The following is a 121,896-nucleotide window of genomic DNA, read 5'->3' on the forward strand; positions in this document are numbered from 1 at the left end:
TCATTTATTTAATTTTCCAAATGAAAAGAAGATTGTGGAGTTCTTGGCGCTCTCTGAGCTTGGTTGCTTATTTCTAGACATTTCATTACCCACCAATGTAATATTAGCAGTGTGGTTTCCAAGTTCAGGTTTGCAGTGATAATGTTTTGATATAAATGTCATTAATATAATTAATGTTATAATGTAATATAAGCTGTTTCCTGGTCATATCTTCCTCCTTTCTATATAGTATAATCAGATCCATCTTTACACAAAAGATTCAATGAACAGAAGTATAACATTTGAAACAGCAACATTCTAGAACAAATGAGAAAATGTTTCTGTTTTGTGGGAGATACTGCAAAATCTATCATTTTACAACAGTGCTGTTTCAGAGGACGCCATCATGCAACCACTGAATTGAAAATAATCAAGAAGTTTAACAAATCATGGTAGAGGTATATCTTAGCACTTTGTATGAATCAAGTTATAGTCAGCAATTGTATCTTAAAAAATTTTCTAAATTATTTTTATGCTTTCTACACAGATGCTAAGTATTTCCATTGTAAAGTAAACTAGAAATATATTGATTTTGTGGTAAATAATTTTGTACCCAATCATATTTTCCTAGTTTATGTTGCTATTAACAAAATAATGTGGAACTTCATCTTTTTTTCCCCTCACTCAACAATCATTAAAGCAGTGGTTCCCAAACTTGGCAACTTTAAGACTTGTGGACTTCAACTCCCAGAATCCTCCAGCCAGCTCTGCTGACTTCTGGGAGTTGAAGTCCACAAGTCTTAAAGTTGCCAAGTTTGGGAACCACTGCACTAAAGTGGCAGAAATTACCTTGACATGACAACAAAATCAGTTAGGAAGATAACAGTAATGCATTGAATCTTTAGAATTCTGAGTTTGACTTAAGAGAGAAGAGTTGTTATTTGTTTTATTTTTTTAACAAGTGGAGAATGAAACATGAGTGTTTTGACATGTATAACTTCTCTTTGCAAGTCACTGAGTCCAATGCCAGTTATTCAACCAACTGAGAGCTGCAAATAGCCTTTCGTGTTCTACTTTTGGGAGCTGCCAGATTTGGTTAGAAATTGTCTATATAAATGTTTTAAATAAATAAAATAGTGGATTTTTTTGAAAATGGAAAAGCAAGTGATCCTAAATCCCATGTGCCAGTTCTACTTTATCCCCAAGATATTATATTTAGAAATTAATGTTAAAGTACAACAGATAGTTATACAAATGTTCTTTCTCTTCATATCTTATTTTTGTTTGTATTAATAAGGTCTTTCTTTGTATAAGAGAAAAATCAATAAAAAGTCATCAAAAAAGCAAGAAAAAATTCAGTGGGAACCTATATGCAACTGAACAATAGCTAGCACCCTGATTAAGAAAACAGTTATGAAGTTTCAGATACTAGAATGTATTATTCTATCATCACTAACATTACTGTAATTTCCTGCACAGCAAAGTTGTAACAATTCAATACTGTTCAATCCCAATTAAACTAGGATATAGTCTGAATTTATATCCAATCAATTTCCAAGCTTTCGTCAGACACGTCAGCTTTCCCTATTGATGCATGCTAAATTCATGCTGAACTGCACCTATTATTCAATCTCAAATATGGTCATTATTTCCTGTCTTAGATTTATAGTCCAGCTGTCACCGATAGAGGAATGGCTCAATATAATGACAAGAATATTTATCTCTTTGCCAAACTTATTGATTGTTTCACATAGATTGTATCTTTTCCTAGTCATCTTTGTGAATCTTTCTTAGAGTCATGGATTTCCTGAGGCTTCAATCAGACTTTGATCACATATTTTATGGGCAGAACATTAATCTATTCTGCTCCACGTCTCCAGTCAAATCAAGCATCTATTCATTTCATGAATAGATCACAATGAACAGTGGTTGGAAGAAACTATGGTAGCAGTAAAGGTTTCCAGAGCACTGAGATTCTTAATAACCTGCAAATAATCTGGAGCATCATGTCATTGCATAATGTAATACAATAATAGCCATGTATTTGTTTTAATGTTGCTAAGCTAACTTGGGGGGGGGGGGGGTTTGAAACAAAGAGTAAATGTCATTTAAGAATATCAACAAAGTCTCATAAACCTTTGAAACAACTACATTTCTGCCAGGATTGTATGAAATTCTGATACTTATTTTCTTAGTAATTACTCATTGGCTTCTGAATCCTTGCCTCTCATTTATTAATTCATTCATTCATTCAAAATTTGACTTCTGTGCCAGCCATTTTGTGAGAGTTCTCAAAGCAACTTTTCAGAATTCTAAATAGTCCACTATCTCCAAACTAGCCCTGATCTATCATATCTAAGGAGTTTGAAATAAAACACATATTTCCAAGATATATAGAATATAAGAGTATAGTGAAGTATGGTACATTAATTTTACTGCAGGTATGATTTAAATAAGAGTTGAAACTGGCTTTATTTTGAAGAATACTTGCAGAAACATATCAAATGAAATTTCTATCATATGATACTAATTTTATGAAAAGTTGATGAGCAAAAGTGATTAACAACTATATTTTTAAAGGTCATATGTAATGTCGTATTTGACATTATTTAAAGTATCTCAGCACTTTAGGAAGAACTTGTTTAGTTATAACCATTTTACCCAGGCCATTGAATTTATTTCCTAAACCTTTGCAATTTTCTCCTTTACAGGAGTAATAATCCAACTGTATCTACTGACATTTTTCTGGGAGATTGATCTTTATGGTCATATGCTTTTAGAAACATAGTATCCATAGTTGCATGATTTATTTCATGAAGAAATATTTTCATGTTAACTATCATTTCAGCTTATCTTCAACCATATCAATCTATGCAATACTAAGCAACAAAATGTCAATTTGAATATTTTGTTCTTCTAAATGGTCCATGACCAAGAGAATTTTCTAGGTTGTATATGATTAAAAGTTTATTCAGGAGTAAATCCACTGCAGTTATCTAACTTTGAAAGTGTTTCATAATCAAAATATCAGAAGCTGGTGAAGGTCAAGAAAGATCTATTCAGATGAGATGACCTTGTCAGCCTGCAAACAAAAATCAGCCATCTTTGTTAACTAGGGCATCTCATTATTACTACCGAGACTGAGAGCAATGGTCTAATGAAAGGTATTAAGACTTCCCGTAATATGCACTTAAATGAAAGTTAAATTGCAACCAATAGTCTTTAGAATAAGAGAGCTATTCATCAAAAATACTAGATCGTACCCAACAGACAATAATGGAAAGGTCACAGCAATACCCATATATTCAATTTATATAGCATGCTAAACAATGGTTTGCTTAAGCATATTTTACTGAATAACCATAAAACTATAAACCATAAAATTTGCCTTGCAAATTATACAAGCTAGTTTGCATGACATACTAAATGAAATAAATGATCTTCAGGTTTCTGTGTAAATCCAGCCAAAGATTATCTGCCAACATTTCTTGAATCTGATCACAAATTATTACCAACTTTTCTCCCTTCAGCAAGCTGACTGACCATAAAAGAAAGTGATGCTCCATTTTTCATCAGGACCTCTTGGATCTCTGGGTGACTGCAATAGATGCCAGCACTCCAAGCACTCCACTAAACTAATGTGAGAAATTGACAGCAATACAAATGTGAATGTGATCTCCTAATAAGATCATCCTTGTTGGTATGTCAAGATAGGGGTGAGTGCTCAATCATTCAAGCTCTGGTCATCCCTTGGTTGGAGTCAGTGGTGGGATTGAAAAATGTTAGCAACCGGTTCTCTTCCCGGTTTCTGGGTGGGCGTGGCCTACTCTGCCTCCTGCACCATGGCAGGGGGGATGTTTTCACCCTCCCCAGGCTCCAGAAGCTTTCCCTGAGCCTCCAGGAGGGCAAAAATGGCCTTCCCTGGGCTCCAGAGGCCCTCCGGAGGCCAGAAATGGGCCCATTTCCAGACTTCCAGGAAGCCCGTTTTTCACCCTCTCAGAGCCTCCATGCAGGCCCTGCACTTACCTGGCATGATGAATAGACCACATGGGGACTCCTGGGATGGGCGGTGCAGGGTGGAAAGGGCCAGCTGGTCCTTGAAACAACCGGTTCAGCAAACCGGATGCAAAATTAACATCCAGTTCACCTGAACCAGTGCAAACCACTGAATCCCATCCCTGGTTGGACTACTACAACATGTTCTACATATGGCTATCCTTGAAGAGTAACCAGAAACTTCATCTGGTGCAGAACACTGTTGCAGAGGCAGTACTTGGGGTGACCCATTTTACACTGCTGTTCCACAAGCTGCACTGGTTGCTAGTTTGATTCCAGGTCCAATTCAATGTGTTGGTTATCACTTATGGGCCTAGGTCCAGGTTATCTGAAGAATTGTCTAATCCCAATGGGATTATCCCACTCCACCTGCACCAGCAAAAGAGGCATGCTGTGGACTCCATGAGTCAAGGCATTTCAGTTGATGGGGTCCAAGAGAACAGCCTTACAAATTACTAATTTAAGTGCACCATAACAATGCAAATTGAAAAATTATGTAAACCTTACTAGGATATCACTTCCCCCACCTCAATAGATCCAGGTGGCTTTCAGAATAAAATGTCATGATGACAAGCAAGCAAGCAAACAAACAGAAGATGAAAGTATTGGAAAGAAGGTGGGGCTTAGCAGTGAGAAGATGGACTTTCAGGCTATTCCTGGATCTCCTTCTATTCCGAAGCATTTGGACGGTTCCTTTTTGGACCCAAGCTGTTCCGAAGAGACAGTGAAAGGTAGGGGGAGACCCAGTGGTCCCAGAGACGTTCGCAAAGTCTCTGGGGACCTGGAAAAACCTCCTTTGCCAGTGACTTCCGGATTAGCCACAAGGCTAACTGAAACTGCAGACAGCCCTAAAGAAAGAAGAAAGTGTTTCCAGCTGGTAATAATATTTTATTATTCAGAGACAAACTGACCGCCTAAAAATTCAAACTAATTTAAATTAAAGAACAGAAGAATCTAGCGGCGATTTGATCTTTTAATGGTTTTGGACGGTGGTTATCCTACCTTTTAAATGTTTTAAATGTTATTCACACGGACAATGGATAGATTACTTCAACATCTCCTCTGATCTTCTGCAAGCGGGCTGTAAACCAATTGACTATAATTTGGCTGTTTACAACTTGACACTTTTATTGCTTGGCTGTATTGGCTTAAGATCTGATAAGATTGCACAGCTTTCAGTCTGCTTTTACTTGTAAATACTTCAGAGCTCTCAAGAAAAAAATACTAACTGCATACAAACATGGCGTCTATTCAAATGATTTTTTCAGCACTACAGAAATTGTCTGACACACAAGCTAGAATTCAGAGAAAATTGGATTATTTGGTGTTTTGGGCAACAAAGCATGAGGAAAAAAGTGAGAATGTTTTTCAAATACAAAATAAGAATGTCGGAGATACTCATGATAATTGGTTTACTTCTGAGGGAGGAAAGAATGGAATGTTTGAAGAGGAATTAAACGGACAGAAAATTTACTTCAAAAGACGGGGCGTGGGAGGAGTGGGAAGCATCAAAGAATGCACAGTTTATGAAATACCATCTGCAAAACATTTGATACCACCACTGAGAATTAAAGACAAACTGATCAAGGAAATAAAGAGGGGGTGGCAACATTATATGAGAGGCATTACAGACAAAAAAGTGCAAAGATTTCTTTGTATGGACTTGCTCATAAAGATGTTTGGAGAACTGGACCCACAAAAGGCAGCAGATATAAGACTGTTCTGTTATTGGCGAGATACAGGTTGATAGATGGAAGAGTATAACTTAAAATTAGCTAAACTTAGTTAAATTCATTTGCAATAGGTATAGATGAATAAAAATTGATAATGATAGTAATGTATACAATGTTGAGTTGATATGATAAGTAATAATTGGATATGAGAAGGGAAGGTTAGAAATATATTTGGACTATATATAAAGATTATTAATAACAATAATAATTATTATAAAAAAATAAAATAAAACTATACACAGTTAAATCTTAACTAATAGGGGGGAAATGCTATGATACAGGATATAATTAAATAAAGAAAGGAGAATGATAATAAATTATATATATGGAGGATTAAATTTTTAGTATTAAATATTATGGATGTTTAGCTAAAACAGGATATGAGGACTTAATGTTAATGGAGGATTTTATAAATAAGTAAATGAAATGCCAGCATGTGGTTATGGATTAAATCTTTGGTATAGTTAAGGATGAAGGATGTTTAAATGATTATAGTCAACTAAAAGTGGAGGTATGATGATGTTAATATAGTAAACATTTAAGTTAAGACATTCGAATTAATATGAATTAATGGAAGAGATGCACAAAAACTTTTTGTAACCAGCTGATATACTTTTTTATAACATATAGTTCTTGTGGTTTTTTTGTGTTTTTTTAATTGTTGTGTATATCAAATATATAAGTGCATATACAATAGAGAGATACAAAGTGTGTCTGTGGGGGGAAATATAGTTAGGATAGATTAACAAAGGTAAGGGAATAAGAAATGATACTAAATTATATCTGGGTTGGCGGAAGTACCATCCCAAGGAAACATAAATTGAGATTTAAAATAGAAACACCAACAATAGTAGAAAAAGAAAGGGAAAAAGGAGGAGAAAATGAAAGGAAGATGGGGGAAAGAAGAAAGAGGTAAGGAGAGGAGGATGGAAAGGAGAGAAAGAGAGAGAGGGTAGAAAGGGGAAGAGGAAGAGCAGGAACAGGAGAAAGGTACGGGAAGAAGGAAGGGGAAGGAAAGGAGGAATGTAGAGAAGGGAGAAAGGGAGAAAGGAAAGGGAAAGGAAAAGAAGATGGAAAAGGAAGGAAAGAGGGTAGGAAGGGAAAAAGGAAGAGTAGGAGCGAAGGAGAGGCAAGGGAAGAAGGAAGGAGAAGGAGAGGAGGAAGGAAGGAAGTAGAGAAGGGAGAGAGCGTGAAAAGAAAGAGGTAAGGAGAGAAGGATGGAAAGGAGAGAAAGAGGAGGAGAGAAGGTAGGAAAGGGATGAGGAAGAGCAGGAGTAGGAGAAAGGTACAGGAAGAAGGAAGGGAAAGGAGAGCAGGAAGGAAGAAAGTAGAGAAGGGAGGAAGGGAGAAAAGAAAGGGAAAATAAGGTGGTGTTATAACAGGAGGAAGGTATGGTAAACAAAGCAACCCAAACCGTATATTATAACCTATTAAATGAAATAATAAATGTATAAGAATGATAAACATTAAAACACTTGTAACCAAAAAAGAAAAAGAAAGAAGATGAAAGTATTAAATGATGAGAAAAATTCATGATAATTGAACCCAGACGTTTATCATCAAAAAACAATGACAAGGAAAAGCATCTCAATGAAGAATGTCAACAAATATTGGAATAGAACAAAAAAAGCAATATTGTTCAGATCGGGGAACTCGCAGGGACATCTATGTCTAAAGTAGATTTCAGTCATTCATGGAGGCAATTTACCAGATGTAAAGGAACATAAAGGAAGATGGAAAGAATATACTCAAACCATTTAGAAATGGTATAATTGATTGACAGAAACATATAGGAAGAGTAATTCAGATGCCAACTCCACTAAAAATGACATATTATAGACAATAGACTACTTGTCAAATAGCAAAGTTCCAGGGACAGATGAAACACCAATTGAATGCTGCAGAAAAAGAAACAAACTTCTAATTCTATGTCAACAGATATGACACTGAAAAAAATACACCTGAAAAAGATTGGTCTATATACCTACAGCATATCAAAAGAGAGGATTCAAAGAACAATGCAAGTTACTTAACCAATGCACAAATTCATTGCATAAGCAGATGTTAATATCTTAGAAAAACCAAGTGCTAATGTTGTACATGGTAATGTCAAATGAACAGGGAGTTTTGGAAATAAGCACAAATGAGCTAGAAATATCTAACATAATGTAGCCCTTCCCTTAAGCAAGTGCACTGTGATATCTAATAGGAAATTAAAAACTGAAAAACATTTTCAAAACATCCTCTTGGCTCTGGTTTTAAATGCCAAAACTACAAAGATACTTCTGATGAAATACAGCTCTAAGATAAAATACTTTTTCAGACGGGATGCAGTGAAAGGATTTTTTTTCCCGTTATTGCTTTTATGAAACTATAAAATCTGTAGGGTAATTTCATACGTACACACACACATTGAATTTCCTCTCAACTATTAAACATGGTTGGATGCTTCATGGTTAGACAAAACTCAGCAAATATGTTCATAAGGGATTCCCCTCCCCTCAAAAAGTGAAAAGCTAAAATTATTTTCTGTAGAAAGCAACATAAAAGGAAAAAGAATTACATTGTCCTAAACATTTTTTTAGAGTTATGACATGTTCAGCAGATCTACAGTAGATGCATTTTATGAAATAGTTAGAGTGGGTAAAATGTATTAAATCAAGACATAAAAGCATAATTTTCATTATCACAAATGATCACTGAATGAAGTCCAAATCTAGCCATATTTGAGTTGGTTTCGGTAGAACTGTTATAAGTGGGACTTTTATTAAGGTGACCAGACCTCCCGATTTCAGCGTGACAATCAAGCTTTATAACAATTTTTCCCATTTCCTGCCGCATTTTTAAAAAGTCCCAATCATTTTCTGGCTTCATGTTGAAAGCCCAGTGGATTTGCTTAAGAAATCCTAACCAGGGCAAGACAAAAGACACCCTGTCTAAATTCCCTCTCTCTCTCTGTCTCAGTACTTTCATTGAAGATATTAAAATGTTAAAGCAACAAAACGGACCTCCCCCCCCCGTGCCGCTTTTTACCTTATTTTATAAGAAAAAAATGATCTAGTACCATAGAGCTGCAGGAAATGGCTAGAGAGGTTACTTCCTGGATTTTCCGGAGGGGAGGGGCACAGCGGTTGGAGGACTGCTCCGAAAAATGGTGGCATTTTTCCCTAACTAATTTCACCATTTCAATTTGCTCAGTTCTTTGTATTAACATCTACATCATTCTGGGTTTACTTGGAGTGCAAGCCTGCTGGTAAGTGGGTTTTTTTCTTTTATTTTTTAATGTATTTTAAAATAATTTTTTTATTTATTGTGCATAGGATTTATTAAAATAGTTTTATTCTGTGTGGATTTAAGTTAAGAACTCCCTGTTATTAAGCTTTCCTCAATTAATCTCTGAGTAGATTCCCACCAACTTCAACATCCCAAGGGCACATCTTGGAAGCTACACCTTTGCTTAGTTTATAGATGATGCCTTTCCTTAAATATGAAAATAAATACATTTATTGTTCAAATGTGTACATCTCAATAGAAATGACTCTCAGGGGTGACAACAATCCACTAAAATAATAATATAAAACAGTAATTACAAAAACAGAAGCAACTATTATGAAAATTATTATTAAAAAATAAAGAATAAAAATGGAGTTATTAAGTATATTAATTGCAGCAACCACAATACAATACCTCGGTCCTTCTTTTCATTAAACTAGACATACCCAATTCCAAGGAATTAAAAGACGCTTGCTCCTGGGGAGGAAAGCTATGGCAAATCTAGACAGCATCCTAAAAAACAAGGTGACCAGATTTTCAGTAAAGAGGGGCACCTTTGACTGGGGGTGGGGGCTTGATTAAAAATTTTATACAGAGCAACAAAATTTTTCATACAACGCAAAAATAGTATTGTAATATTTTTTTTTATTTCAACATAACTACAATTTACAAATATAAATTGTAACTGTTGCCAAACATCAAAATTTTGATCACGTGACCATGAAGATGCTGCAACGGTCGCTAAGTGTGAAAATGGCTGCTAAGTGTGAAAAATGGTCATCAGTCACTTTTTTCAATGCCATTGTAACTTTGGTCACTAAGCCCATTATACCACCTTTCTTGCCACAGTTCTTAAGTGAATAACTGCAGCTGATAAGTTAGTAACATAAGTGAATCTGGTTTCCCCATTTGACTTTGTCAAAAGGTGATTATATGACCCAAGGACACTGAAATCATCATAAATATGAATCTGTTGCCAAACATCAAAATTTTGATCGCGTGACCATGAGGATGCTGCAATGGTCGCTAAGTGTGAAAATGGTCGCTAAGTGTGAAAAATGGTCATCAGTCACTTTTTTCAATGCCATTGTAACTTTGGTCACTAAGCCCATTATATCACCTTTCTTGCCACAGTTCTTAAATGAATAACTGCAGCTGGTATTTTGTATTTTGGATAGAATCTTTTTTTAAATTGTCTTAGACTATTTTAAAAAAGATTCTATCCAAAATACAAAATACCAGCTGCAGTTATTCACTTAAGAACTGTGGCAAGAAAGGTGACCAAAGTTACAATGGCATTGAAAAAAGTGACTGATGACCATTTTTCACACTTAGTGACCATTTTCACACTTAGCGACCGTTGCAGCATCCTCATGGTCACGTGATCAAAATTTTGATGTTTGGCAACAGTTACAATTTATATTTGTAAATTGTAGTTATGTTGAAATAAAAAAAATACAATACTATTTTTGCGTTGTATGAAAATTTTTGTTGCTCCGTATAAAATTTTTAATCAAGCCCCCCCCCGCGCCCCCTGTCAAAGGTGTCCCTCTTTACCAATCTGAAAATCTGGTCACCTTACTGTCTCCTCCCCATAGCGCCTCCCGCTTCCCACTGGTACCAATCTATAACATGATTACTCACCAGAGAGTAAGCGCAGCTGCAACCAAAAGACGAAATGAAATGGAGACTCGCGCAGGCGTGCTAAGCTAAGTGGACTCCAGCCAATCAGTGAACTGGTTGGGATGGAAAATTTTCAGCACACGGCGTGCTGAAAATTTTCCATCCCAGCCAACTCACTGATTGGCTGGAGTCCAGGCCAATCCAATCAGTGAGCGGCAGGCTGGGCTGGCTTAAATTTGTAGGATAGAACGGAATGATGAGCCAGCCCAGCGAGCTAGCAGCTGATGGGCGGGGGAGCGAGGGAGCTGCGAGCGCCAAAAAAAGTGTGTGTTTGTAAGAAGCGTGCGGGACGCGGGAAAATTCATGAAAAGGCGGGGCTATCCCGCCAAAAGCAGGACGTCCGGTCACCCTAGGAGACAGGCCTCCTCTCCTCCTTCTCCCCGTTTGCGGAGTTCATTTCATCTCCTCGTGTCACAGCCAGCCCCTTTGCTGCACCGCCACGGGTGGCAGAAGCTCCGGAACTGAGCGGTTCTCTGCGCGAGCCGCTGCCGCCCTCCCCCACCCATCAGCTGCTAGCTCGCTGGGCTGGCTACTGTAGCGTGTGAGTGGGCAGATGAGTGGGGAACGAGTGAGCCGCCCATTCGTTCCCCTGTCCATACGCTGCTGGCTCGCATGGGCTGGCTACTGTAGCGTGTGAGCGGGCAGATGAGTGGGGAACGAGTGAGCCGCTCATTCATTCCCCTGCTGGCTCGCAAGGGCTGGCTACTGTAGCGTGTGACCGGGCGGATGAGTGGGGAATGAGTGAGCTGCCCATTCGTTCCCCTGTCCATACGCTGCTGGCTCGCATGGGCTGGCTACTGTAGCGTGTGAGCGGGCAGATGAGTGGGGAACGAGTGAGCCGCCCATTCGTTCCCCTGCCCATCAGCTGCTGGCTTGCATGGGCTGGCTACTATAGCGTGTGAGCGGGCAGATGAGTGGGGAACGAGTGAGCCGCCCATTCGTTCCCCTGTCCATACGCTGCTGGCTCGCATGGGCTGGCTACTGTAGCGTGTGAGCGGGCAGATGAGTGGGGAACGAGTGAGCTGCCCATTCGTTCCCCTGTCCATATGCTGCTGGCTTGCATGGGCTGGCTACTATAGCGTGTGAGCGGGCAGATGAGTGGGGAACGAGTGAGCCGCCCATTCGTTCCCCTGCCCATCAGCTGCTGGCTTGCATGGGCTGGCTACTGTAGCGTGTGAGCGGGCAGATGAGTGGGGAACGAGTGAGCCGCCCATTCGTTCCCCTGTCCATATGCTGCTGGCTCGCATGGGCTGGCTACTGTAGCGTGTGAGCGGGCAGATGAGTGGGGAACGAGTGAGCCACCCATTCGTTCCCCTGCCCATCAGCTGCTGCCTTGCATGGGCTGGCTACTGTAGTGTGTGAGCGGGCAGATGAGTGGGGAATGAGTGAGCCGCCCACTCGTTCCCCTGTCCATACGCTGCTGGCTCGCATGGGCTGGCTACTGTAGCGTGTGAGTGGGCAGATGAGTGGGGAACGAGTGAGCCGCCCATTCGTTCCCCTGCCCATCAGCTGCTGGCTTGCATGGGCTGGCTACTGTAGCGTGTGAGCAGGCAGATGAGTGGGGAACGAGTGAGCCGCCCATTCGTTCCCCTGCCCATCAGCTGCTGGCTCGCATGGGCTGGCTACTGTAGCGTGTGAGCGGGCAGATGAGTGGGGAACGAGTGAGCCGCCCATTCATTCCCCTGTCCATACGCTGCTGGCTCGCATGGGCTGGCTACTGTAGCGTGTGAGCGGGCAGATGAGTGGGGAACGAGTGAGCCACCCATTCGTTCCCCTGCCCATCAGCTGCTGCCTTGCATGGGCTGGCTACTGTAGCGTGTGAGCGGGCAGATGAGTGGGGAACGAGTGAGCCGCCCATTCATTCCCCTGCCCATCCGCTGCTGGCTCGCATGGGCTGGGTAACCTAGTTAGAACTTATTTGGAGTCTGGCAGCATGTGGCTGTATCGTAAAAGGTCTGAGGGAGAGCTCATTGTCCATGGGAAAAACGTCGGGGCAAATTCTGTTTACGCGGTGGTTTCGAGATGCACAAAAGTAGGGAAGGGAGGGAGGGCAGCGCTAATGGATGTTCTTTCTCCGTCGTGATCTCCTCTTTTGATCTGTGACCACGAGCCGTTCCTATTGGCCGTTTACGTATCTAAGTTAAGAGAGACCGGAGATCGCGGGGTTTCTTGTATGCTGCTAGGAGGGGCAGAAGCCAAGAAGAGCCGGGCCTGCCTTCTCGCTATCCCCGCTCTGCCCCGGTCATCGGGGATGGGGACAGCCCTCCGCTAGACTTGTTGCCAAACTGGACGGGGAAAGGGGAAAGCTGTTCCCACCAGCCGAAGTCAGAACCATGCTGTGACCAAAGTTTGGAGAAAAATGGTTTTGTGTGTGTGTGTGTGTGTGTGTGTGTGTGTGTGTGTGTGTGTGTGTTTGATTGAGCGAGGGATCTGGTAAGGGAACTACTCCTATTTAGAAAAGGTAAATTATTGCAAACATGATCAGTCGAAGATAAGTATGGGGACAGGTTGGGTGGTAGAGAGAAAGTGATAAAAGAGTGGGAGAGGGGAAGATAAAAGAGGGGAGAGAGACAGAAAGAGACAGAGAAGGAGAGAGAATGTGACAGAAGAGTGGGAAAGAAGGAGAGAGAAAGAAAGAAAGGGTAAGAGAGAGAGAGAAAGAGACAAAGAGGAGAGAAAAGGGAGAAGCAGAGAAAAAGTGATAGAAGAATGGAAAAGGAGGAGAAAGATAAGAGAGACTGAGAGAAAGAGACAAAGAGGAGAGAGAAGGGAGAAGGAGAGAAAAAGTGACAGAAGAATGGAAAAGAAGGAGAGAGAAAGAGAAGAGAGACAAAGAGAAAGAGGATGAGAGACAGAAAGAGACAAGGAGGAGAGAGAAGGGAGAAAGAAAGAGGGAATGTATGAGGGTGGGAGATTTCCTAAACCCCATTGAATCCAGAGGAGGGAAGAGAGAAAGAAAGAGGAAGTGTATGAGGGTGGGAGATTTCCTAAACCCCATTGAATCCAGAGGAGGGAAGAGAGAAAGAAAGAAAGAGGAAGTGTATGAGGGTGGGAGATTTCCTAAACCCCATTGAATCCAGAGGAGGGAAGAGAGAAAGAAAGAGGGAGTGTGTGCACAGGAGTGTGGATTTTCTAAAAATCCCATTGAATCCAGAGGAGGGAAGAGAGAAAGAAAGAGGGAGTGTGTGCACAGGAGTGTGGATTTTCTAAAAATCCCAGTGAATCCAGAGGAGGGAAGAGAGAAAGAAAGAGGGAATGTATGAGGGTGGGGGATTTCCTAAACCCCATTGAATCCAGAGGAGGGAGGAGAGAAAGAAAGAGGGAGTGTATGAGGGTGGGAGGTTTCCTAAACCTCATTGAATCCAGAAAAGGGAAGAGAGAAAGAAAGAGGGAGTGTATGAGGGTGGGGGATTTCCTAAACCCCATTGAATCCAGAGGAGGGAAGAGAGAAAGAAAGAGGAAGTGTGTGCACAGGAGTGTGGATTTTCTAAAAATCCCATTGAATCCAGAGGAGGGGAGAGAGAAAGAAAGAGGGAGTGTGTGCACAGGAGTGTGGATTTTCTAAAAATCCCATTGAATCCAGAGGAGAGAAGAGAGAAAGAAAGAGGGAGTGTGTGAGGTGAAGGGATTTCCTAAACCCCATTGAATCCAGAGGAGGGAAGAGAGAAAGAAAGAGGGAGTGTATGAGGGTGGGAGATTTCCTAAACCCCATTGAATCCAGAGGAGGGAAGAGAGAAAGAAAGAGGAAGTGTATGAGGGTGGGAGATTTCCTAAACCCCATTGAATCCAGAGGAGGGAAGAGAGAAAGAAAGAGGGAGTGTGTGCACAGGAGTGTGGATTTTCTAAAAATCCCATTGAATCCAGAGGAGGGAAGAGAAAAAGAAAGAGGGAGTGTGTGCACAGGAGTGTGGATTTTCTAAAAATCCCATTATATCCAGAGGAGGGAAGAGAGAAAGAAAGAGGGAATGTATGAGGGTGGGCGATTTCCTAAACCCCATTGAATCCAGAGGAGGGAGGAGAGAAAGAAAGAGGGAGTGTATGAGGGTGGGAGGTTTCCTAAACCTCATTGAATCCAGAAAAGGGAAGAGAGAAAGAAAGAGGGAGTGTATGAGGGTGGGGGATTTCCTAAACCCCATTGAATCCAGAGGAGGGAAGAGAGAAAGAAAGAGGAAGTGTGTGCACAGGAGTGTGGATTTTCTAAAAATCTCATTGAAACCAGAGGAGGGGAGAGAGAAAGAAAGAGGGAGTGTGTGCACAGGAGTGTGGATTTTCTAAAAATCCCATTGAATCCAGAGGAGAGAAGAGAGAAAGAAAGAGGGAGTGTGTGAGGTGGGGGGATTTCCTAAACCCCATTGAATCCAGAGGAGGGAAGAGAGAAAGAAAGAGGGAGTGTATGAGGGTGGGAGATTTCCTAAACCCCATTGAATCCAGAGGAGGGAAGAGAGAAAGAAAGAGGGAGTGTGTGCACAGGAGTGTGGATTTTCTAAAAATCCCATTGAATCCAGAGGAGGGAAGAGAAAAAGAAAGAGGGAGTGTGTGCACAGGAGTGTGGATTTTCTAAAAATCCCATTATATCCAGAGGAGGGAAGAGAGAAAGAAAGAGGGAATGTATGAGGGTGGGGGATTTCCTAAACCCCATTGAATCCAGAGGAGGGAGGAGAGAAAGAAAGAGGGAGTGTATGAGGGTGGGAGGTTTCCTAAACCTCATTGAATCCAGAAAAGGGAAGAGAGAAAGAAAGAGGGAGTGTATGAGGGTGGGGGATTTCCTAAACCCCATTGAATCCAGAGGAGGGAAGAGAGAAAGAAAGAGGAAGTGTGTGCACAGGAGTGTGGATTTTCTAAAAATCTCATTGAAACCAGAGGAGGGGAGAGAAAAAGAAAGAGGGAGTGTGTGCACAGGAGTGTGGATTTTCTAAAAATCCCATTGAATCCAGAGGAGAGAAGAGAGAAAGAAAGAGGGAGTGTGTGAGGTGGGGGGATTTCCTAAACCCCATTGAATCCAGAGGAGGGAAGAGAGAAAGAAAGAGGGAGTGTATGAGGGTGGGAGATTTCCTAAACCCCATTGAATCCAGAGGAGGGAAGAGAGAAAGAAAGAGGGAGTGTGTGCACAGGAGTGTGGATTTTCTAAAAATCCCATTGAATCCAGAGGAGAGAAGAGAGAAAGAAAGAGGGAGTGTGTGAGGTGGGGGGATTTCCTAAACCCCATTGAATCCAGAGGAGGGAAGAGAGAAAGAAAGAGGGAGTGTATGAGGGTGGGAGATTTCCTAAACCCCATTGAATCCAGAGGAGGGAAGAGAGAAAGAAAGAGGAAGTGTATGAGGGTGGGAGATTTCCTAAACCCCATTGAATCCAGAGGAGGGAAGAGAGAAAGAAAGAGGGAGTGTGTGCACAGGAGTGTGGATTTTCTAAAAATCCCATTGAATCCAGAGGAGGGAAGAGAAAAAGAAAGAGGGAGTGTGTGCACAGGAGTGTGGATTTTCTAAAAATCCCATTATATCCAGAGGAGGGAAGAGAGAAAGAAAGAGGGAATGTATGAGGGTGGGGGATTTCCTAAACCCCATTGAATCCAGAGGAGGGAGGAGAGAAAGAAAGATGGAGTGTATGAGGGTGGGAGGTTTCCTAAACCTCATTGAATCCAGAAAAGGGAAGAGAGAAAGAAAGAGGGAGTGTATGAGGGTGGGGGATTTCCTAAACCCCATTGAATCCAGAGGAGGGAAGAGAGAAAGAAAGAGGAAGTGTGTGCACAGGAGTGTGGATTTTCTAAAAATCTCATTGAATCCAGAGGAGGGGAGAGAGAAAGAAAGAGGGAGTGTGTGCACAGGAGTGTGGATTTTCTAAAAATCCCATTGAATCCAGAGGAGAGAAGAGAGAAAGAAAGAGGGAGTGTGTGAGGTGGGGGGATTTCCTAAACCCCATTGAATCCAGAGGAGGGAAGAGAGAAAGAAAGAGGGAGTGTATGAGGGTGGGAGATTTCCTAAACCCCATTGAATCCAGAGGAGGGAAGAGAGAAAGAAAGAGGAAGTGTATGAGGGTGGGAGATTTCCTAAACCCCATTGAATCCAGAGGAGGGAAGAGAGAAAGAAAGAGGGAGTGTGTGCACAGGAGTGTGGATTTTCTAAAAATCCCATTGAATCCAGAGGAGGGAAGAGAAAAAGAAAGAGGGAGTGTGTGCACAGGAGTGTGGATTTTCTAAAAATCCCATTATATCCAGAGGAGGGAAGAGAGAAAGAGGGAGTGTGTGCACAGGAGTGTGGATTTTCTAAAAATCCCATTGAATCCAGAGGAGGGGAGAGAGAAAGAAAGAGGGAGTGTGTACACAGGAGTGTGGATTTTCTAAAAATCCCATTGAATCCAGAGGAGGGGAGAGAGAAAGAAAGGGGGAGTGTGTGAGGTGGGGGGATTTCCTAAACCCCATTGAATCCAGAGGAGGGAAGAGAGAAAGAAAGAGGGAGTCTGTGAGGTGGGGGGATTTCCTAAACCCCATTGAATCCAGAGGAGGAGTGTGTGTGTATTTGTGTTTGTGTGTGTGTGTGTGTGTGTGTGTGTGTGTGTGTGTGTGTGAGAGAGAGAGAGAGAGAGAGAGAGAGAGAGAGAGAGAGAGAGAGAGAGAGAGACTATCACTGTGTTGTAGCTTATGATTCTTGATGAATGTATTGTATTTTATTTTATTTATGTACACCGAAGACAAATTCCTTGTGTGTCCAATCACACTTGGGTAATAAACTATTGTACTCTACTCTACTCTACTCTACTCTACTCTACTCTACTCTACTCTACTCTACTCTACTCTACTCTACTCTACTCTACTCTACTCATTTCTATTTCAATTCTAATAAGGAGTTTAGCTTCTCTCTCTTGAAAATGTAAGCTAGCATAATGCAAGCTAGCTTTAGCTTTCAAACAGTTCATTTAGTGACCAAAGTTACAACGGCCGATGACCATTTTTCACACTTAGCGACCGTTGAAGCATCCTCATGGTCACGTGATCCAAATTTTGATGTTTGGCAACAGATTCATATTTATGATGCTTTCAGTGTCCTGGGGTCATATAATCGCCTTGTGTGACCTTTTGACAAAATATAAAATTTTTAATCAAGCCGCCCTCCCCCCCCCGGTCAATGGTGTCCCTCTTTACCAATCTGAAAATCTGGTCACCTTAACATACATACATGCCTAGTCATGTTCATGGCTATGCCTCTTTGTGTGTATGGTGGCAGTTGTGTCCAGGAATGAAGATAATCTTTCCTTCTGTTTGGGTGAAGAATGAATTAGGTAGAAACACTGCTCTTTCAGGGAGGTTTTGACACCAAAATTCACTTGTATAGTTTCGAGGTCTTCAAAATATGTTTGAGAGCTTTATGGATATTTACTCACAGGTTAACCACCAGGGATCTAGATCTAGATATATTGTGGCCACATGCAATTAGCTAGCATGCCTTCTCAGAGTTCCCCTCAAGGTGGATGACATCCATAAACTAGGCCTGGTATTTGTCCCCCTCCCTTTTTTTCTAAGTAATCTTTCTTCTGAAATGACAATTTAATGCCTTAAGTTTTGCAAGAACCTAAGGGTCCCCTTTCACAAGTTCTCCATACCATAGACTCAGTCGATGTCACATAAAACCCTTCTCCCTTTATGTTTGTAATGCAGCTCTCAGGCTGATAGAAATTCCACATTCTAAGTATTAATTACTGTCTATTAAAATACAAAACTCTGCTAACCAGTGAATGCTGGTTAAGTAAGGGTAAAAAAGGAAAACCAATAAGGTATTATTGAATTCATTTCAGCTAAATACAATTTAAAGCATGCTATTTCCTTGTGTAATAATAATGCAGTCTTCAATTCAATTCAGTATTCATTGAATAATTTAATGCTTAAAACAAAATAAAATTATTAGTTGTAATTTGAAATGTCTGTACTCTAAATGCTGAAAAAAAAGTTCATGTATTTCATGGCCATAAGCTTACCTACATGTGTAAGGTGACCAGATTTTCAGATTGGTAAAGAGGGACACCATTGACCGGGGGGGGGGGGGGGGGGGCTTGATTAAAAATTTTAATTTTTGTCAAAAGGTCACCCCAGGACACTGAAACCAGCATAAATACGAATCTGTTGCCAAACAAAATTTTGATCACGTGACCATGAGGATGCTGCAATGGTCGCTAAGTGTGAAAAATGGTTGCAACGGTTGCTAAGTGTGAAAAATGGTCATCAGTCACTTTTTTCAATGCCATTGTAACTTTGGTCACTAAATGTTTTCCCCCTCCTCGAGACTCCTCACTTCTTCCTTCATTCCTCTTGCTTATCTACCTTCACCTTATCTGTCTTCTGCTCTTTCCCTCTCTTCCTTCCTTTCTCTTTCCATCCTCTCTTCTTTCCTCACTCACTCCCTTCCTCCTTTTTTCTCTTCCTTCCTCCTTCCATTCTTTCAGCTTCATTTCTTTTGCCTATCTACCTTCTCTGTCTTTCTGCTCTTTACATTTCTCTCTTCCTCTTCGCTTCTGTTCCTTCCTCCTTCCCTCCTTTCCTATTTCTTCCTTCTGCCTATCTACCTTCACCTTCTCTGTCTTTCTGCTCTTTCCCTGTCTTCCCCTTTCCTCCCTCCCTCCCTTCTTTCCTTTCTAGTTCCATCTTTTCTTCTTTCCTCTCTTCCTCTTTTTCTTTTTTCCTTCCTTCCCCCTTCCTCTTGCCTATCAACTTCATCCTCTTTGTCTTTCTGCTCTTTCCCTCTCTTCCCCTTTTCTTCCTACCTTCTTCTTTTTCTTCCTTTCTTCTTCCATCTTCCTCCTTCTCCTTCCATTCTTTCTCCTTCTTTCCATCTTTTCTCCTTCTATCTTCTCCCCCCTCCCTTCTTCTTTTCCTCCCCCCTCCCTCCTTCCTTCCTCTCCTTCCCTTTCTCACACACAGGAAGGGGAGGGGGGGCTTTCTAGTCACTTTCACAGCATAATTTCTTTATCTAACTTTTAAAAAACAGTGTGCAAATCAAACGAGATTTTCGTAACCTGCGAAGCACCAAGTTATTATCTTCTGTTGTTGTTACAAATTCGCAGCTACTCCATTCTTTCCAATAGGGAACTGCATTTCCCAAGATGCCTCAGGTCCTCAAAGCGCTGAACGCGGTTTTCCAATTGACTCCAGCGAGGCCCGGTAGCCGCCGGCTGGGGTGGCTGTCAGGGCGCTGATGGAGGAGCGGACGCGCCGTTTGTTACTGCTTCCAGCAATCGAGACGGACGAGGGAAGTGACTGAAATGGCCGCCGGCCGCAGGAGAGCGAGGCAGCTGCCGGCCGTTTCACCTCGCGCAGAGAACTTCCACTTGGTCCCGGGGCTTCTGCCAGGAGGCACAAGCCCTGGAAGCGAGTGGAAGTTCTCTGCACGACTGAAACGGACGCCGCGGCAGGAGAGCGAGGCAGCGGCGTGCCGTTTCACCTCGCACAGAGAACTTCCACTCAGTCCCGGGGCTTCTGCCGGGCGGCGGCAGCCCCGGAAGCGAGTGGAAGTTCTCTGCGCGACTGAAATGGATGCCGTGGCAGGAGAGCGAGACGGAGGCGTGCCATTTCACCTCACGCAGAGAACTTCCACTCGGTCACGGGGTTTCTGCTGGGCGGCAGAAGCCCCGGAAGTGAGTGGAAGTTCTCTGCACGACGGAAACGGATGCCGCAGCAGGAGAGCGAGGCAGCGGCGTGCCGTTTCACCTCGCACAGAAAACTTCCACTCAGTCACGGAGCTTCTGCCGCCCGTGGCGGCGCAGCACAGGGGCTGGCTGTGACGCAAAGAGGTGCAACTCCGCAAAGGGGGAGAAGGAGGAGAGGAGGGCTGTCTCCTCCCCCTAGTGCCTCCCGATTCCCACCAGTACCAATCCATAACATGATTACTCACCAGTGAGTAAGCGCAGCTGCAACCCCAAAAGATGAAATGAAATGGAGACTCGCGCAGGCGTGCTCAGCTAAGTGGAGTCCAGCCAATCAGTGAGCTGGTTGGGATGGAAATTTTTCAGCACGCAGCGTGCTGAAAATTTTCCATCCCAGCCAGCTCACTGATTGGCTGGAGTCCAGGCCAATCCAATCAGTGAGCGGCAGGCTGGGCTGGCTTAAATTTGTAGGATAGAACGAAATGATGAGCCAGCCCAGCGAGCTAGTAGCTGATGGGCAGGGAAGCGAGGGAGCTGCGAGCGCCAAAAAAAGCATGTTTTTTTAAGAATGGCACGGGACGCGGGAAAATTTATGAAAAGGCGTGCCTGTCCCGCCAAATGCGGGACGTCTGGTCACCCTATACATGTTTTGCTTTGAGAAATCAAACATTATACAGTTTCTAACAGGTGATTCCAGCTTAATGGCATGCAGTCATCATCAACCAGGCTTTTAGTATTCAGTACTCAATATTTTTACTTGGTATTTTATATCTAAGCACAATAACTATTTCAATGATACCATTCATGCATTTAATATTTATTCTATCACATTAGTTTGTGTTTCCACAACATTGAAACAGTGTCCTTGAACGCAGTTATAATAAGGCATAATTTGTATCAGTAGCAGTAACGTGTGGTTGCTCTATAATATTCAGTTTATATTCATGATTCAATATAAATTAAAATAGCTGTCAAGATTGAGCATGCTATTATGATGGCAACTGCTATTTAGGAAAGAATTTGTGGGAATGTGAAAAGGACAATAGGTTAAAATAATTTCAAGATGATTTATTGTAAATACCCTAAAACAATGTTTCGTATTTGAAAGTCATTATGAATACTTCAAATGCTGACTAATTGCCTAGTTACTTTTTGTATTGTAGATGAAGGGAATGGCTTGCCACTTTAGAAGCTTTTTGCCTAGGAATAAGAAATATTTTCCAACAAAGAGAACCTCCTTAATCAAATGCCTGTAGATAATAGGAGAATATTTGCTAATATAGCTTAAATGTATTTTTCACATCAGAAAAAGTGTCCATTCTGCAAGCAGTTTCTTACAATCAGTATGTGGCAAAACCTCTTCCAGGAAGAATTATTTGTCTTCCAATCAATAGTGTGACCTGATTGTATGATACTGCAGATGATCAATCCTGACAGGTAGACTCTGGCTAAAGTCTTGAATTTTAACTTCTTTTCTGAATGTCTATTTGCACTGTACTTGACAGAATACCAGTATCAGTATTATAACTCCCAGTTCTACTTCTTTCCCTTCCATACTAAATACCCAGAAAAGTTTGTAAGTATTAAAAATTTGGGCTCACAACAGCATGTGTGCCATTCTTCAGGGAAGGTGAAAACAACATAACTTTTGGATATCTAGGGAGATTCTCAATCATCCAGAATAGGGGTAAATGCTACTGATTTGGACCAGTTCACCCGAACCAGTAGTAAAAAAAAAATGCTACAGATTCGCATGAACAGATATTTCCAATGATCAGCTGTGATGCACGATTTATATTAGCTAGAAATGTCATGTTTCCTGCTTTCTAGCTAATCTAAATTGTGTGACACAGCAGATTTTGCCCCTACTTACTTTTGCAGACTCAGAAGGCTTCAAAATGTTCCTTTTTTAGCATTGTGCAGGTGTGCCTCAGGCACACATGCACACAAAGCGCATGCTTGGTAGCAGACTCACCAAACCAGTAGCAGACTTCAGAGGATTTCACTGCTGATCCAGATCATGGTTTTTCCAAAGATGTCTTTCAAAAGTAATTGGATTTTCTTGGGGGGGAGGGGTCCTTGAAAACATTTTTCTTCTCATCCAAGCAATTTCTTCAGTTCCATTTACTTTGGTAAAAGAGTTCACATATCTGAAGAACAGAACTGATGAGAAGTGAAATGTTTTCAAGGAAAAAAAATCCCCAAGAAAGTCCAGTTGCCTTTTGAAAAGCATCTTTGGAAAATAGCATTTGGATAGGCAATGGTCTAGGCTTGCATAGGTTTTACAAATCACTGAATTCCTCCTGAGGTCACCTTCGGCTGAGACAGAATAGCAAATTGCATATACATCCTAGTTAAGATGCATAATAAATTCAATAAAACTATTTAATGTCTACATAATTCTATATTTTTTTAACTCCTAAGAACATTCATTTTCAAAAGTATAAAAATACGCTTTTGATTTATGCACAGCTATGCAATTTTTAAGATGAGATCTGCATTTCAAATTGGAGAACAATATGGAATCCAAAAGATTCATGTTTCAAGTTATCTATTAGTGCAAAATAAACAAACATTTATGGTAAAGAGTACCTAACATTATCCAGGTTCCCAAAGTGAGAGCTGTAATCTAGGTAAAGAAATAATAATAATAATAATAATAATAATAATAATAATAATAATAATAATAACTCCGCCGTTGCCGGTCCCAAGCCCTAATGAGAAAGGAGGAAGGTTGGGATCAGGTTGGCATCTGGTCCCGTAAAAAAAAACCCCGCCAACCCATACAATATGGTGAAAAAAATGAATAAGAATTCCATACCGCATCGGTCGTCGCGCGGGTTAACAAGGGCCGCGGCGGATGTTGGGGTCCCTGGACATCCGTCGACAAGTGGGCTACAAGTGGACCAGCCAACAAAACGACAAAAATATAGTGCAGATGAAAACCGTGCCATAATGGCCTGTTACTACAACTCAGAGCCAGAAAAAAGAGGATATTTAAAGCGAATGTATGAATTATGGAAACAACAATATCCAGATTCAAATGTTAGTGAACAACGACTAGCAGATCAAAGGCGATTTATTATACGGAATAAAGTGTTTAGTGAAGTTGAACATGAGGAAATTCAGGCAAATTGCAAAACCCAAAAAACAATATCACAAGCGGAAATAACTGATATTCAAGACACAACTAAAGACACTATAGTAGAACTCCCAGAAGAAGCTCTCAGGGAGGAAATAACATCACCACCACTAGAACCAGTTATCACTGAACCAACTGATGAACTAACTCAAAAACAAAAAGAATTGAAGGATAAGATCATGGAGCATTTTCTGCTTAATGAGGAAAGGCAACGTTTACCATCACTAAAAACTGTGCCTAAGAAAATTTTGGCCCCTATCATGAAAATGGTTAATGCAGTGTTTTCAACAATTGAACCGGGATCCATCTTGGAAACAAACCAGTTAATGTACAGCGCAGCTGTAATAGTCACTAATGAACTAGGCATTAAAATTAAAGTACCTAGTCACACAACAGAAAAAGCATCAAAGCCAAAGTGGAAAATCCGTCTAGAACAAAAAATCAAAAAATTAAGGGCAGATGCTAGTAACTTAAAGAACATGCATGAGCAACGGCTTAAAAACAACAAAATCATAGATCGGCTAATCAGAAGATATAGATTGGATACAAGAAACATCAATGAAGCTGTAGAGATTGTAAAACAGCAGATAACAGCAACAGCTAGAAAAATTGAAAGATATGAGGCACGAATCATCCAATATAAACAAAATCAGCAATTTCGATCAGACCAACGGCGTTTTTATCAAAGTCTTAATGTGAATGGTGACACCAAAAGTGAAAAACCAGAAAAGCAGGCCACAGTTGAATTCTGGAAAGAATTGTGGGAAAATGCAAAGGACTACAACAAGGAAGCAAAGTGGATACATGACTTTGAGAAAAGCATTGGCAACAAACAAATGCAAGTATTAGAAATAACAACTGAGATGATCAAAAATCGAGTTAAAAAGGTAAAGAATTGGACATCACCTGGAAAGGACCAATTACATGGTTTCTGGCTCAAATATCTGACCAGTTTACATGCAATATTGGCCAGGCAACTGAATGAAATTTTACAAAAGGGCCAAATTGATGAATGGTTGACAACTGGAAAAACATACTTGATTCAGAAAGATCCAACTAAAGGAACAACACCTGAAAACTATAGACCAATAACATGCTTACCAACAACCTTCAAATTACTCACAGGCATTATTGCAGATAACATGATGGATTATTTGGAAACAAACAACATCTTGCCAGTAGAGCAAAAAGGCAACAAAAGAAGGAGCAGGGGCACAAAAGATCAGCTTCTAATTGATAAAATGATATTAGAAAATTGTAAGAACAGAAAAACGAACTTGAATATGGTCTGGATTGATTACAAAAAGGCATTTGACTCACTGCCACATAGTTGGATCATAAAATGCTTAGAAACAACTGGCATTAGCAAAAATATTACATCCTTTACTGAAAAGGCGATGAAACAATGGAGAACTGAGTTGGCAGTAGGGAATGAGATCTACGGAATGGTTAATATCAAGCAAGGAATTTTCCAGGGTGATTCACTTTCACCTCTTCTCTTCATCATCGCAATGATCCCACTATCAGTAATCTTAAAAAAATGAAATTAGGCTACCAAACAGCCAAAGAAGCTGAAAAAATTTCACATTTACTATATATGGATGATTTGAAACTCTATGGAAAGTCAGAAATAGAAATCCAATCATTGACAAACACAGTCCAAGTATTCAGCACCGATATTTCAATGCAGTTTGGCATGGAAAAATGCGCCACTGTATCCATAAAAAGGGGCAAAATCACTGCATCTGAGGGAATTGAAATGCCCAATGGCCAATTAATTAAATGCAAAGAAAATGAAGCCTACAAATACTTAGGCATTCTGCAGTTGGATAACACCAAGCATGGAGAAGTAAAAACTATTGTCAGGCGAGAGTACACCAACAGAGTTAGGAAAATTTTAAAATCTAAATTGAATGGTGGAAATACAATCAAGGCCATAAATACCTGGGCAATACCAGTTATAAGATACACAGCTGGTATAGTTAACTGGACACAAGCAGATTTGGACCTTTTGGACCGAAAAACCAGGAAACTAATGACAATGCACTACAGTTTACATCCACGTGGTGATACTGATAGATTATATCTGCCCCGAAAATCAGGTGGCAGAGGATTATTACAAGTGAAGCAAACAGTTGAAGAAGAAAAACATGCACTGGCTGATTATTTAAAAGAAAGTCAAGAACATCTATTAATCGAATTAAAGAACAAAAATCTACTGAAGGCCCAACAGACGAAACAAGAATACAGAAAAGATGTGATAAAATCAAGAATGGAGAGTTGGCAAAACAAAGCACTGCATGGCCAATTTCTGGAAAAAACAAAAGATAAAGTGGACAGTGAACAAACTTGGTTATGGTTAACAACAGGTACATTAAAGAAAGAAACAGAGTCACTAATCCTGGCTGCGCAAGAACAAGCTATCCGCACAAATGCCATTAAGGCCAAAATCGAAAAATCCTCTGATGATGCCAAATGCAGACTTTGCAAAGAAGCTGATGAAACTGTTGATCACATACTCAGCTGCTGTAAAAAAATCGCGCAGACTGATTATAAATTGCGGCACAATTCAGTAGCACAAATGATCCATTGGAATTTGTGCAAAAATTATAATATTAAAACAGCAACAAACTGGTGGGAACATCAGCCTGAAAAAGTCACTGAAAATCAGATGGTCAAGATCTTGTGGGATTTCCGTATACAAACCGACAAAATACTGGCGCATAATACACCAGGCATCACACTGGTTGAGAAAAATAAGGTCACAATCATAGACATCGCAATACCAGGTGATAGCAGGGTCGCCGAGAAGGAACATGAAAAAATCGCAAGATACCAGGACTTAAAAATCGAAATTCAACGACTATGGCACAAACCAGCAGTGATAATTCCAGTGGTAATTGGCACACTGGGTGCTATTCCAAAAGCACTGGAATTACATTTAAAACAGTTAAAAATTGACAAAATCACCATCAGTCAAATGCAAAAAGCTGCACTGCTTGGATCTGCACGCATATTACAAAAATACGTTACGACGTCCTAGGCCCCTGGGTGGGGCCCGACTAGTAACCAATGCCAAATCCGGCGAAACAACTGGCCGCTGTGATACAATTGTATAATAATAATAATAATAATCATCATCATCATCATCATCATCATCATCATCATCATCCAAATCATCCAATATAAACAAAATCAGCAATTTCGATCAGACCAACAGTGTTTTTATCAAAGTCTTAATGTGAATGGTGACACCAAAAGTGAAAAACCAGAAAAGCAGGCCACAATTGAATTCTGGAAAGAATTGTGGGAAACTCCAAAGGACTACAATAAAGAAGCAAAGTGGATACATGACTTTGAGAAAAGCATTGGCAACAAACAAATGCAAGTATTAGAAATAACAACTGAAATGGTCAAAAATCGAGCAAAAAAGGTAAAGAATTAGACATCACCTGGAAAGGACCAATTACTTGGTTTCTGGCTCAAATATCTGACCAGTTTACATGCAATATTGGCCAGGCAACTGAATGAAATTTTACAAAAGGGCCAAATTGATGAATGGTTGACAACTGGAAAAACATACTTGATTCAGAAAGATGCAACTAAAGGAACAACACCTGAAAACTACAGACCAATAACATGCTTGCCAACAACCTTCAAATTACTCACAGGCATTATTGCAGATGGACATGATGGATTATTTGGAAACAAACAACATCTTGCCAATAGAGCAAAAAGGCAACAAAAGAAGGAGCAGGGGCACAAAAGATCAGCTCCTAATTGATAAAATGATATTAGAAAATTTTAAGAACAGAAAAACGAACTTGAACATGGTCTGGATTGATTACAAAAAGGCATTTGACTCACTGCCACATAGTTGGATCATAAAATGCTTAGAAACAACTGGCATTAGCAAAAATATTACATCATTTACTGAAAAGGCGATGAAACAATGGAGAACTGAGTTGGCAGTAGGGAATGAGATCTACGGAATAATTAATATCAAGCAAGGAATTTTCCAGGGTGATTCACTTTCACCTCTTCTCTTCATCATCGCAATGATCCCACTATCAGTAATCTTTAAAAAAAATGAAATTAGGCTATCAAACAGCCAAAGAAGCTGAAAAGATTTCGCAGTTACTATATATGGATGATTTGAAACTCTATGGAAAGTCAGAAATAGAAATAGAAACAAGCTATCCGCACAAATGCCATTAAGGCCAAAATCGAAAAATCCTCTGATGATGCCAAATGCAGACTTTGCAAAGAAGCTGATGAAACTGTTGATCACATACTCAGCTGCTGTAAAAAAATCGCACAGACTGATTATAAATTGCGGCACAATTCAGTAGCACAAATGATCCATTGGAATTTGTGCAAAAATTATAATATTAAAACAGCAACAAACTGGTGGGAACATCAGCCTGAAAAAGTCACTGAAAATCAGATGGTCAAGATCTTGTGGGATTTCCGTATACAAACGGACAAAATACTGGCGCATAATACACCAGACATCACACTGGTTGAGAAAAATAAGGTCACAATCATAGACATCGCAATACCAGGTGATAGCAGGGTCGCCGAGAAGGAACATGAAAAAATCGCAAAATACCAGGACTTAAAAATCGAAATTCAACGACTATGGCACAAACCAGCAGTGGTAATTCCAGTTACCACTATTACTGAAATCACAATAATTGGAATTCCATCAAAAAACAGGTGACAGTTAAAAGTATGGTAAAGGTTTCTTTCATTAATCATGTTTTGAAAGTGAGGTTTTTGATATTATTGTATTTTTTTTCTTAACCGCAGAACTCCACCCTAAAACTCTGCAGGTAAGTTTCCAATGTTTGTCCAATGTAGAAATGTATGGAATTTCACAGAGACAGTACCTGAACAATTGATCCACTATTTAATAAAGAGTTAGGACTGTTCATCATATATTATACGGTGATGAGAGCAAGTTTGAATAATGCAATACTCAGTTTAGTGCAACTTGTGAATTGATACCAGATCATGTTTAATGCAACTCAAAATTCAGTTAATGCAAGGTTAATGTGAGCGCATTACCAGTGGTAATTGGCACACTGGGTGCTATTCCAAAAGCACTGGAATTACATTTAAAACATCTTTTGGATCTGCATGCATATTACAAAAATACGTTACGACATCCTAGGCCCCTGGGTGGGGCCCGACTAGTAACCAATGCCAAATCCAAATTATTATTATTATTATTATTATTATACAATTGTATCACAGCGGCCAGTTGTTTCACCGGATTTGGCATTGGTTACTAGTCGGGCCCCACCCAGGGGCCTAGGACGTCGTAACGTATTTTCTTAATATGCGTGCAGATCCAAGCAGTGCGGCTTTTTGCATTTGACTGATGGTGATTTTGTCAATTTTTAACTGTTTTAAATGTAATTCCAGTGCTTTTGGAATAGCACCCAGTGTGCCAATTACCACTGGAATTACCACTGCTGGTTTGTGCCATAGTCGTTGAATTTCGATTTTTAAGTCCTGGTATCTTGCGATTTTTGCATGTTCCTTCTCGGCAACCCTGCTATCACCTGGTATTGCGATGTCTATGATTGTGACCTTATTTTTCTCAACCAGTGTGATGTCTGGTGTATTATGCGCCAGTATTTTGTCGGTTTGTATACGGAAATCCCACAAGATCTTGACCATCTGATTTTCGGTGACTTTTTCAGGCTGATGTTCCGACCAGTTTGTTGCTGTTTTAATATTACAATTTTTGCACAAATTCCAATGGATCATTTGTGCTACTGAATTGTGCTGCAATTTATAATCAGTCTGCGCGATTTTTTTACAGCAGCTGAGTATGTGATCAATAGTTTCGTCAGCTTCTTTACAAAGTCTGCATTTGGCATCATCAGAGGATTTTTCGATTTTGGCCTTAATGGCATTTGTGCGGATAGCTTGTTCTTGCGCAGCCAGGATTAGTGACTCTGTTTCTTTCTTTAATGTACCTGTTGTTAACCATAACCAAGTTTGTTCACTGTCCACTTTATCTTTTATTTTTTCCAGAAATTGGCCATGCAGTGCTTTGTTCTGCCAACTCTCCATTCTTGATTTTATCACATCTTTTCTGTATTCTTGTTTCGTCTGTTGGGCCTTCAGTAGATTTTTGTTCTTTACTTCGATTAATAGATGTTCTTGACTTTCTTTTAAATAATCAGCCAGTGCATGTTTTTCTTCTTCAACTGTTTGCTTCACTTGTAATAATCCTCTGCCACCTGATTTTCGGGGCAGATATAGTCTATCAGTATCACCACGTGGATGTAAACTGTAGTGCATTGTCATTAGTTTCCTGGTTTTTCGGTCCAAAAGGTCCAAATCAGCTTGTGTCCAGTTAACTATACCAGCTGTGTATCTTATAACTGGTATTGCCCAGGTATTTATGGCCTTGATTGTATTTCCATCATTCAATTTAGATTTCAAAATTTTCCTAACTCTGTTGGTGTACTCTCACCTGACAATAGTTTTTACTTCTCCATGCTTGATGTTATCCAACTGCAGAATGCCTAAGTATTTGTAGGCTTCATTTTCTTTGCATTTAATTAATTGGCCATTGGGCATTTCAATTCCCTCACATGCAGTGATTTTGCCCCTTTTTATGGATACAGTGGCACATTTTTCCATGCCAAACCGCATTGAAATATCGGTGCTGAATACTCGGACTGTATTTGTCAATGATTGGATTTCTATTTCTGACTTTCCATAGAGTTTCAAATCATCCATATATAGTAAATGTGAAATTTTTTCAGCTTCTTTGGCTGTTTGGTAGCCTAATTTCATTTTTTTTAAGATTACTGATAGTGGGATCATTGCGATGATGAAGAGAAGAGGTGAAAGTGAATCACCCTGGAAAATTCCTCGCTTGATATTAACCATTGCGTAGATCTCATTCCCTACTGCCAACTCAGTTCTCCATTGTTTCATCGCCTTTTCAGTAAAGGATGTAATATTTTTGCTAATGCCAGTTGTTTCTAAGCATTTTATGATCCAACTATGTGGCAGTGAGTCAAATGCCTTTTTGTAATCAATCCATACCATATTCAAGTTCGTTTTTCTGTTCTTACAATTTTCTAATATCATTTTATCAATTAGAAGCTGATCTTTTGTGCCCCTGCTTCTTCTTTTGTTGCCTTTTTGCTCTACTGGCAAGATGTTGTTTGTTTCCAAATAATCCATCATGTTACCTGCAATAATGCCTGTGAGTAATTTGAAGGTTGTTGGCAAGCATGTTATTGGTCTGTAGTTTTCAGGTGTTGTTCCTTTAGTTGCATCTTTCTGAATCAAGTATGTTTTTCCAGTTGTCAACCATTCATCAATTTGGCCCTTTTGTAAAATTTCATTCAGTTGCCTGGCCAATATTGCATGTAAACTGGTCAGATATTTGAGCCAGAAACCATGTAATTGGTCCTTTCCAGGTGATGTCCAATTCTTTACCCTTTTAACTCGATTTTTGACCATCTCAGTTGTTATTTCTAATACTTGCATTTGTTTGTTGCCAATGCTTTTCTCAAAATCATGTATCCACTTTGCTTCCTTGTTGTAGTCCTTTGCATTTTCCCACAATTCTTTCCAGAATTCAACTGTGGCCTGTTTTTCTGGTTTTTCACTTTTGGTGTCACCATTTACATTAAGACTTTGATAAAAACGCTGTTGGTCTGATCAAAATTGCTGATTTTGTTTATATTGGATGATTCGTGCCTCATATCTTTCAATTTTTCTAGCTGTTGCTGTTATCTGCTGTTTTACAATCTCTACAGCTTCATTGATGTTTCTTGTATCCAATCTATATCTCCTGATTAGCCGATCTATGATTTTGTTGTTTTTAAGCCGTTGCTCATGCATGTTCTTTAAGTTACTAGCATCTGCCCTTAATTTTTTGATTTTTTGTTCTAAACGGATTTTCCACTTTGGCTTTGATGCTTTTTCTGTTGTGTGACTAGGTACTTTAATTTTAATGCCTAGTTCATTAGTGACTATTACAGCTGCGCTGTACATTAACTGGTTTGTTTCCAAGATGGATCCCGGTTCAATTGTTGAAAACACTGCATTAACCATTTTCATGATAGGGGCCAAAATTTTCTTAGGCACAGTTTTTAGTGATGGTAAACGTTGCCTTTCCTCATTAAGCAGAAAATGCTCCATGATCTTATCCTTCAATTCTTTTTGTTTTTGAGTTAGTTCATCAGTTGGTTCAGTGATAACTGGTTCTAGTGGTGGTGGTGTTATTTCCTCACCGAGAGCTTCTTCTGGGAGTTCTACTATAATGTCTTTAGTTGTGTCTTGAATATCAGTTATTTCCGCTTGTGATATTGTTTTTTGGGTTTTGCAATTTGCCTGAATTTCCTCATGTTCAACTTCACTAAACACTTTATTCCGTATAATAAATCGCCTTTGATCTGCTAGTCGTTGTTCACTAACATTTGAATCTGGATATTGTTGTTTCCATAATTCATACATTCGCTTTAAATAGCCTCTTTTTTCTGGCTCTGAGTTGTAGTAACAGGCCATTATGGCACGGTTTTCATCTGCACTATATTTTTGTCATTTTGTTGGCTGGTCCACTTGTAGCCCACTTGTCGACGGATGTCCAGGGACCCCAACATCCGCCGCGGCCCTTGTTAACCCGCGCGACGACCGATGCGGTATGGAATTCTTATTTGTTTTTTTCACCATATTGTATGGGTTGGCGGTTTTTTTTTACGGGACCAGATGCCAACCTGACCCCAACCTTCCTCCTTTCTCATCCGGGCTTGGGACCGGCAACGGCGGAGTTTGTTTATTATTTATTTATTTATTTATAAATAAATAATTAATTTATTATTTAATTATTTATTTATTATTTATTATTATTATTATTATTATTATTATTATTATTATTATTATTATACAATTGTATCACAGCAGCCAGTTGTTTCGCCAGATTTGGCATTGGTTACTAGTCGGGCCCCACCCAGGGGCCTAGGACGTCGTAACGTATTTTCGTAATATGCGTTCAGATCCAAGCAGTGCGGCTTTTTGCATTTGACTGATGGTGATTTTGTCAATTTTTAACTGTTTTAAATGTAATTCCAGTGCTTTTGGAATAGCACCCAGTGTGCCAATTACCACTGGAATTATCACTGCTGGTTTGTGCCATAGTCGTTGAATTTCGATTTTTAAGTCCTGGTATCTTGCGGTTTTTTCATGTTCCTTCTCGGCGACCCTGCTATCACCTGGTATTGCGATGTCTATGATTGTGACCTTATTTTTCTCAACCAGTGTGATGTCTGGTGTATTATGCGCCAGTATTTTGTCGGTTTGTATACGGAAATCCCACAAGATCTTGACCATCTGATTTTCGGTGACTTTTTCAGGCTGATGTTCCCACCAGTTTGTTGCTGTTTTAATATTATAATTTTTGCACAAATTCCAATGGATCATTTGTGCTACTGAATTGTGCCGCAATTTATAATCAGTCTGCGCGATTTTTTTACAGCAGCTGAGTATGTGATCAACAGTTTCATCAGCTTCTTTGCAAAGTCTGCATTTGGCATCATCAGAGGATTTTTCGATTTTGGCCTTAATGGCATTTGTGCGGATAGCTTGTTCTTGCGCAGCCAGGATTAGTGACTCTGTTTCTTTCTTTAATGTACCTGTTGTTAACCATAACCAAGTTTGTTCACTGTCCACTTTATCTTTTATTTTTTCCAGAAATTGGCCATGCAGTGCTTTGTTCTGCCAACTCTCCATTCTTTCCCCCCGCTCTAAAGGCAGCGGTGGTGAGACCCCTTCTGAAGAAACCATCTTTGGATCCAGCCGTTTTAAACAACTATCATCCAGTCTCCAACCTCCCCTTCGTGGGGAAGGTTGTTGAGAAGGTGGTAGCCTTTCAGCTCCGGCGGTCCTTGGAGGAAACCGATTATCTAGATCCCTTCCAGTCGGGATTTAGGCCTGGCTACAACACGGAAACCGCTTTGGTCGCATTGATCGATGATCTCTGGAGAGCCAGGGATGGAGGCTATGCCTCCGTCCTAGTGCTTCTTGACCTCTCAGCGGCTTTCAATACCATCGACCATGGTATCCTTCTGCGACGACTGCGGGAGGTGGGGGTGGGAGGCACTGTTCTACGGTGGTTCTCCTCTTACCTCTCGGACAGGTCACAGTTGGTGTTGGTTGGAGGGCAGAGATCGACCCCTAGGCCCCTTACGTATGGGGTACCGCAGGGTTCGGTCCTGTCCCCCCTCCTGTTTAATATCTATATGAAACCGCTGGGTGAGATCATTCGACGGCACGGGATAAAATACCACCAGTATGCAGACGATACGCAGTTGTATCTGTCTGCCCCGTGCCAACTCAATGAAGCGGTGGACATGATGTGCCAGGGCCTTGAGGCTGTTAGGGACTGGATGGGGACTAACAAGCTTGTACTCAATCCAGATAAGACCGAGTGGCTGCTGTGTTTCCCTCCTACTAATTGGCCAAGTGTTCCATCTCTCAGGCTGGGGGGTCAAACAGTACGCCCCTCAGACAGGGTCCGCAATTTGGGAGTCGTCCTGGACCCACAGCTGACTTTTGAACACCACTTGTCAGCTGTGACCAGGGGGGCATTTGCCCAGGTTCGCCTGGTGCACCAGTTGCGTCCCTACCTGAACCTGGAGGCCCTCACTACAGTCACTCGCGCCCTTGTGACCTCTAGACTGGACTACTGCAACGTGCTCTACATGGGGCAGCCCTTGAAGAGAATTCAGCGACTTCAGCTTGACCAGAATGCAGCCGCGTGAGCGATCGTGGGTGCACCTCGGTTCACCCACGTAACACCTATCCTCCGCGAGCTGCACTGACTGCCTATTGGTCTCCGGATATGCTTCAAGGCACTAGTCGTCACTTATAAAGCCCTTCATGGTATTGGACCTGGGTACTTGAGAGACCGCCTGCTGCCAATTACCTCCACCAGACCGATTAGATCCCACAGACTAGGCCTCCTCCGAATTCCATCCGCTGGCCAGTGTCGACTGGCGCCTACCCAGAGGAGAGCCTTCTCTGTGGCTGCTCCGACCCTCTGGAACGAACTCCCCATGGAGATTCGCACCCTCACCACCCGCCAGGCCTTCCGCAAAGCCCTTAAAACCTGGCTGTTCCTGACAGGCCTGGGGCTAAAGAACCGTGCCCCTATCTCGAATGGTATGATTGTTGAGCTTTTAAATTATGTATTGTTTTGTGTTGTTGTCAAATTGTTTGTATCCCCCCTTCCCTTGTTTTGAGTTGTGACCCGCCCTGAGTCCCCCTCGGGGAAAAAGGGCGGCATACAAATGAAATAAACAGTTAACAGTTAACATTCTTGATTTTATCACATCTTTTCTGTATTCTTGTTTCGTCTGTTGGGCCTTCAGTAGATTTTTGTGCTTTACTTCGATTAATAGATGTTCTTGACTTTCTTTTAAATAATCAGCCAGTCCATGTTTTTCTTTTTAAACTGTTTGCTTCACTTGTAATAATCCTCTGCCACCTGATTTTCGGGGCAGATATAGTCTATCAGTATCACCACGTGGATGTAAACTGTAGTGCATTGTCATTAGTTTCCTGGTTTTTCGGTCCAAAAGGTCCAAATCAGCTTGTGTCCAGTTAACTATACCAGCTGTGTATCTTATAACTGGTATTGCCCAGGTATTTATGGCCTTGATTGTATTTCCACCATTCAATTTAGATTTCAAAATTTTCCTAACTCTGTTGGTGTACTCTCGCCTGACAATAGTTTTTACTTCTCCATGCTTGATGTTATCCAACTGCAGAATGCCTAAGTATTTGTAGGCTTCATTTTCTTTGCATTTAATTAATTGGCCATTGGGCATTTCAATTCCCTCACATGCAGTGATTTTGCCCCTTTTTATGGATACAGTGGCGCATTTTTCCATGCCAAACTGAAATATCGGTTCTGAATACTCGGACTGTGTTTGTCAATGATTGGATTTCTATTTCTGACTTTCCATAGAGTTTCAAATCATCCATATATAGTAAATGCGAAATTTTTTCAGCTTCTTTGGCTGTTGGGTAGCCTAATTTCATTTTTTTTAAGATTACTGATAGTGGGATCATTGCGATGATGAAGAGAAGAGGTGAAAGTGAATCACCCTGGAAAATTCCTTGCTTGATATTAACCATTCCGTAGATCTCATTCCCTACTGCCAACTCAGTTCTCCATTGTTTCATCACCTTTTCAGTAAATGATGTAATATTTTTGCTAATGCCAGTTGTTTCTAAGCATTTTATGATCCAACTATGTGGCAGTGAGTCAAATGCCTTTTTGTAATCAATCCAGACCATATTCAAGTTCGTTTTTCTGTTCTTAAAATTTTCTAATATCATTTTATCAATTAGGAGCTGATCTTTTGTGCCCCTGCTCCTTCTTTTGTTGCCTTTTTGCTCTACTGGCAAGATGTTGTTTGTTTCCAAATAATCCATCATGTTATCTGCAATAATGCCTGTGAGTAATTTGAAGGTTGTTGGCAAGCATGTTATTGGTCTGTAGTTTTCAGGTGTTGTTCCTTTAGTTGCATCTTTCTGAATCAAGTATGTTTTTCCAGTTGTCAACCATTCATCAATTTGGCCCTTTTGTAAAATTTCATTCAGTTGCCTGGCCAATATTGCATGTAAACTGGTCAAATATTTGAGCCAGAAACCATGTAATTGGTCCTTTTCAGGTGATGTCCAATTCTTTACCTTTTTAACTCGATTTTTGACCATCTCAGTTGTTATTTCTAATACTTGCATTTGTTTGTTGCCAATGCTTTTCTCAAAGTCATGTATCCACTTTGCTTTCTTGTTGTAATCCTTTGCATTTTCCCACAATTCTTTCCAGAATTCAACTATGGCCTGCTTTTCTGGTTTTTCACTTTTGGTGTCACCATTCACATTAAGACTTTGATAAAAACGCCATTGGTCTGATCGAAATTGCTGATTTTGTTTATATTGGATGATTCGTGCCTCATATCTTTCAATTTTTCTAGCTGTTGCTGTTATCTGCTGTTTTACAATCTCTACAGCTTCATTGATTTTTCTTGTATCCAATCTATATCTTCTGATTAGCCGATCTATGATTTTGTTGTTTTTAAGCCGTTGCTCATGCATGTTCTTTAAGTTACTAGCATCTGCCCTTAATTTTTTGATTTTTTGTTCTAAACGGATTTTCCACTTTGGCTTTGATGCTTTTTCTGTTGTGTGACTACTTATTATTATTATTATTATTATTATTATTATTATTATTATTATTATTACAACAACAACAATAATAATCTGTAACACCATCAAACACCCAGATCTGCCTATCCCAGGTCCGTTACCTATCCTAGGTAAGGACTCAATTGGTGGACAAAAATGCCAAACCCAGTCTGAACATCTGGTTGACTGTGTGATGTTCAATAAAAAATAAAATAATAAAAACAGTGATATCCATTGTCATCGGGGCACTTGGTACCATGTCCAAGAATTTTATAACACACATCAAGAAATTATAGCTTCCTGCAATAACACCAGGGAACGTTGCAAAAAACTGTGCTACTTGGAACATCGTACATCTTAAGAAGGTACTTGGTTGATACCTAGGACGCTGGCATCAACCCATATCAACCATTAGCACCAGTCAATGGTATTTGTGATGTGTTTTTGAATGTTCAGCTGACCTGAGTTTCATGTTTAATGAATAAAGTATTTAATAATATGGATCATCATTTGGACCACAACATGCCAGATATCACAGTTGTCAAAAACCAAAGCATGCAATTAATTGATATCACTGTACCAGGAGATGCCAGAGTCAAAGAAAAAGAACTGCAAAAAAATATATCACAAAATATCTGGCCATCAAAACTACATGAAACATGTAACAGTAATACCCATTGTCATCAGGGCACTTGGTACTATGTCCAAGAATTTTACAAAATACATCAAGAAATTACAGCTTCCTGCAATAACACCAGCAGAACTGCAAAAAAATTGTGCTACTTGGAGCGTCGTACATTTTAAGAAGATACCTAGGAAGCTGGCAGCAACCCATATTAACCATCAGTGCTAGTCAGTGATATTTGTGATACATTTTTAAATATTCAGTTGACTGAATTTCATGTTTAATGAATTAAAGAGATAATAAATAAATAATAGTATAAAACTACACCAGATTTGGTCTGTCAGGCATATGTACGTATCTGAACTACATCTTTTTAATTTTCTTTTAAACTGAACGAAATATCATTTCGTTCCCTTTTTAAATCCCTTAAAATTTCCTTTCTGATTTTCATTTCAATTGATTTGGTATTGTGTGTATAGTTGTTCCTGCTGCTTGTTAAAAATCTGGAGCAAAGATTTTGCTCTTCATTTATTCATGTCATATGCTGCATGTATCATGTGCAGTTAGAAATACTGTCAGTGCTAAACATGCTGAAATTATAGGACTCACTGCTAGTATTAACTTCCAATAATTCTATTCAAATAGAAAAAAGGGAGACCAGGTAAGGACTTTAAAAGTTACCAACATACAGTAGCTCACATTCTCCCTAGTTCAATTATTAATGACAGCTTCATATGGAGAGAGCAGACAAGAGTACAACTTTCAGTGCCAAAAACAGCTCATCAAGTTTCCCCTGGAGTGGGGAAAGTCCCTAAAAGAGCCGAGGTGGCACAGTGATTAGAGTGCAGTACTGCAGGCCACTTCAGCTGACTGCTAACTGCAGTCCGGCGGTTCAAATCTCACCGGCTCAAGGTTGACTCAGCCTTCCATCCTTCTGAGGTGGGTAGAATAAGGACCCAGACTGTGGGGGCAATATGCTGACTCTGTAAACCGCTTAGAGAAGGCTGAAAGCCCTATGAAGTGGTATATAAGTCGAACTGCTATTGCTATTGCTATTGCTAAAGTTCTAAAAATATTGAGATTAACAAAGTTAAACATAATAAATGCAGGGAATATATGCTGAAACCCATTTTCAGCTTTTTTCACCATTGGCCATATTTCCAAGAGACATTAAGAACTGCTTCCTAGGTCTTCAATTATGTGAACAAATAAAAAAGAGCAAAAGTCAATTATGCATAAGATTTATAACAGAAGCAGAAAACATATGGCTTTCTAGCCAGCATAAAATTAAAACTTCCAACTTTAATCATGCTATATAGCAATACTGCAATACCAAGAGGGATATAAGTCCTCAACTCCTGAGTTAAAGGAATTTAAGAAAATATTGTCACCAAAATAGAGCACAAGTTACAAGGACCCTCCAAATTGTTTGGAAAGGGATTTCCTAAGAAGGAAAAATAAATATATCAAATTGTTGCTATATGGGAGAAAGAGAGGGAAAAAAGGCTGTTTGGATATAGAGCTATCAAATTACATATATCATAGAGGTGATAACATAATATGAAAATTAATCTAGCAAAATTTTAATTCAGAATTTAGAATAACTACATTTCAGAATAAGTACAATTTATATTTATATATTTTAAAATAACTTTAGTAATAGTTCATTAATTATGTTATTATTAGCCCAGATCAACCCATCGTAGGATGTTTGTCATGTGCAATATATTAAATGGATAATTTTCAGCTTCTTAAACTTGAGCTAATAGAGAATAACAGACCCCAAGTTACCCAACCATATTCTCAGCCAAGGGAAGACTAGAACCTGCACCTCTTTGCTTAGTAGTCCAGCATCTTAACCACCAGACCAGAGGTGGGAACCATGGGCCCTTTATGACTTGTGGATTTCAACTCCCATGTTGGCACAGGAATTGTGGGAATTGAAGTCCAGAAGTCATAAAAAAGGCATCATTCCCTATCTCTGCACTAGACCATACTGGCTTTCTGTTCAGATAATATAGTTTATTTAATAGAAGTGTGCAGATTATAGTCAGTTTGCTTCGACAAAGATTAGAAATATAATTCTGCTTTGCATTGCATATGCACTTGATTTGAACCTCCAACAGGACTACATATCACCCTACTTAATATTTTAAATCTTAAGCTAAGACAGAGTCAAAAGATATATACCCTTATCTTTTATTTGTCCTACTAATAAGAGTCCAATTTTTAGAGGAACCTCTTATTTAAAAGACTGAGTTCAGAATACAACCCAAAAGTTACTTATAGGAGGGAAAGTATCATTATATATAATTGCATTTCCTTCTGGGGAATAACTGCATGGTATTAAATCTAAGAAAACTGAAATATTAATAACTAATATTCACTGAAGAAAGTGTTTCAATTTCACCTACTTACCAGTAAACAAATGTTACCTACCAATTTTTTATCTCTCTTTTATTTCTTGCAGTGACATCCTATGTGCAGTCACACTGACTGAAGTACAATGGCATGAAGATTCCAATTCTCTATGCATTCATTCATCAGTGTCAGAATGACTTTATGTGAGAGTCACCTCCAAAAAGCCATTGAATCTCATATGTAATAGTTTATTAAGCAAAACAAGGTGTTGTTTTGTAAAATATCAAGGCAGGGAACTCTGACATTCACATTGTTAATTATTATTTAATTTTGATGTCTATTGATACTTTTTATAGGACAGTTTCAGTTTTTGATGCTTCTATTTTACATACAGTAGTCATGCTATTAACTGGGCCATTTTAAGTAAAGTAACATGGAAATGTTTTAAACAAGTAAATTCACTTTAAAGGTTACACATATTTTCTTTTAATGGAGTTCTTTTTTTAATTCCCAGCTTGCTACCACTTTTATTAGGGCACCTACTAAGTCACATTGAAATCAACAAAAAAATGTCACTAATTACATGATTTTTTTTTCCACTGAAGATGGAACTATAAACCTATTGCAGTTCTTCTGCCTTTAATCTCAATTCTATGAAGAGAAAAGGAAGGATTAAATTTACCCTTTGTGATTCAAACAGTTAATTGACCTACTCAATGTATCATGAAAAATATAACACAAGCTTTTAATGAAATTCATCAGTTTGACAATATTAATTAATCAGTGGAACAACTTGCCTCCAGAAGTTGTGAATGCCCCAACACTGGAAGTCTTTAAGAAGATGTTGGATGGCCATTTGTCTGAAATGGGTTAGGGTTTCCTGCCTAGGCAGAAGGACTAGAAGACCTCCAAGGTCCCTTCTAACTCTGCTATTGTATTGTATTATGTGGTCTGGATTTAGCAATGTTTCCAGGGGTGGACTTCAAAAATTGCAGCAACAGGTTTGCTGCCCCATTGCTGGGTGGGCGTGGTCATGGTGGCGTGGCCTAGTCAGCCTCCTGCACCATGGTGTGCATGTGTGTGTGTTTCACCTTCCCCAGGCTGTGGAGACTTTCCTTGAGCCTCTGGGAGGGTGAAAACTGCTTCTCCCGGGTTCTGGAGGCCCTGCAGAGGCCAGAAACAGGCCCATTTCTGGACTTCCGGAACTTTCTGTAGGCTGGAACATCCGGTAGGCATGATGAACAAGCTGTGTGGAGACTCCTGAGAGGGGTGGGGCATGCTGGGGCATGGTGGGCGTGGCCAGCCAGGGGTGGCATTTGGAGGTTCACTGAACTGGGAAGAATCCTAACTAGAGGATCGCTCTAACCTGTGCAAACCCCCCAGCAGCTCACCCCTAAATGTTCCCAATCTGAATTTCTTTCTGCAGTTTAGTGGTTTGAATTATTTAGTCTACATTTGAATTATCTAGTCTGCCAGGATTACAGCAGAGAAGGCTGTTCTCCTGGACCCTGCCAGCTAGAATTCCCTGGCCGGTGGGATCTACAGCATGCCTCTTCTACTGGCACAGGTGGAATGGGCCATTCCCATGTTTTGTGGAGAAGTAAGCAAAGAAGAAATTAAAATAGCATTTGCCTTAGATTTAGTTTTTTTCTGATTTGTTGTGAGGTAGTCAGTTAATGGATCAGAAGGTTATTTTCTTTTCCCTTTCTCCCGCAGACACTCACTCCAGGGTGCCTGTCATATGCTACAATGGATAGTCATCAAATTCACTTGCTTGATGAAAACAAATTCCAGTTCTGCAGACTTTTATGCAGTTTGATGGCACTGCTAAATAGCATACACTGATCACTGAATAGCCATAGGCACAATAATGGGAACATGGGTATAATGATGGGAGATTGCTGATGACGTTTTATTTTTTGAAGGCATGTATACATTTTGTTTTGTGTTGTGTTGTTTTTGGAAGAATAAACAGGTAGGGATGTCAGTTTCTGTCACCTAGGAGAGGAGCAGCAGAAAAATCATTTCATAAACCAAATAAACCAAGTATACTTATGTGTTCTGCAAACTAACCCCATCATCTAAAGTGAGCTCCATACACTAGCTACAATAGCAATAATGACTTACAATTTTGTTGCACACAACAAGCTCTAAATTGAATTAAATGGCTCACCAGGGGAAAAAAAAGTTTACAATATTGAAGCCCCCAAAACATTATACCAGTTTCAAGCTAGATTTGATTTTAATTATTTTCGGTATACATAATACAACATTTTTGGGTAGGTGTGTGTGTGTGTGTGTGTCTGTGTGTGTGTGTGTTTAAATGATATTCTTTTCTTTTAAAGAGATTATTTTATCATTCCCATAATTGGCACAATCTCCCATCTCTTAACTCCTAAAATCTCTCTCCAAATCCTATCAGAATAAACGTGTGAGTTCCTGCAACACCATCTGGAATAACAGATATCACACCTCAAAATCTAAATTTGATCCCAAGTGTAGTCACAGTGCTGCAGAGTTTCTATTCTTAGTCTGCTAAGGAATACCAGGAATAGGAATTCACAGCTTTGATGTAACCCACATTTCTTTTTCCTGGTTTCCACCTCCCCACAAAGTTGTGCTGCTAAATTTCACCATCAAAATAGAGACGTGTTCTGACCCCCCTCTTTGCTCGTTCACAAACGATAGCCAGACAGAACTTCAAAGGAAATATCTTTATCAGTCCTGGCTCAAGCTGGCTGCGAGCCCAAAATAATCGTAGATAAAGTCTCTGGCAAAAAGTTGCACAGTAAACGCAAAACTTCCCAACGGGCAGCTGTGCCTGAGAGCAAACTAATAATAAATCCCACCTTTGTCCGGTCAGTGGGAAAGTCCTCCGCTCTCAAACTCAGGAACAGCTGGCATTGTTCCAGAAACGCGGCAAGCATGGCCTGATTCCCATCAAATTTATCTGGCATGGCTACTGGGCACTTCCTCCTTGGCTGGGGTTTTTTTGCAGCTCTCTGCAGCTGAGCAATTTGGTCCGCCAATACCGCTATCTGTTGGGCCAGTTGCGTATTTTCAGCATGTAATTGCTCCATAATTAAATAAATGGAGGTTTGTCTGGGCAGAAGTCAAACTGTTCTGACCCCCCACTTCGCTCATTCACAAATGATAGTCAGACAGAACTTCAAAGGAAATATCTTTATCAGTCCTGGCTCAAGCTGGCTGCGAGCCCAAAATAAACGTAGATAAAGTCTCTGGCAAAAAATTACACAGCAAATGCAAAAACAAAACTCTTACAGCAAACCAGGTAGTGCCTCTTTGAATCAGCTTTACAGAAAGCAAATCACTTATCCAAGTGCCTCTTTGAATCACGGAACTGAACTCACAAATGAACAAACGATGAACCATGAACGACGTTGACTTCTGCAACTAAGGCGTGGTACCATCAGTCTTTTATCTGCAGGAGAAGACCCTAACGAGCAACAGCTGATCATTATCCTGCATCCCGAGAGCATCCTGAAACCACTCACTGATAGCAGCTCCAAAGGCTCCTACCGAGCCACAACAAGACGTTATGACAATACAATATAACTTCTTGTTTGATAACAACAAGAAGGAAAACAAACTTATTGAGCCTCACAAAAATATTCTGGCAATTTCCCAGAATAGGAAAAAATAATTGGGCCTATCAAATCTGATATCACTCTTTCAAGAGATGTCCTTGGTAAATTAAATAATTCTTACCAAAAATAGTGCAATTGCTGACTGCACACCCTTCATGTGGCTGGCTGGCTCTTTTCCTACTGATCTGAGTGGTTGGCAGCCTCTTTGGCAGATATTGTCAGTCCCATAGCTATGTTATTGGTCCCAAGGATCAGAGCTCAAAATATGTACAAAATAAATATTAGAGATATACAGTGGTATTATGTCAGTATATATTTCCCTGGTGTCCCGACTGTTATTTTCCCTTTGCAGAAGTCATACATACAGTACAGACACAGACATTTTTAAAAGTTTGTTTTTTTCCTAAAACACATTTTTTGATAGCACTGAATTTGACACTTAATTTATTGTTGCAAGATGTTGTTTGCCATCACTCTGCAATCTTTTTAGCTGGCTAAAGTTTGTGGTTTGAAAAATTGCTTATATGACATGGCATGTCACTCAGAAACTTTCATATATCCCATCTAGATAGATTGGCCATTTATAGTAAGGCTGATGCACCACCTCTTAAATCCTAAATTTCCCATCACTTAAAACAGTTATATTAGATGAAATATTTGAGACGGTAAATATTATTTGAAGATGCAGATGTTAAAACACTTATAACCAAACGACATGCTGCATGTGATGATGTTTTTTTTTTCTTTTTTGTCTTTTTCCCCCTTTTTTTTTAAACCCTAGGTTATTGTGGTGTCTATTAAATATACAACAGAGAGATATGGGATGTGTGTATGGGGGGAAACGTAGTAGGAATGCACCTGTGATCAAATGACATATTGTATGGGATGATGGGTTTTTTTCCCCCTTTTTTTTCCTTTTCCCTTTGTTTTTTTTTCTATTGTTATGTGATTATGTTGTCTATGTAATAAAAAATAAAATTATAAAAATAAAAAAACAGCAAAAACTAATATATAATTAATTCCAAAGTCTCATAAATCTGCTGAAATATGCATTAAAATGTGTGTGTGTGGATGTATGTGTATATCAGGGATGAAATTCAGTAAGTTCTGACAGCGTCTGGAGAACTGGTAGTGGAAATTTTGAATAGTTTGGAGAACTGGCAAATACCACCTCTCGCTGGCCCCAGAGTGGGGTGGAAATTGAGATTTTGCAGTATCCTTCTCCTGCCACACCCAACAAGCCACGCCCACAGAACAGGTAGTAAAAATGAATTTGAGCACTGGCATATATGCATGTATGTGTGTTTGTATATAAAACAATTATTACAATTAGTTTGTATAGTAATTAAGTTTAAGTAATTCAGAGATTGTTTCAAAATAAATTGCGAGTTTTCAAGAGGACATTATTGAGAATAGCTGATGCAAGAGAAAAAGTACAGGAGAGGAACAGCTCAATCTTATGGGTTAATTAAATAATAAAGGTAATTGAGGGAAAATATATCAATTTCTTGAATCATTAAAAAAAGTATAATTAGGCATCTGAAAATTATCAGTTGAATAATATAAACATGTACTATTTCAGAAATCCTGAAACAGCAATTAATTAATTAATTAGAGTAATATTTCCATTTCTGCTTTACAAAGTTTTCAATGTTATTACATATAATTTCTTCTATGAAATTGTGGTCTTAATCATTGGGAGTGGACGTTTTAAAACATAACTAAGCCAAACATAGCCAAACATAGACTTCTCATCCTCTGTTTTATCTATATACTACTAAAACTCTTGCATCATGACTGGGTGAATCAATCCATCAATTGCAACAAATTTTGATCAAAGTACCTCAAATGGCTTAATTTACAGAATGCATCCAAAATCCAGGATCCACCATTTCCAAGGAAATGAAATTTGGGGAAGTTGTGGTTGCTTCAATGCTCCTAGCTATTGCTTTGCTGCTGGGTTGCTGCTGTGGGGATGTAATTTTAATTTTCAATATTTCATGAGCTTCCCAGTCACTTGCAATCCTTCACTCTCTCTCACTCTCTCTCCCTGCCTTACCTGATGGGATAAGGGAAGAGATGGGATGGGATGGAATAGGATGGGAAGGGAAGGGAGTTTTCCAATGCTCTCTGCTAAATTTCCGCAAGGAAATTCAAGGGGAAGCTGACAGGATGTCGCTCCTCCTCTGACTACTTTTCTTCCCGCCCTTGGTCACTTTGTTTCTCTGTTTAGATAAGGAAGTAACTCTGAAATGATGACCCAAGGGCATTGTCTAGCCTATCACAATATTCTTACTAGATTACATACCCATATTATGCCATTCTTTCGTACATGGGTAGTGGAATCTTTATTACAAAGTCAGTTCTTGCCATTACCTTGACTGACATGTATCTTACTCTTTTTCTCTCAACTTCCTGCTTGCTAGTTGGCCCTATGACTATGCCCATTAGGCACCCACTATAAAGTAGAAGCCACACATGCACTGCACGTAAAAATAAAATGACAAATGAAATTAATGAATGGATAAGAGAGAAAGGAAACCACCCACTTTTGAGAAAACTGTCCTCTTCACAGTTGAAGTGAGTGTGTTAGGGAGAGAACTTTAAAAACAACAAAAACTGCCAAGTGAGTAAATACATAATGTACTTAGCAAGAGAAGACTGGTTACGTGCTTATAATCTTGAAATATTTTAATTCAAGTAGTTAAATCTGATCTCAAGAGAAACTGTCTTGTTTTATGATTTTTTAAAGCTGTTGTCTCTCTAATTCAGACAAGTCAATATTGTGTCATTTTCCATTTTCCCTATATTTGACAGCTACCTTGAAATACTTTTTTCTTTTTTTTAAAATAATTTTTTTTATTTCCATTTTCATAACACACACTCACATGTATACTATACATAGCCCATATCATATAGTATTAAATAATTACATCAGTTCCTCTTGTCAACAATGCCCCCCCCAAAATAGAAACCCATTATAGCTCTTCTGCTCTCCATACACCTCTTTCTTCTACCACCCTCCAACTTTCTATCTTCCCTCCATCATCCTTTTCTACTCTACTTCCCCTCCCTTTCTACTGCTCCTCTCTCTACAATCCACTCCTCCTTATCCTTCTCATCTGCCACCCTTACCCTCTCTCCTATCCTTCTCTCCCCATCTTTCTTCTTTCCCACTCCTCCTCTCCTTGGTGTATTTCCACTACATGTCAATATGCTTAGCCTATCCTATTTTTAAAGAAAAAGTAGTAATAATAATAGTAATGAGAATATAAAACAAAGAAAAAAAAGCAGTATACATGTGGAGTCAAATTACATTGAAATCTAACACATCTCATCTAACCTGATATATCCCTCCCACCCACCCTCCCCCCCAATCCCCCACAACCTACCCCCCCGACTTCCCAGAACCCGTACATGGTATAGATTTTAAACAAACACAGTCTAAGATATATTGGGGAGAAAAAGAATAAGAAATTAATAACATCTTTACATTGAACTTAGCTCCTCCTTGCTAAACTAACTTCAAACAATTTAAATCATTCCTGATCTTAAGCATAGGCTATCTGGAATTTCTTAGTCCCGTATTTATTTTGTATATAATCAATCCATTTTTTCCAGTCTCGTTTATATCTCTCATTTGAGTGGTTTTTAAGATATGCAGATATTTTAGCCATCTCAGCTAAATTTGTGACTTTCAATGTCCATTCTTGAATTGTAGGCAAGTCTTCCTTCTTCCAGTATTGTGCCACCAACAGTTTTGCTGCCGTTATTAAGTGTAAAATCAAGTTAATCTCTACCGCTGTACAGTCAGTAATTATACCTAACAAAAATAACTGAAGAGTAAACTTTATCCTTTTTTAAAGAATATTTTGCATAATCCACCATATTTTTATCCAAAATGCCTTAACCTTTTGGCAAGTCCACCATATATGGAAATATGTAGCATAGAGAGAACCACATCTCCAACATTTGGGTTGTAAATTCGAATACATAGAAGCCAACTTTTTGGGATCTAAATGCCATCTATAGAACATCTTGTAAAAATTTTCTCTCAGGTTTTGGGCTTATGTAAATTTCACATTTCTTACCCAAATTCTCTCCCATGTATCCAACATTATTGTTTCTTCAATATTTTGAGCCCACTTTATCATACAATCTTTAACTGATTCTGTTTCGGAATCCATTTGTACTAATACATTGTATATCCAATTTATATGCATTAAACTTTGATCTCTTATTTGTTTAAATAGATTATCCTCGACTTGCATGAAACCAATTTTTTGATCTGTTTTTCACCTGGCCTGTAACTGCCCATACTGGAACCATGTTTGAATTACCTTTTCCTCTTTTAATACATCTAAGGGTTTTAATTGTAATACACCCCTTTCTAGGATAAGAAGCTGTCTGTAAGTAATTCTATCCTGTTTTTGTGCTATGTTCATGTTTTCTATTCCATATCTAGGAATTGCCCACATGGGTATCTTGTCATTTAATTTGTATTGATATTTTTTCCAAACCCGCAATAAAGCATTCTTTAAAATATGACTTTTAAAATTTTTGTCGACTTTTTTGTTGTATAACAGGTAAGCATGCCAGACATATACCAAATCATGTCCCTCGATATTAAGTATCCTATAATTAGTTAAATTAGTCAACCCAATCACTGATTAGAGATAATACTACTGCATCATAATATAATTTTAGGTTGGGTAATTTCAAACCTCCCCTCTCACGCACATCTTTCATTATTTTTAACTTTACTCTCGGCTTCTTTCCTGCCCATACAAATTTATTAATACCCTTCTGCCATTCTAAGAGATTCGCATCTTTTTTAAGTATAGGTAACATTTGGAAAAGAAATAAAAATTTGGGTAAGATATTCATTTTCACTGCTGCTATTCCCAACAAAGATAACTGCAACTTGTCCCATTTTTTCATCTCTGTCTGTATACTATGCCAAAGTGGTTCATAATTATACTTATATAATTTCCCATTTGAGGTTGAAATATTAACTCCCAGATATTTGACCTTTTTAACTGTTTCACATCCTATCATTCGTCCTAGTTCTTCCTTTTGTTTAGTATTCATATTTATAGCTAGTATTTTTGTTTTCCCTAGATTTATTTTAAAGTCAGACACTTGACCATATTGGTTAATCGTATTCATTAAGATCATACTAGATTCCTGCGGTTGATCCAATATTATAACCAAGTCATCCGCAAAAGCACACACTCTGTATTCTTGCTGCCTAATCTTAATTCCCTTTAGACCCTCCAGGCCCCGTATTTTGTTCAGCAGTACTTCCAAAGTTAAAATAAACAATAGTGGAGACAAGGGACAACCCTGTCTTGTATCTTTTCCAATTTGAAAAGAGTCTGTTAAACTTCCATTGACTATAATTTGAGCTGTTTGCTGTTGATATATTGCTTTGATTGATTGTAAAAAACTTTCTCCTATTTGCATTTTTTGCAGTGTTTTCAACAGGAATTGCCAATTAACTCAATCAAAGGCTTTCTCAGCATCCAAAAATATGAACGCGGCAGGAATTTGATTGTTCTTTCCCAAGTATTCTAGTGCATTAATAATTAATCTTACGTTGACTTCCGGGGAGGGGCTTACTGATGGGAGCAGCTCATTATAGCTGCCCCCGAATTCCTGGTCACGTTATCTGTCAGATGATCATCCATCAGACGTCTGGCCGTTTTGCTGAGCAAAGTGCCATCCAATCCTCACTGTTTGTGTCTGCGAGGGGGGGGAAGGCCATCTGAGGGCAGAATTGTCTCCATGCTGGGAATTCTAGCTCTCTCCTCCTCAGAACAAAACTTGATTTATCTGAGTCGAAGGCGAGCGAAACATAACTAAATTGGTCTATAGAGGGAAGGAAGTGTTCCAACAGGATGAGATTCAAAAGGCCTTCCGGGAATTTTTTACAGAGCTGTATAAGGGTGATAAAATTAACGGCCTAGATATAGAGAGATACCCAGACAAAGAGAAAATAGCCATAGTTAAAGAAGAGCAGAGGCAAAAATCGAATCAACCAATAACTTCGGGGGAAATTCTACAGGTAATTAAGCAGCTAAAGGCAGGGAAGGCACCAGGCACAGATGGCTTGACAGCGGCTTACTATAAAAATCTACAGTTAGAAATGGTAGAACCTCTTAAGGAATTATTTAATAAGATTCAAACGGAAGGTAAGGTGCCCCCATCTTGGAAGACAGCTTTTATATCCCTGATACCCAAAGAAGACCAAGATATTACTCAACCCAAAAACTATAGACCTATCTCATTACTTAATGTAGATTATAAAATCTTTACTAAAATACTAGCAAATAGGTTAATGTTGGTTATTCAACGATTGATACACAATGATCAAATAGGCTTTATTCAAGGGAGACAAATGAAATATTTTTTTTTTCCTGTTGACAAGAATTACAAATTCATTTATTACTTAATTAGCACTAATCAACATAAAGTCTGCCAAATAACCACTTAATATAGAGTAAATCAAGGCAAATATTAAGTTCCTGATAAGACTGAGGCTATAGCTAACATAGGAAGCAAAACATTTTAAAATGTTTTTTAATGTGATGCTAATCTGTCATATATATTGTATTATGTCATTCTTTCCTAAGTTGGTGTTTTCCAAGTCTGTTGAGATATCAACTCCCAAAATTCTGGGAATTGTAATCTCAGTTTACAGGATATCAATTTCATGAGTGGAACAGAAAAATGTCAATTTTTATTTTGCTATCAGTATGGGTAGAGATGCCTATACATGTCAAGAACTTAGTTAATTGTGAATGTGTGACTTTTTCTTTATTTATTACATCAAATGCCTCAAATTAATTGGCTTATTTCATTAGTTGTTTACTATAAGTTACATATGATATGAGAAATCTAGCTAGATATTTGTTTCAGGATTCAATTTGTTTCCCACTAAGCATTAGATAATAAAAGGCTAAATTGCTGCTGTTAAAAACTCTGATAAAAATAAAAAGAAACTAAAAAGCACATGCAGATTACAAAGTAAAAGAAAGAGCACATGTGAAGTGTTTATTCATCATTGAAGACCAGAAACATAGACAATGCAAGTAGTACCTTTTCTTTCAAAAACAACAGCTCCCTATGCATTACTATCAAAAGCAATGCCTGCCTATGTTAACAGATTTACCAATAAACCTCACTGCCAGTTCACCATAGGTTTCTTCTAGTATATGCTTGTAAAACTAATTGTACCTCACAGCTGGGAAACTCTTACATGCCAGATTCTGCTGGAAAGCTTAAATATTGCTGCTTGTAACAGAACTGTCACAGTAACATTGTGGATAATACAAAGATTTATAATACACAATAATGAAGAGAAAACCTTAATCTACATTAAGAAAATCAACAGTTGAAACAGTATTAGAAATTCTGCAAAGTTAATGAAGTGTTTTGAGAATTTGTTTGTTCCTTCAAGTCACTTTTCACTCCACAAGAGTCTGGATAAATCTCTGCAGTTTTCTTGGCAAAATTGTGGTTGGCCATTGTCTTCTTTCCAGGGCTAAGAGATCATGACTGACCAAAGGTCATCTAGTTGGTTTTATGCCTAAGGTAGGACTAGAACCCACAGCCTTTCATTCTCTGACCTGTTACTTTTAACCAGTACACCAAACTGCTTCTCTTTTGAAAATTGCCTGTTCAAATTTCATTCTTTTTAAAATCGTTGTTTTACTAATATGTTGATCATAGCTATGACATCTCATATTTTTCTCAGCTGTTGTTATTTAGGTTCTGTCATTTATTTAAAATCTCTAACAGTACGATTACGGTATGTTTGTTGTGATTCATTTAAAGAGAATTTAATCAGTTCATCATTTCAACTAAACATAGTTAATTTTTATTTGTAAAAAAATAAACAATAAAATGAATATAGTAAAAAGAATGAGTAACATTCTTTCGAATTTGGCTGGAGAGACATTTTAACAATCTTATGTATAAAGTATAATGTCAGTTTTGGAACTTTAATAAAGTGGAACTTTGAGGAATTTATTGCCTTTGAGTTTTATTTCATTTGGGTTGTTGTTTGGTACCCTGACATTCAGGTATTCAACTTGGCTTACTCACAATTTGTATTGTAACTGTACAACTGTATTGTAAGGTCAAAAAGATCACCGAGAAATTTAATATGGCCTCTCAAGCACTCTGATAATATGTTCTGTACATGTCTCACCTCTTTCAATTTTTGTTTCCGTGTGCTGAAACAGGGAGAAGCACAATCTTACATAAGGCCCATTTTTCTTCTTTCAGCTAAGATTCCCTCCTCACAACAAATCACCTACAACCTATCACTATCTTTTGACCAGCATTTCCCCATCTTTGGAAAACATTCGACTTGCTTTAAAAAACATTTTACTTGCTCTAGTTTTTCAATATTTCTGTATAGAACTTACAATTGTTCTATTTTTAATGCTGCTGGCTGAGAACCCAAATGATTTGCAGCAAACATTAGATGGGACTGTCTGGTAGAGAATATGAACCTGAAAATTTATATAGCCAACTCTCCCAATTTTCAGATCCATCTTCCATGCTGGATTATAGTGTCTAAATTTACTGCAAATATTTTGGGTTCTTAGCCAATAACCTAGCACTGACTGTATACCAAAGTACATGTATCTTCATTGCACAAATCATCTTACACTTTCACAAACATTTCTTCCACATTTATCCATAAATCACCAAGAGGACATCACTCTTCCTGAACTTACTATCTCAGCAATCTGTTTATTCTGATGCATGCCTTATTTCCATAATAGTCTACTCTTATACCATTTAGCAGTCAACCTTAACCTCCATGTGTGTGCAAAAAGTTCCAGTTTTAGCTGTGTTGTCCTTTAAGTAAAAATATTCAATATAAATAATTTTTTAAAAATCAAAACTTTTTTTTACCACATGTGAAGACATCTTGAATACAGAAATTCAGAGAGGGGAGGGAGGGGGAGAGAGAGAGAAGCTAGAGTGCTGCTGAAAAAATTAAAGGTATATTTAAAGATAGGCAAATCAAAGATCTACAAGAAAACTTGTGGGCTGTGCAAGTGGAAGAAATTTCATTTCCCCCTCTTTCAAGACAAAGATAAATCATGACAAAGAAATGAATATATTACCATTGCCATAGTATTACATGAATACTCACAGTCATTTGTCTGTGAATGTGAAATCTGTGGAACGAAGAAATCTGAAAATAAATTACTATAATTCTTTTAATGTAGAAAGCCCGACATGATTCTCTCACTTTTATTTATCGATTATTGCAATGTACTGATTTTAGCTATGTAGTACGATATGTATTTGCACAAATGATTTTTTTCAATTTTTGGAAATCTGCAGGTTTTTTTTTAAATTATACACAGTTCCTCCTCACTCAGTTTTTATTTTTCTACATATTCTTCTGTAAGGCAACATTGCCCTCTTGTGGCTTTATAAAAGACATTGGTTTTTCTTTGAAATAACCTGTCCTACAACTGGTTCAGACAATATTTGTTTTAAGGGTTCCCTCTACAGCAGCAGAAGCATATAAATGAATCAAGTCACAAGGATCTGCATATACCACAAAGAAAAAAGGGGATCCCTTCCATTTGTTTCATTTTCACTGTTTGGCACTTGTGTTATATTAAACAAAAGGAATGAAAATAAGCACACTTCATTGGCCCTGCTGGAAAACTTGTCATTACAGTCACTCTTTTTATTTTTATTTATTCAATTAATGGGGCACTCCCATTAGGTGCAGTAAACTAGGTAGGAATTCCTGATTGCATTATAGTCATTGAACCATCTACATCCTGTAGCTATAATAAAATCAGTACAGCATTTAATATTGATTTTGAATGTTTCACACACACACACACACACACCGGTTTCTTTTTCTTAAGGATGAGAACATCTTTGATTTGCATATTACAAATCCTGGGGAAGCAGTTTGGAAAGTAATATTAACACATTAAATCTTGCTTATGAGACTACCAGCTTTCATTAAGCGGCAATTGAAATCTGCATCAAATAACGCCATAAACTATATTCAAAGTCAATGCTCTAAAATGCACACAACTTTCAAAAGTAAATATATATAAAGAGACTTTTTAAAAATTGGACAGTATTTTTTATCCTCTTACGATAAACAACAAGCTTTATTGAGAACTATTCAGTAAGGCAGACAGGAAAGTCTAAATCTACTCAGCAGTTTTATGGTAAATCAAAATTAAAACTACAGAGTCTTTAATTGAAAGCAATACCATTCTTTCCATTCAAGGCCTGTGAAGTATAGAAGAGATGCTAAAACTGTGGTTTGCTTTTACTTTAATCTAAAATGATAAGTAATGAGTTGTAGTCACTTTCATGAAAACTGATTTTATCTCCCCCCAATGACAATATGAAATTATTACATTATTTTTAAAAACGGTAAATGTACATTTTAGTCAATTTACAGAAGAAAATTGCAAAATCGTGAATTTATTCAATCAATTTTTATTATGATCAGACCAGCATTACCATGAATTTACTTATTCACTTGAATGTGTCTACTTACCTACCAGGAAAATTAGAACTATTAGGTTATACTGAAAAGTAAGTTAAAAGACAACAATCCTGTAAGTATTGCAATTACAAGCCACTTCTGTACTGTGGGAAACAAAGCAATTTAGATGTACTGAAACAGATTGAAAGTAAAATAAGCTGAAAATATATTGTGATAAGGAAGCCTAATTGTTCAATTTAATCTGTACGATAATTGCTGCTGAATCTAATGTAGAAAATATGCAAAACAACAACAACAACAAAAAAAAAAAAACCAACCAGCCGTACAAACCTAATTGGGAGAAAAGAAATGTAAAAGTAATTTGAAAGCAAGCAATGCTATAAACCCTTGCTTGGATAGAATCTGATGATTTATCAGTGAAATCCTTTAACAAGGATCATGAAATCTGAATATTCAGGTATACCTGAATATTCAGAGTGGCAACATGATTATAAAAATTATTTCACATGTACATCAAATAGTGGAAATATAAATATAAACCTGAGAAATACATACGATAGAATGTTTTACACAATTGTTAAGACAATATTGTAAAAAAAAATTGTACCTGTCAATTATGTGACATTAATTTAGACAATTGTATTTTAAGAAATATACAGGAAAAAGACTGCAAAAATCTGAAGCCGAGTTATTTGGCTTGCACAATGCACATAGAACAGATTAAACATTGAAGTAGCTTTATAAATAAGTTGATGCGATTATGTGATACTGATCTAACTTAATAAGCCATGCTATTTTAGTTTTAACTTATAATAGAATTTACTTTTAGCAAAAAGTGACATTTAGCTTCAAAATATTTTAATTATTAAAAAAAGCACTTTCTACCAGTTTTTATGAAGTTGCTTTAAAAATCAATCTGAGGGCACATTCTTTATTCATCATACCATTTTCCTCTCTCTCTCTTCTCTCTCTTGGTAATTTATGCCTTCTGATTGAACTTATATCTCACTGCGATAAAGACATCATGCCGGCCACATGAATGTAGAAATGTCTTCAGACAGCGCTGGCTCATGGTCTTGAAACAGAGATGGCTACTGTCCTCTAAAGTCAGCAACAACTAGCAGAGAGAATCTACAGGGACTACTTTCCTTCCTATAGTATAAGATTGCAAGAAGCTACATGCTGTACACAAATCTGTGTATTTCAAAACTTCAATATATATATTAAGATTAAGTCCCCTTAAGATTCCTAGTCCCAGCAGTTGGCAACTGTTGTCAGTAATAAACTATTTTGATTTTGCTACAGTAATAAACACAAATTTGCTCTTCAATTTTCCCAGTAACATAATTTCCAATCATTCAGTATCATTTAGAATTCTGAACGAGCATTTCTCAATGTGGACAGGTAATTTTGCAAAGAAATACAATGTAATTGAAATAGGAAGCATGCCAGACATTTTTACTGGAACAATGACCAGAGATTTAACTTTGATTGATTCTGAATTTTATTATTTTATTTTAAAATACAAATCCAAAAATGTGAAGTAAACTTATACACACAAAAAAAATGTTTCAGTAACTAAAAAAAAAACATAATATTTATAACTGTTCTATTGTCTATCTGAACAAGTTTACAACAGGAAACACAAGATATCATTCTTCAAGAAACAATCTCTATACATTTCTGGGAAAACCTTTGCACTCTGAAAATTGAGAAAGTATGAAAAATCAACACTAGAAGATAATTGTTTTTCAAAATATCTTAAACTTTTATTTCAGCTAATAAAATACACTGGATGTGTCAATGCTTTCCACCACTGAATATTCAGAATTACTGCAGTAGTTTCACTATATAAGCCTGCCATTTGTCAGTTTCTGTTGCTGGCATACTTTTCTAGAAATATATGTTATTTGTTAGTGTTAATTTTCTGAAAACCACTCTACATTGTAACCTCTGACCTTTTCCCCCAGTGGAATTTAATTTGATAATTGTAGGGGAGGAGGAGATTATTTTGAATTTAAAGAAAAAAGCCCATGTATTTCACAGACTGCTCAAAATTTTTATAATACTATGAAGTGGACATGAGTAAAAAGACTTTTTGAATTATGTAGATGAAATGGTTATTTCTATTAATTCCGAATGTGAGAATATATATATAGCAGTCATCTGAATCTGCTTTATGTATCTACAATAATAAACTGTATAGGAAACCTCTCCATAAGGAATGCTTTTAATTGGCCCCAGAGATTAGGTGTCCTCAACAATTATATGTTTTAAAGCATATTTTGAAGTTTCTTTCATTCACATAAAGGTAATAGAAAGTTGCTCTAAAAATGACCCCTTTAAATATTAAAAAATGCAGATGGAACATAGTCAAGCAACTTGAGTCCCCAAGCTTGCAAAGAGGAAAACTAATATCAAGCATAAAAATGAAATGCATCTTCCCTTATCTGTAATAAATAAGGTACAGAATCAGTTAAAGTGCATTGCTGAACAAATCCTTGAAATCTATTATTACTGCTATGCAAAAAAGCAACACGATTGTTTTCATATGTTCTATTCTATAAAGGCATAAATATAGTAGCTGAAATTACAATCTTTTATAAATGAAAGATGTTTTCTGTACCATTAAATTTAAAAATAAGTTACATACTTTTTCATAAATGCTGGAAAGTTAAGAAATTAATCATTGGCTGGTGCTAAAGAAAAGATTTTTTGGAAATGCTATAGTTAGTATGTTCTTTAAGGCAGAGAGAGGGGGGGGGGAAGCAATCATTTTTCTTGACATTTTTTGGCAAGAGATATAAAAGAAAATTATCTGTCATTTCTAAATTTGAATGCATATATTACACTAAAGCCAGCTCATTCAATGTCCACTGCTATTGCACTTCCTTTGAACACACTTACTTCAACACAGTAACAATGATTTGCATTATAACCATGGTAAAATACAATGTCCAATTCAGTGACATGAAAAATGTCTGCTTGTTTAAAAACTTGCTTAAGAGAATGCAGACCATCCTTATTGTTATCTGAATACACTTTTATTCACTTATATAAAAATGTTATTAATTCTCATCAATACAAATTTGTAAGGGAACAAAAAGATTTATCATGCAAACTCTTAATTAATGATATATACTGATGTAGAACCCCTTTTCTAGTCAAGTTAAAACAATATTACCTTTGAGGGAAAAGAAAAGGTAACAAAATAGGATTTCAAATAGGAAACTACTGCTGAATCCAAGTCCTTGTAGCAAAGTTAAGACAAGTTATGTTTCGATTCATCACAGCCCTAAAGCCTTGTTGAAAGATTACTGTACTTAAGTAAATGCTACATTTCAAGGATTAAGAAAATATCAAGTAGGCATTATTATTTTTACTTAAAAGCAAAAGTTATTTTTCTCTGTAGTATGTCAAGTAGGCTTTTAGAGATTCAGGGAGTGGTAGATTTATAATCTTTTCCCGCAATAAATTTCGTGGAGGTTCCTCTGTTTTCAAGACTTCATTTTGATCTTTTTCATCATCTTCTTTATGGTCTTCCTCCATCTTTTCATCTTCTTCACTGTCTAGAGGTTGAGGAATGAGTTGATTGCCAACAAACACATAGGTATTAATCCTACGTCTACGACACCTTCTGCGTTTACGTTTTGGTGGAGGTTTCTGTGTAATACCTTTGGTTTGCATTTCATCATTCACATAGTTTCTAAGGGTGCGTCTAATGTAGATCCGAGCCAAATCCTGTAGATTCCTAACAGCACATGGAGCTATAAACAGAAAAAAATAAATTAAACAAGTCATGGTACTTAAATTTACACCATAAAATATTTTGAAGTGAATTATTATAAATATTCAATTAAATTTAAAATATGTAAAGGCAGCAATCACTTTTCTGTCATGATTTCTTGGTAACTTTTACAAAAGACCTTGGAAGGCAGTGTTTTTTGTAATTTCTTCCAATGGCTTCTTTGGCTCCTTGTATATTATTAAACCAGACACCATCATGAACATTTTGAAATAGGAGTTTCCCTATATTTCAAATATTTTTAAATATGAGGAGTATTGATGCTGTCTTGCAAGAAAAAAGCAAGCTCAGAGGGCACCAAGAATCCCTTATTTCAACCCTGAGCTACAAATATTCTCCTTTATTGGTATTTTAAAATATTTTTAAAACTTGTGCCCAATATAAAGACGTTTATAATAACATGGTTTATCAAACAAAAAATCAGAGATGGCAGAACAATGAACATATAGAAAACCACAACAGATCACATGTAACTTTAAAAATTTACACTTATTTTCAATAATCACTTTTGCCTCATTTACTTGCTATAAATTAATTCTATCTTTGCAGAAAAGGCATGCTATGGACTCCATCAGCCAAAAAAACGTCAGCTGGTGGAGGACCAGAGAAGAACTTTTTCTGCGATGGTTCCCACCCTCTGGAACATCATGCCCCTTGAGGTCAGATCCACCCCCACTCTCTTGGCCTTCCATAAGAGTCTGAAAACTTTGCTCTTGCAATTGGCTTTGAACACACTTACTTCAACACAGTAACAATGATTTGCAATATAACCATGGTAAAATAAAATGTCCAATTCAGTGACATGAAAAATGTCTGCTTGTTTAAAAACTTGCTTAAGAGAATGCAGAGCATCCTTATTGTTATTTGAATACACTTTTATTCACTTATATTAAAATGTTATTAATTCTCATCAATACAAATTTGTAAGGGAACAAAAAGATTTATCATGCAAACTCTTCATTAATGATATATACTGGTATAGAACCCATTTCTAGTCAAGTTAAAACAATATTTCCTTGGGGGAAAAGAAAAGGTAAGAATCTGAAAACCTTGCTCTTGCAATTGGCTTGGGGCCCCATTGGCTTGGGGCCCCTTGCTGGAGATTATTAGTAGGTTAAAAAGATCCCATCTCTACCTTGTCCATATATTTTTTCCTACTTTACCTAGTTTTTGATAACTTTTAATACTTGTTTTTAATGTTTTAATCGTTTATATTAAAATTTTTATGATGTTGTAAACTGCCAAGTCGCTTGACAGTGATATGGGCAGCATGTACATTTAATACAAAGATAGTTTGGTTATCCAACTCAGAAAGAAACGACCGTTGACTTACCTGAACGGTCCTTCTATGTGTGCTGCGAGGGGAATCCAAGCATGGGTTAACTTTGTCCATTAGCCTTGAGACTGAGTTATGTAAATTGGTGGCCACGCCTCCACTGGCCAGATGGCCTCAGTTTCGTACGAAGTCAGCTGTTTATTGATGTATAACAAGAACAATGATAACATAACAATAACAGTAGTAATAAAGGCCGTAGCCAAAGGCATACAAACATATTCAAGAAGAAACGCAAGTCATAAGTAAATAACATCTGACATAAAGCGGTAACATATCAATGAAGATAATGAATTTGAAGACATGACCACCCTGGCCAGCCACAGCTGCAGGCGGGTTTGGATTCCCCCCGCAGCACACATGGAAGGACCGTTCAGGTAAGTCAACGGTCGTTCTCCTGTGTGCTGCTTGGGGAATCCAAGCATGGGACATGCCAAAGCAATTAAGGTCCAGGGCAGGAACCAGGCTGGCCAGGGTCCCCCACAGGGGGGGAGCACCTGTTGCAATACATGCCGCCCAAAGGACGCCTCAGCCGAGGCATACACATCAACCTTGTAATGTCTGATAAATGGTGATGGTGTAGACCAGGTGGATGCTCTACAGTTCTCTTCCACTGAGGCTTGCGTGGCCCAGGCCGCAGTGTTGGCCGCACTCCTGGTAGAGTGAGGGGTGATGCGCCTGGGAACCTGCCGGGATTGACTGTCATAAGCAAGGGCGATGCATGCCTTCAACCGCCGCCCTATCGTATGAGAAGAAACTTTCTGTCCCATGGAAGATGGTTGAAAGGAAACAGAGTGCCTCAGACCGTCGGAAGGACGCTGTACGCTTCACGTAGCAGCGAAGAACCCTGCGCACATCCAGGCGATGCCATTGGCGCTCCTGCAGATGAGAAGGGTTGGGACAAAAGTCCGGAAGGACGAGTTCCTGAGCTCTGTGGAACAGCGTGTTGATTTTTGGTAGAAAGTCTGGGTCCAAGCGGAGAACAACCCTGCTGGGGTGGAATATACAGAGATCCGCTTGAACGGAAAGAGCCGCCAGCTCAGAAACCCGCCTGGTTGATGTAATCGCCACCAAAAACACTGTCTTAAGAAGTCAATAGTCGAAGACTGATGGAAGAAATAGGTTCGAAAGGAGAGTCCATAAGTGCCCTGAGCACTAATGACAGATCCCAAGTAGGGTAGCGGTGCATGGTCAGAGGTCAGATGTTGGCCGCCCCCTTCAGGAAGGCCTTGACTTGAGAATGTTGTGACAAGGAGCGTCCTTGACCTCCCCCAATCACTGTGGCAAGAGCTGTGACCTGCCTGCGGAGCGTGTTGGGTGCCAAACCTTTGTTAAGACCAGATTGTAGAAAGTCCAACACTCGGGGCACCGAATCCTGGAGGGGGTCTGCCCCAGCCCGTCGGCACCACCTGCAGAAGGCCTGCCAAGTAGCCTCGTAAATTCGAGTGGTGGAAGGTCGGCGGGCCGCCTGAATTGTACTGATGACCTCACTGGAATACTGCAGGTTTGTCAGAATAGTCCGCTCACGTGCCACACGGCTAATTGTAGCAACTGGGGGTTCAGATGAATGAGGGCCCCCTGATGGAGCTGGATCTGATCGTCCGGGATCCTCCATGGGCGGGAGATCGACAAATGCACCAGGTCGGCATACCAGGTCCGCCGGGACCACATCGGAGCCACCAGGAGGACTTCCGCACGTTCCGACAGAATCTTCTGGATGACCGCCGGGATCACTGGAAGAGGCAGAAAGGTGTAAAGGAGGCCGGCCAGCCACGGACTGCGCAAGGCATCGACTCCCTCCGCTCCCGGGGTCACATACCTGGAGAAGAAACGGGGCAGTTGTGCATTGTGAGGTTGCGCGAACAAGTCCACCACCGGACGGCCGAATCGGAGGGAAATCTGCTGGAAGAGGTCTGGTTGTAACTGCCACTCCACATGATCCACTGTGGCTCTGCTCAGCCAATCCACCTGGACGTTGGATTCACCCGAAATGTGTTCCGCTTGAAGGGACAACAGCCTGGACTCTGCCCAATGATGCAATTTCTCCGCCTCCATCATGAGAGCTCTGGAGTGCGTGCCCCCCTGGCGGTTGACATGTGCCTTAGAGGCCACATTGTCAGTCAAAATCAGCACGTGCTTGTGAGTCACAATGTCCTGAAACTCTCGCAGGGCCAGTCTGATGGCCCGCAGCTCTAGCCAATTGATGCTGTTGGACAGCTCCCGGTCCGACCAGCGACCCTGTGCCACCCTTTCCAGGGCATGGCCGCCCCATCCAAACAGGCTGGCGTCCGTCGTAACCTGGATACGTTCCGGCTCTTTGAACGGACACCCCTTGAGAATCTTGGAGGACGCCCACCATCGGAGTGATCTGAGGGCCTTGGGTGAAAGACGGACCTTGAGCTGAGAATGACTGGTATGAGATCTCTGATAAGGAAGCAGGAACCATTGGAGTGGTCGTGCATGAAACCTGGCCCAGGGAACGATGTCGATGCAAGAAATCATCTTCCCTAACAGCTGAGAGAGTAAAGCCAGGGGCACGAGCCGCAAGGCTGACACTTGAGAAGCCAGCCGTTGGATGCTCTGTCGCCTTTCCAGAGACAGGAAAACTTGGCAAGTGGCGGAATCGATGACGGTCCCTAAGTGAAGCAGCGTTGTAGTCGGCTGCAGATGGCTCTTGGGAAGATTCAGCACGAAACCGTGCCTCCGCAGGGAGTCCATCGTTACCTGAAGATCCCATAGGGCCTGGTCCCGGGATGGTGACAGGACCAAGATGTTGTCTAAGTAACAATTCACTCTCACCGGAACCAAACGAAGGGAGGCCGCCACCACCGCCAGGAGCTTGGTAAAAGTGCAGGGCGCCAATGAGAGGCCGAAGGGCAAGGGCCTGTACTGGAAATGACGGCCCACAAAATGGAAGCGCAGGAACCGTTGATGGGCCAGATGAATGGGCACATGGAGGTACGCCTCCTTGATGTCGATTGATGTCATCATGTCGCCTTGGCGGATGGATGCCAGGATGCTTTTCAATGACTGCATCTTGAACCTCTGGTACTTGATGTACCAATTGAGTCTTTTCATATCTAGAATGGCTCGCCATCCTCCTGAGCTTTTGGGCACCAGAAATAGGATGGAGTAAAACCCTAGACCTTCCTGCCCCTTGGGAACCTGTTCTATTGCTTTGATGGATATGAGATGATTTATTTCGGCTTCCATGAGACGCCGCTTTACTGAGCACCTGAGAACGGGGCACCTGATGAAACGTCTTGGAGGAATGGAGAGAAATTCTAGTGTGAGGCCCAGCCTCACCACCTGAAGGGCCCAGGCGTCTGAGGTGGTTTCTGCCCATTGATGAGCGAAGGCCAGCAGATGCCCGCCCACTGACTCTTCGCCCTGCGAGTCACCAGTACCTTCGAAAGGACCGGTTTCCCAAGCCACGAAAGGATCTCCTGTTGTGGGATTGCGCCTGGTGCTGTTGGCGTCCCCTATCTCTGACCCCCCCACGGTCCTGGCCGTGGTCCTGCAACTGGTGAAAGCCCCTGTTGTAATGGGGAACAAAGGGGGCCGCTGCATAGCTGGAATAGCCACCCCGAAAGGACTGGCGTCTGTTGTATGGCTGCTGTTGTCTGGTATTGCGCCCCCCCGAGGAAGGGAGGACTTTGCACTTGTCCCTAGTCTCTATGAGAATGGGATCGAGAATGGAGCCAAACAAAGCCCCACCCTTGAAGGGCGTGGATGCCAGGCGCCATTTAGATTTAATGTCAGCCTGCCAATGGCGGAGCCACAAGAGGTGACGGGAGGCCACATTAGAGACTACAGCTCGAGAAGCAAACTTAGCAGCATTAAGCGTGGCATCCGCCGAAAATTCCAAGGCAGCCATAATTTTAGTAACGTCCTGGTGAAGGCGCACCTCGTCAGGGGCTAGCCTCTCTTGCAACTGCTTAAGCCAGAGCACCGAGGTCCTATTAAAGAACGATGCCGCAGTAGCAGCACGTAAAGCCCAGGCCGCGGCCTGGTGTGTCTTATGAATAACCGTCTCGGCTTTACGGTCCTCAGCCTTCAGACCCTCAGATATCTCAGATGGAATCAGGGCAGGGGAAGCTAGGGCTGCTACTGGCTGTTCCACAGTTGGAAATTGCAAAAGGGTCTCCAAATCAGGGGTAGAAGTGTACAGCTTCCTGTCCCCGTTGCTAGGAGGGGTAACTGCAGTTGGCTGGTCCCATTGCTTCTGAATGAGATCCATGAAAAGCTTTGGAGAAGGAATCACCTCCTGCAATGAAACTGGCTCAGCAAAGAGGCGTTCAGTGGTGTCCAGGCCTACAGCAGAACTATCCTTGGGAGCTACCTCTCCATATGGGTGGTGGCCTTAGCTTTAAATAATAAGGACTTAAACAGAGTAGGCCGAAACAGACTAGAAGAATTAGGCTGGTCAAAGATCAGGCCTTCATCATCAGAGAACTCCCTATCAATCAACTCCCCTTCCTCCACCAAGGCCGAATCCTCACTATAAGTAGAGGGAAGGGGGGAAACAGGCCCTGTCTGCAGATCAGGCAGATCCACCTGTGGAGCTGGGAGAGAAGGCCCACCCTGGGTGCTAGCCACCACCGGGGCCTAATTCCTCCGAAGCAGCTCAGCATCCACCCCCCTGGATATAGCTGCAGATATCATTTGGTAATTATTATTATTATTATACAATTGTATCACAGTGGCCAGTTGTTTCGCCGGATTTGATACAATTGTATAATACAATTGTATAATAATAATAATAATAATAATAATAATAATTATTATTATTATTATTATTATTATTATTTATTTGTCTTGTATGCCGCCCACTCCTGGAGGACTCTGGGCGGCTCACAAAAGACAAGGGAAAGGGGGGAACAAGACAAAGACAACATATTAAAAACAAAACCAACATTCACAATTTCTATGGAGGTAGATGCTTCTCAGCTCCCCCCAGCCTGCTGGAACAGCCAGGACTTGGTGGCTTTGCGGAAGGCCGGGAGGGTAGTAGGATCCGGATCTCAACAGGGAGCTCGTTCTGGGGATAGGCCCTGGTCATAGCCTTCCATAGGCCTGAGGCCTGCAGCAGTGGGAGTAAATGTGGCAGAGGGCCCAGCACGTGGCATAGAGTATATTGGAATAGCCTGGGCCTCGGGCAGTGCTGTGGGGAGCTGCATCCCCAACCCCCCTGCCCCAGATTCAGGGATAACAGGCAAGGAACGATCCGGAGACCAGGTCTGGAGGCCTGCAGGTTGTGGGGCTGGTGAAATATGCTGAGGTAAGAGCGTGGGAGGGGAAACTCTACCCTCTCCAGAGGCTTTAGATGGTGCTTTAGATTTATCCTTCTTTTTGTGGCCCTTATCCGGAGCTCCGGAGGTCTCCCTGGGCCTCTGACTGGTGGCCCTAGAGGTGGCTCTGCCAGGCCTTGAACTAACCCCCGCTTGGGCAGCACCCTGATTATCAGAAGAGGTTTCAACTGTACCTCCCACAGTAGAATGATCAGCCATTGCAATGAATTGAGATTCGAAAAGACTCAAAAGGCACAAAGCACAGAGTTCACTGTAAGGCAAAGAGACCGCGTGGCCAGCAAAGCAGCAGGAAAACAACTCCTCCCCAAGGCACACAAAGCCGAAGTGAGGGAATTGGGAGGGGCCGATGAATCAGCAACTGCAAGAGGAGTCTCAGCTGCGCCTGTGTCAGAAACGGCCCCAGCATGGCGCCGAACAAACGAGCGCCAAATTCAAATCGTAAGCCACAAGCACAGTCCCTTTAGGCTCTCAGGGGGAAAATAAGCTGGCGCGCTGCCCAAATGCGATCGGCTTTCTTCAAAGGCAAACCTCGCCGTGAACGGCGGATAACTCCCAGCGGCAAAAGAAGAGAAGCTGCGCCGCGAACGGCAGGCAATTCAATGGCTCCAAGGCTCTTAACACAGCAGGGGCTCTTAATCTCATCGCTAGCACCAGCCGAAGCTCCGCACTGTGGAAGAAAACCCCCTGTCGGCAGGAACAAAGGGCTTGCCGCCCAGCCATCCTCAAAGGCTCTAAACGCCTGCGGGGGAAAACTCAAGCCCCAAACGGCTCCAAACGGAAGAGAAATACCTGAGCGGTAAAAGGAGCCATAGAGGGAACTGGCAGACAGCGAACTGTCACCTCCCCATTGTAAATCTTTTCCACCAACTAAGTCCATCGTGCTTGCAAGGAAATCCAGAAAGAGTATATATTTGTCCCAGAAGTCTGGAGAAGAATTGATATATGTCTCGTCGGCTGGACTGAGTTAAGAAAAACTGAGCCCATCCAGCCAGTGGAGGCATGGTCACCAATTTACATAACTCAGTCTCAAGGCTAATGGACAAAGTTAACCCATGCTTGGATTCCCCAAGCAGCACACAGGAGAATAGATTGATTGCAGGCAATAAACCAGAAGACTGTAAATTCTATTCATGCCTTAGGCATGAAAGTCGGCTGGATAACTTTGGGCCGGTCATTCTCTCTCAGCCCAACTTACCCCACAGGATTGTTGTTATGGGTAACATAGGAAAAGAAAAGGTATTAGGCTTGTTTACCACATTGAGTTATTTATAAAAATATTAAAAGCAAAATATAAATAAAATAAAGTTTATCCTGAAATTTTATTATTTTTACAAATAGAAATAGGCAGGAATATAGTACAGTAAGCCAGTGTTTTTCAACCACTGTGCCGCGGCACACTAGTGTGCTGTGACATAGTGTAAGGTGTGCCGTGGGAAAAACACTTTATATATAGTCAATATAGGCACAGAGTTAAATTTTTTAAACATTTTCTAATGGTGGTGTGCCTCGTGATTTTTTTCATGAAAAAAGTGTGCCTTTGCACAAAAAAGGTTGAAAAACACTGCAGTAAACTATACCACAATATGGTATTCTAGTCAACCAAAGTTGTTCAGCTTCAGGGAGAAAATATTGCAGACAATTGTTAAGCTGAATGGGCTTAGTCCAATGAATTGTTTGCTTAAATAGAAGACACATTCTTAAGATTTATTACAAATTTCCTTCTAACAGGGAATTATTGGTAATATATATATATATATATATATATTATGTTCTTGTTCATCATTTCAGAAAGGTTTTATAGTTAGGAATACTTATAACTTAGAATGTGGCCCAATTTATAGAGGTGAAACTCGAAAAATTAGAATATCATGCAAAAATGTATTTATTTCAGTAATGCAACTTAAAAGGTGAAACTAATATATGAGATAGACACATTAAAGCAAGATAGTTCAAGCCATGATTTGTCATAATTGTGATGATTATGGCTTACAGCTCATGAAAACCCCAAATCCACAATCTCAGAAAATTAGAATATTATGAAAAAGTGTAATATTCTAGGCTCAAAGTGTCCCACTGTAATCGGCTAATTAAGCCATGACACCTGCAAATGGTTCCTGAGCCTTTAAATGGTCTCTCAGTCTGGTTCAGTAGGAATCACAATCATGGGAAAGACTGCCGACCTGACAATTGTACAGAAAACCATCATTGACACCCTCTATATGGAGGGAAAGTCTCAAAATTTAATTGCAAAAGAAGTTTGATGTTCCCAAAGTGCTGTATCAAAGCACATTATAGAAAGTTATGTGGAAGGGAGAAGTGTGGAAGAAGAAGGTGCACAAGCAGCAGGGATGACCACAGCCTGGAGACAATTGTCAGGAAAAGGCCATTCAAAAATGTTGGGGATTTTGACAAGGAGTGGACTGAGGCTGGAGTCAGTGCATCAAGAGCCACCACACACAGACAGATCCTGGACATGGGCTTCAAATGTCATATTCCTCTTGTCAAGCCGCTCCTGAACAACAAATAATGTCAGAAGCGTCTTACCTGGGCTAAAGAAAAACAGACCTGGTCTGTTGCTCAGTGGTCCAAAGTCCTGTTTTCTGGTGAGAGCAACTTTTGCATCTCATTTGGAAACCAAGGACCCAGAGTATGGAGGAAGAATGGAGAGGCACACACTACAAGATGCTTGAAGTCCAGTGTGAAGTTTCCATAGTCTGTGTTGATTTGGGGAGCCATGTCATCTGCTGGTGTTGGTCCACTGTGCTTCATTAAGTCCAGGGTGGGCATTGCCAAGAGAAAGAAGAGAGACATGAGACCAAACAATGCAGAAGAGCTGAAGGCTGCTATTGAAGCATCCTGGTCTTCCATAACACCTCATCAGTGTCACAGGCTGATAGCTTCCATGCCACGCCGCATTGAGACAATAATTGCTACAAAAGGGGCCCAAACCAAGTACTGAGTACATATGCATGCTTATACTTTTCAGAGATCCGATATTGTTCTGTTGTGACTCAGCAAAAACCTCCTGTGAGTTTTTCAGGATGCAGGGCTGACCGACTCACAAGACAGGATAACGAGCAGCTGTGGCTCATTAGGAACTGTTCCTGTGGATAAAAGATGGATGGTGCCACGCCCTGGTTGCAGAAGTCAACGTTCATTCCATTCCGTTCCGTTCCTGTTCTAGTCAAGTCTCTGTTTGTTTGCAATCATCGAGAAAAAGCATTTGGATAAGTGATTTGATTTATATAAACCTTTTTTGCTGTAGTTTACTTTTGCCAGAGAAGTTATCTGTGTTTATTTTGGGTTCGCAGCCAGCAAGAGCCGGGACTGATAAAATCATTCCTTTGCAAGCTGTGTGTGGCTGTAGTTTCTGAACGGGCAAGGTGGGGGTCAGAACATTGTTCTATGTACAATCCTTGTTTTATTGATTGCATTTAATATTCTAATTTCCTGAGATTGTGGATTTGGGGTTTCATGATCTGTAAGCCATAATCATCACAATTATAACAAATCATGGCTTGAACTATCTTGCTTTGCATGTAATGAATCTCATACCGTGTTTCCCCGAAAACACAACCTGTCCTGAAACTAAAGCCTTGCCACATTTTTCACGTGGGCAAAAATATAAACCCACCCCTGAAAATAAACACCCCTCACCGACATAGCGGTATCCTGAAGGCGCCAAGCCGCAGGAGCGGGGGGGGGGAGAGAAAGACACTCACATTGCTTGCTGCCTTCGGGATTTGCCCAGCTCTCCCTGCAGCCACCGTCGCTGCCACGCTCCGAGCATAATGTCTTCTCCGATTCCGAACTCCCAAACTCGGCTGCCAAGTCTTCCAGCAGCGGCCACTCTAGGAATGCACTCTATGGTTGTGGGCTGGCTTCTGGAAGACAGTCTGTCCAGAAGACTCTCTTACAGAGTCTGGGCCCGGACATGTTGAGGCTAGGAGCCATGCCTGCTGGGGCGGAACAGTCCCTCTCATAAGCCCCTTCTCCAGCTGGGCAGAGCTCCATGCACTGACCTAGGAAGTATCCCTAATGTGCCAAGCCGCGGGAGCTGGGGAATGGGCAGTGTGTCACATGGCTTGGTGCCTTAGGGATACCCCCTAGGTCAGTGAATGGCACTCTACCCGGATGGAGAGGGGGTTTGCTGGGCGGTTGCTCGTGAGCTTGGTCACCTCATGGCTGCTTCGCCCTGAGGCTGTGCCCGGCTCTTCAGGAGCCAGTTCGCAAGGGAGCAGCCTCCTGGCAACCCCAAAACAATAAGCCCTCCCCTATAATAAACCCAAGGCCATATTTTGTAAGTAAAAAGAAAATAAGACCGTCGTATTTTTGGGGAAACACGGTATATTAGTTTCACCTTTTAAGTTGCATTACTGAAATAAATGAATTTTTGCACGATATTCTAATTTTTCGAGTTTCACCTGTAGAAGAATTATTGAGATTAAGTAAATGTTGATATGATTTTTTCATTTATTCTTTTTCAAAAACTTTTACAAGGAAACACACAACAACTACTACTGTGACCAGGGGGGCGTTTGCCCAGGTCCACCTGGTGCACCAATTGCGTCCCTACCTGAACCGGGAGGATCTTACAACAGTCACTCATGCCCTCGTGACCTCAAGACTGGACTACTGCAATGCACTCTACATGGGGCAGCCCTTGAAGAGTGTTCAGAGACTCCAGCTGGTCCAGAATGCAGCCGCGCGAGCGATTGTGGGTGCACCCCGGTACACCCACGTTACATCTATCCTCCGTGAGCTGCACTGGCTACCGATTGGTCTCCGGATACGCTTCAGGGTGCTAGTTATTACTTATAAAGCCCTACATGGTATTGGACCTGGGTACTTGAAAGACCACCTTCTGCCGATTACCTCCCACAGACCCATTCGATCCCACAGATTAGGCCTCCTCCGTATTCCATCTGCCAGCCAATGTCGGCTGGCGACTACTCGGAGGAGGGCCTTCTCTGTGGCTGCCCCGGCCCTTTGGAACGAGCTCCCCGTGGAGATTCGGACCCTCTCTACCCTTCAGGCCTTCCTGACGGCCGTGAAGACCTGGCTGTCTCAGCAAGCCTGGGGTTGAGTTCCCCCCCTACTTTAATTTGCTGTGTCTGTTGTGCTTTTAAATTGTTTGTATTGTCTGTTTGTCTTTGTCTTACTTTTGTAATTTCCCCTCCCTTGAGTCCCTTCGGGGAATAGGGCGGCCTACAAATTGAATAAAATCCAAATCCAAATCCAATACTTACGCAGCCCCACACTATCATTTTTGCTGGTGTCACTTTTGCTTGGCTGTACAAGTGGAGCAAATGATACAGCAAGGATGTTTTTGCTTTCCCAAGTATTCTGTCCAGTTCTCAGGATCTGGGTTAGCTATATAGAATCATTGAAAATTAATGATACAAATTTAAGTTAGTACACCACACTGTATTTTGTATTTGTTTCTCATATAATGATCTTGCTCTGATTGACTGGAAAAAACTATAGCTTATAATTTATACAAAGTGAACTTGGGTAATCTTAAGACTCGTGGGATCCATTTTGATAAAGGGTTGTGGGGTCACATTTTATTTCTTAAAAGCTCTTCCTATAAACCCAAAATTTGGCCAATAATCCTTGGTTTTCAGGGTTTTAGAAAGTGAATTGGATGTAGGCTTTGCGACTATTTTACTCCATCCCACTTACCCCAAAAACCCATTCAAATAAAAAAGGATTTTATTTTATTTTTGCTCCAATTGTTCGGTAATATGAAAGTATTAATGTCTTCATTTTTTTCTGCTTCTTTTTCCCCTCAAAAGAAAAGAAAGACAGCTGCAAAAAAGTTGGCTGTAACAAGCCAATTTCAAACTTTATTTATGAAGCTGAATAACCTTACCTATCATTCGATAATAATTCATGCCCCTCATAATTGAGTAGAGAAACATGCTAAAGTTCCAATGATTATCTTTCCCATAATAAATGTCCTAACCCCAGGAAAGATTATACTTGTTAACCCTTTAGCTAAATTTCATCTATGATTATAGTCACAAGGATCATATTCTGTAATTATAGACATGAGCTTAGTAAAATAATCCACCATTTAAAAAGAGGTATATTATTTGATACTTTCCAAATAATTTGAACTTCTAATTTCAATCAGTCCTAGCTATCATTTATAATGCCACGGAAATTGAGGAAATTGTAATCTAAAGTAAACAAAGGGTAATGTTTGATTCTATCTACCTTAGAATTTGGAGGAAATCATAAATGAGTTGGTAACAGCTATGCTGCTATATGTAATTATCCTTTCATAATCATCACAACTTTGTGATGAACTGTCAGTAGCCACAGATGGAATTAAGAACATGTTAGTATAATTTTCGTCTGTATTTGCCTTCAATTTACACTTAAAAAATTAAACTGTTGAAATTTATTAGTGGAAAAGTATGGTTTACTATTGAGCTATAAATACTTAAAACTTAATTTGTAACTGAAGCAGCTGCAGTTTTTTCTTTACAGTATTAGCTCATGAAAAAGTATAAAGCTAGGTGAGTACAATCTTTCTTCTCTTCTTCACCCTACTACACACGTTGGGGAAAGAACCTACTGGATATAAGCAAAGTGGCAGCAATGTTTCCAATTACTTCATCAAGTTTTTTTTTACAGCACTGAACAATGCAGACACATAAAGCTGTGTTATTCAGTTTGTGACACTTGCCTTCCCGGTAACTGTCTCTAACTGCCTACTAGGTTTTGGGGAGCCATCTCATAAGCCTGGTACAAATAAAAGGTTTAAAATATCTCAATTTAAATGAAGTATTCAAAATTACAAATTAGTAACATTTATTTTTAAACTGCAGTATTTCAGCATGTTAACAGGCAGAAGTAAGAGTCTGTTCTCGCCCGCCAGTGGCCAGCAGAGCTGGCGGAAGACTTGGACAGTGAGGAGGTTGGTGAAAAACATGGGCCACTCCTGAGTCTGGGGAAGGCTCTGATGAGTGCTCTGCATCGGAGACAGAGATGGGACCAGGGCCGTCCGACAGTTATCAGTTACCTTCGGAGTCGGAGATAAGTGGGGCTAAAGAGCAGCTGGAGCTTGTTCCCGATGTGCGCATGCACAAAGCTGTCAGGAGAAGGGAACAATTAAGGAACAGAGGTCTACTTGGGAGTAAAGGCACAAGGGGATGTTGCATTGCCCCTCCCATAGGGAATAAATAGGAGCAAAAGAGGAGTGGGTGTTTGCAGGAGACAATTAGTTTGTATTATTAGTGGGAAGATTTGCTTACCTGAGAGACTCCTTGTCAAGTATTTCCTTGTACAGCATTGTGTCTGGGAGCTATCGGCCTAGCAACTATCCAAGGACTGATAAGGTCTGTGGTTGCAATTTACCCTTGAAAGACTGTTTGCCGGGACTTTGCTGAATGTGAATGCTAGGAATTCACATTAGCGAAATAAAAAGGGGCTTTTGGGGGGACAAGGAGTCTGTTTCGTTATTTGGTGAAGCCTAGATCAGAACAGAGACATTTAAGAAAAGGAATGGGTGATTTCAGTGTCTAAGAGAGTAGATCATTTAAATCCTGTTCTCTCAAACTTTTTATTTGGGGGAAGGGCTCATGGGTCACACAATATTGTATAATGGACTAATTCTGTCAAAATTACATTTGCAAATTCACTAAAAATCAACTACAGGTGGGCTAGTAGAACTGTCCTGAAAGATCGAATTGTTCAATTAGAACATTTCTTGAAGACAAAAGGGAAGACAATAGGTTTTATTGTTGGTCCTCATTCTTCCATTTTACATTCTGTTTACAGTACTGAGGCAGCTAACAATAGAAAGATTAAGAATGTTATTTAAATGTGACAAAGGAAATATACATATTCAAAGAAAAAAGGTTTCTTTAAAAAAGGTTTAAATCACCTGATCTTCTATAGGCATAACCAGAATGCCTCCAATTTTTAATAAAATTTTCATGTAGTTTTCATGGTCTTTTTGCACACCTGCTCCACAATAAATCCGGTCATATTGATGACTGTCTGAGGCAATCTGCAAACAATTTCCAACTACAAATGCAGGCTCACAAAATTCAAATCTGTGGATAAGCAAACATTTCATTTTTTTTAAAAAAAAGTAAAATTAGAATATAAACATTGCTAAAACTGAAATATCTCTGCGATTAAATACACAACCAACATTTTTATGTTCTATATCTTTATTTGATTAAAATGTAAAGTTGAACATGCTTTAGTATTATTTCAATAATTATTATTTATTACTAAATATTTTCTAATTTAAAATAAAAAAATATAAAATATGGATTTTTTTAAAATAAGAAAATAAAGTATATTACAAAAATATGTTGGCATGCCTACAAAGAAAAGGGTGAAAAATATAACCCTAAATGAACATCTGCAAGGAGAATATTCTGAATAAAAGGTATCATGACTCAGAAGGCACATCGCAAATGACTTCAGAAAGACAATCTATCAATTTATGGAAACCACAGTACGATCCCCCTAGGCAGCCTTAGCAACCATGCAAGTTTATAACAGGGAAAATAATCTGCTAGATAACTCAGTGTGAAATTACTGACTGCTTAATATGCTAATTACAAAGTGTTTATCCCAGTAGCTTATATGCAAGCAGTGCAGTTATCTTTATTATATAAATAACATGGTTATGGTCAGATTCTCCTTCAAAAACCTGGCCTTACCTTCCAGGCTAGAACACAACTGTAGAGCATATTTTAACCATCGTAATAGTTATCTTTGTCCTGAAAAAAACTTTCTTAAGCCAACAAAAGCTAGACAATTACAAACATCTTGTCCAAGCCTCATATTCTAGAACAGGCAGTGTACTGAATATCACACTAACTCTTATGTGAAAAGAAATATGCAAGATATCATCAATCTAAATTATCTTATAGTAGGTGCTTTACAAAATTGGTACCACAAGCTAAAGATGAAAGTGATATCAATACTATTTCAAAAATTTCTTTCAACATTCTTATTTCATTCTTTAGATAGTGAGAATTATAGCATTTACAGGAATCATAAAACATCCAAAACATTTGATGCTTTTAGCTACCTCTTTCTCAATTTTGAAACCAGTCTTAGCCATTTATACATTTATGTTTTTAATTAAGTTTATTTCCAAAAGATTACAATACTAGAAGATAGTGATCCCAAATTACCTTAACAGAGGAAGACTGATACAAGCAGTACATTCAAACATGATAGCACCCACAGTATTAACGCTTATACTGAAAGTCAGGTTTTTTATGAATTGCTGTAAAATCTCTTAAATAGACTGCAAAGCCCCTTTTTTGTGACTGTAATAATTTTGAACGGTTGTAAACTGACTGGTCATTAAACAAGGACTACCTCATATTGTAACTGCATTATATTGGAAATATACAGAATACCCATATTTACCATGGATGTAATTTAAAATTCAGCATTTTATATTTATTCATCTCAGTGTGAAATCTGCGAAATTAAGGATGCATTAAAGAGATGGTGACAAAGTGACATGTTTGCATCTGGTTGCTACTTCCTTAGCTCAAGGAAATATTTTCCTGAAACTGCATGGTTCCTATGCAAGCCTAAGAAAAGCCATGGTTTCTTTAGAGAGTTGCTGTCTGGTACATAAAACACACTTATGCTGGGATCAAACACCTTTCCTACTTTGGATCCAAATAGTTGCACAGACATTCTTCCAACTGGAATGACTTCTTAAGAATTGTACTTAGTCCCTATTCTTTCAGATTTTACAAAATGGGCCAATTTAGACAGAATATTTCAATCTAAATTAGTTATTTCAATGATTTATATTTTATTTTCCCTGCTGGGAGTAGGCATGCTGCACTTCTAAACTGAGATCACAGAGGTGTTTGAAATATGGGATGGCTGATGTCTATGGAATTTCTCAGTCATCCAGGTAGTCATGGCTGTCCCAAAAGTGTTTTTTCAAGAGGCAACTTGACTTTCTGGTTTTTCTTTGAAGATGTTTCGCTTCTTATCCAAGCTTCTTCAGCTCTGACTGAATGGTGGGGAATGGAAGGATGCAGGAATATTGGAAAAGCTCAGGAGGACAGAGAGGACTGCTGGTTTAAAAGAGGAGTCAAAGAGACCATCTTTGTGAAAACTGAACAGCCTTCTCTCAACAGAGGGGGAGGGATACAACATCTGTCTATCTCCAATCTACAACACAGTTCTTTCAATAGTTCCAAGTAGGCTTCACAGCCACACCTTGATGACACAGATAAAGCTCTAGCTGGCCTTAACTCACTAAAAGAATGCAAATGACCAGCTGTCTGCAAGAAGTATAAAACCTTCCATTCCCCATCATGCAGTTAAAGCTGAAGAAGATTCTTGGATAAGAAGCAAAATGTCTTCAAAGAAAAACCAGAAAGTCTAGTTGCCTCTTAAAAAAGCACCTTTGGAATGGCTGATACAGAACTTGTCAGCAACAAAGCTGCTGCTTTTTCTCCACATACTTGTCTTCTGCAGACAACAGAGTCCTGGAAAATGCCAAGCTTGCTTTAAGGAACTACAAGTAGATGCTTAAAACACAAGGCAGTTTTTACTTCTGTGCATGCAGTGAAGAAACATTTTGCCATGCACAGGTAAACTAAGTAGCCCTGTTCCACCATTTCCACAATGTGCCTAATGGCAAACAGTACAGATATCAGATAATATATTCAGAGTTTATATCAGGGAAACAATATTAGTGCAAGACATTTATCATGCATAAACCTCATTCAACCAGCTGTGCTGATGATTACATTGGTTCATGCTCTAATGTAAATCAATCTCTTACAATACGAAGGACAGATGTTAAGGAAATTAACTTGTCATATCCTCAGCAAACTTCTATTTTCTTTCATCAAGAGTTCAAAAGATTCAAAAGAGTAATAACAGAAGAAAATGACACTTCCTTTCAATATTGAGGATAAAATTTCTCCATGGAGAACCATTGCTTGGTGTTATGGTATTTGGTGATTTTTATTAGATTTAACAACTATAAATCTATATGAAGGATTGCCTCTAATATGACTCCATGTTTACCAGCCACATACATGAGGTGTTATCAGTCCCTAATTATAGTTGGAACCTTGCAACCCTTTTAAGATCTTTTACAGTGCTTTCATTGGGGGTTGGATGCTAGATATAGTCTCTGCATCAGAAAATTAGTCTAGGAAAATACATTTATGTATTCAAGGAAATACATTGAGACATACTAAATTAATGGAAAATAATGATAGTGTCAGTGATTTGCTATGGGGAAGACAAAAGCCCAATTATAATACCATTAATACTAACATTATACCATTGAGTAAAACAGAGCTGATTATTGCTCAACAACGAAATCAGACAAAACACCAAGATAATGTATGGTAATGTAAGGGCACAAATTTATGCTCCAAAGGCTGTTTAGAAATGAGTGGATTCTTCTGCATCTTTCTCCCATTATGTAACTGCATCCAGCTTCCTATGTAACTGTGCACTGTTATGGACTATTCAGATGCACACTAAATGTTCTTCCGAAACCTCTGAAATCCCATTGGTAGTGGAAATGAGCCATTGTACAAATCTGTAGTTACAGAAATAAAACACAAGATACTAGACTGTAGTTTTTAAGCACTCTTTTTCTTCATCATCAATGTAATTGTGTAGTTAGATATAGCATCAGGATGACTTTATAATTCACACCAGTTAGTGCTACATAATGTGGCCTTCCCACATGTCTACTTTTGGCCTTCTAAAACTTAATGCCAAAACATATGTATCTTCGTGTTATGATTCCAGATACAAAAAGTAACAACATAAATGAATTTCAACTTTTTATTTAATCTAGTGAGCCACAGAAATGAAATGATTTAAAAGAAAATACTATTGGAGTAGAGTAAGAACTTTCATGTCCTACGCATTGATCTCCTTTATTTAAATAACTTATTAGAGCACAATCTTCTTTCAATCAAGTTGCTTGTTAGAACATGGTCAAAGATTGATAAAATTGATAAAACACATTGCAACCCAATCTGTGGCACAAAACAGACAAAAGAAAAAAAAATAGTCAAATGAGTAATATGAAATACAGTTCAGAAAATTAGGCCAGGTTTCTCAGATTCACAAATTCAGGAGAATCTTCCTTATATAAAGGCAGATGAAAGTAAAATAATTACTTAGGAACTCTGGTAGCCAAAATATGTCCTGTCCTTATGGCTAGCCTCTGAGTAAATATAAGTTCATTTCATAATTCAATCAGAACACATCCATGGTTTTCCCACTTCTGCATATGAATCATTAAATATACTCCAGGGAACCACACACAAAAAAGAACTGACATTTTGTGCCTGATTTTCTAACTCATTAATTGCAGATAATTTTTTTAAAATAACCATAATCATATGGCCTTTGGAAATACTATAAAATGGATTGAAACAAATTTGGACAAGAATTTCTTTAAGATTTCTGGTATATGTGGCTAGGAAGGAAAGAAAGAAGGGAATTTATAGTATGATGATAAACCTGTAATTTGACAATTTTGATGTAAGAAATTTAACATTAAACATACAAGAAAGCACTGTCCTTATATACCTTTCTACTAATCTATATAAATTATTATCTGCTAGTATGTAATCTGATGAGTGCTAGTACACTTCAAGGGCATATTACATTAATCTTGAATTCCTAGTATCTTCTAAAATAAATAGAACTCAAATCTCATATAAAACAATCATTAACTGAAGAGGTTGTGTCAGGACTGATTAGGTGAGGTTACCTGAAAAATTCTAAGTGGGCCATTACTTTTGGAATAACTTAGACATTCTGATAGGTGATGATTTATGATGGTCTAATATATCAGAAAGGTAAGATTGAATGTACATTACGATTATAGAGTCCCTTCCCTTTATGCAGCAGGTATACATGTTCCATTGATCCACCACTGAAAGCTATAAAAGACTTCAAAAATATCATTTGTCTAACTTGGAGGCTATATGCCTACTCTGCAAACTACTTAGAGGGCTGTAAAACACTGTGAAACTGTGTATAAGTCTAAGTGATATTGCTAACACAAAATTGCAGCAATTTGTTACAACAGTAATTACACTGATAAATATATTTCATTTATTTTTTAACAGGTTTCCTCTTCTGCCACCTAAAATTGTTTTTGAGAGTTGTAACTTTTATGGATTACAATGGTTTCATTTTTTAAATTATTTTAGATTATACAGTAAGGATACTAAGGGCTCTTTTTGAAGTATGCTGTCTTCAGAGCCAAATAACAGTTTTCCCCAAGGTGTATCATATTTTAAGATTTTCAAGCTAACAAGGCATGAGAATTTTATCATCAGATACTTTCTTGTGCTATATACATATATTTCTAACTATGCTAAGCAAAATGAAAACTGCCTTGATGTAGCTCATTTAAATAAAATTATCATATTTCATGTTTGCTATTTCTCCTAGTTCTTAATAAGTGACATTTTAAAAAGAAAATAATTTGATTATAATTGTATTCTGAATATAATACTGTAACAAACTATATAATAATTGTAAATGACAAGTTCAGGTTTAAAGAAAAAAATATCAGCAAAGCAAGTGGCAACAATGACTTAATGTGCAGTATACTAGCATATCACATTGATTGTACTAAACCATAATTTTAAAGAACAAAATTTAAATATTCAATTACCTTAAACTGGACTAGTTATTACTTTCTTCTGTATTTCTTAAAATGATAAAATAGGAAAGCAGTAGCATTTTATACTATTGTAATAGTTTAGACAGTAAATATTATTTATTAGATTTATGTTCCATTTTTCTCCTGGGAGTTCACAATGCTACCCTTCATTTTTGCTGAAAAGGGAAATTATAATTGGTCTAAGTTATCCTGTGAGTATATGTAGCTGAGGATGAAATTTATTGAAACTCCAAATTATTAATTATTCATTTAGCTCTGAATGGAGCATATGGCATAAATGTGGTAATAAAATTATAGTTATATGTGGATACAGATGCATTAAATACTATATAGATTCTGTAAATATTACCTTAAGTCTTGGTAAAAATTACATTTCATATCAAAATATGCAAATCTATATTGGCACTACACTCATCTGAAGTTAGTTTTTTAAAATGTTTTCCAAACTATTTTGTCTAATGTGTAAAATATCAAACTTTCAAATAGGTATTTTTAAAAGCTGTATTTTGGATGCAGTTTGAAGAGTTTTAAGTAATTGCTTCTGAAAACACCAAAATTTATTGTTTGGCAATTAGCTGTATTTCCATATTTAATCTGTATTGACTGCATTCTGTAGAGTTTTGTCTTGAAAACTGAACACTCCTTCTTTCAGTATGGTAGCAGACCCTAATATTTGGCAAGGATACAACAACTATATGACCCAAGAAAACTCTCTTAACCAAGGAAAGATTTCACAAGGGTTGTTAGGGTTTTTTGGCCAAAAGGTGCCAACAAAAATAGTGAGAAAGCACAAGAGCATTGGGAAGAGGCATTTTTGGTAACTGTGGTAAAAGTTTGCACATGAAATATTTATCAGGAAGAGCTTTAATTTTATTGTGTTCAGTGATTGAAGCCACAGCATATTTAGCCATACAGTACACAGCAGGAGTGGGTTCCGGCTTCTGTTACTGCTGGTTTGCTCAGGGATGCGCTTCAGGTGCGTGCGCTATCCGTGCATACACAGTAGTAAAACAATAGCTTCTGCCCATGCACAAAGCAAAAAACAAAATGGCGGTGCCTGTAGTGCCACCGATAGAACTGGTTTGGGGCTGTGGCAGACCAAGTTACTACCTACTCAGCTGAACCCGTCTGAACCAGTAGGAACCCACCTCTGGTATACAATAATGTGTTCATTGATTGTAGAGGTTTGTTATACGACAAACTATTTTTTAATCCTGATTTCAATGCCTTCATGTAGAAATTTTGGCAACTGGACAAAACAAATGCAATAGATACAATTCTGTTTTACAGGATCCTCAATCATTCTACTGTTCTTTTTACCTGGATAGGGACTTCATCATTTTGATGAAAACTTCTAAGTTCAATGTGCTTGCAAAGCATGATGTAAATATAGTGTTCAGCCACAGTGTCTGCTAAGAGAATCTCAAATCTTTCCAACCAAAGCAACATGAAAAATACTCCAAGGATTATGTTTTGCTTTGCTTTTATAACAAGTAAATTTATCACGGTTCTCATTTCAATAGCAGAAGCTTCCAAATCTGAAAACTGTAGATTTCTATTTTTCTTCTTCAAATAACTAATTATCTGTAAATTGACATATTTATTCAAGTGGAAATTGGATAAAAAGCCTTTCTTTTTGTTGTGGGTCAGCAGAAGTTCCTTTTCTAGTCTTCACTGTATTAATAGAACTAAAACATAGTACTGTTTTATTCCTGAGAGGCTGAATAAGTGAACTTACTTTCCTTCTGCAGATATTTAAAAATATTATCTTACTAGTAATATTTTTTTTCAGTAGTAATACTACAATTGTTCTCACTTACCATTGTAGAAAGATGACTCTTTCATTACCCAGAGATGAATAGTTGGTATCCTTGCCCAGAAGGAATCATATCAGCTTTTGCACTTGGGGGATTGGTAGCGTGCTAGCAGGTAGGCAATCTAGCACTGCCCCGTGGCTGTCCCTCCAAGACGGATATTCTACATCTAGAAGCTGACTGGGAGCAGAAAAGACAACATATTCCCCTTCAATAAACAAGTGAAGAGGAGTCCTGGCATTGCAACATCTGTGCATTAGACAGCCATAAGGATCCTTCTAGTTTCAAAATTTAAAGTGACTCATGTCAACTAAAGAAAGAACAGCATTGCTTATTAATTTTCAAAATGAGGGCAGTGCAATGACCTAAACTTATGAAGTGTTTCTCCTAAGAATTGTCCAGATAAAATAGAAAGTTGTGGTTTGCTGCCTAAGGTAATGTTTTCTAGTAAAATTAAATTTTAAAAAGAAGAAGATCAAGCCTTCATGTTTCAAAATGATGCCTCCATTTTTAAAGACAGCTAATTTTTTGAAATGTCAAATATAGAAGCTGAACATATTGCTAAAATATCTCCATCTTTTGAGAATAGGTATACAATTTTAGTGATTTTTCCAACTGCTACAAAGTTGAACGTATAGAAAATTTTACTTTGAAAATATAGATTTAAATGTCAGAAAATGAAAGAAATGTCACAAACTTATTTGTGAATAGACATTTCTGACACATTTTTGAACCCACTTTGTCATTTTAGATATCTAGTATATTATTATCAAAGGATAATAATAAGAAATAATAGAAAAGCATCAAAATTAATCTAAAAATTCTACCCTATTATTGCAAATACTGTACCATGAAATCTATGCCAAAGAAGAATACATTGCTTCATTTTCTGATTAGTTGAATATACTGCTTTTTCTAACGCAAATATGATATACATTTCCAAAGGTCATTTCTTGATGAAATATAGCTCTACTTACATACATCAAAATACTAATATTAATAGTTCTTAAAACCAGATCGTATGGGCCAGCAATCTTTCAAATTGTTTACATCTCCAAAAAACAAAATCTGATCTCCAATACATTTGGGTGGAGGAAGAGTTCCATTGACATGAAATGCAATTTTAAGTCTTAAACCCCTTAACATCAATTTAGCATTTTTAAGGACTTGCAACAGTGGTGGGTCCGGATTCTGTTCCAACCAGTACGGTTGGAAAGGCCCCGGCGTCACCCACATGGATGCACGTGGCACACGCGCACATGCACAACATGCACACGTGTCGTACTTGCCTGCAACACTTCCGCAAGCCTCCATAACGCTCCAGCTACTCAACGGAGCATCGTGCACCCGCTGTATGCACCATGCATGTGCGCAGAAGCGCCAAAAGCTTAAAGCACACGTAAGGAGCGATGCCGGCCGGCCCCTCCAGAGCACCTTACTGGAACAGTATCCGGTGCTCCGGGCAGGCTCCAGTACACCTGTACTGGGGCGTACCACCTGCAACCCACCACTGACTTTCAACCATTGATATATGGGTTTCCAATTCTTCTGTCCATGATTGAAAAATCCCAATGCTATTTTAAAAATGTTCATATATAATTGGAAAAGAAATGTTCTGGGTTTAATTTACATTAGTGATTCTATCAGATATGAAAGCACCTCAGGTAACTTTGAATTCTATTTAAGTTGAAAATACTGCTGAATTGCATCTGATTTTACAATTCTTTTTGCCATGGTTGTTAAGTGAATCATACAGTCATTAAACAAATTCAGCTTCTTCCATTTCAAATTTAATTTTTAAGATTCACTAAATCTTTATATCTTTCCAATGCTTTGGGGTTTGCTTGCCCATGAAATTTAGTAAAATGTTCCTTCTGTTTCATGGCATTTCCATCATTTATTTGTGCATGATTTCTCTCTTTTTTTCCAGCAATTAGCAGAATTGTATGTCATCTATACAACATTTCTTACTAGTTTTTTCTTAAAATCATATGTTATATGTAAAATACAATTTTGTCTAATTTATCCTGCTTCTTAAAAAAAGTCTCTCTGCATCATATATAAATGTTAGTTTATGTAGGTGCTCTTAATAGGAGTATTTTAAACTATGTCCCTCTCTAATTTTTAAGATTAGATTTATTCTTTTAGCTATATGTTTGTTTGTTTATTTATTTGTATGTATGGTATATCTTTAATTAAGTAATGCTTGCTGGTTTTAATCTATTCATGATATCTGGGTGAACTAGATTCATAAATGTAATTACACTTGCTTTTACTTTAATTATCTCAAACATAAAAAACATTTAGAATAAAGGCTAACAATGAAATTGTTATTTCTCATTATCTTTTTGTAAAGTTCCATAATTTGATCAAGCTTTGTCTATGTGTCCTTTTAGGTATTTTTTTTAAATATCTTTTATATCCCTTATACCATAAGTATCTGTACAGTTCATTAGCTAGACCGGCTTCTTCCAGTATTGACATTCTACAGTTCAGGAATTAAAACCCAAACAGTTAAGTAGTCATGAGTCTCAATCAAAATCTATCTACATCCCAATAAAGCTCAAAGATTTCTTATGGCATACACTATTGGAAATAAATATCTTTCTATTGTATGTTTCTACTATTTCTACTATATAGAGCAATGATAGCGCAGTGGCTAAAATACAGTGTTGCAGGCTGACTTTGCTCACTGCCGGGAATTTGATCCTGACCGGCTCAAGAGAGATTGCTAAAATAAGAATCCAGATTGTTGGGGAAATATGCTGACTTTGGAAACTGCTTAGAGCAAGGGTGTCAAACTTGCCTCATCGTCACATGACTATTGGCACTTTTTACCCCTTCACCAAACTGGGTGGGGGGTGGGGCCAGTATGTGATGCATGTGGCCCATGGGTTACGAGTTTGACATCCCTGGCTTAGAGAGTGCTGTAAAACACTATGTAGCAATATATAAGTTTAAGTGCTATTGCTATGTTGATAGAAAAACTTCTTATGATGATACTGAGAATAAATAATAACTTTTCAATAAAGCCCATAGAAGATGATTTTCTACTAAATTTTCAGTAAACAAACCTATGGATGATAAAAATAACTTTTGTGATATTTTTGCAAGTCTGATACATTAAAGATCACAATAATCAGGGAGCAATCTTAGTTTAGTTAATGAAGTCCTTGGTGACTTTATTTCCCCAGATAGTATCTTCCATAGAACTTTCCACTATGAAAACAACGTTAATTGCTAACACTGAGATACTTCTCAAAAAAGAAATCAAATAAGGTACAATATTCATTTTAATAACATTACATTTGCCACACTTTAAATTCATTTATTAACATCTAAATCAATATTTTCTAAATTTTTCAATACACTTCCACATATTCAGAAATCAAATATCCTCAAAGTAATAATAAAGTGCCCACAAGGATCGATATATTCTCACCATCACTACCGCTTTACTTAAATCATAACTCCATATTCAACCAACCAATTTCACACAAAAAAGGTGTTTCATCATTGTATAATATGAGATTCATATACATCAATTTTATACCTACTTAATATTTTAAATACCTTAAGTGTATTTCATACACTCTGTATCCCTCATCTCAATACATGAAGAATTAAAATTTAAAGTAAGTGCTCAAATAAATCACAGATTATAAAACAGTTTGGCAGGCAATAAATGCTAACATTACAGATATATGAGTACAAATAAATATTAAATTGGTAATCAAACGAGTGACTAGAGAAGATAAGTATAAAATTAAAAGTATAAAACAATACATAAACAAAAAGAACTTAAACAAAGATATGTATATTATTATTTCCTTGAAGAACAAGTTCACCACCAAACTCGCCTCTCTTCCTTTCCAAATGTTAATATTATTTTATTTATTTAAACCAGTGTAATGGTAGCAAAATCCTGCAGGAGACAATAGAAGCCAACAAAAACAAAAACAGAAGAAAACTAAACCCACAAAAAAAGACAGAATTTCAAAATGGCAATAACTATTCATTGTACAGTGAGAAATGCCAGAGCAGGTGAACTGGGAGGCAGAAAATAAGAAGGGGGAGGGGGAAAGGAACTGGGTTGGGTTTTTTTGGGGGGGGGGGTTGGTACAAGGTTTAAACCAAGGACATTTTGTACAAACATATGCAAAAAATAAAATCAAGGAAACAATGAAATATTAAGACAATTAATAAATGATTTTAAAAACCTGAAACAGGAAAAGGGAAAAAAAACAAAATTTAAAATCTAGAAAAAAATCTTCAAGCTACCATTATTTTCTCTGAAGATTTATTAGGAGCTACTTATCCAATTGCAAAATAATCAAACTGATGCTGGCTAAGGAGTTAGATAAAACGGAAATGAGAATTTTTAAATAATCCACATGCTTACCGGTATTATGAACAACAACAATCTTAATTAAATAGCTAGCTTCAAAAATGTTTTCTACTGGGTTCAGTAGGTTTAAAAGCTTGTACTCCTTAAGTGACAGGATATTTTATATCATGCACATATTTATAATATGGTTATATTTAATACTTCCTTCTCCAGGAAGGAACAGTCCTCATTATTTTTAATGCAACATAATTAAGAGGTGCTCATCCTCCTTTTATAATCATAACCATTTTCTGAAGTAAATTACATGCCAGCTATATATTTTAATGCAATTTGTAGAAACATGGAGAAAGTAGATAAATTTAATAAATAAATAAATAAAAATAGGTTGCATTATGCTATTTTGCTTTGCTTAGCTTATAATATTTCCTAGTACCTGTGTATGTTTAGCAAGCATTTGCCCCCTTTGGCTTTTGTTTTATGCTTTCCAGGGCCATTATAGTTGACTACTTCCTGTTCTGTGGTCCAATTATTTTAATATACTGTAACTATTATTTTTATATGTTTTGCCATATTTAAAGCCTCAAATACTACTGGTAACAGGAATAACTTTTTTTTGCAAATAAAGCAATTTTCAATAAAAGTCACAGAAATTGCTTCTTTTCTTCCAATGTTTTAATGGATCATTTTTATTATTTGTCAGTGAATTTTGTAAGTATGTGGGTGCCTGCTCTACCTGTTGGCATTACTGTAGATAACAAAGTTTATATATAACCTTGGGAACCTAGGCTAAGGTTCATTAGGCTAGGTTCCCAAGGTTATATATTGTAAGTATGCTATTAAAAAACATTTAATAGCATACTTGCTGCTTTCCATATTTGCATATATTTACAACATATTAACAAAAATTTGTTCTAAATAAAAGGATGAGAACTCTTCATGCTTAAAAAATTAAATCAACAATAGTGTCTCACTATCATCATTAAGACGTCTGTAACAGCTAATCCTCAGAGTTTATTTTCAAAGCAATATTGAAGTAAATATGGGATATTTACGTGACCAACCTATTAGTATAAATGACCACTTTAGGGTTTGTTTGACTCCAAATTAGCTAAAATTGACAGAATTACCGTGAATATTTCCTACTAATGTCAGTAGGAATATTAAAAATACTAATTTACCTTTCCAATTTGACAGAACTGGACAGACAGGAAAGGGAGGCATGTAACTATTTTGCCTAAAGTAGATATTTCAATCATACAAAACTAAAACCAAAGAAACAATATCAATACATACTGATCTGTGCTTTAGAACCTATGGTTTGCCTGTATCCTATGCTCAGCATAATTAAGTTTATTTTATTGTCGTTTCACCTCGTACAATGAAATTAAATGCCATCTTCAGTGTACATTATAACTATAAAAATAAAACACAAACACATATCCTTCACATTCTATGCAATTGAATTGAAAACCCGATATCGCATTACTATAGCACTGTACAGTAGAATTCAATATAGTTACTGACTTGGGTTAGAATCTGTTTTTCAGCCTATTTGTCCTTGTTTTTATTATCCTGTACCGCTTGCCAGATGGTAAAAGTTTTAAAAAAGGGTGCCTAGGATGAGATGGATCTTTAAGAATGTTTTGAACTTTTTTAAGGCAGTGGGAGCTATAAAGCTCTTCCAAAGAGGGGAGAGGGCAACCAGTGATCCTCTGGGCAATGATGTTAACCCTCTGGAGTACTGCCCTTATCTGCCACTGTGCAACTGGCAAACCATACACAGATGCAGTAAGTTAAAATACTCTCTATGGTGCAGTGGTGGTAGGTCACCAGCAGTTTTTCATTCAGTTGTTGTTTCCTGAGAAGTCTCAGGTAGTATAATCTCTGCTGGGTCCTTTTGACAAATGCTGCAATGTGAGCACCCCAGGTCAGGTTCTCTTTTATGATAACACACAGAAACTTAAAACCGGCCACTTGCTCCACTCAGTCTCCATTGATAAGCAAGGGCTGGATATCTGATCTATTCCTTCTATAGTCCTTGGTCTTATTGGTGTTAAGGACCAAGTTATTGTCTCCACACCACAAAAGAAACCACTCCACCTCATCTTGATGAGGAGACTCAACCCCCATCCCCACCCCCAGAGATGAGTCCCACCACTGTTGCATTATTTGCAAATTTATTAAAAGTATTACTAGCGTGAGTAGGAATGCAGTCATGCACATAAAGAGTATAGAGTAAGGGACTCAACACGAAATCCTGTGGTGTACCAGTGTTAAGAATAAGGGCTGAAGAGATATGATTATCTAATCTGACCCTCTGAGAGCGGCCAGACAGGAAATTCATAATCCAAAGGCAGATTGAATAGTAAAGTCCAAGATCCATAGGTTATGGAAACACAACCTACAATCCATTTATACCAAGAATATAACGTTTAGTCTGAAAATTGCTAAATAAAAATAGTAGCAGTTATTAATGTAATGGTAAATTAGATATTAGCAATTAATACATACTCAAAATATGTGCCAAAATACAACTTTGAAGTAGCTAAGACGTTAAATAATAATACATAAAAATTTAAATATAGCATGAATCCTTTCATTATAAGCCATAATGAAGGCCAAAAGATTACTTATTTACTGATTTTAGACTTTTTAAATCATGTAATTCTTTACAGTTTTTAAAAAATAGCTATAGTATAAATAATACAGTGCAACCATATAATGTAACAAAAAAACTCATAAATAGCTTAATACCAGAGCAATATATAAATAAGTCTTCCACACTATCTTAACCAAATGTATAAAGTTCTCCAGAAGAAGACAATTCTGTAAGGTCAACAGAATTAGGTCAAATCTAACTTCCAATGAAACACTGTTCAATAGTACATGGATCATAATAAATATCTCCTACAAGCTTGCCTCCTCTAATTTCAGTAGTGAGAAACTATCAGCCTTTCTCCAATATGTTGTATCATATATGTTGACTCTGGCTGGAGGAAGCAATCCTGAAGGTATCTCACTACTAAGCCATATAGGGCTTCGTTGGTTAAAGCCAATAATTTAAATTGCTAATGCAGGGCTCTAACTGCAGGCTTCATATTTTGATGGTTTAATATTGTTAAACCATCTAAAAGCGATTAGATAGTGCAAATTAATGAGTGATCTTTAACAGCAGTTTCATATATAAATCACTGCAGTAGCCCCAACAGGTGGTTAGGGTGAGAGAATGTCATTGCAAAGTCCTCACATTCCAGGAACCACTACAATTGGTATACGAGTCAGGGTTCGTTAAAGAGTTTCTTGGACATGGCCTCCATTTGCCTATCCAGCAATAGCTGTGATCCATGAGTTACAGAATTACTCCATCAGGGGCTGTTCTGCCCTTCAAGAAAAACAGTAGAGATGGCAGACACCCTAAATAATGACTAACTGTATCTTGCTGGGTTTAGTATCAGCTTGTTCCTTTCCATCTAGATCCTAATAACTTCCAAATACCGGCACAAGGCTTTGTCTGCATTACCAGTATGGCCCAGGATGGTGATATATTATTGAGTATCACCAGCCTATTAATATAGCACATCATGAACTGACGGATGGCCTTCTCATTATCTTCAAAGAAATGTTAAAAAGTCATGGGAAGAGGATCAAACCTGTAGCAGTCCACATATGAGGCTACTAGATTACTTCTTGGACAACTTCTGGCTAAAACTATCCATTGCTGAAGTACAAGTGTGTCATCATCCCCCTGCCATAAAAAAAGAATTCTGGACATGATAGTTAATGACTGCCAAGAGGTCAATTGGGCCAGAAGTTGCATACTATCCCATCAGTGTTTTGACAAAAATCATGGACAGCAATGAAATATGGTTCCAGGACTGACTGAGAAGTGTCCAAATAATCAATTCTAGGAAAGTTTGCTTCATAGAATTCCACTGTCTTCTCACAGCAGTTCAACAATCTTCTCAAAAAATGAAATCTTAGAAATAAAGAATTAGTTGACCAATACAGTTAAATCCAGAGAGGGCTTTTAAGGAAAAAAGGTGCACTACAGCTTTTTTCAAAGAAGCATAAAACATTCTTTCAAACAAAACTAACTGACCACCTCTTAGATACAGCTGACCACATTTTCTCAACTATCCAAAAAAATCTGGAAGTACATTAATCCAACCCATGCATTCAAATGAGACATTAGCAAAGCACCTGTCATTTAATTGGCCAGTTATATATCAAATAGTTACCATCATGAATCCTATACATGAAGAGTCAAGAGTTCGTAGACAAAATGTTGTATAGAACAGTTTCAAATGTCAAGCAGATGTTTGGTCAGGTTTATTTTCATTCTTTCTCCATTAGCAGTTTGGGTGTCACTGCTAGGGCTGCATTTCTCAGAATTCTTCAACAAAGGAGCCATTCCAGTATTGGCTAGCACTGAAAGGCCATTTGTAGGCAAAAATATTAAGAGAACAGGTTGCTTCTTGCTGCTGGTAGCTAAACAGGCAGATGATAGAACGGCCTACCAGATTCATGGGAAAATTCCCAAGTATCTGCAGGTGCTATGAAAAAGTAGCAGAGATACAGGTGCTATTTAAAATATTCCTTGATTGAAATCCAAAATGGATTGTACTACTCAATTTTAATTTGAAGTTCAGAAATATTCAGAATGCATTCCAGTAATTTTACCAAGTAGAAATATTTATATATATGAAAATGCAACAGGGTCTTATTTTCTTTTGACCCCCGAAAAAAGGCTAGGCCTTCTTTTTGAGGGGTGTCCTAATTTCCCCATGTACCTCACCTGGCTGCTTCTTTTGCGGCCGAAAACAGCGACGCACCTCACCTGGCAGCTGGTCTGCTACTTTTGTGGTCAAAAAGAGCGAGTGACGCACCTTGCCTGGTTGCTTCTTTAGTGGCTGAAAAGAGCAAGCGATGCACCTGGCCTGGTTGTTGGGTTGCTTCTTTCACAGCTGAAAGGAGCAACCCACACACCTTGCCGCTTCTTTTGCGGATTAGTCACACATGCACTTAAATAGGGCCAAATTTTAGGAGGTTGTCTTCATTTTAACGCATGCGCACAAAACAGCACTGGGCCTTCTTTTTGGGGTGGATCGTGTTTTATGAGAAACACAGTGTATATGTATGTTTGTATGTGTATATGTATGTATGTAGGTGTGTGTGTACGAATATGTATGTATGTATGTATGTATTTATAAATAAATACCTTTATTTATCAGCACAAATAAAACACACACACACACACACACACACACACACACACACACACACATATATATATATATATATATATATATATATATATATATATATATAAAACCAAGGTGCAATACTTTTGAAGACTGTACAAGAGTATTGATAATACAACTACAGTACCAGATTGATGAATATCTTACATTTTGAACATTTTAAAATAATGTTGCAAACTTGTAATTATGACTGCAATAAATAAGCATGGCAAGTTTCCTCAAAAGTCTTCATAAATATTTTACTGCCCCCACAGGGTAAAAGAAGATTTTAATATAAAATTAGCCATCAATATACTTACTTATCAAAGCTATCACTGCATTTTATGAAGTTCTCTAGTTTTTCCTTAGCATATTCCACCACATCAGGATGTAGTTCTATTCCATGATTTATTCCAAAAGGGCCTGTAAATTAATATTCAGCAACCATGTGAGATTATTGAATCAATGTATTTTTCATAAAACTGTACACTGATATGAATGCTAAACAACTACACAGCATTAGGTGGATAGTGGAAACGTATGTATTGTTACAAAATACAAAATAGGGTTGACTCAGCCTTCCATCCTTCCGAGGTGGGTAAAATGAGGACCCAGATTGTTGGGGGCAATATGCTGACTCTCTGTAAACCGCTTAGAGAGGGCTGAAAGCCCTATGAAGCGGTATATAAGTCTACTGCTATTGCTATTACAAAAGAAAGTTATCCAATAAGCCCCAAACCATATAGCTGCTATACTGATAGAGGAGTAAATAAAGATACCAGGGCATAGTGCCTATTCTTTATAAGAAGAAAAAGGAATGACTGCAGATAACTTAGTGTACTGCAGAAAGTTGTTTATTGTCAATTGTAGATCTTTGGATGGTTTCACAAAACTGTGCTTAACCTTGCTTTACAATCAAAACCACTATGTCAGGGTTGTCAAACTGGAATAGAATAGTATAGATTTCATTGAGGGCTGCATCAGGGTTGTGTTGACCTTGGGGGGGGGGCATAGCTGGGGTGGGCATGGCCAGCTCGACATCATACGAGGCTCCGTTTTCAGCCGCGATGGGCTCCTGTAGCTCTCTGCCAGTGAAAACGGAGCCTGGGGAAGCCACAAGTGGCACACCGGACTCCATTTTTGCTGGCAGAGGGCTGCAGGCTGTCGCAGCCAAAAATGGAGCCTGGGAGGGCAGCACAAAAGCCTGTCCTTCCCTGCTATCAGGGTGTCTCTGTGGGCTGTATCTAAGCACCCTGCTGGTCAGATCCGTCCTGCGGGTCTTGAGTTTTACACGCCTGCAATATGTGGTTATGATGGCAATCTCATTTATGATAATGATAGTGCAGTTGTTTATTCAACTGCCTGCTTCTGTTTATAAAAAGCAGGAAAAAATCCAGGTTAGTGCTTAGTATTATTAGCAGCTTTTTCACTAAAACATAGCAAGAAGGTATAGCTCAAAATTCCTTCTTTATTTATCAGGGAACATGTATTGAATTATGTTATTTTCCTCGCTTTATCTCCCACTTTCAAAATAGTGAAATAAAGATATAATATTTAAATTTAAGTCTCAACTTAAATGTCATGATTATTGTATTTTTAAAACAATTGGAAGGTTTCTATTTTGTACAAGGGGGCAATATTGACAGAAAAATTAAGCTATAAACATTTGTTCATCTTTGCAAAGCCACAAATCTCTTGGTAATTTAAGAAATTTTGATCAATTATATACCAGGACACTATTTTGAAAAGCTAATTGTTAATATCTTGCAGGTTTGGCAGGGGAATAAACATGCTACTTTAAAATCTCAGCCAATATAAAAGAATGTTCAATAATTTTAAAAATATTACCTAATATTAATCCCACCATTGTACTTAAATATCCGGTTCCACTACCCAGATTAAGAAAAGACAATCCAGGTTGAAGCTTTAATGCTTCCATGACTTCAGAATAAATGCATGGTGCCGATAAATGTATATTTCCATGCTTCCAAGCCAAGTCTTTATATGCATTGTCTCTATAGCCTTCCAGATAGTAATCACCACGATCAATAGCTCTGAAGGCTTGTTCTACTCGCTCAGTACGAATATATTGTGCTTCTTTCAAGTTATCAATTAAATCATCATTATCTTCGCCTGCACTCACAGCTCCTCCCATGATGATTGTCTTTTAACAATTCAATTAATTTTGAGAACACATTGGTAGGTACTTGTCTGATGTTTCCACATAGAAGATCCAATCCAGTCTGGCTCAATACTGCTTTGCAAGAGAATCCTAAAAGATTTTTAAGAAGACATACTTTTATTTTCACAAATTGTAAAAATGTAACCAAATTCAATGATAATTGGATAGGAAAAGTAAATAATGTTATTTGATGTCTAATGTACTAGACATACAGTTCTGAATTAAACCAAATACTCAATATACAGTGAAACTCCTCAGAATTTGTAGAAAGTCTTACTAGATGAAAGTAATCCATATCCGCCACCCCAAATGGAACTAGGTCAAAACAAAGCTGGTGTGGAAATGTACAGTTGATCCTCAGTGGAAAACAAGTCTATTAAAAGAAAAGAGTAAATCTGTAGTCAGAGTAATACTGATATAGTAATACCAAATGTCAATTGTCTAGTCAGAATAATGCCAATATAATAATAGCAAGCAAAATTTTCCTTGTAAATTGATATTTTACATTTATTTATTTATTTATTTCCTTGTAAATTTACATTTTCCTTGTAATTTTTTACTTACAAGGAAATGTTATCTTATTCAGCACTTAAACATGGCAGGTTTTATATATTTTTCTTATTGACTATGGAATACATTACACTCAGTCTCTTTTCTAAATACAAACGTCATGCAGAAAGCACTGGAGAAGATAGTATTGAAATGGATACTATGATTTTTAACATCTATTTGAATTAAGTTTTACAATAATAAACAATTTCAATTAAATATAGAATTTTCTTCTCAAAAACATATTTTTCTGCTTATCTATCTATCTATCTATCTATCTATCTATCTATCTATCTATCTATCTATCTATCTATCTAAGATAGATCGATAGATAGATGATAGATAAATAGATAGACAGACAGACAGACAGACAGACAGTATGTGTTCCAGCATAACTCTGGAGCGCCTCTAGCAATTTCAACCAAACTTGGTACACAGATGACTTACTCTCTGGAATCAAATACTTTTTTGGGGGTGGGGGTGGTAAGACACCCCTGGTGTGTGTGTGTGTGTGTGTGTGTGTGTGTGTGTGTGTGTGTGTTCCAGTATAACTCTGGAACGCTTGGGCTATTAAGAAGAATGAGTGTGGTGTCCTAGAGCAGTAATTGTTTGTGATATCACTTTCTTCGCAGCTTTCTCTGGAAAGCCAGACATGACAGTCACTCTCCAGTGGACAAATGGGGAAGTGCCTGATGGATTTGGGGCAAAGTGGCAGGATTGTAGACTGGGCAGGAAAGAGGACCATATGGGAGGGGCAGAGAGCAAGGATGATGGGCATGGGAGTAGGGGGAAGAAAAGCACCTCTCAATGGCTCCCTGTCAGACAAATGCTTCGCCATTTATAAATACCTGGGCAATGCCGGGTTATCAGCTAGTATTGTATAAGTAATAATTTCCAGTGTAGAAAAAATAACTTAAAAAGAATGTTGGTCTTACCTGAACGTGTCTTTTAAGAGGGAGTGGTCACATGTGGGTATTCTTAAAGCCTGATTGGTCCAAAGACTGAGAGCAAAGACTTAAATACTGGTGCCTTCCAATCCTGGCCCAGTTTCCTCGAAGTTGAACGGTAAAATTGAAACAACAAAACACAACAACGACAAACCCCCGGGACCACCCGGGCCCTTCCCTTGGCCCCAACGGAACAACACTAAGGGCGGGTCGTAACCACTCCCTCCCTTCCTCTTAAAAGACACGTTCAGGTAAGACCAACATTCTTTCTCCAGAAGAAGGGAGGGAGCGGTCACATGTGGGACATACCCAAGCTATAGTCCCAGGAAGGGAGAAGAAAACTACTAGGACCCAAGGGGAGCATCAGCCGCCACCCACTGCAAGACCCTCCGACCAAAGGACGCATCCGCAGATGCGAAGGCATCCAGACGATGTCAGATGAAAGGCGTTGGAGAAGTCCAAGTGGCCACACAACAAATGTCCACAAACGGGGCCCTCGTGGCCCACACTGCCATGGTCACGGCACTCCTGGTAGAATGGGCTGTGATGCCGACGGGACCGGACAACCAACCGCCCCATAGGCCTCCGTAATGGCCTGACGCAACCACCGGCCAATGGTGGCCGAGGACACCCTAGAATCTAGCGTTCCCGGCTGGAACGAATCAAACAAGGCCACCGACCTATGGATCCCTCTGGCCCTCCGGAGGTAAATCCGCAGAGTGCGTCGCACGTCCAACCGATGCCATAGCCTCTCCCTATCATTGAATGGGCCCAGGCAAAAGTCGGGCAGGACCGTCTCCTGAGCCCTATGGAAGGGAGAGGTTACCTTCGGGATGAAGGTAGGATCAAGGCGAAGCACCACCCTGTCCTGGGGAAAATGGCAAAGGTCGTCCCTGGACGACAGGGCGCCCAGTTCCGAAAAACGTCAAGCGGAAGTAACTGCCACCTTCAGCGACAAGAACTGCAGATGAACAGACCAAAGAGGTTCGAACGGGGCCCCGGTCAAAGCCCTGAGCACCAGGGGAAGATCCCACATGGGGAACCTGCAGACGGGGGGAGGCCTGAGATTAGCTGCCCCCTTCAGAAAAATGCTTGAACAAGGGAACATGGGAGAGAGAAGAAGACCCCCCCCCCAGGACCGAAGACAAAGCCACCACCTGGTGGCGCAACATATTCTGTGAAAGCCCGCCGTCAAGGCCCTTCTGGAGGAAGTCCAAGACATTAGGAATTGCGGCCCTATCGGGAGAAATGGCAAGAGAAGAACACCACCAGACAAAGGCCGCCCAGGTGGAATAGTAAATGTGGGTCGTCGATGGACACCAAGACGCCTCGATGGTATGAATGATCCCGGAGGACAGGTTAGCCCCCCTCAGAAGCTGCCGTTCAATAGCCAGGCGGCCAGATGGAGCCACTGGGGCTCCGGGTGAATCAGGGCCCCCTGCAGCAAGACCACCTCCCCCTGAGGAATCCTCTACAGAGGGGCCACCGACAGCTGGACTAGGTCTGCGAACCAGAGCCTCCTGGGCCAATAAGGGGCCACCACAATGACCAGGTCCTTCTCGGCCACCACCTTCCCAATGGTCTCCGGGACGAGGGGAATGGGAGAGAATGCATAAAGAAGGCCCGAGGGCCACTGGCTCCGTGCCCTCCGCAGACCTGGACTGGAAACGGGTGAAAAACCGAGTGTCAGCACCTCTTCATTGAGTAATTAGGAAAGAAGACCACGAGACTCCATAGGTAGAAATCAAGTGTACTTTTACTAATTATAAATGATTAAAGGAGTAGCAAAGCGAAGACTGATTATTTAGGCGCGAAAGCGATTGATATATAAAATAACCCATTCCCCACCCCTTGGCATCCCAGTTACAGTCCAATCATAATTCTCCTAAGTGTCAGGTGTGAGATAACTTCGAAAGGCATCACCAAGATGGAATGTCGGTGCCGTTAGCCTTGGCGGGAACCTCCTCCCCATGCGTAGTCCGACAGGCAGCAGAACTCCAGTATCTTCCTCCAGCACAACAAGTAACCCCTCCCAAATACCATGCCCTCTCTCCCCGTTTCATGGCAGCCGAAGCAGCAGCAAAGCAGAGGCTGACACCGAGGAAGCTGGGAGTTCGCGGGCGAGGCGAACAGATCCACCAGAGGAGTCCCGAACCTCTGACAGATCTTCCGAACAACAACGGGTGGAGCTGCCACTTGCCATGGTCCAGAGTCGCCTGACTCAGCCACTCCGCCTGGACGTTGGAGAGCCCGGAGATGTGTTTCGACACCAAGGGCAACAGGCACCTCCCCGCCCAGGCGCCCAGTCTCAGAGCCTCCAGCCAGAGAGCCTGAGAGTGGGTCCCCCCCGACGATTGATGTGGCCTTGGCGGCCACATTGGCCATCAGGAGGAACACATGACGCCCCTGAAGTGTCGCAGAGCCAGGCGGGCCGCCTTCAGCTCCAACCAATTGATGTTGTGGCGGAGAGCCAAGATCGACCACCCTGCCTGGCCCCCAGAAACAGCAGCCCCGCTAAATGGCCGGGGACAGCCACCACCCCAGCGAGACCCAGATTCCCACTGGGAGGCGGAGGGACCGAAGAGAATTGCTCAAATGCCCCCTCTGAAAGGGGTTGAGTTCCCACTGGAGAGGCTGAAGATGAAGTCCGGCCCAGGGAAAATCCCGATGCAAGAAAACATCTTGCCCAATAACAGAGATAGAGAGAGGATCAAAACTAACCGACTTCCGCGAACGCTTTCTGCCAGGTGACCCAGGCTGCTCTGGCACTCCTGGGACAGACGCACTACCCCCGACACGGAGTCTACGACTGTCCCCAGGTGAAGAATGTGCGTGGAAGGGGAAAGGTGGCTCTTGGAGAAATTCACTGAGAAACCTAGGCTCTGAAGACCCCGGATGGTGAGCTGAAGATCCAAAATGGCTGAGGAAGAGACTCCGCCTGAACCAAGACATCGTTTAAATAACATTGGAGTCTCGCCGGGATGGAGTGCAGATGAGCCTCCAGGGCTACCAGAACGTTCGTGAAGGCCTGGGGAGCCGAGTCCAGCCCGAAGGGTAGAGGCGGTTCCCGTGTGAGAACCTGAGGAACCTGCAAAGACCGGCCAGAAAAGGGATGTGAAAATAGGCCTCTGTGAGATCCACCAAGGCCAAGAAGTCCCCCTTACTGATGCCCTGAAGGATAGATTTGAGGGAGGACACTTTGAATCGCCTGTACACCAGAAAACGGTTCAGACGTTTGAGGCCCAGAATTGTCCTCCAGCCAAGCACTTCAGAACCATGAACAGGTTGGAGTAGAGGCCCAGGCCCCGTTCCTCTAGAGGAACTGCCTCCACCACCTGACTGTCGAGAAAGTGATCCATCAGGCGGCAGCGCTCCAGGCTCCGGGACGGAGGGAACGACCTGAATAGATTTGGAGGGGTGGAGAGAAATTCCAACCTGAGACTATGACGAACCATGGCTCGGACCCAAGCATCTGACGTGATCTCGTCCCATTGCTCTGCATAGAGAGAAAGGAGGCTGCCGATGGGACAACTCGTGTTCCAGTCACTTCCCTCTGCAGTAGGGATGGCCGCCTCCCCCACGAAAAGGCCACCTGGACTGCTGCTGGAAATGGTGTCTGTCCTGAAAGGACGACCTGTGAAACTGCCTGTCAGAGCAGAAGGAAGAAAAACACTGGTTATAGTCATAATCTGGAACTCTATACTGTTGCCTACGGTAAGGATGAAGCCTAGTCCTGGGCTTCCTAGCAGTAGATGGCAAAACCTTCTTTTTGTCCTTAACCTCGACCAGAAGGGGTCGAGGGCCTCCCCAAAGAGATTAGGCCCCTGAACGGAGTGGCTGCCAAATTCCACTTGGCCTTGTTATTCATCTGCCAATGGCGCAGCCACAAGAGCCTGCGAGATGCGACCGAAGTGGTCAAGACCCTGGATGCAAACTTGACCATGTCCAGGGTCGCATCAGCAGAGAACTGGGAGGCCGCCATGATCTAGATTAGATCCTGGATGGGAATGCGCTCCTGGAGCTGCTTAAGCCACATGACCGTGGCGCGGTTGAAATAAGAAGCTGAGGCCATGGACTTGATAGCCCACGCAGTGGCATTAAAATTCTCCCTCAAGGGGAGTCCCGTTCGCTTATCATCTGGCATTAATTTATCCGCCGCACCGCCGGATACCTCTGGAGAGGAGGAGACCAGGGAGGTTACCAGGTTGCCAACGACCAGCAACTGAACGCCCTGAGCAAAATCTGCTCCATGTTATAGTGCCCTCGGACATTACCCCCAGGAGTCGAGAAATTGGAGGGAAGTGCCCACTGGTTGGTCAGTACCTCCATAAACAAGGGAGGAGCCGGAATCTCCTCCTTGCCCGTGGCCATGGCCAAAAACATAGCCAGGTCAGAATCCCTAGGTGGGGGCACCGAAGAGTCCCCGGTCCCCACCTTGGTGGTCTTCCTTGCCTCGCTCAATAGACTTCTGTACATGGCCGGGACAAAGAGGCCTGCAGAAGAAGACACATCTGAGGGACCCGCATTCTCATCATCGAAAAACCCATGTCCTGGAGGTTCTCCTCCCCCATGACCAAAGCTTCACCAACCATGGAAGGAGAGGAAGCATGAAGATTGGCCCTGCCCAGGCCCCCATGCCTGGAAGAAAAGGAGCCTTTGTCCCTCTGGGCAATGCCCCACGAATGGCAACAGAAATAAGCCTTTTGATACCTTCTGTTAAATGCTCCAAATCTTCCACATCCCCATAAGAAGATCTAGGCCTCAGGGGAGCCAACCTGCAAGAGGCGCAAGAGCCCCTGAAAGGGTCTGCACCGCCCCTCCGCATGTAACCTGGAGACACCGAAGGAGAGGGGGACAGAAGGAGAAGGGCTGAAACCCCTAGGGGAAGAAAGCCCAGGAGAAAGGCCTGATTGGAGACCTGGATGTGTCCCTGGAATTAGGCCTTGAGGCCTTGGCCTGCCTCTCTGCCCTTGCAAAAGCCTTTTCAATGGCCTTATGTCTTCTGGCCTCCTCCCTGGCAGAGGCCCTAGATGGGCGCTGAACCAAGCTAGGCATAGGAAAGGGAACCCCCTCGGAGCCCTGCACCAAAGCCTCCACACACCCCCATCGGGCCTTCCACCTGGCCCTGGAGAAGATCTGACCCCTCCTCCATGGCCCACTCACATGTCCGGTGAAGGAGAAGTCACTGGCCTCTGTAGGCCCCACCGGGACCTGGGCCTGCTGGGTGGAGTGGAGGGACTAGGTCAAAATCATCCCCAGCTGAGGCACATGAATGGCCATAGAACGAGGCAAGGGCCTCACGCACATGGCGGCAGCCAAAATGGCCACCGGAACTACGTGCGTAGGCGAGGGGCCAAAACAAGCACTCGCGGCTCCGCTCCTAGAAGCCGCCGCCACTCCAGATAAGGACGGGGGAGCCACGCGGCCCACCGGCACGCACTCCTCGCCCCCAAACTTACCTCACAAAAGCCGGTAACTGCGGAGACATGCGGCAGCCGCCCAGATCAAACGGCAGCTCCACGGCAGCTTGCATGCGCTGAGGCGCCAAAATTCGCTCTCTCACCCGGGAAGGCAAGCTGCCTTCCCAGAAGCTGCACCTGGAGCTGGCACCCCCACAATCCCAGGGATAGGGCTGAGGCTCCAGGCCCACGGGGGGGGGGGGGAAGCTGGATGCCCCACAGGGCCCTCCCCCAACCGCCTGGTCCCTTGGGGCCTCAGCAATGAGGATTTAGAATTTGTAAGATTTAAACGTGCCCAATTAAGCTAAATAGAAAGCCAGATCGCAATAAAACAAATCCTACCTATAGACTATTCTCAAACAGTACTTGGACCAAGAAAGACTGAGAAACTGGGCCAGGATTGGAAGGCACCAGTATTTAAGTCTTTGCTCTCAGTCTTTGCACCAATCAGGCTTTGTGAATACCCACATGTGACCACTCCCTCCCTTCCTCTGGAAAATGAATCTTAGACTAGTAATCCAAAGTTAAATGTTATATTAGGGTAAATTAAAGATGGATTTAATGGTCTTTCATACAAAACAATGACACTTGAAAGCCCAATTAAGTAATGAACAGAGCTTTTTCTCCCCAGGAAACTATTTAGAAGTTATTAAAATAGATCAGCTTCTGTGGAACAGTTACAGTAAGCTATATGAGAAATAGAACAAATATGACATCTAAAATGTTTGAGGTTGATTTACCCACATCTAGAAAAAAGGAAGTATTTATTGGAGATCACAAGAAGTTCAACTATATTTTTATTTACTCAAGCAAATGAGATTATGACATAGTTGGATCATCAAATGTTTGAAAACAACTGGTGTCAGTAAAAACATTACAGACTATTTATAGAAAAAATAACAAAGCAGTGGGAAACAGAATAGGCAGCTGGAAATGAAGAGGCCTGTCCGCATTAGGAGAGCATCTTCCAGAGTGACCAATTATCACTCTTATCTGCAAATATACGAAGCTGATACATTACAACATCCTAGGTTCTACACATCTTGGGAAGTACTAAATGGGTAGAAGGCTTATATGTTAGACTTAAGAATTTTCTTTTTTTTAACAAAAATGGCAAACTACTTTTATGTAGTTATGAATAAAATCCCATATTGTAACCAGAAATTGAACTTTAATGGTTCTTCAATTCAAGAGAAACAGGAGTTTTTATTTTAATATTTCTTGTTAGTTATATAAAAAAAATCATGTTAATAATTTGTGCTTCTTTTAGAGGTGGTCAGATTTGTTCTTTGTGAAACAAAATGCTGCGAAACACATCAAACTGAAGTCGAAGTGCTATAATTAATGAAGCATTTTCAGCAACTTTTAAAACTTTTCCTATTCTGACTAGTTGAAAAATTCTAAAAGGTATAGATAACAAAACTGATTAAAAGTATCTCTTCCCTAATAGAAAAAAAGCTGTTTGAATTGCTACTACTGCCCAAGTAATTATGCTTAAAACTATTTCAAAGCAGGTAAAACAATTATTCTTTCTCAGCCTTATTTTCACCAATAACTACTTTACTTTTGGCAGTTAACAGATACCTGCAAGTCACTGACAGAACCATAGGCACACAGATGACTTTACAATAAGCAAACATACCTAGAGCAATACGTTTGCAATTCTTACAATCTGAAACTTCTATTAATCTTGAGATTCAGTAATAATATTTCATCATTTAGACCAGTGATTTAGCACAGTGGTCCAAAGTCCTGTTGTTCAGTGATCCAAAGTCCTCTTTTCTGATGAGAGCAACTTTTGCCAAAAGCACTAAAACCTGGTTCAATGACCGTGGGATTACTGTGCTTGATTGGACTCTTCATTCTTCCTCCATACTCTGGGTCCTTGGTTTCCAAATGAGATGCAAAATTTGCTCTCATCAGAAAAGAGGACTTTCGACCAAGGAGCAACAGGACTTTGGACCACTGTGCTTCATTAAGACCAGGGTCAATGCAGCCGTCTACCAGGAGATTTTGAAGCACTTCATGCTTCCATCCTCAGACGAGCTTTATGGGGATGCTGACTTCATTTTCCAGCTGCCCACACTGCCAAAAGCACCAAAACCTGGTTCAATGACCTTGGGATTACTGTGCTTGATTGGACTCTTCATTCTTCCTCCATACTCTGGGTCCTTGGTTTCCAAATGAGATGCAAAATTTGCTCTCATCAGAAAAGAGGACTTTGGACCAAGGAGCAACAGGACTTTGGACCACTGTGCTTCATTAAGACCAGGGTCAATGGAGATTTTGAAGCACTTCATGCTTCCATCCTCAGACGAGCTTTATGGGGATGCTGACTTCATTTTCCAGCTGCCCACACTGCCAAAAGCACCAAAACCTGGTTCAATGACCTTGGGATTACTGTGCTTGATTGGACTCTTCATTCTTCCTCCATACTCTGGGTCCTTGGTTTCCAAATGAGATGCAAAATTTGCTCTCATCAGAAAAGAGGACTTTGGACCAAGGAGCAACAGGACTTTGGACCATTGTGCTTCATTAAGACCAGGGTCAACACAGCCATCTACCAGGAGATTTTGGAGCACACTGCCAAAAGCACCAAAACCTGGTTCAATGACCATGGGATTACTGTGCTTGATAGGCCAGCAAACTCGCCTGACCTGAACCCCATAGAGAATCTATGGGGCATTGCCAAGAGAAAGATGAGAGACATGAGACCGAACAATGCAGAAGAGCTGAAGGCCGCTATTGAAGCATCCTGGTCTTCCATAACACCTCAGCAGTGCCACAGGCTGATAGCTTCCATGCCACGCTTCATTGAGGCAGTAATTGCTGCAAAAGGGGCCCAAACCAAGTACTGAGTACATATGCATGCTGATACTTTTCAGAGGTCCAATATTGTTATATGTACAATCTTTGTTTTATTGAGTGCATGTAATATTCTAATTTTCTGAGATGATGGATTTGGGGTTTTCATGAGCTGTACGCCATAATCATCACAATTATGACAAATCACGGCTTGAACTATCTTGCTTTGCATGTAATGAGTCTTATCTCATATATTAGTTTCACTTTTAAGTTGCATTACTGAAATAAATGAACTTTTGCACAATATTCTAATTTTTTGAGTTTCACCTGTATAATGCTAATATGACATACTCAGAATGCTCTAATGCATTAACTTGTGTTTTTATGCTAGCTATGCCTGCACAAGAAGCAAACAGAAATTAGGAGCAGCAAAGAAAGTTTGCTGAAATCGCAACAACATTCTTCCTATTAGAAAAAATTGTTGTGAATATTTAAGACATCCACTATCATCTCATCACAATATCCAATTTAGGGAATGGCTACTTATGACAAAAGGTATAAAATAATATGGCCTATTTCAAGGACTATGAAGACATCCTTTGTTTAAAGAGTTACTTATATGCATTTAAAGCATGCCCTTGAAATAGTGTTCTTATCCAATTTCAGCAATGAATAACATTAAAAAATATAGCTATAAGATTACAAAAGTAAAAAGTAAAAGTAAATGTTTCCCCTATCCAGTTGTATTTGACTCAAGGGGGCAGAGCTCACCTCCATTTCTTAGCCAAGAGTGCCAGCATGGTCTCAAAACAATTCCATGCTCATGTGGCCAGAATGCCTATATAATGAGGCACACGGGACACTGTTAACTTACCATCTGAGTGTTACCTATTTATCTACTCACATGTGTATGTTTTATAACTGCTAGCTTGCAGGAACTGGGGCAAGTAACCAAAGTTCACCCAATTGAATGGCACTCAAGTCTTGAACCCAGGCTGTCAGCTGTCCAGCTGACAAAATAAGCATCTTCAACCACTGAGCCATCGTGACTTTTGTTATGTTAGAAAAAATATGTTCTAAATATGTTCAACTTAGCAAAATCAGTTTTGTTTCAATGTAAACTGCCAGATAAACTGAGCTAAATTTCAAACCTGGAAGAAGCTACGAACGCCCTTTCTCACAAATTTTCTTTAAATTTGTGTTATCAGCCGTAGATGGCAGCTTCATTCAATAAACAAATTTTTTTCTGGGGTTAACCACATCTTTCAAATAGTGTTTTATTAGAAAATACAAAATTTATATTTTCTAGAAACAAGATTTAATTTTGTTCTCATGCTTATCCATTTTTTTTGCGCATGTGCGAAGGAACATGGCTGCCGAGCCCTTCGCTCCGGCGTCCATACAGGAAAACAGCCAAAGAAGGAGAAATTGCCCCCAGAAATCGAGCTAGAGAGAGATCAGGGCACAAGCGATTTCTTGGGGGGTCTGGTGCTGGCAGCGGACTGGAGAGATATTGCTCTCCAAGGCTGCCTTTTAAGAAAAACACCGACGCCGTTCGGGGGCCGCTCGAAAGCTGCTCGGAAGACGCCGCGGCCCAGCTGATTCGGAGAAGCGTTTTAAAGACGCCGCCCGAGTGCCGTTTGGAAGGCGTCGCGGCCCAACTTGGTTGGAGACGTTGGGTAATACTGTTTGGAGGTTCGTTTGCGACCCGGCTGGCCTGAGAGAGCCTCGAATCTCCCCCCATCTGCTGGCTGAGAGAATCTCCCCCCCCCTTCTGCTACTTTCTCTGCCTCGTCTGTCTCTAGTTGCTGTGGCCGTTTCTGAAAACGTGGCGGCTCGGTTTTTAGGGGCTGTCATCAGGGCTAGGCGAACCGGGCGGCTGGCTTTCCATCGCCGCTGCAGCCTTTCCCCTCCCTCCCCTGACATCTGCGCTACGCTTCGCTCTGAGGAAGGGGTAGCTGGATTCCAACATCAAAGTGGCTAGGCTGGATGGCTAGTTTTTGCCGCTCCCACTGCAGTTTCTCTTAGGCCGGTGCGGGAAGAGGTTCCTGTAGGAGAGCGAGCTCCAGGGGACCTGAAGAAGAAGCAAACAGCTGGGTCGCCGCTTTCGGGCGGCCCTCGTATGATGCCTTTGGGCGGCGTTTTTCAGCTTTTTCGGCACTTTCAGCTGCGCCTTCCCGACCGTGAGGACTGTGAGGAGTCTTTAGATTTGCACTGGACTATCCATCGCCCCATGGAGAAGGCGGTCAGCCTGGGACAGCACTGGGAGAGAATGGGAGGTTGTTTTCATCTGCTGCTATTGCACCCCCCTTCCTCTCCCCTCGGCTTGGCCTCCCCTGTCGGTGCATTCTCCCCTCCACTGGGCCGTCGCCACTGCAGGGCCTTTTGCTGTTTGAGATTTGACTCCTCCCTGAGTGCGGCTTTTGGACTTTTTGGATTGCATTTTCATCTGCCCTTTTATCTGCACTTTCATCTGCACTTTCATCTACCACGGCCATCGTTGCCTGATGCTGCTTTGGACCTGCTGCCACAGATAGCGCCACTACTGGACGAGTGGGGGTACTTACAGTATGTAAGAAGGCCCTCTCCTTTCCTCAACCATCCTGGACTTTTTGGACCTTCCCAGAACTTGCACCTTTTTTAATAACTGCGCAACTTTCTTTCTCCTTCTTTTTCTTTTCTCCTCTTCTTTTTCTTTTGTATGGGATATGCATGGGATATGCGTGTGATTGAGTGAATGGTCCCACTTTTATTGATCTATTTTGCTGTATTTTATGTGTTTTAACTATCACGTGGGGACTGTCTGAGTGAACAAATGAGTGTGCTTGATTCGGAGGGCCTGCCGGGGAACGCGGGAGCCATAGGGGTGGTTGAGGGAACCACGGACACGGGAGTGGGCCGGAGCATCACGGTCGTAACAGGGAGGGGCAGATATGGCGGGGACTTTAGGGCTGGCCATTACCGGGGAAGGAGGGCTCGCTATGTCACAGAGATCCCTCCTTCCGGCCCTATGAGTCCCACTCCAAGGCCAGATGGCGCGAGTAATCAGGACCCTGGTCTCAGGCTGTTGTCGCTAAATGCCAGGTCTGTAATTCACAAGGCTCCCCTCGTCCGGGACTTAATTTTAGACGAGAGGGCAGACCTGGCATGTATTACTGAAACCTGGCTGGGCCCGGAGGGAGGAGTCCCCCTCGTAGAGATGTGCCCAGAAGGATTTCAGGTGCTCCATCAGCCGAGAGCCCAGGGAAGGGGTGGAGGTGTGGCTATTGTTATCCGAGAGTATCTAGTACCTCGTAGGATCCCTGCTCTGGAGCTTGTCGGGTGTGAGTCCCTGCTGGTGAAGTTGGACCTCAAGGGTCAAGTGGGTTTGCTGTTAACGTACCTGCCTCCCAACAGCGTTGCAGCAGCCCTCCCCTCGCTCCTTGAGTCGGTAGCCGAGCTGGCAGTTGAGTTCCCCAGGCTTATGGTTCTGGGGGATTTCAATTTGCCTTCGCTCGGTGAACACTCTGATGGAGCGCAGGAGTTCATGGCTTCCATGACAGCCATGGGCTTGACCCAGGTAATTCGGGGCCCAACCCACTCAGCGGGTCACACGCTCGACCTCGTATTCCTCTCGGAGCAGTGGACTTGTGATCTTGGTCTGAGGGGTAGTGAGATCATACCCCTGTCGTGGTCAGACCACTGCCTACTGAGGCTTGACTTTCGGAGACCAAACCTCCACTGTAGGGAGGAGGAACCGACCAGGTGGTTCTGCCCCAGGCGACTTATGGACCCCTTGAGGTTCCAGACGGAGCTTGGGGTTATTCCTGATACTCTCGACCACAGTCCGGTGGAGACCCTGGTTGCTGCCTGGAATTCGGCAGCGTCGGAGTCTCTTGACCGGATTGCGCCACTACGGCCGCTCCGAGGCAGTGGATCCAGGAGGCCTCCTTGGTTTACCGAGGAACTCCGGGAGAGGAAGCGCCGGAAGAGACGCCTAGAGCACCTATGGAGGTTCAACAAATCCGAATCGAGCCGAGCACTTCTAACATCGTGCATCAAGGAATACATCAGGGCAATTAGGACGGCAAAAAGAGCTTATATTGCCACCTTGATCGCCTCCGCTGAGTCGCGCCCAGCCGCCCTGTTTAGGATAACCCGTTCCCTCCTAAATAGGAGGGTTACGGAGGATCCCCTGCAGGGTAGGGCTGAGGACTACGTCCAGTTCTTAGCGGACAAAGTTGCTCGGTTTCGGTCGGAGTTGGACTCCGATTTCGATTCTGCAGATCCAGCCGAGGCACAAGGGGATAATCTGGTAGACCACCCCTGGGTTGAGTTTCAGGATGTTGCCCCTGGGGACGTGGACAAGGCCATGAGAGCTGTGAGTGCCTCCACATGTGTACTGGACCCGTGCCCCTCCTGGCTGGTTGCTAACAGCAGGGAGGTGACACGGGGCTGGATCCAGGCAGTTGTTACTGCCTCCCTTCGGGAGGGGGTCTTTCCCCCCGCACTTAAAGCAGCGGTGGTGAGACCCCTCCTGAAGAAACCATCTTTGGATCCAGCCGTTCTTAACAATTATCGTCCTGTCTCCAACCTCCCCTTTGTGGGGAAGGTTGTTGAGAAGGTGGTGGCCTTTCAGCTCCAGCGGTCCTTGGAGGAAGCTAGCTATCTGGACCCATTCCAGTCTGGCTTCAGGCCTGGCTACAGCACAGAAACCGCTTTGGTCGCATTGACCGATGACCTCTGGAGAGCCAGGGACGAAGGCCATGCCTCCATCCTGGTTCTCCTTGACCTCTCAGCGGCTTTCGATACCATCGACCATGGTATCCTTCTGCGACGACTGCGGGAGGTGGGGGTGGGAGGCACTGTTTTGCGGTGGTTCTCCTCTTACCTCTCAGACAGGTCGCAGTCGGTGTTAGTTGGAGGGCAGAGATCGACCCCTAGGCCCCTAACATATGGGGTGCCGCAGGGTTCGGTCCTGTCCCCCCTACTTTTCAACATCTACATGAAACCGCTGGGCGAGATCATTCGGCAGCACGGGATAAAATACCACCAGTATGCGGACGATACCCAGTTGTATCTGTCCGCCCCGTGCCAACTCAATGAAGCGGTGGAAGTGATGAACCAGGGACTTGAAGCTGTTAGTGACTGGATGAGGGCTAACAAACTCGTGCTCAACCCAGATAAGACCGAGTGGCTTTTGTGTTTCCCTCCCACCAATTTGGTTAGTATTCCATCTCTCAGGCTGGGGGGTCAAACACTACACCCCTCAGATAGGGTCCGCAACTTGGGAGTCCTCCTGGACCCACAGCTGACTTTCGAACATCACTTGTCAGTTGTGACCAGGGGGGCATTTGCCCAGGTTCGCCTGGTCCACCAGTTGCGCCCCTACCTGAACCAGGAGGCTCTCACAACAGTCACTCGTGCCCTTATGACCTCTAGGCTGGAATACTGCAACGTGCTCTACATGGGGCTGCCCTTGAAGAGTATTCGGCGACTTCAGCTAGTCCAGAATGCGGCCGCACGAGCGATTGTGGGTGCACCTCGTTTCACCCACATAACACCTATCCTCCGCGAGCTGCACTGGCTACCTGTCGATCTCCGGGTGCGCTTCAAGGTGCTACTTGCCACCCATAAAGCCCTCCATGGTAGTGGATCTGGATACTTGAGAGACCGCCTACTGCCAATTACCTCCACACGACCTATTAGATCTCACCGGTTAGGCCTCCTCCGAGTCCCATCTGCCGGTCAATGTCGACTGGCAACTACGCGGAGGAGAGCCTTCTCGGTGGCAGCTCCGACCCTGTGGAACGATCTCCCCGTGGAAATTCATACCCTCACCACCCTCCAGACCTTCCGCACAGCCCTCAGAACCTGGCTATCCCGTCAGGCCTGGGGTTAAGGCTACAACCCGCCCGAATAGTATGAATGTTGTGTTTTAATTATGTATTTGTGTCTTCCCCCCCCTTTTTAAGTTGTAAGCCGCCCTGAGTCCCCCCAGGGAAAAGGGCGGCATATAAATAAACTTTAAATCTAAATCTTATTCTATTGCTTGAACTTTGTATGAGTTGCTTGCAAAATTTGTATAACACTGTTTTCAGCAGAAATTTGGTTAACAAAACCAAAAACATCTTAGAACACTTAAAAGAAAATGCACTGAAAGAAGCAAAATGAAAACTATACAAAGAATTAGTTAATCTAATTAATATTTCTGTTTAGGTTTAAAACCAAGAACTAATTCTGGATATAGATGCACTGCCTGAGAACCTATTATCAGACGTTTCCACTTAATTTTACTGCTTTTGTAAACTGATAAAATTTACTGTGATGCAACTTTACTGGCCTATCTTCCAGGGCTCTTGAAAACATGACTGAAAACATGTAAAATACTTTCTGCAGCTATATTTCTTATAATCATATGTTTATTTAGATGCTAAGTGTACAGCATATGTATAAACTAATATAAAATAAATATTTAATTATCAAGATTTTTTTCATATTTTCTTTCTTAATTAAAATATAGTATCTTAACAAACTACAGGTAATCCTTAGTTAACAACTATTCATTCAGTAAATGTTTAATGTTAAAACCACACTGAACAAGTTTATTTATGACTCAAAGTTTCGGCTATCCCAGTACCAAAATGTGATCCCACAGTCAGAAGATCACCATTTGCAACCTTCCTTGCTGGCTTCCCATAAGCAAAGTCAATGGGGAAGCCAGCAGGGAAGTTCACAAGTCACTCTTATAAGTCTCTCACACTCCTGTGCTGTCCCCCCCCCCCAAAGGAGCACAGCTACATTGCGTACCTACAACATGCACACAGAAATAAAAACATGGCAGTCCCCCGTGCATCTTGTCTCACCTGGCAGCAGCCACTTACTGCCCCTCAGGCTGCTTGAGAGCTGCCTGGGATTTATAACTTCCTACTAGTTTTCCCATTGACTTTGTTTGTTGGAAGCAGCCAGAAAGGCACAAGAAGATCCTTACTTAACAATCTGTGTTCCTTGCTTAATGATAACAGGGATTGCAAGGACTGAATTAGAGATGCAAGATTTCAAGAAATAATGTGGGGCAAATGTCATCAAGAGAAAGTAATCTTACAGCATGTAAGTACTGTATGCTTATAATAATCATGAATATAAAATCAGACATTTATTTTAAGAGACAAAATATATCATGCACTACTTGCAACAGATAAAGAGCAGTTACTTTGGCTTTATTTCACCCTGACTGAAGTGCTATATGCCAATTGCCAGATACCAAGGCTCCTATTTGCTTCCCATGTCAACCTTCCCTTTTTATCTGTTTCTGTTAAGAGTAGGAAATTACAGATAGGAATTATCTCTTCATTTCTGTACAATATTAAGACAATTACATACACTGGAAGAGACGTCTTGGCCTTTTGGCTAACATTAAATGCAGTAGGTATGTGTGAGAGAGACAGTACAATTTTGTCAGAGTTTAACATATAGTTTACAATATTCAAATAACAATTTAACAGAACTATAAATTGTTATACTCTACTTACAATCTTATGCATGTTTACTCAGAACTTCTAGAAATTCAATTTAATTTGAACCTAAGAATATAGCTTATTGCATAGCTGCACAGATTAACATGTAACTTAATTTATACAAGGGCATTTAATTTTCACAAGGAGCCACATGAAAAACTGGGACTATTTGTTATAGAAATGACATATACATACACATACACACATACATACACACATACATACATACATACATACATACACACACACACACATATATATAAATATTATTCTGTAAGAGTAAAGTATTGAAGCTGTATGTTATTATCTTATTCTACTATGCTAAAGAGAGTCAGAAGTCAATACTTTTCTTTCTTTCCCCCTCACCTTTACTCTACATTTTCTCCTCTTCCCTTTTTTTCTCTAATTCCCCATTTTTCCCCATTTCCTTTGTTTTATATCCTGAAAAACTAATAAAAATTGATGAAAAAAAAGAGAGACAAACTGGCACTGCTATATAGGGCTCACACTGCAGGTCTCTGCTCCCATTCTTCTGTCCCCTGCTGCCACTGCAGATTGGGCAGGACAACCAAACAGCCAGATGTGATCACGGGGCATAAAAATAAAGTAATAAGCACTGTAATAAAAACGGATCAATTATTATATGAACGCTTGAAAACAGAATATCTAAGGAATTATAACAGAACTGGCATTGTTTAATACTTCATGTCATTGAAGAATTTGGTAGCATTATCATCCAAAAATACAGTTCAATCCTAAATATGCATAGGCATAGTCCTGGAAAGGTTTAGTCTTGTTGACCTGAATGATGTTTCATTATAAGATTCAGTTACTATTATAATTAACATAGGACTGCATTTATTTGACTGCAAGATCTATATTCCAGAATATAATTTATCCTTAGAAATAAAGGCATAATTCAAGTTTCTAATCAGACTAATAATGTGGAAATGTAGTACTTTATGTGCTATAATAAATAGTGCTTATTTTTTAAATTAGACCTCTTCACTCAAGATATTCATAGTTATTAATCATTAGAGAAAGCCATTATCTTACTACTATAATTGAGCCTGGAATGATGGTCCTAAGTTGTACTACTCATTGAGCAGGTCACCATGTGACAATGCCTCAATTTTATGATTTTTGCAGAGGTCATTACGCAAAACCACCCATTAAAGGAACTCATTGCCTGTAAGGGGCCTCCCCCCTCTCCAGAAAACATAAGTAAATGTTGGTTTCCAACAAACAAATATAGATTGCGGTCATATGGAATGCTGCAAATGGCCATAAATGCAGGCTGGTTACCGAGTGCCCAAAATGCAATCCTATGTCTGCAGAGTGAGCCCGGCTGTTAAAATATCAAATCCAGGTTGTAAGTTTTGTTTGGCTCCTTGTCATATGTTGAAAATTACCTGTATGGTAAAGTATTATTTATAATATCAGAAGCCCTATATATCCATACTACCTGTGGATTATATGATAAGGAATATTTAATTATGCTGAAGGATATTTTGGCATTGTAGGAAATAGATGCTTAATTACATGGGATTTTTGTTATAAAACTTCAGTTTTTAACTTGTACCTTTCATCGCACTACATAGTAATCAGGAACTGGGGAGGCTGTACAGGTTGAAAAAGTCCTTGAGTTTGCTTTAGGAGATAAAACAAGGAAATGAATGTGTATGGCATAGATGATGTGTAACATGAAAAATAAATTCCATGGGGAAAAGTGGACTAGATTTGTAGAAGTGTTCTATTGTACCAGATGTATTTAGCTTTCTACATGTTTTATATTTTTTCAAACATCAGGAATTATCTACATAGTAGTATACTTTATTTCCTAGATGTCAGAAAGTTTCAATTATGTAAATTGGATAACATATTCAAATAATGTTCCAAAATATTAACTTATTTGAATTAAAAATATAATCATTCCACCCCAGTAGGTTTTTTTTCCCTCCAGAAATGGGTATGTCATGGGCTGTTTTCTGTGATTTTGTGTTTTTACACCATTTTGCTTGTTCTGCTGGGATTAAGCAAAGGCATATCTTGAGCATGTCAACACAGAATTCCATTAATGTATAAAAATATATTTAACTTTATTACATTAGTATCAGTAGCTGTTGAATCCTGATTAAATATGGTTTAATCTTTTACATAGGTCTGTAAAGATTTGTTCCTTATATGTGAGGAGTAAACAAAAATAAGGGCAATCCCAAATTATCTGGAATCCTAGTCAAATACTCCTTGTTTAGCAACCACAATTGGAACTGGGAAAATGATCATTAAGCAATCATTTAGTGAAACCACAACTATGCTTATGATCTTTAGTTTTACTTTGCTTTACAGACCTATAAAGTCATAAATGTGAGGACAGATTGCAATTTTACTTTTTCATGAACATTGTAATTACAAATGGTCATTGATGGCAGACAAGTTATTTGGGCCATTGTAAAATTGACTTCATTTTTCAATCATTCATTGATGCAATACTGGATTTTTGTTTTGTCATTAAATCTGCTAACTTCAATAGATGTTGTCCACTTCTACCATTTGATGTATTAAAAACAAAAACTTTGGATGATTTTTAAAAACTTGTTGAAGTAAATATACCAAGAATTTTATACCAAGGAAAAATGTGTGTCTATTAAATATTCAAAATCAGCAGGATCTCATCCCAGGTCATACTTACAGCTTTTATACAGGGTGAAGCACTATATGATATTACTTGCTAGTCTGAAAATCTCAGAAGAGGACACAGGACTGATTTCTTAGTCTTTCCCTTTTCTCCCTTAATGATCTTTGTTTTGCTTTCCCCTCAAGTCCTTACCCAGTGAAGAAATGAGGCAAATGAAAAAGACACTTCTTACTCTGGCATAAACCAATACAGTAACAAATTCTTGTCCCAAAGGTACTTTTTTTCCCAAGAGGCAACTGGACTTCCTGGTTTTTCTTTGAAAAAGTTTAGCTTCTCATCCAAGAAGCTTCTTCAGCTCTGACTGGATGGTGGGGAATGGAAGATCAGAGCTGAAGAAGCTTCTTGGATGAAAAGCGAAAACATCTTCAAAGAAAAACCAGAAAGTTCTCTCTTGACAAAGCACCTTTCAGAGAACCATGACCTGGATGACTGAGAATCTCCATAGACATTTAACAAATTCATGTGTACTTAATTCCGCATCCAGAGAAAGCTACACACTTTCCTGTGTTCTTATTCTTGTTTATTGTTATTCCTGTTATCTTGTACATGAGTGACAAACTAAATAAATAAAAAATGAATAAATAAAGGCAAAACAGGCCCTCAATTTACAGCAAGGCCGTGCAGCCCAGCAGCTTTAAGTTTGCCCACAATGGATTCTTTTTACGTTTCAAAAACATTTTAACCCTTCTCTCTCCTCCCAGTCCGACGCTTCACCTACAAACGATCCCGATTCTCCCGCGTCCTTCCTTCCCTCCCTTCAATATACTCTTCCTATAAAGAGAAGGGAAGCGTGACAAGCTCCGGGCAGGAGATGGGCTCGCGTAGAGGTACCAGAAGTTTAACCGTTTCACCTAAGCCACAGCTCGTCCTCTCTTGGGACAGCCTTCCGCCGACATTAAAGCGATGCGTGAACTTGCGAAAAACTGTGGCAGGCACGGAGGGGAGCGAAAAAAGAAGCGAGAAACGGATATTTTCTCCCTCTCGTGAAGGGAGGGGGTCTGGTGCTCTCTCCGCTCCTTTGTTATTGTTCGGGTGATTCATTTGATCTCTTCCTCTTTGGCACCTTCTCGACACCCAGCCAGTTGGCAGAACGAGGAAGCGGCAGAGGCGACGACGGCGCCTCCAAACTTGTTTATCCCCTTTTATAGTTCCCAGAGCCACAGTTTCGCAAACGCTCGGAGCAAAAGGGACCCCCGCCTCGTTAAAGAGCCGGATGCGGCGAGGTTCAGGCGGACGGCGTTAACGACCGTCGCCCTTCTTCTGCCCTCAACCCCGAGCCCTTCGGCTTTAAAAAAAAAAAAAAACCGCTCGGCGACTAAGAGCCTCTCAGATACGGCGGGGCTCGAACTGCCTCCCGTGAGGAACGGTAGACGCTCTCTCCTCCCCAGCCCCCCAGTTGCACACTTTCCCAGAGTCCCGGGCCCTTGAGGGTGGGGGTGGGGTGAACCAAAGAGGAAAAAGTGGGGGGGGGGTGAGGAAGCACCGGGGGCTCCGAGGGCGGAAAAAGGGGTTTCCCCGGAGCTTTCAACGGCCTTTAGAGAACTAACCTCGCCAGCCAGTAGGTCGTTTGGAGCTCTCAAGGCCGCCTCGCGCGGCCACTGCTTGCCCTTTCTCTGTCAGCGTCTCACACCCCCCCCCCCCAAATCTGACTCACCTTCCACACGTCCTCTACGTCCCGAAGGGGACTGAAGCTTTAAGAGGCTATCAGAGCGGAAACCAACCAGTTTAAGAAACTGAAACAGAAAGAGGTGTCTCGGGCTCCGAGTCAGAGAAGACGTTGCCTACTGAATGCGTATATATATATACGTCTGTGTGTCATGGGGAATGGGGATGTGAAAGAAGATTCTCCCCGCCGTCAGCCTCGTCCCGCCGGCCGCGGCCGCTGATCCTGACTGTTTGTGTTGGCCTGAACGACGCCAGGAAGGAGGAGGGGGAGGGGAGAAGCCAAACAGCTGAGAGGATGTAAACACTGGGACACGTGACCCTATCTCTGGGAGGGAGGCGGGGTCGATCTATCCTTCGGACTGGACGCCTGGTTGTTGCATCGGCTCTGCAAGCGGAGTGACTCCGCCCCGCAACTCCACGACCAATGAAGAGACAAGAGTGTTGCGTCAAAAAAAACCAACCATAACGTCAATAAAGCAGGCAATAGCAGTTGGAGATTGTTAGGCTTTGTTTTTTTACTTGGTCTGTCAAATAGCAGCTCTTCGGACGAAGATGGGGCGCGATAATGGAATGGAATGGAACGGTTGTGAATGGAATCCATTTGTTTGAAAAATAGAAAGTGTGATGCAGTAGCCATTGTTAAATTAAATCATTAATATTTATCAAATTATTAATATTTTATCCTAGTATCACAAAAAATAAGAGATGATTTTATGCTTAATGTTATGATCTAAAACAATAGAGAAGATTTTATTTGCTTGTATTATTTTTGCTTTTGCTTACCAGGATCATACTAGGTTCCCTTAAAATCTCTTCCCATGAATTTACATATTTTATGCTAGATAGTTTCCTACTTGGTCTTATGCTTTCAAGGACAAAAATATATTTAAAGGAGTTTTAAAAAGATGTTTCTCCCTGATTCATTATAAATTGTATGTTAGTAAAGCTGCCATGAGAACATTTTTAGATTTGTCAGATTTCTTCGTATTAAGCATATTTTCCTAGAGGTTAAATACTCTAATAGCTATGATTTACTTGTTTCATACTTAATCTCATTTGAATCCATATATCACATGACACCTACCTTTATTTAGTCTATCAAACAAATATGAATTGAAAACATTGCCAGACTATGTAAAATACAAGGTCAAACTCGATATTTTCTTGAATGCATATTTTAGAGTTATATCAACTTCATATGTCAAGGACCCTTTAAAAATAAGACCATTACATTTTATATTTTATTATGTTTTATATTTGTTCCAAATCCTTAGGATGGCATGTCTACAAAGTGACATTTAGTTTCCTCAGATTGTGACATCTTTTTTCCAGTTGGATGAGGTATTTGCCTCAATATTCAAATTTATATATTTAAACAGTGTAACAAAGTCCTATATAGTCACATAATTTAGCAGTTTGAAAGTTGTTCAAGCAGGCTTTCGCCCGTAGATGCCTGATGTTGTTGAATCTTTCATTATCAGGTAGGTTTTACCAGATGTTAACTTTCAATTTTACCTTTTTATGTTGCTAAACTACTTGGCAATTAGTGGGTATAGGCTAGTCAGATGTTTCAGTCAAAAACTATGCAGTTCATTTTCACCTGGTTCTCAACAATTCTTGATCATCATTCCTTTTTGTTAACAATGGTCAGTTTTGTTTGCTTCCAAAGGGAGCAATTTGCTTTTGCATTTGCATTAGTTCTGGCTCAAAACTGCCACCCTCATTTTCTTGGGATTTGTTTTCTTGTTTGTTTGTCTTGTCTCTAGAAATGCTGCTGGAGGAGTGGTAGTGGTTGCTAAGAAATATCTGTGTGAATCATTTTAGTGAGCTATTTATCAGAGGCTGAGATCAGGCCTAATATTGCAAATTTGTGTACGGTATCAGTTTTTCAAATTTCATCTACTGCCTAGTGCTTAGCTATCAAATTAAATACTAATACTGCTTAAGAAACAGTAAAAAATTACACAATATGTATTAATATGTATCCTGTCATGTTAAAAAAAATTCTGTTTAAAATTCTGTTTAGATATAAGTAGGGGCAGATAGCAGTAATTGGTCCTTGGCAGCTATTGTGTTTTTAATATTTTATTTAATATGAAAGAATTGAAGTATCACAGGCCACCGGCTACATGTAAAGATTCTCAGAAGTTAACTTGAAAAATTTCCCACTCCCATAGCTTTTAAATGCAGTAGCTTTAGCAAATATTTCAAATGGCACTTATGCTTTTGAATTGATATATGTAATATGTTATATAACACACACACACACACACACACACACACAATGCCATACACTCCACAGAACCTAGGTAACATATTTTCCAAATAATAAAAAACAAGTCATAACAAACAAAAATTATTCAATATGCTGCACATTTACCCTTATCACCTGTCACCACAGACATCTGTTCCTAACCATAGTGATGTCAAAATATGTGTGACTCATCTACATGTCCATGAGCAGTTGCCTTTGATTAAGGAGTGTTTCTCCTACTTGAGTGTTTCTCAAGGGTGGGGTGAAAATGTTCTTCACTGTGCAAGGGAGAAGGACTCCTAAATTTGGATAGCTTATGCCTGAGTAAATAAATTAAGAAGTCTTGTTTTCAATCTCCCTCCCTCCCAGCTTCTCACTTTGCAGGGGTGGCAGACTTTCAACGTCTCCACTACTAGGGCAAAGGATCAGGCAGATTCTACCTGGATCAATTGTTTTCAAGGTTCACAAAGGCCCTGAAATTTATAAGGTTATTTAGATTAACTCATGTTAAATTGGACCTAGAGGCCACGTGATAGTCAGTGTAGTCCCATAGCATCAATCTTGTTCTATTATGCTGATTCTAACCTGTCATCATTTTCACAACTGTATCTTTTACCAGCTGTAGCTCCCAGTTTTTTTCAGAAGTAGCCCCATATAGAACAAATTACAGTAATCTAACATATGATCTGTTAAATTTGTGATCATTTTTGACAATTTTGAATGCTTCTATGTTCCTGAAGTATTGTGAAAGCTATGTTGTTTTTCTGTTCTAAGCCCCAGTAGCTTCTTTACTGTATCTCAATAGGAAAATATATCCTGAATTAAGCATTAATCTTCCGATACAACTGATTTTAAGTCTAAACAAATATATCAGGAAACCCAGATTTACAGTACATTAAATAACCAAATGCAGTGACCACACTTGCTTTCTCCTTTTCTGAAACTGAAATGTTGTTTTAATTATGCAACATAGTAAGCCTCTGGTGGCTTCACATCTTCAAACATAGAGCAAAGATGTGGAACTTTAACTCCTTCCTCTTTCACCTACAGAATTTATAATAGGAAAACAAGGATGGGATGGGGAATCTAGCATTCTGTTGAAACAGAATTAAGAAAAGCGTGAGTAAAATACTTAACCTTGCAAAATAAATTTTCTTTGACAATTTCAGCTGTTAAAAATTCTGTTCTCTGAAGGTAAATGACTCTTTCTGTTCAGTTATCTTAACACAAATAGATAATAGAAGTAGATATCATTAACACTAGGCATTTCAAGTGTTTCAAATGCTCTTGAAGAATAGATGATAACGTATAAGAATAGTTACTTCCTTTTTATATTGCATTCTTGTTTTCTCATCTATTTTCAGATTCCTTAATTGTAGGGCTGTGATGTCAAACCTATGGCATGTGTGCCACCTGTGGTACATGAAGCCTTCTCTGCGGGCACGGTGGAACTGAGCTGTCACCCAGCTCAGCTCCACCGTGCATGCACATGCACCTACCGCCGGCAAGCTGATTTTTGGGTCCCTGCCATGCATGCACACACATGTGGGGGGGTCACACATGCATGTGCAGAGAATGGGTGTGTGTGGTGCCTCCCATGTCACTTTTTTGGCCTAGCAAGCCTCCCTGAAGCTGCCTGGCACCAAAAATCTTCCTTACTTCCCAAGTGGCTTCCCTGCCTAAGCTGTCTTGCCTGCATAAGCTGCCACATAATACCTGCCCTGCGCCCCAACTGAGCTGCCCCCTCCTCCTGCCTATAGGTAAATCTCGCTAACACCCCCCCCCGAGCTTGCTGCCCCCTCCCACCGTCCCCACTGGGCTCATAACCTTCCCTTCTCCCGGCCCTTTCAAGAATCCCCATGAGCCTCATTATGCCTCCCAGCAGGCTTCAAGCATTCATGCTAGGCCCAAAGTAGAGCATTGGGATGTGTGTGTGTGTGCAGAGGCCCATGGCCATTTTGGCATGCTGTAGCAGGCCTCAAGCAGGCCTGCTAGGCCAAAAATAGAGCGCTGGGGGGGATGTGTGTGTGTGCAGAGGCCCATGCCCATTTTGGCTCCCAGCAGGCTTCAGGCAGGCCTGCTAGGCCCAAAATAGAGCAGGCTAGCAAGCCTACCTGCAGCCCCCTGGGAGCAAAAGCGGGGCGGGGGGAGCTTCAAGAAAGAAAGAAAGAAATCCTCACCATTTGAGGATCCCCAAGTGCATGGAGCAGAGAGGTCTTCAAACGTGTCAACTTAAGACTTGTGGACTTCAACTTCCAGAATACACCTCTGCTGGCTGGAAAATTCTGGGAGTTGAAGTCCACAAGTCTTAAAGTTGACAAGTTTGAACACTTCTGCTAGCTGCTATCCTTAGGCTCAGACTAAGCTAATCAGTAGTGGAGCTCTAAGAATGCCAGATGATCAATGGACATGTTCTCAATTTCAAAATGTCTGGCTTTTCTTCCTCCTACTAAAGACCACCTGGGATTCTTCACAGGAAGGGAGGAAAGAAGGAAAGAAGGAGAGAGAGGGAGGGAAGGTGGAAAAAGGGAAGGGAAAGTGAATGAGATATGGATGGATGGATAGAGGGAGGGAACTAGGGAGAGAAAAAGGAGAAAAAAGAAAGACTAAAAACCTGGCACTAGACACAGCTTCAGATCATGCTTTGAAACAGCACAAAAATCCAGGGATGAAAGGAACCTCAGAGGTCATCTAATCTAACCCCCTGCTCCAGCAGGAGACCTTATATCATTTTGGTTATTTTAGTGCTTCCAACACAAAGGAGAAATTCTCAGAAATCCCCAGGCATTGCCAACCTCTTCCCCCTAGTAAAAAAAAAAAATATAGAGCAAAAACTTCATGCAGTATTAAAAAGGATAGTTAAGGGGGCTGCTGTGTATTGTTTAATGGACTGCTAAATTGGCAAAATAGAAGGCTAAATTGGCCATGCCCACCCAGTCACATGACCACCAAGGCACTCCCACCCAGTCCCATGTCCTCCAAGCAACAAGTTCAAATCCACTCAACCGTGAAGTTCATTGTGTGACTTTTCGACAGTCTACAGTTCTCACAGTATATTACCTCATACGGATTTAGTATAGATAAAACAAGGAGTGGCCTGCCATGAAAGCAACAGTATACCCCCTCTTGAACAACAACAAGAAATCTCTAAATAGATTGATTATATAAAAAATCTTTCTTCATATCCTGTGAGAGATATCCTAATGAAGAGGTTATACATTAAAGTTTGCTTTCAATTCTGTCTTTGCTCGCTGAGATTGCACAGAGAGGATGAGACAGTGATATACTATTTAACTAACAGTGAATATTAGTTTGGATTGGCTCTATTTTTGAACCTTTGGAAACATAATTTTTCAAGGTTTTTTTAAAATAATATTACTATGGAAGGCGACAAAGAACAAGATGAACATTGATAGAGGAATTCAACTTAGTTAAATGGGAGACCATTTGCTTGGAAAAATCAGGTTACAGTTTGAAAGTACAACTGGAGTTAGCTTTTACTCAGTTCGGCCTGGTTCGCCTGAATCGGTAGGAGACACTGGGCCCACCCACGCGGCCTACCCACCAGGCGTGGCTCTATTTCATCCTATTTAGGGATGTTTTTTAGCATAGTGCATGTGCAGAAGGTGCACGCACAGATTTACGAACTGGTAGAGAAGGTAAGTGAAAACCACCCCCGCTTAGACACAATTTGAATGGATTATTGTTGAGGACTAACATATGTGTTGTTGCATAAGTTGAATGTATCCATGAAAGGTGTTGCGTCCTCCTGACGCAGCCGGCAGCCAAACCACACCCTGCCGCAACCTGATTGGTCCAGGCGCGGTTGGCTGCCGGCGGGAGATTTGCGCCTCGCCCATTGGCTGGCCGCCTGACAGCTATCCGTATAAATAGCTGTCAGGCGGCGCTGTCCAGCGCGCATGTTCTGAACTGTCAGTTGTATTGTTCCTGTTAAATAAAGTTCTACAATTTTACCTCAGCACCTCCTCGTATCTAAAACCTGGCGACGAGGATGAGCGACACCGAACCGCTCCACATTCCGGCCCTTGCCACCGCCTCATTATTCGCTCCATTTCGCCCTGAAATGGAAAGTTGGGACTCGTTCCTCGAACAATTTGAAGTTTTTCTTCAAGCTCACGGCATGACTGACTTGCCTGAGGGACGAAAGAAGCGGGTCTTCTTACATTACTGCGGGGCAGAAATGTTTGCCACTGCCCTCGCCGCTCCTTCTCCATCCCACGCCATCCCTTTCGACACCCTTCTCAGCCGCCTGAGGGTTCATTACGAGCCGGCTCCCTCCCGCTACTCGAGGTGACAGCATTTTCGTCGCTGCATCCAGAGGGAGGGCTAGTTGATTGCCCAATACGTAGCGGCTCTCCGCACCGCCGCTATGGACTGCGAATTCCATGACCTGGACGATGCCATCCTGGAGCAGTTCATATACGGCATGTGTGACATCAACCTCCACCGGCACATCCTCGCTCGGACCGAATTGTCCTTGAAAATCGCCGTGGATGAGGCCAGGGCATACGAAATGGCTGGCCAGTCCACCCCAGACTACCGCCAGTTCCCGCCCTCGGTCTTGGCCTCGCTTCCTCCTTCCTATCAGTGCCAGGTGTCCCACGAAGAACCTCGGCCCGACTTCGATGCCTCCGTGGACCAGCTGCGTTCCCTATCCTTCAAGGACGCCGGGTCCTGCCTCAGCTGTGGCGGGTGCAACCAGTGCTCCTCCTGCCGGTTCTGTGCCGCCGTTTGCCGCCAATGCGGGAAAAAGGTCACATTGCCGCCGCTTGCCAGTCTCCTGCTTCGGCTCCTCGGGCCTCCAGGGCTCCCACCGGCCGTCGGCCGGCCTCTACGCTGCCTTCTGCTTCCCGCTGCTATGCTGTGTCCGAACCAGACAGGTTCGCTCCTGATTGGCCACTGGACTCTACCTCCTACACTTCAGGCAGCCGGGGTAAGCTCCATCTCCAAGTCTTCCTGGACGGCCGCCCCTGCCAGATGGAGCTTGACACTGGCTCCACGAGGACCATCGTCTCCTGGGACACTCTAAAAAAACTTTTCCCCCGCTTCGCGCGGAAATGACTCGCTGCTTCCCCATGCCTCCTTCGGGACTATCAGGGGTCCCCGATTCCAGTCCTGGGTTCCGTCACTTTGCCAGTCCGATATGGCCGTTTCCAGGGTCCCTTGCCCTTTATTGTGGTCAGGAACCCCTTGACCTCACTCCTGGGGCTCGACTGGTTCCAGGCCTTCGGGTTGTCCATCGCTGGCATCAATTCCCTCCGGCTGGCATCCGACGTTGACCTGTTGGTGGCGGAATTCGCTGACGTCTTCAGCGAGACCCTGGGCTGCTATACAGGCACCCCAATTTCCCTTAACCTGGACCCCTTGGTAGCCCCCATTCGCCTGAAGGCCCGCAGAGTGCCATTGGCGCTGCGGGCTAACGTGGATGCTGAGCTGGACAAGCTCATTGCCCAGGGCATCCTTCAACCCGTGGACCACACCGCCTGGGAAACCCCCATTGTGCTCCCCCTGAAGTTGGACGGCTCCCTGAGGGTCTGCACCGACTACAAGGCCACCCTCAATAAGGCCTTGCAAGCCCACCCCGTCCCTGTCATCCAGCATGTGCTGCATTCCCTGGGCCAGGGCAAGATTTTTGCCAAATTGGACCTGGCCCAGACGTATCAGCAACTGCCTGTGGATGACGCTACCGCCACTGCCCAGATGATTGTCACAGGGGGGCATTCCGCTGCACGCGCCTTCAGTTTGGCGTCAGCGTTGCCCCCGGCCTGTTCCAGGGATTCATGGAGCGCTTGCTCCATGGGATCCCTGGCGTGACGCCATACTTCGATGACGTCCTGATTGCCGCTCCGGACCAATCAGGACTCATCTCCACCTTGCGGGCCGTCGTCTCCCGCTTCCGAACCTCTGGACTGCGCCTTAAGCGGTCCAAGTGCTGCCTCGGCGTGCCCGCCGTGGATTTCCTTGGGTTCCGGGTGGATGCCCAAGGCATCCACCCCTCCCCTACTAAAATTGAGGCCATTACTAATGCGCCAACCCCCTCTAACAAGGCGGAGCTCCAAGCCTTTTTGGGGCTCTTGAATTTCTACGCCGCCTTCATCCCCCATAAGGCTTTGGTGGCGGAGCCCTTGTACCGCCTCCTAGATTCCTCCGCTCCCTGGGCCTGGACCAGCCGTGAAGCGCATGCGCTCGTGGCTGTCAAACATCTACTGACAGCTGCTCCCGTACTAGCCCAGTACGATGAGCGGTTGCCCCTCCTCCTAGCATGCGATGCCTCCCCCTTCGGCGTGGGTGCTGTATTTTTTTTTAAATGTTTTTTTAATTTTAATTGAAACAAGTACAGCATCTTTCTTTACATCTGTAGAAAATGTATCAATCGATTACAGATCCTCCACGGTCAACAAACATAACTCATATTAACTTAAGCATTATTATATATCCATTTTCATTT

The 121,896-nt window shown here is 40.6% G+C and overlaps 1 protein-coding gene across 3 annotated transcripts; it reads right to left on the reverse strand.

Annotated features, from left to right (window-relative positions):
- Nucleotides 1-55,320: 55,320 nt before the first annotated feature.
- PCMTD1 (protein-L-isoaspartate (D-aspartate) O-methyltransferase domain containing 1) lies at nucleotides 55,321-113,453 on the reverse strand. Of its 3 annotated transcripts, XM_032223044.1 has the most exons (8): nucleotides 113,163-113,453; nucleotides 109,318-109,426; nucleotides 91,832-91,927; nucleotides 91,221-91,644; nucleotides 89,693-89,795; nucleotides 72,181-72,352; nucleotides 69,533-69,656; nucleotides 55,321-57,600 (listed from the first exon to the last, which is right to left on the reverse strand). In XM_032223044.1, the coding sequence occupies exons 4-8, from the start codon at nucleotides 91,525-91,527 to the stop codon at nucleotides 57,230-57,232; spliced, it is 1,077 nt and encodes a 358-aa protein (XP_032078935.1). In that variant the 5' UTR covers nucleotides 91,528-91,644; nucleotides 91,832-91,927; nucleotides 109,318-109,426; nucleotides 113,163-113,453; the 3' UTR covers nucleotides 55,321-57,229. The 3 variants fall into 3 exon arrangements, with proteins under 3 accessions (XP_032078935.1, XP_032078933.1, XP_032078936.1); XM_032223042.1 differs by lacking the exon at nucleotides 109,318-109,426; XM_032223045.1 differs by lacking the exons at nucleotides 91,832-91,927; nucleotides 109,318-109,426 and having other exon boundaries at nucleotides 91,516-91,644; nucleotides 113,163-113,288.
- Between the last annotated feature and the right edge of the window lie 8,443 nt (nucleotides 113,454-121,896).

Source organism: Thamnophis elegans, chromosome 8 (assembly GCF_009769535.1).
Source record: "Thamnophis elegans isolate rThaEle1 chromosome 8, rThaEle1.pri, whole genome shotgun sequence".
Lineage (NCBI taxonomy): Eukaryota > Metazoa > Chordata > Lepidosauria > Squamata > Colubridae > Thamnophis > Thamnophis elegans.

Excerpts from the sequence above, each read along its gene's own strand:
- PCMTD1 (XM_032223042.1), bottom strand. The coding sequence starts at position 91,527 with ATGGGAGGAGCTGTGAGTGCAGGCGAAGATAATGATGATTTAATTGAT. Across the intron at positions 72,353-89,692 it reads TGCAGTGATAGCTTTGATAA|ATTTGAATTTTGTGAGCCTG; the intron begins GTAAGTATATTG and ends GCTTATCCACAG. Across the intron at positions 57,601-69,532 it reads AAATGATAGTGTGGGGCTGC|CTCCATGTGCTGTTAGGAAT; the intron begins GTAAGTATTGGA and ends TTCTGTTTATAG.